The 133,891-nt window shown below is 33.7% G+C and overlaps 7 protein-coding genes and 1 pseudogene across 20 annotated transcripts; 4 read left to right on the top strand and 4 right to left on the bottom strand.

The window, feature by feature from the left end:
- Positions 1-36,094: 36,094 nt before the first annotated feature.
- On the top strand, positions 36,095-51,991 carry LOC110639734 (uncharacterized). Of its 7 annotated transcripts, none has more exons than XR_002491953.2 (20): positions 36,097-36,297; positions 36,716-36,757; positions 36,877-36,951; positions 38,148-38,201; positions 38,355-38,459; positions 42,729-42,840; positions 44,109-44,154; positions 44,271-44,342; positions 44,894-44,956; positions 45,049-45,203; positions 45,451-45,515; positions 48,092-48,242; positions 49,549-49,654; positions 49,757-49,892; positions 50,115-50,179; positions 50,329-50,493; positions 50,676-50,748; positions 50,836-50,909; positions 51,083-51,167; positions 51,754-51,991. XR_002491953.2 is itself a non-coding variant. In XM_021790804.2 (19 exons), exons 1-18 carry the CDS (start codon positions 36,294-36,296, stop codon positions 50,889-50,891), a joined length of 1,545 nt encoding a protein of 514 aa, XP_021646496.2. In that variant the 5' UTR covers positions 36,097-36,293; the 3' UTR covers positions 50,892-50,909; positions 51,754-51,991. The 7 variants fall into 7 exon arrangements, 5 of the variants coding, with proteins under 5 accessions (XP_057995155.1, XP_021646496.2, XP_021646497.2 ...); XR_009145434.1 differs by lacking the exon at positions 51,754-51,991 and adding an exon at positions 51,358-51,752; XM_021790804.2 differs by lacking the exon at positions 51,083-51,167.
- Positions 51,992-60,390: 8,399 nt separating this feature from the next.
- Positions 60,391-65,939, bottom strand: LOC110639736 (ATP synthase subunit beta, mitochondrial). Its single transcript, XM_021790813.2, has 9 exons — positions 65,294-65,939; positions 64,547-64,622; positions 64,371-64,459; positions 63,714-63,831; positions 63,519-63,622; positions 63,188-63,346; positions 62,579-62,803; positions 62,176-62,487; positions 60,391-60,721 (listed from the first exon to the last, which is right to left on the bottom strand). Exons 1-9 carry the CDS (start codon positions 65,759-65,761, stop codon positions 60,608-60,610), a joined length of 1,665 nt encoding a protein of 554 aa, XP_021646505.2. The 5' UTR covers positions 65,762-65,939; the 3' UTR covers positions 60,391-60,607.
- Positions 65,940-66,793: 854 nt separating this feature from the next.
- Positions 66,794-68,869, top strand: LOC110639729 (uncharacterized). Of its 2 annotated transcripts, none has more exons than XM_021790799.2 (4): positions 66,794-67,151; positions 67,297-67,479; positions 67,570-67,626; positions 68,351-68,869. In XM_021790799.2, the coding sequence occupies exons 1-4, from the start codon at positions 66,849-66,851 to the stop codon at positions 68,636-68,638; spliced, it is 831 nt and encodes a 276-aa protein (XP_021646491.2). In that variant the 5' UTR covers positions 66,794-66,848; the 3' UTR covers positions 68,639-68,869. The 2 variants fall into 2 exon arrangements, with proteins under 2 accessions (XP_021646491.2, XP_021646490.2); XM_021790798.2 differs by having other exon boundaries at positions 66,797-67,151; positions 67,567-67,626.
- A 2,961-nt stretch (positions 68,870-71,830) lies between these two features.
- Positions 71,831-105,642, top strand: LOC110639732 (uncharacterized). Its single transcript, XM_021790802.2, has 22 exons — positions 71,831-72,007; positions 72,090-72,267; positions 72,353-72,437; positions 72,579-72,618; positions 72,708-72,956; positions 73,808-73,907; positions 73,985-74,059; positions 81,899-81,997; positions 83,511-83,627; positions 83,714-83,829; positions 83,965-84,064; positions 86,404-86,762; positions 87,272-87,605; positions 87,826-88,040; positions 89,169-89,387; positions 98,743-98,929; positions 100,044-100,285; positions 100,779-100,871; positions 100,982-101,083; positions 101,469-101,826; positions 104,474-104,611; positions 104,686-105,642. Exons 2-22 carry the CDS (start codon positions 72,136-72,138, stop codon positions 105,295-105,297), a joined length of 3,972 nt encoding a protein of 1,323 aa, XP_021646494.2. The 5' UTR covers positions 71,831-72,007; positions 72,090-72,135; the 3' UTR covers positions 105,298-105,642.
- Positions 79,419-80,312, bottom strand: LOC131175521 (uncharacterized; annotated as a pseudogene).
- A 546-nt stretch (positions 105,643-106,188) lies between the features above and the next one.
- On the bottom strand, positions 106,189-107,850 carry LOC110639731 (probable glutathione S-transferase). The gene is made up of 2 exons (XM_021790801.2): positions 107,428-107,850; positions 106,189-106,706 (listed from the first exon to the last, which is right to left on the bottom strand). Exons 1-2 carry the CDS (start codon positions 107,734-107,736, stop codon positions 106,341-106,343), a joined length of 675 nt encoding a protein of 224 aa, XP_021646493.2. The 5' UTR covers positions 107,737-107,850; the 3' UTR covers positions 106,189-106,340.
- Positions 107,851-110,110: 2,260 nt separating this feature from the next.
- On the top strand, positions 110,111-116,424 carry LOC110639740 (cyclin-dependent kinase D-3). 3 transcript variants are annotated; one of them, XR_009145626.1, is made up of 8 exons: positions 110,158-110,558; positions 110,877-111,175; positions 111,260-111,368; positions 111,827-111,952; positions 113,427-113,662; positions 113,734-114,045; positions 115,499-115,636; positions 116,027-116,424. XR_009145626.1 is itself a non-coding variant. In XM_021790816.2 (7 exons), the coding sequence occupies exons 1-7, from the start codon at positions 110,454-110,456 to the stop codon at positions 115,554-115,556; spliced, it is 1,245 nt and encodes a 414-aa protein (XP_021646508.2). In that variant the 5' UTR covers positions 110,111-110,453; the 3' UTR covers positions 115,557-115,901. The 3 variants fall into 3 exon arrangements, 1 of the variants encoding a protein (XP_021646508.2); XR_002491954.2 differs by having other exon boundaries at positions 116,019-116,424; XM_021790816.2 differs by lacking the exon at positions 116,027-116,424 and having other exon boundaries at positions 110,111-110,558; positions 115,499-115,901.
- Positions 116,425-117,650: 1,226 nt separating this feature from the next.
- LOC110639735 (probable apyrase 7) lies at positions 117,651-125,586 on the bottom strand. Of its 5 annotated transcripts, none has more exons than XM_021790807.2 (4): positions 125,396-125,586; positions 122,473-124,589; positions 118,751-119,075; positions 117,651-118,476 (listed from the first exon to the last, which is right to left on the bottom strand). In XM_021790807.2, exons 2-3 carry the CDS (start codon positions 124,451-124,453, stop codon positions 118,774-118,776), a joined length of 2,283 nt encoding a protein of 760 aa, XP_021646499.2. In that variant the 5' UTR covers positions 124,454-124,589; positions 125,396-125,586; the 3' UTR covers positions 117,651-118,476; positions 118,751-118,773. The 5 variants fall into 5 exon arrangements, with proteins under 5 accessions (XP_021646499.2, XP_021646502.2, XP_021646504.2 ...); XM_021790810.2 differs by having other exon boundaries at positions 117,651-118,183; XM_021790812.2 differs by having other exon boundaries at positions 117,651-118,173.
- Positions 125,587-133,891: the final 8,305 nt, after the last annotated feature.

Below are 133,891 nucleotides of genomic sequence, written 5' to 3'. Positions count from 1 at the left end.
AAAAGTGTAAAGAGAACTCTTTAATTTTTATGATAGGTTTAAGAAAGTGTCCCCATTCAATATCTTTTTAATCTTTATGATATGTTTTGTTATCATTCATTGTGATAATATAACTTAACATTTCAGCTAATTTTTAGAGAGTGAACTTTTCTCTTTGTTTTTTTTTTTTTGTTCTTGAGGCTTTTTGTCCGCTAAGCTAATGCCTTATGGAGGCATTCCTCTGCCCTTTTGGGGCAAGGGAAGGCCCTTTTCTTACATGAAGAGTGGATTTCTCCCTCCCAGCCTCTAGGCCAGACTATATATATTTTCCTTTTTTATTTTGGTTGTAGATCTGTTATGCTTTAATGAGAGGGTGTTTGTTGAAGATTTGAGAAATGGTAGTCGACTTGTGTGTGGGGTGTTGTTTTTTTTGGCTCTATGAGAGGGTAGCTCTATTGATAGCAGTGAAGTATGGGGTCCTAATAATGACCCTGATACATGGTGGTTGACCCTAAGGCTACAAAAGAGTGAGGCATCATTGACTCTACCATGCTTCAAGGTATAGCCAATGTTAGGTTTGTGTCTTGACTTCTTGAGGTTTCGATCTTCAGCTTGAAAATAGGGGGGGGGCTTCAGTTGTTGGCTTTGAAAACGCTCTCTCACGCACACTTGATTTACGGTTGAAAGAGCCATCGGTCTTTGCTCTTCTAGACGACGCTACAGCCTCATCGAAAGTTGAAGGAGATCAGCGGTGTATTGAGTGAACTTATCGATCTCTGAGCTTCGGGTCAAACGAATTCGCTTGGTTAACTTCTACGGTTTATAGTTCATGGACCTTTGAGCTTTGTTTTTAAGTTAGGGTTCTTCTTTTTTAATAAAAAAGTTACGATTGATTGTGCCTCTAGATCTATTCTTCCATTTATGTCTCCATGGCCTTAGGCAGAGTCGCAAGCTCTGAAGTGCAAGAGGGCCACCCCTAGCAAGGGCTAACTTATTTTTGGGCAGTTTAGTTTATATAGATCCTCATAAATTTTCCTTGCCAGTTCTACGATATATTTAATTCTTACATTTTCTATTTCTTGATTCCATTTTGTCTTCATGTAATTTGTCTAAGTGCTTTTTTTTTTTTTTACTAAAATTATTAAAAATTTGTTTATCATATAAATTAATAAAATTAATTTAATAATATTAAAATTATATTATAAATATATTTTTATTTGATAATGTTAAAATTATTTCAAAATTATAACGATTAAGTAAATTGTAAATAAAAAAAGTTTAAAGGGCATTTTAGCTATGTAAACATAGCAAGGACCTTAATTTTTAAATTAATGAGAAAAGTTTTTTTCATTGATTTTTTATTTTTGCTAAAAATGGGTAGATGATCGGAGACTGTAAAGCCAGGTTAGACCAAAAACATTAGATTTAAGAATCAAATAATTAAAATATAAATTTTAAGAGGGCATTTTTGAACTTGAATAATATATAATTCTCTTTTTAATAATAAAAAAATATATAAATTTTATTTAATTTAAAATTAATCAACAAATTATTCTCAAGACAAAATTACATTTTTTTAAGTATTTTTTTATGTAAATAATGGATTATACATTCTTAAAAATTCATTAATCTAGAGTATTTTTTTTGTCAAATATTAATCTAGAGTGCTCACTCATAAATTGAAACCAAATTAACATATTAATTATTGCATTTAATTTATCAACAAGATCAACGATTAGTCGATCAGAAATCAGAAAATGAATTAAACAGAGCCTAATTTTTTCATAATTACATAATTAGAAAACATAATTAACAGGCAAATTCAAACAATTAATCACAAGAAAAAAGAAAGAGGTAGGTTACATTTTCCTGTAAAACTTCAGCAAAATATTTATACAAATTCAGAGTCCCTGTCTTGTTCAACGGGCACCGTACAGAAAATAAATGTGAAAAAGGTACAGTAAATCTATCCTGTGGTTGGCGTAATCTAAGCCACTCAAATCTCCAATTCCTCGTTGGCCAGAACCCAGAAAAAACGAGAGCTCATCCTTGATCCTTCCTGTTCCTGCAGGGCTAGCTTGTGCAAGCAAGTCAGTCCCATGTACACAAAAATAGTAAAACCCAGTTCTTGATTTAAAAGCAATCAATTCCTGAAACAGCAAAGAATACAAGAAAATGACAAAAGTACATAAATTTATCAGATTAAAAATCCAAAACAACACAAGAAACATATGAGCAAAGCAAGGACGAGTAGTACAGGTGAAAGATTTAGATGTAGAGCTCCCTTCAATCCAAACAAGGATCTAACATATGTGGTAATGAAGCTCCTGAGATATGCAAGCCACAAGCCTATCCAAGAGGACTACTCTTTATGATGGGATAGGGCTGAGGGATCCATAGCTCAGCAGCTCAATCTACCCAGCAAGAACCTCTATTGGACTTCAAGGAGCTCCACTTCTTAACCCTAAATCAGTATTCAAAACTAAGCTTTTTTCACTGCATAAAACCCTAACACCCACGAACTACAAAGAAATCATAACCTTTACTCCCTTTCCTCTCTTTTCATTTAGATGTATAGATCTACCCCTAAAAAGCATAACAGCGAAAACAGATCATTGAAAATAATTTAGAGCAGAAAAGAAGAGAAAAAATTCAATCAGATAGGCTTAAAGAGGAAACCCTAAACAGAAACCCTCAGATCCATCACATTCCACCCCCCCGAAACCAGTTTCTGTGATGTAATTTTCTCAAAATCCAAAGTATACATTACATAACAGGAGAAAACTAAACTGGGTATACTAAAACACCCATGAATCTTTCAGATCCAAAACCTAATGAACTAATATACGTGTTAAAGAAGAAAAAAAATAGACCCTCTAGCAAATGCTTTTTCTTCAACCCTTCCTTTTATAGCCATCCACCTATGCTATGGATGAAAAACCACCGAGCAAACCCTAGCTGCAGTAGTGGTTTTTAAGCCACTAGAGCCCCACTAATGACCTTGGGTGAAAAGAACAGATTGATAGCAGACATAAATAATAATGGTGGACTGGGTCGGCAGAGCTGTCTCTTGCCTCTACTACCAAGAAAAAATGGGCTCTTGGGAACCGGCTTCACAGCAGATTCCCCTTTGTAGTAGGGAGCCTAGTGACTACTGAAGATGATCACATGCCTGTGTTTGCTTTGGACCATGATATTTAATCCATTTTAACGATACTTTGGCTTCTCTTTTTTACCAATACCTTTGCTTCCTCGCTTCATAATTAAATATAAAACAAGAATTTCTAACATGATTTTCAGAGACGGAGTTGCATTTCCTTGTTTACTCCCTACAAAATAATCAAATTAAACTTTTAGCTTATACACGATTATTTATTATTTTTGTTAGAATCAAATAATTTGTAACAAGTTTCAAATTTTATTTTTTTTATTGTTGTTCTATATTCAGGAACATATTTTTCAATCAAAATTTTAGATTTTAATACTAAAAATAATTTATTTTTAAAAAATTGTTCTCATAATAAATAATTATACTAATAAATATTCCTTCCATATCATAAAAGTTAGCTTTTTTATTTATCTTAAATTATTAGTAACTTTATTTTAAAATAATAGTTTATTAATTTAAAATATACTTTTATTTAATATATATTTAATATATATTAAAAATAAAATTTATTAATTTTAAAAATAAATTAATAAAATAAATTATTTAATTTTTAATTAAATAACATGAGTAAATAAAATATAAAAAAATTACTATTTAATTAATATATTTTAAGAAAATTAATTATTTAATTCAGATAATTTAAAAAATATACTATTTAATTAATATATTTTACTTTTATTAAATATAATAAGAGAAATTAAAGATTTTATAAAATTAAATTACAAGATAAATTAATATATTTTGGAAAATATATGACTAATTATTAGTTTTATTAAAATAAAATAAATAAATAATAATTTGATTGATATTAAAATTTTTTAATTAATAAAAAAATAAATAATTTAATAAATTAAATAGTATATTTTTTAGAATATAGTAATTAAATATTTAATTTAATTAAAATATATAAATTTTTTTACATTAATTGTATTTTCTTGTATTATATAAAAATAAAAATACGTGCATTTCGTGAGGCAAAGAAAGTAATAAGTAACGATTGCACGACACGATATTTTAGAAAGAGACGCGAGTCAAAGTTGTACGAAATATATAGGAATGATAATTATTGACACGTGTCGGTTAAAAGTAGCGGGAAACTTAAAAATAAATTAATAATAAAAAAAACAGTCCGGAGACGAGCGAATGGTAGTTGTTGAATAAAGCGACAACAAGGACGTCGATGTGATTGCACATGCTAACCAGCGCACGTTATCCTTGACTTGCGTTCTTCGCTGACTGTGCGCCCGTGCTTGCTAACACTCTCACTCTCAATTGCTTTTTCTATTTTCTTATCTTTCCAGGTAGCTTTTGTTTGCATCTAGATTTCACCCACGTCATTTCTTTGCTAAGTAAATTAGGTTAAAATTGAAATTATGATTAAAATTAAATTAAGAATATGTTTGATATTATTATTAAAAAAATTATTTTTTTAAATTTATTAATTAAAAAATATTAAAAAAAATTTTAAAATTAAATTAAATTAATTTTAATTATAAAAATATTAAAACAATAAAATTATTTTTTTAAAATTATTTTTTAATAATATTTAAAATAATATTTTTATTTAAAAAATTAATTTTAAACTCCAAAACCCAATGCTAAATATGACTTAAAAATATGGGAATCTTACCTTTCTTTTTGTTTCGATTTCTTGAATCATGAATTAGACATGGGCTTGTTCTACGTTTGGATCAATTTTTTTTAATTAAAATTAAATTGAAATTTATGAAATTTGAATGAATTAGTTCTACATTTTTAGTATTAGTTAGCCTCCTTCGACTTTGCCTATTCAATTTTAAATATATAATATTATTTTAAATTAAATCAGCAAGAATTTTTAGAAATCAAGAATGCCTATTAATTCAGTTTTAAATCTTTATCTTTAGGTTTACGGTTCAATTTCATCCATATACTTATGAAAAAAGTTCAATTCAGCTCAATTTTTTACTTTTTGTCAAAATTAACACTCAAGTTTCGATTTAATCAAGAAAATTAAGAAATTGAATTTCTTGACTTTTGAACTTAAATAAAAAATTAACCCTAAGATTAATAAATTAAACTTCTTTATTTATCATTTAAATAAAAAAAAATTAGATAAAAAATTTTAATTTCGAATTAAATTAAAACTTTTAAACTAATTTAAACAAAAATTTCAAAATTTATTAAATTAAACTTTCCAATAACTACAGGCCAAATTAAACATTTTGACATATAACCAAATCCCACTCATAGTTACTTTGAACTAAAATCATCGATTTTGACTAAAAATCCACGCGGTAGTTACATATTACATTTTTTTTTTTTATTTCACAACTTATCTCTTAATAATTTATTATATTATTATGTAAAATTATTAATTTACAAAATTAACAATTTTATTTATAATTAAGTATATTGAATAGAAGCTCAAATTGGAATTACAATAAATAATTTTTTTTTATTTTTCCAAACATTTTAATATTAAAGCAGTTGTTTATTTGTGGAAAAAAAATCAGTTTATGTTAAATTTTTTAATATAAAAGTTAAAGACAATTATTCATATCTTTTTTAATTAAAAAATATTATAAAATGTACTAAAATTATATGATTAGCTTTTATAATTTAAAATTAATATTTTTCTAAACAAATATTCAATTTTGGTTATAAATAAAAAAGTTATTTTATAATTATAATTTTAATTATAAAAAATAATTGTTTTCAGTTTAAAAAATAATTGAAAAAATAACTTTGTTATAAAAAGAACAGTTGAAGAAAATAATTAAAATTTTAATTAAATTTTGCAATGAATAGTAGACACCCATGAATATGAAATTTTATTTGTCAAATTTCATAAAAAAATTTTATTCAAAAAATTATCACAAATTTGCACTAGTGAACAGCTGAGTTTTTTTTTTTTTTTTAAATCTCATTTTTCTCTCTATTTTACTTCCTGTGTTAAGCATTGAAATTTTCATCATTGTTGTTTGCAGATTTGATCACTTTATTCTATTTTGATGACTTTATCATTTTTGTAATGAACTTTACCATTAAAAATTTAAGGGCAAATTTTTTAGGTATAATTACAGTTATTATAAATATATATAAATATAAATATTTAATCTAATGATTATTAAATTTCTTATCTTATGATATTCAACTTACATATCAAACTTAATAATGAAGTGAAGGCAACAAATAACTTAAATAAAGTTTCCCACACAACTCAAAGTTTCACTAAATCTTCTGTTTTATAGCAAAGCATGCATACATCCACAGCAATTTCAATTGATAAATGATAATATATAAATATAAATTTTAATTCATCCTTAAATTATGCAATTTTGGTTTTAATTTTAATTCATCATGTCTAAGTTGAATTTTTTTTTTTAAGATAGAAAGATTTTATTCACGTAATGAGAAAACAAATAGAGATAAATCCATAAAATAAAGAATATCAACTTGATCGTATATTCATACTTACCATTAAAATTTGAAAAAGAAAAGGTTAAGACTTAGAAAATAATATATATATATATATATATATATATATATATATTAAATAAAAAATATTAAAAATTAATTTACTTTGCAACCTTGCTCTTCTATTGAATTTTCAATTCGTATCTGTCTGATAAGCCTTGTTATCCAAGAATGATAAGCCTATACCATAAAATAAAGAATATCAACTTGATCGTATATTCATACTTACCATTAATATATATATATATATATATATTAATGGTAAGTATGAATATATATATATATATTAATGGCATATTAAATAAAAAATATTAAAAATTAATTTACTTTGCAACCTTATATATATATATATATATATATATATTAATGGTAAGTATGAATATACGATCAAATTGATATTCTTTATTTTATGGTATAGGCTTATCATTCTTGGATAACAAGGCTTATCAGACAGATACGAATTGAAAATTCAATAGAAGAGCAAGGTTGCAAAGTAAATTAATTTTTAATATTTTTTATTTAATATATATATATATATATATATATATATATAGGCTTATCATTCTTGAATAACAAGGCTTATCAGATAGATACGAATTGAAAATTCAATAGAAGAGCAAGGTTGCAAAGTAAATTAATTTTTAATATTTTTTATTTAATATGTATATATATATATATATATATATATATATATATTTTAATGGCGGGCGAGAATAAAGTTTCACGTGTAAGTAGATGTCACACTTTACCGACTGATTTGTAATCGTCGTTATTAACTAGACAAATGACTGAAGGACACGTGATGGCTTGGTCCAAACATAAATTAATCATCACTGTGTTGGGCCCCATATTGTCTTTTAGTGCAACAAATCCACAATTTTGAAGCCCATGTCCTATCACGCCTTGTTTGGGTCGAAGTAGAATGAGAAAGAAAGGGTTTATTTGATACTGTTTTTAAAAAATTACCCTTTTAGATATATTAGTTAGCAAAAGGAGAGGAAACTAGAGAGAGCTTTGGCCCCATAATCCTTTTAAATTTTTCATATATACATATAGAGGGAGAAAATTAATTTATTTTAGATAAAATTATTTTATTTTAACCATTAAATTAAAAAAGTAATTATATTATTTTATTAAAATATAAATAATATAAAGTATTGAAATTATTTATTTTTTATTATATATTAATTTTTTTTAAATATTAATATTTTTGAAAAAAATTATTATTTAATTACACTCTATTATAATATTTTTAAACATATAATATTAACCCTTTAAAATATACAAAGAATAAGAAATATATAGAAAATAAGTATAATTAAATAATATATTGAATCAATAATATTGACTTCCTCAAAAATAATTTTTTGACTATGATATTACTAGTTATAGAGTATTAAAAAATAATTTAAAATTAAATTTGATAAGTTCTGATCATAATAATGCTGAAATAATAAAATAATTTTTTTCCAAATTATTTTTTTTAATAACATATAAAATGATATTTTTATTAAAAAAATAATTTTAAATATCCAAATACAATACCAAACAAATACTAAGAGGTTTTATTTGATATTACTATTAAAATTATTATTTTAAAAAATATTTTTTAAAATATATTAATTAAAAAAATAATTTAAATTTTAATTTATTAAAATGTTAAGATAGTAAAACAGTTTTTTTAAATTATTTTTTTACTAATCTCTAAAATAACTTTTCTTATAAAAAATAATTTCAGTTTTGAAATCTCAATGCAAACAGCTACACAGACAATTTAGGAACATGATAGTGAATAGTTAAATCCCAATCCTATGCCCTTCATGTTGGGGAAAAGAAAATCTATTACTTTGCTAAAGTATCAGCTGGAGGTCAAAATTAACACAGTCTTTGAGAAGAGATTTTATAAAATTACAAAAATATTTCTTAAAATTTTAATTATTTTTATTTTTTCTTTTAAAATCTAGTGAATGAAAATGTATCAAATTTGAATTTCTTTATCTACTTATTGAAGATTAATTATTATTATGACAAAAAAAATACCATCTCTTGATATGTAACTTGCTTATTATTATTTAATTTATTGAATTTTTATTAAATAAAAATTTAAAATTTTAAAACTCTGAATTTATTTATGAGAGAATTTATGGTTTTAAATGCTACGTTAGTGGGTAAAGAATTATGAAAAAATTAAATGCTACGTTAATAATAAATTTCCAACTATATCGTTTTTAATTGGTAATATGAAAATTATAATTTTAAAGAACCTATTATTATGAGACCTAGTATGTTTATTTTAATCAAATATTAGGAACTAAATTACCTACAGAATAAAATTTTAAAGATTAAATTATTTTTAAATAAAAAATAAAATTAAGGATATTTTAATTATTTTTATCAGAATTAATGAGAACTTAAATGAAATTTGAATAGCAAAGATTAAGTTATAAGTTTATTAAAATATTAGAGATTCAATTGATTAGTTTAAAAACTATAGGGACTAAGTTATAGATTTAACCAAACTTTAAGGACTTAATTGTAATTATCCTAATAAAAATAGATATTGACAAGTCCTTTTTTTTTTCGTTGTAGTGTAATTATCTATGTTTTTAGTTCATTTATGAACTATTTCACCATAAGAAATATAAATTATTGAGCTTTTGGAGGATCTGTTTTTTTTTTATCACAAATAGGCTCCATAATTGGCTTCTTTTGACAAGAAGAATAGAAGACTTTCTAAGTTGCTTTCCCCATTATGAGCTTTTGGGTTTATATCTTTCAATTAAACTGTAAAGTTTTGATTTGAAAATTTTAGGTTTCGTTTGGTAAAAAATTATTTAAAAAAAATTAATTTAATTTTCACATAATTATGTTATTTTTGATATATTTTTATTTTTTAAATAATTTTTTAAATTAAAAAAAAATTAAATTCTTTCACCTATTAAATATCTAAATATAAAAATTAATAAAAAATCAATAAAATTAAATTTTTGTAAAAATTTTAGTTTTAAACAGAAAGTTAACAATTTTGTTGAAGGAGTTTACACAATTTTGGCCTGAAATATAACCGTCTTTAAAAGTATGTTTTATATTATTAATCTTAAGAAAGTGAGTTTTGGAAAAAAAAAAATCTTATTTACATACTATTTTAAAAGTTATTTTTATGAATGGTGAAAACACTTATACATACTATTTATGTCACGATCCAACCTATGGGCCGGACCGGCACTAGGACCTGGGCCAGCATAAAGCCCCTGAGGCCCGTAGTAAGCCTTAACTATTCACTAGCCCAACTCTAAGGCCCATTTGGGCCCAATTTCAAGAAAACAAACGGACAGAGTCCGGCCATAAAATGGACTTCCCAACGGGGAGTTTTCGACTCACCCGACCTGTAAACACAATATACAGTCAATTGGGGAGCTCAGCTCACCCTCCACATACTCATCAACATAAAATTAAATGGGAGCTCAGCTCCCTCATCCAATCCATCAAACATGCATAGCATATTTAGTTTACAGGTCCCAAAATAATAATTTAGTTTACAGACCCAAATTACATAAACATTTCTAACACATGCGGAAATTCTAAGATTTAACAAGTTTATACAAACAGTAATAATTGACCTGCGAGGGAGAAAACAGGTTAACCTCAAAAATATCCTCCTGTGGACTGTAAAAATTTTTGAACAAGAGTGAGCGTTCGACTCAGAGAGTAAAATATCAATTTTAACCATAATCTCTATAACTATCTAGTACTAATGCAACCTGTGGAGTGAAATGCAACAGCAACAACATTTTCACATCATAACATCGAAAAGGTAATTTGGAGCACTCACGCACCCTGTAGCATCAATCATAACATATGGGAGCTGATCCCCTATACAGCTCTCTTAAATCCAACCTGGTGCCAGCGAAGAACTCAAGCCGGACTTTCGCTTAATAAACCAAATCGAGGGTCCCAACGAAGAACTCAAGCCGTGACTACCCCTCGAAGGATCGGGTTCCCAGCGAAGAACTCAAGCCGTGACTACCCGTCCTATCCATAGTGTCACGACCCAACCTATGGGCCGGACCGGCACTAGGTTGGGTCGTGACAAATGTGGTATCAGAGCTTAGGCTCCAGATTCTTAGGGAATGTTGTCTAAAGTGTTGGGAAGAGTCTACTAGGAGTCACATGCGGAAATATAAGGTCCACATTCGTCTTGCATTGTCATCTTTGCTTCTAGTTTCTGCTCCATATGTTATGTATAAATATGAGTCTATAGAGCTGTGTAATGTGCAGTTTTGAATTTTGTGGGCTAATGCTGTTGAATTTCAGGAAAATAGACGGACAGAGTCCGGCCATAAAATGGACTTTCCAACGGGGAGTTTTTAACTCACCCGACCTGTAAACACAATAATACTCAATTGGGGAGCTCAGCTCACCCTCCACATACTCATAGCATCATAAAGAAATGGGAGCTCAACTCCCTCATCCAATCCATCAAACAGACATAGAATATTAAGTTTACAGGTCCAACATGATAATAATATTACAGACCATAATCAAATAAATACTTCTAATACATGCGGAAGTTCTAGAAGTAATTAACATTACACAAATATTGATAAACAACCTGCGAAGTAGAAAAGCAGGTTAACCCAGAACAAAATATCCTCCTGTGGCCTGTAAAAATTTTTGAACAGGAGTAAGCGTTCGACTCAGAGAGTAAAATATCAATTTTAACCATAATCTCTATAACTATCTAAATCTAATGCACCCTGTAGAGTGAAATGCAACATCCACATCATTTTCACATCATAACATCAAAAAGGTAATTTGGAGCACTCACGCACCCTGTAACATCAATCATAATATATGGGAGATGATCCCCTATACAGCTCTCTTAAATCCAACCTGGTGCCAGCGAAGAACTCAGCTCGGACTTCCACTTAAATACCAAATCGGGGTCCCAGCGAAGAACTCAAGCCGTGTCTACCCCGATGGACCGGTCCCAAGAAGAACTCTGCCGTGTCTACCCGCCCTATCCATAGTCCACACCACATCACACGCACGCCAACGCACGCACACCGCCTCCAGTTACCACAACAACATACATGGCACTTTAACATTTATCAATGCATCATAAATCGTGCCTAGAGTTTAACTACATAAATATATGCATATAAGTGATGCATGGGCATGCTGAACATATAATAATATCGAAATTACAATTAAAATTAATATTTTACTCACAGACTTGACGACAATCACTGTGGCGGCAGAGAGGAAGAAGGTCATCGCTCACCTGACAATTATATTACAATTATTTAATACAATCTGACTCAATACAAACAAAGAAAAAGACCAATACGTCCTAAGTCGTGCCGAAAATCCGGCAGAGTCTCCCCTATACCTAGGACCTACCCAACCTGCAAAAGGGCTAAAAACGCACTTCTATATTCACAATCCAAATATCAACAGTTCAATCATATCACACAGCCCCTCCTGGGCTCATCAAATCAGTCATCCATCACAGTACGCAAAATTCCAATTTAGTCCTTATTATTGATCATTTTTGCAAAAATTGCCCAAACAAGCTCTAAAAATTATGAAACTTTGCCCCGCAGTCCTTAGCAATATTACTAAGCTATTGCAAAAAGAATCGTAATTTTCTAAGCTACCACGAATATTTTATGGATTTTTAATCCTATTTAAGCACTAGAAAATTACGAAAAAGCAAGGTTCGGGTTTACCTTTGCCGATTCCGACTTCGGGGACGCACTCGGGACGTCTGACAATGGGGGGCTAGCCAAAACCTCGGTCCAATTCGGAGACCTTCCAGAACGGTCACCGCCGAATTTCGCACCGGTCAATCGCCGAATTCCGCGAATCGAGGATACCTACACGAAGCCCATAACACGGGGGTTAGTACATAAATTTTTCAGAATTTTCTAAGCTCATTAAATGCTCGAAAATACACTGCGAAGTTCCGTGGGACCCACCGAAAAACGGTGTCGAAAAAATTCAAAATTTATGTCGCTAAGTCGTCGACGAATGGAGCGTGCTGGTAGCCTCGGTTTTCTCGTGGGATTCACGATTTTCGAGAAATCTAGCCCAAAAGTCGAAATGGGCTAAAATCTTCCCGAGCAAAAATCGGACAAACCGCTCGATGGATTTCGGCGTTCTTGGTGTCTATGGAAAGCTCTCGCCGAGTAGATGATTTTAGACACAAGACCGGCAATCAGGTGACGCGGATCGGCGGTTGGAAGCTAAGCGTGTGCGCAGGGGTAGTTTCACGCGCGTTTTTGCTTGCGCACCACTGGTCAATGGCGCGCACCGGCCTCTGGGGTCGGCCTGGTGGCCGTGGGGTGGGGAGGAGAGAGAAACGAGAGAGAAAAGGGAGAGGGACGACGCGCGCGGGGAAGAAAAAGGGAAGAAGGAAAAGGGCCGGTCCGATTCGACCGGTCCGATCCGGTCCGGTTCGATTCGGCCGGTTCGATTCAGGATACAAAATTTTGAATTTTTACTCTGCCTCGGGACCGAAAACGAGGTCCAAAAATTTCGAAAAAATTCCATAAAACTCAGAAAAATACGTAGACTCCAAATATATTTTTAGTTTTGCCACGTGGTCTTTAAATTAATTTTTAAAAATCATCAAAGTTTATATTTTCGGAAAATCGAACCCAATTTTTAAAATCCGAAAAATCTCAAAAAAATTCCTAAAATTTAAATAAAATTAAATTACCAAAAATGCTCCTAAAATTTAAATTTTTGGGGTGTTACAAATTGAAATTGATGAAATTTGAATTAATGGATTATAAAGATATAAGGTAATTAATTAAGGTTAATTTTACCCTTTTAGTAATAGTTAGTCTTATTTATTATAGACTCTTATCTCTGCTCATTTTAATATGATATCAAAATAAGTCTAAATCGATTTAATTTAAATGTCAAATTCCAAAATTTATAATGTTAGAAAGTCAACTAACTAATGAATTAGTTCTACCTTTTTAGTAATAGTTAGTCTCACTCGACTTTGCTTATACAATTTTAAATCTGTAATATTATTTTGAATTGAATCAGTAAGAATTTTTAGGAATCAAGAATGCCTATTAATTCAGTTTTAAATCTCTATCTTTAGGTTTACAGTTTAATTTCACCCATATACTTATAAGAAAAGTTTAACTTAACTCAATTTTTTACTTTTTGTCAAAATTAACACACGAGTCTCAATTTAATTAAGAAAATTAAGAAATTGAGTTTAATGACTTTTGAACTTAAATAAAAAATTAACCTTAAAATTAATAAATTAAACTTCTTTATTTATCATTTAAATCAAAAAAATAAAAAAAAATTAGATCAAAAATTTTAATTTTGAATTAAATTAAAACTTTTTAACTAATTTAAACGAAAATTTCAAAATATATTAAATTAAACTTTCCAATAACTACAGGCCAAATTAAACATTTTGACATATAATCAAATCCCACTCATAGTTATTTTGAACTAAAATCATCGATTTTGACTAAAAATCCACGCGGTAGTTACATATTACATTTTTTTTTTATTTCGCAAATTATCTCTTAATAATTTATTATATTATTATGTAAAATTATTAATTTACAAAATTAACAATTTTATTTATAATTAATTATATTTAATGGAAGCTCAAATTGGAATTACAATAAATAATTTTTTTTATTTTTCCAAACATTTTAATATTAAAACAGTTGTTTATTTGTGGAAAAAAAAATCAGTTTTATTTTTCATGAAAAAAAACTATGAAAAATACATTCAGATGTTAAATTTTTTAATATAAAAGTTAAAGACAATTATTCATATCTTTTTAATTAAAAAATATTATAAAATGTACTAAAATTATATGATTAGCTTTTATGATTTAAAATTAATATTTTTCTAAACAATTATTCAATTTTGGTTATAAATGAAAAAGTTATTTTATAATTATAATTTTAATTATAAAAAATAATTGTTTTCAGTTTAAAAAATAATTGAAAAAATAACTTTGTTATAAAAAGAACAGTTGAAGAAAATAATTAAAATTTTAATTAAATTTTGCAATGAAGAGTAGACACCCATGAATATGAAATTTTATTTGTCAAATTTCATAAAAAATTTTATTCAAAATTTTTAATATTTTTTATCAGACAGATACGAATTGAAAATTCAATAGAAGAGCAAGGTTGTAAAGTAAATTAATTTTTAATATTTTTTATTTAATATATATATATATATATATATATTTTTTTTTTTAATGGTGGGCGAGAATAAGGTTTCACGTGTAAGTAGATGTCACGCTTTACGGACTGATTTGTAATCATCGTTATTAACTAGACAAATGACTGAAGGACACGTGATGGCTTGGTCCTAGCATAAATTAATATCACTGTGTTGGGCCCCATATTGTCTTTTAGTGCAACAAATCCACAATTTTGAAGCCCATGTCCTATCACGCCTTGTTTGGGTCGAAGTAGAATGAGAAAGAAAGGGTTTATTTCATACTGTTTTTTTTTTTTTTTTTTTTTTAAATATATATATATATACATATAAAGAGAGAAAATTAATTTATTTTAGGTAAAATTATTTTATTTTAATTATATTATTTTATTAAGATATAAGTAATATAAAGTATTGAAATTGTTTATTTTTTATTATATATTAATTTTTTTAAAATATTAATATTTTAAAAAAAAATTATTATTTAATTATACTCTTTTATAGTATTTTTAAACATATAATATTAACTCTTTAAAATATTTAAAGAATAAGAAATATATAAAAATAAGTATAATTAAATAATGAATTGAATCAATAACATTGATCTCTTCAAAAATAATTTTTTAACTCTGATATTGCTAGTTAAAGAATATTAAAAATAATTAAAAATTAAATTTGATAAGTTTTAATTATAATAATATTAAAATAATAAAATAATTTTTTTAATTATTTTTTTAATAACATTTAAAATTATATTTTTATTAGTTTTGAATATTCAAATACAATATCAAACAAACACTAAGAGGTTTTGTTTAATATTACTGTTAAAATTACTTTTTTAAAAAATATCTTTTAAAATATATTAATTAAAAAAATAATTTAAATTTTAGTTTATTAAAATGTTAAGATATTAAAACAGTTTTTTCAAATTATTTTTTTAATAATGTCTAAAATAACTTTTCTTATAAAAAATAATTTCAGTTTTGAAATCTCACTGCAAAACAGCTACACAGACAATTTAGGAATATGATAGTGAATACTTAAATCCCAATCCTATGCCCTTCATGTTGGGGAAAAGAAAATCTATTACTTCGCTAAAATATCAATTGGAGGTCAAAATTAACACACTCTTTGATAAGAGATTTTATAAAATTACAAAAATATTTCTTAAAATTTTAATTATTTTTATTTTTTCTTTTAAAATTTAGTGAATGAAAATATATAAAATTTGAATTTCTTTATCTATTTATTGAAGATTAATTATTATTATGACAAAAAAAATACCATCTCTTGATGTGTAACTTGCTTATTATTATTTAATTTATTGAATTTTTATTAAATAAAAATTTAAAATTTTAAAACTCTGAATTTATTTATGAGAGAATTTATGAATAATAAATTCTTACAACTGTATCGTTTTTAATTGGTAATATGAAAATTTTAATTTTAAAGAACCTATTATTATGAGACTTAGTATGTTTATTTCAACCAAATATTATGAACTAAATTACATACATAATAAAACTTTAAGGACTAAATTATTTTTAGATTAAAAATAAAATTAAGAATATTTTGATTATTTTTATTAGAATTAATGGGACTTAAATGAAATTCGAATAGTAAAGATTAAGTTATAAGTTTATTAAAATGTTAGGGATTCAATTGATTAATTTAAAAACTATAAAGACGAAGTTATAGATTTAACCAAACTTTAAAGACTTAATTGTAATTATCTTGATAAAAATAGATAATGACAAGTCTTTTTTTTTTGTTGTAGTGTAATTATCTATGTTTTTAGTTCATTTATGAACTATTTCACCATAAGAAATATAAATTATTGAGCTTTTGGAGGATCCTTTTTTTTTTTTTATCACAAATAGGCTCCATAATTGGCTTCTTTTGACAAGAAGAATAGAAGACTTTCTAAGTTGCTTTCCCCATTATGAGCTTTTGGGTTTATATCTTTCAATTAAACTGTAAAGTTTTGATTTGAAAATTTTAGGTTTCGTTTGGTAAAAAATTATTTAAAAAAAATTAATTTAATTTTCACATAATTATGTTATTTTTGATATATTTTTATTTTTTAAATAATTTTTTAAATTAAAAAAAATTAAATTCTTTCACCTATTAAATATCTAAATATAAAAATTAATAAAAAATCAATAAAATTAAATTTTTGTAAAAATTTTAGTTTTAAACAGAAAGTTAACAATTTTGTTGAAGGAGTTTACACAATTTTGGCCTGAAATATAACCGTCTTTAAAAGTATGTTTTATATTATTAATCTTAAGAAAGTGAGTTTTGGAAAAAAAAAATCTTATTTACATACTATTTTAAAAGTTATTTTTATGAATGGTGAAAACACTTATACATATTATTTATGTCACGATCCAACCTATGGGCCGGACCGGCACTAGGACCTGGGCCAGCATAAAGCCCCTGAGGCCCGTAGTAAGCCTTAACTATTCACTAGCCCAACTCTAAGGCCCATTTGGGCCCAATTTCAAGAAAACAAACGGACAGAGTCCGGCCATAAAATGGACTTCCCAACGGGGAGTTTTCGACTCACCCGACCTGTAAACACAATATACAGTCAATTGGGGAGCTCAGCTCACCCTCCACATACTCATCAACATAAAATTAAATGGGAGCTCAGCTCCCTCATCCAATCCATCAAACATGCATAGCATATTTAGTTTACAGGTCCCAAAATAATAATTTAGTTTACAGACCCAAATTACATAAACATTTCTAACAAATGCGGAAATTTTAAGATTTAACAAGTTTATACAAACAGTAATAATTGACCTGCGAGGGAGAAAACAGGTTAACCTCAAAAATATCCTCCTGTGGCCTGTAAAAATTTTTGAACAAGAGTGAGCGTTCGACTCAGAGAGTAAAATATCAATTTTAACCATAATCTCTATAACTATCTAGTACTAATGCAACCTGTGGAGTGAAATGCAACAGCAACAACATTTTCACATCATAACATCGAAAAGGTAATTTGGAGCACTCACGCACCCTGTAGCATCAATCATAACATATGGGAGCTGATCCCCTATACAGCTCTCTTAAATCCAACCTGGTGCCAGCGAAGAACTCAAGCCGGACTTTCGCTTAATAAACCAAATCGAGGGTCCCAACGAAGAACTCAAGCCGTGACTACCCCTCGAAGGATCGGGTTCCCAGCGAAGAACTCAAGCCGTGACTACCCGTCCTATCCATAGTGTCACGACCCAACCTATGGCCGACCGCACTAGGTTGGGTCGTGACCAAGGTGGTATCAGATCTTAGCCTCCAGATTCTTAGTGAATGTTGTCTAAAGTGTTGGGAAGAGTCTACTAGGAGTCACATGCGGAAATATAAGGTCCACATTCGTCTTGCATTGTCATCTTTGCTTCTAGTTTCTGCTCCATATGTTATGTATAAATATGAGTCTATAGAGCTGTGTAATGTGCAGTTTTGAATTTTGTGGGCTAATGCTGCTGAATTTCAGGAAAATGCGTAGAAGCAGGAGAGGCGCCATCGCACTGTAACCAGATGTGCCCGACGAGGTGTCGGACAGATGAGGCGCCGCCAGGAGGCGGGGTAGGAGGCCTAGAGGCTGCTCAAGTAGAAGCAGCCAACCCCAAGACTGAGAACAGTCCTTTATGGCACAGGTCCCATGGACCCCATGGCGGCTACTCTAGGCTGATGCAGAGAACCATCGACATGATGGCTCAAGATATGGTCCACCCTCCACAGCAGCAGATCCACCGCACCAAGAGAGGAATCTTACAAGCAGATCATAAATTTCAAGAAGTTGGTGCACGGTACCTATGATGTGTCGACGATGCATATCGGTTTTGGATTCTATGACAGGCGAGAAGCAGTCTGATTGGTGATAGAAGATTGATAGAGTGTATGCGGACGTCATGGGGCCCATGCCTAGGCAATGGATGAATGACTACGTGTTACCCCGTATGGACGGTTTGACATGAGCTCATTTTGTTGCACTAATTATCAACCTGTTTGTGACAGAAAGTTTCAGAGATCGAAGCGATGGGCCTTTGAGGCCTTAAGACGAATGGCGGTGCAGTAGATGAATATGCTCTGGAATTTCTGGAATTGAGCAGATATGCCCCTACAGCAGTATCTACAGAGACTATGAAGGTGAAAAGATTCCTAAAGGGGCTTGACAGGAGATATGCAAACCTGGCCATGATGTCTGATCAGTCTTTTGATGTGGTGGTTGACCAAGCTAGACAGATTGAGATCAGTTATGCTGTAGATGACAGCGGAAGAGCAAAGAAAAACAGAGCAGAGGGTTCCTCAGGTGTCCCTTCCATGGGTACTCCGGATAGTGGTGGCCAGAGTAATTCCAGAGGAAAGAGTATGAACAAGAAAAGTGGTTTTAGACACAAACCACGAGGATTCAGACCAGAGTACGGATCGAGCAGTGGTCACAGTTCGGGGTACAGCAGTTCTGGGTCTGGCTCAGGATCCTCCTTGGCACCTTGTGCACAGTGTGGAAGAGGACATTCAGGACCTTGTTTGATGGGATCAGGAGTATGCTTCAGGTGTGGCCAACCGGGTCACTTTGCTAGAGAATGCCCCATGTTCAGCGAGCCACAGATGGGGTCACAGGGTTCTGTTGCGAATGTTCCTCGGCGATTGTATCCGGCGCTTCCAACATGGCGGCGATCGATTCGATGGCCAACAGGCGAGACAAGGGGGCGTGGATTTGGAGGCGGTCAGAGGTAGAAGTCGATGTCGAGTTACGCCACTCGGGGTAGGGTCAAGCTCGGGTTTTCACCACGACCCACGGGATGCTCAAGCTTCAAATGCGGTTGTGGCGGTATTCTTACAGTCCATTCTTATGAGGCTCGTGTTTTGATAGATCCGGTGCTACGCACTCATTTGTGTCCCGTGTGTTTGCCATGAGGTTGGGTAGAAACCCTTCTACTTTTGAGTGCCATTTGTCATTAGCTACCCCACTTAGTGACAACATAGATGTAGACATGGTATTTCCGGTAGCCCGGTGGTAGTGGATGGAAAGATCCTCCCACAGACTTGGTTCCTCTACCGATGTGGATTTCATGTAATCACGGGATGGATTGGTTGGCAACTCATTATGCCACCTTAGACCGAGGAACAAAGGTATACTTCCACATACCGTGTGGAAGAGTTTAGCTTTGATGGTGACAGAGCGTGGCTTCATATAATTTGGTGTCGCAATTAGTGCGAGAAAAATGTTGAGGCGTGGATGCCAAGGGTATTTGGCATTGGTGAGAGATACATCTGTAGAAGGTGTCGGCATGGAAAATGTTCTGTTGTCGAGAATTCATGGATGTCTTCCTGAAGAGCTTCTGGGTTGCCACGAGAAGGGAATAGAGTTACGCATTGATGTTATTAGGGTACAAACCCCATATCCATGCCACCTTACAGGATGGCACCAGAATTGAAAGAGTGAAGGAGCAACTACAGGAGCTTTTGGACAAGGGTTTCATACGTCCGAGCACTTCACCACAGGGTGCTCTCTGTTCTATTTGTGAGAAAGAAGGATGGGTCATTGAGGTTGTGTATCGACTACGCATACCGAACAAGGTGACTGTGAAGAACAAGTATCCACTTCCTCGGATCGATGATTTGTTTGATCAGCTCCAAGGAGCTAGATTCTTTTCCAAGATAGACCTGCGATCAGGCTACCATCAGTTGAGAATCAGGAATGAGGATGTGTCCAAAACGGCTTTCAGGACAAGATATGGTCATTATGAGTTCTTGGTGATGTCTTTTGGACTCACTAATGCACCAGTAGCCTTCATGGACTTGATGAACAGGGTGTTCAAGCCATTTTTGGACCGTTTTGTCATCGTATTCATAGATGACATTCTGGTATACTCTCGGACCGAGGAAGAACACGTGTGGCACTTGAGGATGGTGTTGTAGACCTTGAGGGAGCACCAGCTATACGCCAAATTTTCGAAATGTGAATTTTGGCTAGAAAGCATCTCATTCTTGGGACACGTGGTTTCTAGTGACGGTATTCAAGTGGATCCCAAGAAAATTGAAGCTGTAACTGATTGGCTTAGGCCTACAACAGTCACAGAGGTGCGAAGTTTTCTGGGTTTAGCTGGCTACTATAGGCGTTTTGTGCAAGATTTCTCCAGGATAGCGGCTCCCCTAACTAAGTTGACCAGGAAGAATGTTCCATTCATTTGGACAGATGACTGTGAGGTGAGTTTCCAGAAGCTTAAGGAGTGTCTAACCACTGCCCCTGTGTTGACACTACCTGTGAGTGGTGAAGGATACACCGTGTATTGTGACTCCTCCAGAGTTGGCCTAGGGTGTGTTTTGATGCAGAATGGAAAGGTAGTGGCTTATCTTTGCAAGGCACCAAGAGGCATGAGCAGAACTACCCCACCCATGATTTGGAAATGGCGGCTGTAATCTTTGCACTAAAGATCTGGAGACACTATCTGTATGGTGAAGTGTGCGAGATATACACCGACCACAAAAGTTTGAAGTACATCTTCCAACAGAGGGATTTAAACTTGAGACAGAGGAGATGGATGGAGCTTCTGAAAGACTATGATTGCACCATCCAGTACCACCCTGGGAAGGCCAATGTTGTGGCAGATGCTCTGAGCAGAAAATCTTCTGGCAGTTTGGCGCACATTTCAGTAGAGAAGAGACCGTTGATTCGGGAGGTACATGAGTTGATGGATCAAGGTTTAATCCTAGATCTTTCAGATGAGGGGGTATTGTTGGCTCACTTTTCAGTGAGGCCAGACTTGAGGGACAGAGTTAGAGTTTCCCAGCACAGAGACCAACAAATGATGAAGATCATAGAAAGAATACAGCAGGGTGAAGGTGGTGAGTTTGGATTTGCCAATGATGGCGCCCTAGTGCAAGGTTCTAGGATATGTGTGCCCGATGTGGACAACCTCAGGAATGAAATCATGCGAGAGGCACACTACACATCATGCAAGATCCACCTGTGTTCCACCAAGATGTACCATGATGTGAAAGATAGCTCTGGTGGAATGGCATGAAGAGAGACATAGCGGACTTTGTGTCCAAGTGCTTGACTTGTCGAAGGTGAAGTTTGAACACTGGAGACCGTCGGGGAAGGCTGCAAGAGCTCCCTATCCCGAGAATGGAAGTGGGAAATGATTACTATGGATTTTGTGGTAGGTTGCCTCGTACCACGCGAGGATATGATTCGATATGGGTAATTGTAGACCGCTTGACCAAATCAGCTCACTTCTTACCTGTGAAGACTACATATTCTGTGGCACAGTATGCCCGGCTCTACATTCGAGAAATAGTCAGATTGCATGGAGTTCCGGCTTCCATAATATCTGACAGAGGGCCCCAGTTCACTTCTCGGTTTTGGAGAAAGTTGCAGGAGGCTCTTGGCACACAGTTGAACTTCAGTACAGCCTTCCACCCTCAGACAGACGGACAGTCCGAAAGGACAATCCAAACACTGGAAGACATGCTTCGCATGAGTGTCTTGGATTTTGGAGGTCAATGGGATGAGCAGCTAGCTTTAGTGGAGTTTGCCTATAACAACAGTTATCACTCCAGCATAGGGATGGCACCCTATGAGGCACTATATGGAAGAAAGTGTAGGTCTCCTCTGTGTTGGACAGAAATGGGGGAAGCGAAGGTGCATGATGTAGACCTAGTGCAGTACACTTCAGAGGTAGTTCCTTTAATCAGGGAACGACTGAAGACAGCTTTCAGCAGACAGAAGAGTTATGCAGACCCCAGACGGAGGGATGTGGAGTTTGCAGTGGGCGACTATGTATTCCTGAAGGTTTCTCCAATGAAGGGAGTCATGAGATTTGGAAAGAAGGGCAAGTTGGCACCTCGGTATATCGGACCTTTTGAGGTTACTGATAGAGTTGGAGCAGTTGCCTACCGGTTGGAGCTACCACCCAACCTCTCTCACGTTCATCCCGTGTTTCACATCTCCATGCTCAGGAAATACATTCCCGATCCTTCTCATGTACTGCAGCCGGATGTGATAGAGCTAAAGGAGAATTTGACATTTGAGGAGCAACCTGTAGCCATAGTGGACTACCAAGTAAGACAGCTAAGATCCAAACAGATCCCTATGGTTAAGGTTTTGTGGAGGAGCCAGTCAGTGGAAGAGTGCACCTGGGAGTCAGAACGGGACATGCGTAGCAAGTACCCTTACTTGTTCAATGTATAATCATGTACTTTATTCTGCCTTGTGTAAAAATTCGAGGACGAATTTTTTTGTAAGGGGGGAAGAATGTAACACCCCAAAATTTTATTATTTATGAGTATTTTTGGTATTTTAATTTTATTTGAATTTTAGGAATTTTTTTGAGATTTTTCGGATTTTAAAAATCGGGTTCGATTTTCGGAAAATATAAACTTTGATGATTTTTAAAAATTAATTTAAAGACCACGTGGCAAAACTAAAAATATATTTGGAGTCTACGTATTTTTACGAGTTTTACGGAATTTTTGAATTTTTGGACCTCGTTTTGGTCGAGGCGTAGTAAAAATTTAAAATTTTGTATTTGAATCGAACCGGCCGAATCGAGCCGGACGGATCGGACCGGTCGAATCGGACCGTCTCTTCTCTTTTCTTCCTCCCGCGCGACGCCTCTCCTCTCTTCTCTCGTTTCTCTCTCCTCTCGCTTCTAGCGCCTTGACCAGCCTCAGCCAGACGGCGTCGCGCTTGACCAATGCCGCCACTAAACAATGGCCGAAACGCCTCGCGAACGTCCCTGCGCGCGCCGCCCGACTTCCTCGGCCAAATCCGGCCGATCCGGCCACCAATTGGACCGGGTCTTGTGTCCAAAATCATCTACTCGGCGAGAGCTTTCCATAGACACCAAGAACGCCAAAATCCGTCGAGCGGATTGTCCGATTTTAGCTCGGGAAGATTTTAGCCCATTTCGACTTTCGGGCTAGATTTCTCGAAAACCGTGAATCCCACGAGAAAATCGAGGCCACCAGCATGCTCCATTCGTCGAGAGCTTCGCAACGACATAAATTTCGAATTTTTCTGACACCGTTTTTCGGTGGGTCCCACGGAACTTCGCAGTGTATTTTCGAGCATTAAATGAGCTTAGAAAATTTTGAAAAATTTATGTACTAACCCCCGTGTTATGGGCTTCGTGTAGGTATTCTCGATTCGCGAAAATTCGACAGTTGATCGAGTCTGCAAATTTCGGGCCAGACAGACCCGTTACCGGAAAAGTCTCCGAATTGGGCCGAGGTTTTGGCTAGCCCCCCATTGTCAGACGCCCCGAGCGCGTTCCCGAAGTCGGAATCGGCAAAGGTAAACCCGAACCTTGTTTTTACTTAATTTTCTAGTGCTTAAATAGGATTAAAAATCCATAAAATATTCGTGGTAGCTTAGAAAATTACGATTCTTTTTGCAATAGCTTAGTAATATTGCTAAGGACCGCGGGGCAAAGTTTTATAATTTTTAGAGCTTGTTTGGGCAGTTTTTGCAAAAATGATCAATAATAAGGACTAAATTGAAATTTTGCGTATTGTGATGGATGATTGATTTGATGGGCCCAGGAGGGGCTGTGTGATATGATTGAACTGTTGATGTATGGATTGCGAGTATAGAAGTGCGTTTTTAGCCCTTTTGCAGGTTGGGTAGGTCCTAGGTATAGGGGAGACTCTGCCGGATTTTCGGCACGACTTAGGACGTACTTGATATTTTTCTTTGTTTGTATTGAGTCAAATTTATTAAATAGATGTAATGTAATTGTCAGGTGAGCCGGGACAGCCTTCTTCCTCCGCCCAGCCGCCACAGTAATTTGTCGTCAAGTTTGTGAGTAAAATATTAATTTTAATTGTAATTTCGATATTATTATATGTTCAGCATGCCCATGCATCACTTATATGCATATATTTATGTAGTTAAACTCTAGGCACGATTTATGTTGCATTCATAAATGTTAAAGTGCCATGAGTGTTCCGTGGTAATTTGGAGCAGCGTGCGTGCTGGCGCGTGTGATGTGGTGTGGACTATGGATAGGACGGGTAGTCACGCTTGAGTTCTTCGCCGACCTGCCTTCGAGGGGTAGTCACGCTTGAGTTCTTCACGGGACCCTCGATTTGGTTTATTGCGAAAGTCCGCTTGAGTTCTTCACGCACCAAAGTTGGATTTAAGAGAGTCAGATAGGGGATCAGCTCCCAATATATTATGATTGATGCTACAGGGTGCGTGAGTGCTCCAAATTACCTTTTTGATGCTATGATGTGAATATGATGTTGATGTTGCATTTCACTCCACAGGGTGCATTAGTTACAGTTAGTTATAGAGATTATGGTTAAAATTGATATTTTACTCTCTGAGTCGAACGCTCACTCCTGTTCAAAAATTTTTACAGGCCACAGGAGGATATTTTGTTCAGGGTTAACCTGCTTTTCTACTTCGCAGGTTGTTTATTAATATTTGTGTAATTTTAGTTACTCCTAGAATTTCCGCATGTGTTAGCAGTAATTATTTGAATTTGGTCTGTAATATTATTATCATGTTGGACCTGTAAACTTAATATTTTAAGTCTGTTTTGATGGATTGGATGAGGGAGCTGAGCTCCCATTTATTATTATGTTGATGAGTATGTGGAGGGTGAGCTGAGCTCCCCAATGGATTGTTTATTGTGTTTACAGGTCAGGTGAGTCGAAAACTCCCCGTTGGAAAGTCCATTTTATGGCCGGACTCTGTCCGTTTGTTTTCTTGAATTTGGGCCCAATGGGCCTTAGAGTTGGGTTAATGAACAGTTAGGCTTACTACGGGCCTCGGGGGCTTTAAGCTGGCCCAGGTCCTAGTGCCGGTCCGGCCCATAGGTTGGGTCGTGACACATAGTCCACACCACATCACACGCACACCAACGCACGCACACTGCTCCAAATTACCACAACAGCATCATGGCACTTTAACAGTTATCAATGCAACATAATTCGTGCCTAGAGTTTAACTACATAAATATATGCATATAAGTGATGCATGGGCATGCTTGAACATATAATAATAGTGAAATTACAATTAAAATTAATATTTTACTCACAGACTTGACGACAATCATTGTGGCGGTCAGGAGGAAGAAGGTCATTCCTGGCTCACCTGACAATTATATTACATTTATTTAATACAATCTGACTCAATACAAACAAAGAAAAGACCAATTACGTCCTAAGTCGTGCCGAAAATCAGCCAGAGTCTCCCCTATACCTAGGACCTACCCAACCTGCAAAATGGCTCAAAACACACTTCTATATTCACAATCCATATATCCACAGTTCAATCATATCACACAGCTCTCCCGCCCATCAAATCATCATCCATCACAATACACAAAATTTCAATTTAGTCCTTATTATTGATCATTTTTGCAAAACTGCCCAAACAAGCTCTAAAAATTATAAAACTTTGCCCGCGTCCTTAGCAATATTACTAAGCTATTGCAAAAAGAATCATAATTTTCTAAGCTACCACGAATATTTTATGGATTTTTAATCCTATTTAAGCACTAGAAAATTACGAAAAAGCAAGGTTCGGGTTTACCTTTGCCGATTCTGACTTCGGGGACGCACTCGGGACGTCTGACAATGGGGGGTAGCCAAAACCTCGGTCCAATTCGGAGACTTTTCCAGAACGGTCCGTTCGCCCGAAATTTGCGCATCTTGGCCAATCGCCGAATTTTCGCGAATTGAGGATACCTACACGAAGCCCATAACACGGGGGTTAGTACATAAAATTTTTCAGAATTTTCTAAGCTCATTAAATGCTCGGAAAACATCGCGGTTCCGTGGGACCCACCAAAAATGGTGTCGGAAAAATTCAAATTTATGTCGCTAAGCTCTAGACGAATGGAGCGCGGCCGGTAGCCTCGGTTTTCTCGTGGATTCACGGTTTTAGAAATCTAGCCCAAAAGTCGAAATGGGCTAAAATCTTCCCGAGCAAAAATCGGACAAACCGCTCGATGGATTTCGTTCTTGGTGTCTATGGAAAGCTCTCGCCGAGTAGATGATTTTAGACACAAGACTCGGTCCAATTGGTGGCCGGATCGCCGATTTGCCGGAATCGAATCGACGCGCGCGCTGCGTTTTTAGCCGTCGGCGCTGGGCCGCTAGCCGGGAGGGGTCACGCGCCGGCCTACTGGGTGGGAGGAGAGAGAAAACGAGAGGAAGAGAGAAGGAGGAAGGAGCGCGCGGAGGAAGAAAAGAGAAGAAGACCGTCCGATTCGGCCCGATCCGGCCGGCTCGATTCGCCTGGCTCGATTCAGACACAAAATTTTGAATTTTTACTCGCCTCGGATCAAAACGAGGTCCAAAATTCAAAAATTCTAGAAAACTCGTAAAAATACGTAGACTCCAAATATATTTTTAGTTTTGCCACGTGGTCTTTAAATTAATTTTTAAAAATCATCAAAGTTTATATTTTCTGAAAATCGAACCCGATTTTTAAAATCCGAAAAATCTCAAAAAAATTCCTAAAATTTAAATAAAATTAAAATACCAAAAATGCTCATAAAATTTAAAATTTTGGGGTGTTACATTCTTCCCCCCTTACAAAAAATTCGTCCTCGAATTTTACACAAGGCAGAATAAAGCACATGATTATACATTGAACAGATAAGGGTACTTGCTACGCATGTCCCGTTCTGACTCTCAGGTGCACTCTTCCACTGGCTGACTCCTCCACAAAACCTTAACCATGGGGATCTGTTTTGATCTCAGCTGTCTCACTTGGTAGTCCACTATGGCTACAGGCTGCTCCTCAAACGTTAAGTTCTCTTTTAGTTCTATTACATCCGGCTGCAATACATGAGAAGGATCGGGAATGTATTTCCTGAGCATGGAGATGTGAAACACGGGATGAACGTGAGAGAGGTTGGGTGGTAGCACCAACCGGTAGGCAACTGCTCCAACTCTATCAGTAACCTCAAAAGGTCTAATATACCGAGGTGCCAACTTACCCTTCTTTCCAAATCTCATGACTCCCTTCATTGGAGAAACCTTCAGGAATACATAGTCGCCTACTGCAAACTCCACATCCCTCCGTCTGGGGTCTGCATAACTCTTCTCGCTTCATCGAAAGTCGCCCTCGCCGTTCCTTGATTAAAGGAACTACCTCTGAAGTGTACTGCACTAAGTCTACATCATGCACCTTCGCTTCCCCCATTCCTGTCCAACACAGAGGAGACCTACACTTTCTTCCATATAATGCCTCATAGGGTGCCATCCCTATGCTGGAGTGATAACTGTTATTGTAGGCAAACTCCACCAAAGCTAGCTGCTCATCCCATTGACCTCCAAAATCCAAGACACTCATGCGAAGCATGTCTTCCAGTGTTTGGATTGTCCTTTCGGACTGTCCGTCTGTCTGAGGGTGGAAAGCCGTACTGAAGTTCAACTGCGTGCCAAGTGCCTCCTGCAACTTTCTCCAAAACCGAGAAGTGAACTGGGGCCCTCTGTCAGATATTATGGAAGCCGGAACTCCATGCAATCTGACTATTTCTCGAATGTAGAGCCGGGCATACTGTGCCACAGAGTATGTAGTCTTCACAGGCAAGAAGTGAGCTGATTTGGTTAGGCAGTCTACAATTACCCATATCGAGTCATATCCTCGCGTGGTACGAGGCAACCCAGTCACAAAATCCATAGTGATCATTTCCCACTTCCATTCTGGGATAGGGAGCTCTTGCAGCTTCCCTGACGGTCTCTGGTGTTCAAACTTCACCTTCTGACAAGTCAAGCACTTGGACACAAAGTCTGCTATGTCTTTCTTCATGCCATTCCACCAATAGCTATCTTTCACATCATGGTACATCTTGGTGGAACCTGGGTGGACACTGTACAGTGTATAGTGTGCCTCTTGCATGATTTCATTTCTGAGATTGTCCACATCGGGCACACATATCCTAGAACCTTGCACTAGGGCGCCATCATTGGCAAATCCAAACTCACCACCTTTACCTTGTCAGACTCTTTCTATGATCTTCATCAATTGTTGGTCTCGTGGCCGGGAAACTCGACTGCCTTCAAGTCCGGCCTCACCGAAAAGTGAGCCAACAATACCCCTCATCCGACAGATCTAGGATTAAACCTTGATCCATCAACTCATGTACTTCCGAATCAATGGTCTCTTCTCTCTTAAATGTGCGCCAAACCGCGTAAGATTTTCTCGCTCAAAGCATCTGCTACAACATTGGCCTTCCTGTGGTGGTACCGATGGTGCAATCATAGTCTTTCAGAAGCTCCATCCATCTCCTCTGTCTCAAGTTTAAATCCCTCTGTTGGAAGATGTACTTCAAACTTTTGTGGTCGGTGTATATCTCGCACACTTCGCCATACAAGTAGTGTCTCCAGATTTTAAGTGCAAAGACTACAGCCGCCATTTCCAAATCATGGGTGGGGTAGTTCTGCTCATGCCTCTTCAGCTGCCTTGAAGCATAAGCCACTACCTTTCCATTCTGCATCAAAACACACCCTAGGCCAACTCTGGAGGCGTCACAGTACACGGCGTATCCTTCACTGCTCATAGGTAGTGTCAACACAGGGGCAGTGGTTAGACACTCCTTAAGCTTCTGGAAACTCACCTCACAGTCATCTGTCCAAATGAATGGAACATTCTTCCTGGTCAACTTAGTTAGGGGAGCCGCTATCCTGGAGAAATCTTGCACAAAACGCCTGTAGTAGCCAGCTAAACCCAGAAAACTTCGCACCTCGATCGTTGTAGGCCTAAGCCAATCGGGCCATGTGACTTCAATTTTCTTGGGATCCACTTGAATGCCGTCACTAGAAACCACATGTCCTAAGAATGAGATGCTTTCTAGCCAAAATTCACATTTCGAAAATTTGGCATATAGCTGGTGCTCCCTCAAAGTCTGCAACACCATTCTCAAGTGCCACACGTGTTCTTCCTCGGTCCGAGAGTATACCAAAATGTCATATATGAATACGATGACAAAACGGTCCAAAAATGGCTTGAACACCCTGTTCATCAAGTCCATGAAGGCTGCTGGTGCATTAGTGAGTCCAAAAGACATCACCAAGAACTCATAATGACCATATCTTGTCCTGAAGCCGCTTTGACACGTCCTCATTCCCGATTCTCAATCGATGGTAGCCCGATCGCAGTCTATCTTGAAAAGAATCTAGCTCCTTGAGCCGATCAAACAAATCATCGATCCGAGGAAGTGGATACTTGTTCTTCACAAATACCTTGTTCATTGTCGTAGTCGATACACAACCTCAATGACCCATCCTTCTTTCTCACAAATAAAACAGGAGCGCCCCAAGGTGAAGTGGTCGGACGTATAAAACCCTTGTCCAAAAGCTCCTGTAGTTGCTCCTTCAGCTCTTTCAATTCTGCTGGTGCCATCCTGTAAGGTGGCATCGATATGGGGTTTGTACCCGGAACAATATCAATGCAGAACTCTATTCCCTTTTCTGGTGGCAACCCTGGAAGCTCCTCTGGGAAGACATCCATAAATTCTCTGACAACAGGAACATTTTCCATGCTGACACCTTCTACAGATGTATCTCTCACCAATGCTAAATACCCTTGGCATCCACGCCTCAACATTTTTCTGGCACTAATCGCTGACACCAAATTATATGGAGCCACGCTCCTGTCACCATCAAAGCTAAACTCTTCCACACCAGGTATGTGGAAATACACCTTTTTGTTCCTGCAGTCTAAGGTGGTATAATGAGTTGCCAACCAATCCATCCCCAAGATTACATCGAAATCCATTACTGGTAGAGGAACCAAGTCTGCTGGGAGGATCTTTCCATCCACTACTACTGGGCTACCCGGAAAAATCATATCTACATCTATGTTGTCGCTAAGTGGGGTAGCTACTGACAAAGGGCACTCTAAAGTTGTAGGGTTTCTACCCAACCTCATGGCAAACACAGGGGAGACAAATGAGTGCGTAGCACCCGGATCTATCAAAACACGAGCCTCATAAGAACAGACCAGAAGAATACCTGCCACAATTGCATTTGAAGCTTGAGCATCCTGGTGGGTCAGGGTGAAAACCCGAGCTTGACCCCTACCCTGAGTGGCGTAACCACGACATCGACTTCTACCTCGACCGCCTCCAAATCCACGTCTCCCTTGTCCTCGCCTGGCCATCGAATCGATCGCCGCCATGTTGGAAGTATCCGGATACAACTGGCGAGGAACATTTGCAATGTAACCTTGTGACCCCATCCGTGGCTCAGAACACGGGGCATTCTCTAGCAAAGTGGCCTGGTTGGCCACACCTGAAGCATGCTCCTGAACCCATCAAACAAGGTCCTGAATGTCCTCTTCCACACTGTGCACAAGGTGCCAAGGAGGATCCCAACTGCACCAGTAATCGCCAGACTGAATCGTGACCACCGCCGATCCGCACTCGGTGCGAATCCTCGAGGTTTATGTCTAAAACCACTCTTCTTGTTCCTACTTTTTCCTCTGTAATTACCCTGGCCACCACTGTCCGGAGTACCCATGGAAGGGACACCTGAGGAACCTCTCGCTCGCTTTTCTTTGCTCTCCACGTCATCCGCAGCATAGCTAATCTCAATCTGTCTGGCTCGATCAACCACCACATCAAAAGACTGATTAGACATCATGGCCAGGTTCGCATACCTCCTGTCAAGCCCCTTTAAGAATCTCTTCACCTTCATAGTTTCTGTAGCTACTGCTGCAGGGGCATATCTGCTCAATTCCAAAAATTCTGTAGCATATTCATCTACAGACCTGCCATTCTGTCTTAAGGCCTCAAAGGCCCACTACTTCTGATCTCTGAAGCTTTCTGGCACAAACCGATTGATAAAAAGTTCCACAAACTGAGCCCATGTCAAACCCTCCATCCGGGGTAACACGTAGTCATTCATCCATTGTCTAGGCATAGGCCCCATGACATGCTGCATACACTCTATCAGTCTTCCATCAGTCAACTATAATTCTGTTCCTGCCTGTCTGCAGGAATCCAAAAACCGATATGCTTCGTCTGACACATCATAAGTACCAGGCACCAACTTATTGAAATTAATTATCTGTTTATAAGGTTCCCCTCTTGGTGCGGTGGACTGCTGCTGCTGTGGAGGATGGACCATATACTGCACCATCATGTCGATGGTTCTCTCGCATCACCAGAGTAGCCGCCATGGGGTCCATGGGACCCTGTGCCATAAAGGATCGATCTCAGATCGGGGTGGTGCTCCTCTACTTGAGCGACTCTAGGCCTCCTACCCCGCCTCCTGGGCAGCGCCTCATCTTGTGCCGACACTCGCCGACACATCCGTTCTCGTGCAAGGGCGCCTCTCCGCTTCTACGCATTTTCCTGAAATTCAGCAGCATTAGCCCACAAAAATTCAAAACTGCTCATTACACAGCTCTATAGACTCATATTTATACATAATATATGGAGCAGAAACTAGAAGCAAAGATGACAATGCAAGACGAATGTGAACCCTATTTTCCGCATGTGACTCATAGTAGACTCTTCCTAATACTTTAGACAGACATTCCCTAAGAATCTGGAGCCTAAGCTCTGATACCACATTTGTCACGACCCAACCTATGGGCCGGACCGGCACTAGGACCTGGGCCAGCATAAAGCCCCCGAGGCCCGTAGTAAGCCTTAACTATTCACTAGCCCAACTCTAAGGCCCATTTGGGCCCAATTTCAAGAAAATAAACGGACAGAGTCCGGCCATAAAATGGACTTCCCAACGGGGAGTTTTCGACTCACCCGACCTGTAAACACAATATACAGTCAATTGGGGAGCTCAGCTCACCCTCCACATACTCATCAACATAAAAATAAATGGGAGCTCAGCTCCCTCATCCAATCCATCAAACATGCATAGCATATTAAGTTTACAGGTCCCAAAATAATAATTTAGTTTACAGACCCAAATTACATAAACATTTCTAACACATGCGGAAATTCTAAGATTTAACAAGTTTATACAAACAGTAATAATTGACCTGCGAGGGAAAAAGCAGGTTAACCTCAAAAATATCCTCCTGTGGCCTGTAAAAATTTTTGAACAGGAGTGAGCGTTCGACTCAGAGAGTAAAATATCAATTTTAACCATAATCTCTATAACTATCTAGTACTAATGCAACCTATGGAGTGAAATGCAACAGCAACAATATTTTCACATCATAACATCGAAAAGGTAATTTGGAGCACTCACGCACCCTGTAGCATCAATCATAACATATGGGAGCTGATCCCCTATACAGCTCTCTTAAATCCAACCTGGTGCCAGCGAAGAACTCAAGCCGGACTTTCGCTTAATAAACCAAATCGAGGGTCCCAGCGAAGAACTCAAGCCGTGACTACCCCTCGAAGGATCGGGTTCCCAGCGAAGAACTCAAGCCGTGACTACCCGTCCTATCCATAGTCCACACCACATCACACGCACACCAACGCACGCACACTGCTCCAAATTACCACAACAGCATCATGGCACTTTAACAGTTATCAATGCAATATAATTCGTGCCTAGAGTTTAACTACATAAATATATGCATATAAGTGATGCATGGGCATGCTTGAACATATAATAATAGTGAAATTACAATTAAAATTAATATTTTACTCACAGACTTGACGACAATCATTGTGGCGGCTGGGCGGAGGAAGAAGGCTGTCCCGGCTCACCTGACAATTATATTACATTTATTTAATACAATCTGACTCAATACAAACAAAGAAAAGACCAATTACGTCCTAAGTCGTGCCGAAAATCCGGCAGAGTCTCCCCTATACCTAAGACCTACCCAACCTGCAAAATGGCTCAAAACACACTTCTATATTCACAATCCATATATCCACAGTTCAATCATATCACACAGCCCCTCCTGGGCCCATCAAATCAGTCATCCATCACAATACGCAAAATTTCAATTTAGTCCTTATTATTGATCATTTTTGCAAAAACTGCCCAAACAAGCTCTAAAAATTATAAAACTTTGCCCCGCAGTCCTTAGCAATATTACTAAGCTATTGCAAAAAGAATCATAATTTTCTAAGCTACCACAAATATTTTATGGATTTTTAATCCTATTTAAGCACTAGAAAATTACGAAAAAGCAAGGTTCGGGTTTACCTTTGCCGATTCCGACTTCGGGGACGCACTCGGGACATCTGACAATGGGGGGTAGCCAAAACCTTGGTTCAATTCGGAGACTTTTCCGGTAACGGGTCTATCTGGCCCGAAATTTGCAGACCCGGTCAACTGTCGAATTTCCGCGAATTGAGGATACCTACACGAAGCCCATAACACGGGGTTAGTACATAAATTTTTCAGAATTTTCTAAGCTCATTAAATGCTCGGAAAAACACTGCGAAGTTCCGTGGGACCCACCGAAAAACAGTGTCGGAAAAATTCGAAATTTATGTCGTTGCGAAGCTCTTGACGAATGGAGCGTGCTGGTAGCCTCGGTTTTCTCGTGGGATTCACGGTTTTCGAGAAATCTAGCCCAAAAGTCGAAATGGGCTAAAATCTTCCCGAGCAAAAATCGGACAAACCGCTCGATGGATTTCGGCGTTCTTGGTGTCTATGGAAAGCTCTCTCAGAGTCGATGAATTTAGACACAAGACCGGCCCAATTGGTGGCCGGATCGGCCGGATTTGGCCGGGAAGCGAATCGACGCCAGCGTTTGGCGTTCGCCGCGTTTTCAAGGCCGCCGGGAGGGTCAGGGCGCGCCGGCGGTGGGTCGGCTACCGGGGTGGGGAGGAGAGAGAAAACGCGAGGAAGAGAGAAGGAGGAAGGAACGCGCGCGGGAGGAAGAAAAAGAGAAGAAGACCGGTCCGATTCGACCGGTCCGATCCGATCCGGTTCGATTCGGCCGGTTCGATTCAGAATACAAAATTTTGAATTTTTACTCTGCCTCGGGACCGAAAACGAGATTCAAAAATTCCGAAAAAATTCCAGAAAACTCAGAAAAATACGTAGACTCCAAATATATTTTTAGTTTTGCCACGTGGTCTTTAAATTAATTTTTAAAAATCATCAAAGTTTATATTTTCGGAAAATCAAACCCGATTTTTAAAATCCGAAAAATCTCAAAAAAATTCCTAAAATTTAAATAAAATTAAAATACCAAAAATGCTTATAAAATTTAAAATTTTGGGGTGTTACAATTTACATCAAATTAATTAATTAATTAATTAATTTTAAATTAAAATATTAATTAAATTAATTATTGTAAACTTAATTTAATTATTTTTCAAAATATATATATGAAATAAAGAAATATATATAATTAATTTAATATTATAATTAAATAATAAAAAATATTTTTATATATAAATTATTTTCTACTAAATAAATGAAATCTTATTACGAGGAAGGGAAAAAGTTAAGGGAGAGTGCTATTTGATATTAAATTCAAAACAAAGAATTTTAAATCTATAATTTTAACATTATCGAATCAAAACTTATTAACATTATTAATTATGAGAATTTATATTAAAACTCCATTTAACATTGTGGTCAAAATGTTGAAAAGGTATTTCTCTATTAGAAAAAATAATTTAAAATATTTAATTATTATAGGGTTTTTATAATTAAAATATACTAAATTTAATTTTATATTAATTTTTAATATTCTTTCATTAACATATTTAAAGATTTATTTTATGTGCATTCCAATTTATTATTTAGTATAATTGTGCACTCCAATTTTGTGTTTTAAGTCACAAAAAAAATCCAAGCTCAATTTATTTTATTTTGTGTTTTTATTATCGAAGTTAGCTTTTTATTGTATTAGAATAACAAAATTAGTTAAATTAATGCTAATCATAAATATTTTTCAAATCATAATTTATAAAATAATAAATTAGCACAAAATTATATTTAATAATTAAAATTGACAACAAAATGTGATAATCATCCCATTTAGAAATTGAAAGGACAAAATAATTACAAGCTAATATTTAAGATATATAAAAATTATAATTTAATTTTTTATTTTTTAAAAAATAAATTGACTTCAGGCATATTTTTGCTTATAAAATAATTTTTATTAAAATTCACTATTAATAAATTAAAAATTATAAAAGTTATATAATTTTAATATTTATAATAATTTAATCTCAAAATTTAGATTAACGGTTTTAAAAAGAATTATTTTTGTATAAATATTTACATGGAAAAAATAAATTAAAATTTATAAATTTATAAAATTAAATAATTAAATTATAATTTTATTATACATCGAATTATTAAATTTTAATTACCAAAAAAAAAAATTCAGTTAACCGGAATCGCCCCGACCCGTTGAGACCTTGTGGCGAAGAAAAGACGCATCCAAAGGCCAAAGCCTTAAAAAACCATTCACGCATATCGCATTTGTAGTCTGCACGCTAGGTTGCTTCCAGAAAAGCCACACTGCCCACACACGCCTCTCTTTTCCTGCCTTTCACTGTCTATCTCTCAAAACCCTAGCAACTCTTGTGCCATGGGTACTTCTCTGAATCTCCCTGCTAATCTTTCAATTTCAATTTTGCTATTTATCTGCTTTGAATCTCTGAAATCACTTGGATTTTCATTTTTGGTTATGGATCTACTATTTTACGGTTGATTTATTGATACTAACAATCTGAACTATCTACTTTATTTATCAATTTCCTTGGATTATATTTTTAGTTTATCAATTCATTTTTTGTAATTTGTTGGTTTGGATTGATGAATTTTCATTGAGCTTCGATGAAGTAAGCTAAATTATTGGGCACATTTGCATAGAGAGTTTTTTGCTGTATTAGATAATGAATGTGATGCTAAATTAATATTTATTGATGTTCTTAGTGTTTAGCTTGTCTGTGATTTTTGACACTTGCTCGTGCTTTAACTTGTTCAAACATTTCTTTGTTTTGATGGTAGATATTGAGGAGGAGATTCGCTCATTGCAGCTTGACTCTGCAGGTGGTATTAGGACTAACATGGTTTATAGTTTTTATCAATGAGATATTGGTTGTATTTTGATTTCCTTCTCTTCTTTGTTTTGCAATCTTATGTTGAATGCTTTGATTAAAACGTAGCAGAAGAGAATAATGGAGTGATTAAGGCAGAAGATGCGAAGACGGAAGAAGTAGAGAAGTTGGATAGAATGGAGGAAGGTTGGTGGTACAGTCAAGTGTTTGGAACTTTTGTTATTGTTATATATTTTTGTGAAATAAGTATGTTCATGCTTAAAACTTTAAAAAGTGTACCTATGGCTAAGGTTATATTTTGACTTAAATTCAAATTGGATGTCATGGAACTTCTTGAACTAATAACTAATCTCATAAAAATTTTGAGATGGCTTACTATTAAATTCGATTATATGATGCTTGTAGTTTTTAAAGCTGTGCATTAGGCTCAAGGCCCAACAATGCGAGGGCTAATGCCTCTACTGTGTTCAGATTGGCTACCTGAGGTGTGTGCCTTTCTGGTGTAAAGTGCAATAAAGGCATGCCTATGTTATATTTTGACTTCCCCCTTTTACTTTCTCTATTTTCTTAATGTTGTTTTTTCTGTGCTATTGATATAAGATTGGGTATCAGTTTATGGTATATTGTATACACATAATTAAAATGATATAGTGTTACCATTACCATATTATGCCATGAAGTGTTTCTGTTTGGTTGGTAAATTTATTTAATTGTTTTGTCAAGCTTTCACCTTGAATCATGTCAGATGAATTGATCTCTCGACGCCATGGTCCTTCCACCTGTTTCTATTTTAAAATGTGACTCTGTATGTGGTTTGTTTCCATTGGTCTCCAACTCTGCTTTTGCATTTAGTTAGCCAAGATTGATTACAGAAAACCTAGGATGTGGCTCCCTTCCAGAACTCAAGTATCATTGGTGGTTTCATTTTGGGCCCTTCTTTTCTCATTTTTTACCTAGTCCTACTCCTTCATCTCTCTCTCTACATGCACTCATTCTATGTAAGAATGAACTTCCTTTCCTTTATCTGTTTTTCCTTAAATTAGAGACATTTATGCATGTATGTATATATCTGTCATTCTTTGCAAGAGGACAAATCAGTGACCACAATAAAATTACATCTCTTTTCTTAATTCTCACAAAAAAGGAGGAATTTTTTTTTGGCAAAATAAACAGTAGTCTATATTTCTTTCTTTGCAAAAATTAAATGTGAAGTATGATTGTTCTTGTTTTGTTTAGGGATCTGGAATTTTCAAACATTTGTTATGTTTACGTGTGCAGTGCACACTCTATACTATGTGACAGTTTTAATATGTGTATAAGATCTTTGATTAGAGTTTGATATTGAATCTTTCTTTGATAAGTTTTGCTTTGTGTATTTCCAGATTCCAAAGATGATGTTAATCTGAACTCTACAGAAGTGCAGGCTGAGTCAAAAGGTACTCTGAAGTTTTTTGTTATTTATTTATTTATTTATTTATTTTTTAAATATCTGTGCATCTAGATATCTTCTTTGCAGGCAATGTGCTTTTGTTATTTGTATGTCTCGGTTTATTGCTTTTCCATGCTCATTTTGTGGTTGGTTCTCACAGTGAAAGATAAGGAAGTATCTGCACTGGTAGATGTTGAAACGCCAGACGAGATGGAAGAAGACAATAGGAAGCGGCACCTGAATGTGGTTTCTATTGGCCATGTTGGTAGGTTTACTTCATGATTTTGCCAAATACATCTCAGCCTTATAAGGTTTTTTTTTTTTTTTTTTCCCCCAGTCATACTCAATTATTGATGTCATCACATCACACTGGCTGTTTATCAGATATTATTATTTATTAATGTAGTAAGTTTCTTGTTATTATGCTGTTACATTTAGTTGTGCTGTTATTGCTATTTGTTGTTTTCTTGTTATTTGAAAATTGATTTATATTGTTATCTCATTTTCCTCTCTCACAGTTTTAGAGTACCTGGTTTTCTAAGAGGAGTGTTATCTTTCTTCTTTTAAAAGGATCATTCTGGTTTCTTTGTATTTTGTTGGCCAAAGGCCCAAATTGAACCTTAAACTAAAAGTCTGATAGTTAAATATGTCCGTGACTTTTATTTACAGTAAATTGAACCCTACAATTTTTAATTGGAGTCCATTAAATTCTATATATTTCAATTTTTGTCCATTTAAGCTCAATTTCAGTCACGTGCATGTCTATTAAATGATAGTGTCTTAGAGACTGTGGGACCCACAAAAACTAATAAAGTATACTCAACTCAACTAAGCCTTTATCCCAAAAATTTGGGGTTGGCTATATGGATTCGCCTTCTCCACTCTAAACGATTTTGGGTTAAATCTTCACAAATATGTAATGCTTTTAGGTCATGTTGTACTACTCTCCTCCAAGTCAATTTAGGTCTACCCCTTTTTTTCTTTCTATCCTCTAACCTAATGTGCTCTACTTGTCTAGCTGGAGTCTCCGTATGTCTACGCTTCACATGACCAAACCATCTCAATCTTCCTTCTCTCAACTTATCTTCAATTGGCACCACTCCTACCTTTTCTCTAATACTCTCATTACGAACTTTATCTAGTCTAGTATGGCCACTCATCCACCTTAACATTCTCATCTCTGCAACTCTTATCTTAGACGCATACGACTCTTTCAGTGCCCAACACTCACTACCATATAACATAGCTGGTCGTATGGCTGTACGGTAAAATTTTCCTTTCAACTTATTGGGAATCTTACGATCACATAAAACTCCCGTGGCACGTCTCCACTTCAACCATCCGGCTTTAATCCTATGACTAACATTCTCCTCACATCTCCTATCTACTTGAAGGACTGAGCCTAGATATTTAAAGTGATTACTTTGGGACAGTACAACTCCATTCAAACTAACTCTTTCCCTATCATCCGTTTGGCCTTCACTGAACTTGCAATGCATGTATTCTGTCTTCGTTCTACTTTAACTTAAAACCCTTTGACTCTAGAGTACTTCTCCAAAGCTCTAGCTTTCTATTGACTCCTTCTCGTGTCTCATCTATCAGAACAATATCATCTGCAAACATCATGCACCAAGGAATACTCTCTTGTATATGTTTCGTCAATTCATCTAAAACTAATGTAAAAAGGTAAGGGCTTATGGCTGATCCTTGGTGTAATCCAATTGAGATCGGAAAATCTCTTGTGTCCCCTCCCACTGTACGCACAATAGTAGTTGCTCCTTCATACATATCTTTCAACACTTGTATATACCTAATAGATACCCTCTTTTGTTCTAACACATTCCATAAGACATCTCTTGGAACACTATCATAAGCCTTCTCCAAATCAATAAAAATCATGTGTAGATCTTTCTTCATATCTCTATATTTCTCCATCAAGCTTCTAATGAGAAAGATCACTTCCATAGTTGAACGACCGGGCATGAAACCAAATTGATTGAGAGAGATAGAAGTATCATGACGTAGTTAATGCTCCACAACTCTCTCTCACAACTTTATAGTATGACTCATGAGTTTAATTCTCCTATAGTTTGAGCAACTCTGTATGTCTCTCTTATTTTTAAACATAGGTACTACAATACTCCTCCTCTATTCATCAGGCATTTTCTTTGAGTTTAGAATCTTATTAAATAATTTAGTTAACCATGCCACTCCCATATCTCCCAAACACTTCCACACTTCAATTGGTATTTCATCGGGTCCACAGGCTTTACTTACTTTCATTCTCTTAAGTGATTCCTTTACTTCTAAAGATCTAATCCTTCTAGTATAATTCACATTTTTTTTCTATTGTTCTATAGTCTATATTCACGCTATTACCATTTTGACTATTATTAAAGAGATCATTAAAATAATTTCTCCATCTTTCTTTAATGTCCTCATCTTTCACCAACACTTTTCCTTCTTTATCCGTAATGCACCTAACTTGATTAAGATCTTCACATTTCCTTTCTCTCCTCTTTGCTAATCTATAAATATCTTTCTCCCCTTCTTTAGTTCCAAGTTTCTCATATAACTTTTTAAAGGCCTATGCTCTTGCTTGACTAACTGCCTTTTTTGCCTCTTTCTTTGCTATCTTGTACTGTTCATATGCCTCATTATTATCACATTTAGGTAATTTCTTATACCATTCTTTTTTTCTCTTCACTGCCTTTTGTACTTCCTCCTTCCACCACCATCTCTCTTTTGAGGGTGGTCCATGTTCTTTAGACTCTCCAAGTACTTTTCTAGCTACTTCTCTAATCTTTGATGCCTGAATCCACATATCATTAGCCTCCATACCCAGCTTCCATACTTCGGACTTGAGAAGCTCATTTTTGAACTTCACTTGCTTTACTCTTTTGAACTCCCACCACTTTGTTCGAGCTACACTATTTCTTCTGACCTTACTTGAATTGTTCCTAAACTTGACATCCAAGACCACCAACCGATGTTGACTTGTTAAAGCCTCTCCTGGAATGACCTTGCAATCCTTGCATAGAGCTCTATTTGTCTTCCTGGTTAAGAGGAAGTCGATTTGGTTCCTATATTGCCCACTTTTGAAAGTCACTAAATGTGACTCTCTTTTTATAAAGTAGGTATTTGCTAGTATTAGATCGTATGCCATAGCAAAATCCAGGATGTTTTTTCCCTCCTCATTTCGACTGCCAAAACCAAAACCTCCATGAATATTCTTATAACCTTGTCTATCACTTCCTACATGTCCATTCAAATATCCACCAATGAAAATATTTTCTTCATTCGGTATGTTTTGCATTAAATCATCCATATCTTCCCAAAACTTTTGTTTACTCTCACTGTCTAGTCCTATTTGTGGGGCATAAGCACTAACTATATTTATTGTTTCTCCTTCTAGTACTAGCTTTACTAGTATAATTCTATCTCCTACTCTTTCCACAGCTATTACTGCGTCTTTTAATGTCCTGTCTATGATTATGCCTACTCCGTTCTTGTTTCTCTCCTTTCTGGTAAACCACAGTTTGTACCATGAATTACCCACTTCCTTACTTTTCTCTCCTACCTATTTAGTCTCCTGAATGCAAGCAATATTCACCATTCTCCTTTGCAAGGTATCCACAAGCTCCATTAATTTTCCTTTAAGGATCCAACATTCCAAGTGCCGACCCTGATCTTCCTCCTATCCTACTCCTTCCTAATTGGTCTCCTTCTATGATATCTTCTGTTGTTTTCTATCTCTATCTTATATTCTGTTCCACTATCTATTCTACTATCTGTTCTATGGACTAACTTCTTTACCCACACCCGTCCATGATGTGGAAACCCTTGCTCACTTAACACCACACCCGGGCGCCGGCATGGCGCGTCACTTTCGGTGAACGCCCTACATCCTTGCATATTTCTCACTACACCCGGGCTCCGATGTAGCGTGTCGTTAGTAGAGGACGCCCCAACGTTTATATCATTTGAATCCATATCATAAGGTGTGATGAAATTTTTACGCTGTTTGTCACCTACCGCAACCCTCTTCATTTATCCGGGCTTGGGACCGGCTAAGCGCAAACTACTTAGGCGGAGTTAAAAACTAATAAAGTATATTATTATTTAATCATGTGCATGCCCATTTAAGATCAATTAGTTAATCATCTATATATTATTATTTAAATCCAACTTAACTCTCCTTCCTTGTGAAGTTATTTTCCTTGTGGACTAGATGTTTGACCATCCTACCTACCAGGAACTTGGTTTGGTAGTGGAACCCAAAAAAGACAACTGGATGCACTACGAGGAATGTCTTGTTTCCTGAGTCTACTTACCTGATACCAAACGTGGACTAAAAAGATGGTGAAAGTGATTGATTTTACTGAATATTATACAACTGAAACTTATTTGTGATTTTTAAAGTTTTTACTGTATTTTGCATATGGTTGCTACAATACGTTTACTCAAAGTTAAATGAACTAGCTCTATCGTTTTGTGATTGTCTCTGGGTTCATTTATTGTGTTTGGATTGCAGATGCTGGCAAGTCCACAATTGGAGGTCAGATACTTTTGCTCAGTGGTCAGGTTGATGATCGTACAATCCAAAAATATGAGAAAGAAGCTAAGGAAAAGAGTAGAGAAAGCTGGTAGGAGTTCCCTTTTGCACTTTTGAAACTGATGTGTATATTACCGAGTATTCAGAATGCAAATTGGTTGTCTTCCTAATTATGTCTATATAACTGGTCGGTTGTATCTTTTTTTCCCTTGCATTAGTATTTATGACTAATGATACAACTTGTGACACCAACTTTTTAGATTGGCTAGGTTTGTCATTCTTGTTGCATAAGCCACCTATGATGTTGGTGAAGTCTCTATCTCCCTCTCTATCTATTTCAGGATGGGTTTATTGGAAAAAAAAAATAAATTAATGGGATATTTAGTCTTTCTATGTGTTCTTAGGTTAGTTTTATTCTTGGCTGCTGATAGTAAACTAATCACTTTTTATTGAACTTGCAAAAGAGCAATGGGATCTAAAGCCTTAGTAGGTTCAAACTGTAAATATTCATGACAAAGCCTTGGTAGTATCTTGGATCTGGTATCTAACAGCTATTGAACTGCAGTAGGTTTTTGAATCCTTGGCCAAGCTAACAAAAATTTTATTCTGAAATTGGATCTGCTATTAGCTTTTATCATTTGGGGAGTAATTTGCTAAAAAAAGAGTGTTTAACATGGCCAAGCTAACAAAATTTTTATTCTGAAATTGGATCTGCTATTAAGCTGTTATCATTTTGGGAGTAATTTCATGAAAAAGGAGTTTTTATCATCCTCGTTCCTGTGTGAAAAAGGAGTTTTTAACATCCTTGAATCTGTGATCTGGTTTTAAAACCTTCAATAGATTCAATATAAGTTCTATGAGGTAGGGGAGGGGGTCTTGTTTTCAAGTTAAATCCTGTACAATTTTCAAATATCTATTTGAGAAGAAAGTGGTGGTTTGATCTATATCATTTTGGTAACCAAGAACCTTGTGTTTTGTAGAAAGACCCATTAAAACGCAAGACTTATTTGTGTAACATGATTTATAGATTTTTCTAGATTATTGTTTTACTTCTTACTCTGGAATTTGCCTGAATTTTTACTGCATTACTAGAAAATTATCCCTTTCTTTCCTGGATTCTGAGTTTTGTTATCATTATAGCAAATTTTGAACCAGTATTCGACAAATTTGGTTTTTGAATATGAGTTTGTGTCCTATCTAGCTATTAATGACCAAATAAAATTATTGCAAAATTTGTTTATTCTTTTAATAAATTAAAATTATTGTAGTTTTCTCATCTTGCATTAGAATGGGTGTTTTAGTTCATTCTCACTTAGTGAATACCTTTTAATTACTACAATTTTCTTTCTGTGTGTTTAGGTACATGGCATATATTATGGATACTAATGAAGAGGAAAGGATTAAGGTATCCTTAGATCTTCTGAGAATGTTGGTTTCATGAGGCTAGATGTTGCTTCTCCTTTGCTAATTTTGGCTTACAAGTTGGATACTAACATTCTAAATGTGTACTGCTGACTATAGGGTATAACAGTTGAAGTTGGAAGAGCACATTTTGAAACAGAGACAACTAGATTTACAATTTTAGATGCACCAGTACGGGATCAGTTCTCCAATTTATTTTTCTAATTTTTTTTATCTAATTGTTTGTATCTAAAGTTGCTGCATTCAGTTGGTTTTACTAGATTAGCTGATCAAAATGTGTGCAGAAGTTGTAATTTGCATCACATTTATTGTTTGAGTGTAGTACTGGGAGATTGTTTTTGGGCTGCATGTTCTTATAGTTGGTTCTATTGCCTTTTTATTTTCTTCTTTCTTCTTCCATTCCAGTGAGAACTTCTCTGCTGTCCCTCCTTTTCTCCAATTTTATGTTCTTAGTATATACATATGCATTACTTCCATAAATTACGCATTTCATAAATCATATAGGTGTACTTTTTTATGTAACAGAAAAAATTTTTGCTTATTTATTGTGTAATATTGTTCATATCTCTCATGGTTCGCAGTCACAATTAGTGTGTTTCTGGTATTTGATGGATGACAAATCTCCACATTTCACTTAATTACACTTTTTATTTGATGATTGATTTCATTTTTTTTTTTGGTTTGATGAACCATTTCCTGTTGTGCTTTCATTCCATCTTCAGGGTCACAAGAGTTATGTTCCTAATATGATTAGTGGAGCATCTCAAGCTGATATTGGTATATTGGTGCGTTTATATTAACATTTTTTTTTGCTTTCTGCTTGTTCTTTTATGGGGTTTGGTTGTGGCTTTAACAGACTCTCTTTCTTACTAATTAGGTGATTGCTGCTCGGAAAGGAGAATTTGAAACTGGGTATGAGAGAGGTGGGCAGACCCGTGAGCATGTTCAGCTGGCAAAGACATTGGGGGTGTCTAAGCTTCTTGTTGTTGTAAATAAAATGGATGATCCCACTGTAAACTGGTCAAAGGAAAGGTGCTTTTCTTGGCTTAACTCTTGTGTGTATGCATGTCATTTGTGTGTGTGTAATGTGCATGAATAATTAGGGTTCTATTTTTTGTGTGCTTGTTTGTAACTGGTAAAAAAAAAGAGATTTTTCTGGGGTTGGTTTTGTTGCAGGTGAGTATGAACTTGTGTACATACCTATGTTCTTATGCAGGTGTGCATGCATAAGTGGCTCTAGTCTTTGGTAGTTTCTTCATTCTATTTTTCCCCTTCCCAGGTATGATGAAATTGAAGCAAAGATGATACCATTTCTGAGGTCTTCAGGCTACAATGTGAAGAAAGGTATTGGATAATTTTTTAATTTAATGGATTTAGCGTTTATTTGGCATTTTTGTTTTAGCTTCAGTTGAGAACACTATTTCAAAAATGTTTATCAAGGAGCTTTAAATATTGATTTTAATTTAAATTTGACATATTTTAGTGATAATAATTTCAGCAAAACAACTTTTTTAAACTTTTTTTTTTCAACGGTATCTAAAAGGGTACTTTTCCAAAAAGCAATTTCAAACTAGCCTTTTGGCCTCTCAACCACAATGGTTCAATCCCAAACGGAGCCTTAGCCAACCATACAATTGTTAGTCCCTAAATGTTTTATGCTGCAACTATGTTTTTCTTTTCAATTGTATGTTGTCACCTAGTTTGAATTGTAACAATTAAAAGTTAATAGTATTATTGATCATGTCAAAACTATGCTAATAGTTATTGGGATGTATTAATAATAATCAATAGGGATGGACTAATATGATTTTGGCTGTCACCTTGTTCTTTCTTCTTTTCTTCTCTCTCTCTCTCTCTCTCTCTCTCTCTCCCTCTCTTTTATTATTTATTTATTTATTTATTTTTTGAATTGTTTATGGTATGAATTGAAACCGTGGTGTGAGGATCTGAACCTAGTGTCTGAGTCTTATCTGTTTTAATGCCACGAGTGCCTTCTTCAAGTTGTTTAGGATAATTGGTAGGATAGTTGGAATCAGAAGTTGTGAGAGCTGACAATCTCCAATCTTTTTACCTGTAGTAATCTTATTCATAAAGATCACGCTTTTTGCATCCCTACAATTTAGTCATTGTTTGCCATTTGAAGATTCCAAAAAGATGCTTTATACAGGGAGTGGTGCATTGGATGGCGGTGCCTTAAGAAGTCAGTATGTCTCTTGGCGACCTATTAGAGGCTTTTAGCATTGGTTGGCTTTAGTTTTCAGGATGGTTGGCTCTAGTTTTCCCTCTCGATGTTTTGAAAGTCGAGGTTAGAGATGGCTGGCTCATTACTTTGATTTTGTGAAGACATATGGTGGTAGGGATGATGGTACTCTTATGGAAGTGCATTTTTCACTTTACAAAGTGTTCAACTAGGCTTTGGTTAGAGAGCACATGGTGTACGAGGCTAGTGTGATTAATTGGAACCATGGATTTAAATTGTAGTCGTGGGTAATGGAACAGGTATGTAACAACTGTAATGTAACAGCAACGGCATATTGCTATGCAAATTTTTTGAAAAATTTGCAAAGCTTATGAAATGAGTAGATATTTAAAGATATAATATACAGCCAATTCCAAATAATAAGCATAAATACTTTAAATAAAGATATTAAATTCATCATTCTTAGACATTATTAGCATTAATCAATTTAAATCTAAAATAACTATGTAAATAACAAAGAATCATGCATCATACTATAAATTTAACAAAAGAAACCTAGCATCAAACATAATATTCTTCAACAATGAAGCAAAAAAACCAAAAAAAAAAAAGACAAAAATAAATAACTCATCTTTTGCAAGATATAGATGTGCAAAACTAGAAAGATAGTTGATAATCTTAACTCAAGAGAGAAGTGAAAGATTTTGTATAAAGATAGAAAAGTTCAAATCGAAATTTGAGAGAGAGTGAGACAACAACTTAAAACTCCCCAGACCAGAAAAAAGTAATGAGGAACAGCTGCTATCCTCATCTGGCTTAAGAAAATGAGGTGACAGACTGTTATTGTTATGTAGTGGCTGTAATGGCCGTCGCGTGAACAATTTTTTTTTTTTTGCCTTTAAATAAGGGGAGTCATGGTAACGGGAGGGCAAAAAGGCTATAAATAATGGTTGATATTTAAAACCATGATTGGAACCTGATTGCATAGGTGGAAAGCTTCAAAGAATGCAAATTTTACGTTGCAAGCTTTTGTGAAACTCGTTAGAGATAGCAGTGAAGAATTCCCTTGGTTGAATTGTTTAATTTTAGATGAAGGTACAACTTGCAATGACTATTTTGTAGGCATGCTTTGCGTAGTTTCATCTTGGATTGTGGATAATTCGAAGGAAAATGAATATTTCCTTGACTGGATGGTAGATGAAGTGCAATAGGAAGGAGGAATTTTTAGAAGAACTTGTTAGAGATTAGGGTGGTATTTAGAGTAGTTGCAAAATAAATAAATAAATAAATAAAGAGATTATGTTTTTCCTGGCTGTTTGGACATTAGGGAGGAAACAAATGGGATTGAACAAAGAGTTAATCTGACATCTAAATTGAAAACACTCTCTTAAAATGATTATATCTTGTGATGTACTGTAAATGATACTTCTTTTCCCCGTGTATTTTTCTTGGTAGTGGTAAATGTGTGAGGTGCTTTTGATTTGTGAAGGTTCTCGGTTTTTGTTTGTTGACTCGTGGATTTGCCTCTTTGGTATGGAATCCATTTTATTTTATTTATACTTTCATCACGGTTTTCCATTTTATTTCATAATTTGTGTTGTAAATTTATAATTTGATTTAGACAATTGCTTGTTGATCTTGATGATGAGTCCATAATTGTTTTGATACATGAGATTATTCAAATTTCTTTTTGAGCATTATTCTTATTTGAAATTTGCAGATGTCCAGTTCCTGCCAATATCTGGTTTGCTTGGTGCAAACATGAAAACCAGAGTGGAAAAAAGCGTGTGTCCATGGTGGAATGGCCCCTGTCTTTTCGAAGCTCTTGATGCCATTGAAGTTCCTCCACGGGATCCAAAAGGTCCTTTCAGGTGAGATTCGATTTTTTTTGCTTTTCCTTTTTTCTCTCTGCTGATCTGTTTATTTTCGCCCTCTCCCCCCACCCCCTCTCTCTGGTCTTGTAGTTTGATGTAATATGGATGCTTTGTCTTTCATTATCATCAATAATAATGCTTATACAATGCTTCAACGTTATTTGTTGATGTTTTGGTCAAGTTCATACCTAGTGCATGACTTGTTCATTCTTTTGTTTCTCTTTGGCTTTATCAATGCTTTGTAAACATGCTTACTAATTTTTCAATTTTACTTGGTCAATCTACATTGCTTATTTACATGGTCTTTAAGATCTTGGTAATGTTATCTATGTGCCCTTTATTTTGGAATCGAAGAAAAGTATGGCTGTCCCTTAAGGGTATCTTGAGAGTCCAGTTTTGTTTTATTTTGAGGCAGTTAATGAAGGACTGCTTTTGAATTGGTTGATGTAATTTGTTCTCATTTTATAACACATGATATCTTTATTACTCTTAAAATCACCTACAAGAATTGTGTAAATGGTAATATTTGGCTAAAGTTTCTTGTTATGATGAGAGTTGGAATTAAGGCTGTGCATGATTTTGGGGGTTTCAAACTGAACCTAAGAACTGTACTACATTGTACTAGAACCGAAAAGAACCATTATTGTGAGAACCAAACTTATATTTACTGTTTTGGTGGTTATGGTTCTTTATCAAGAATCGAACCAAAACCTTATTGTAATCGTCTCAAACCGAAAAACTGTTTTTATAGATACACAAGAATGTTGTAGTTTATGTATAAAAATCGAGATTTGAATTGAAATTAGAATCAAAATTGAAATCCAATTAGAATTGGAACTGTACTGAAATTGCTTAGAACTGAACCAACCGGAATCAAAATCTGGTTCCAAGTGTTGTTCCTAAAAATCGAAGGACTGAAGGTTTGGTTCTGGTTCCAGTCCTTAGCTAGAACTGTACTGGAGCTGGAACTGTTACGGGAACCCAACACTCCTAGTTGGAATAAAAACTACTTGATCTACTAATGCTTGGGAGGTTTGAGCAGTGGTGTACAATGCTACTCTATTAGTGGAGAGTTCTTTTACCTAATATATACTCAATACTCAATACTCAACTAAGCCTTTATCCCAAAAATTTGGGGTCGGCTATGTGGATTCGCTTTCTCCACTCTAAACGACTTTTACCTAATATATATATATATATATATATATATATATATATATATATTATTCTCTGCATTATTTAGAAGATTTTTATCATTGATTTCAACTAAGCTAATTTTTATCTAAACTCTTTGAGCTTTCAGGATGCCTATTATTGACAAATTTAAAGATATGGGAACTGTAGTCATGGGCAGAGCAGAATCTGGTACTGTGACTGAGGGTGATTCCTTGCTGGTCATGCCAAATAAGGTGTTCCCTAAACCTGCCTTGATCTTTTTACTCTTCTTTTCAATTATTTTTATTTCTTTGCTGTTGGGATGGGGCCTGACGGTTATACACATCCATCTTCAGACTCGGGTGAAAGTTGTTGCTGTATATTGTGATGAAAACAAAGTTAGACGTGCAGGGCCTGGAGAAAATCTTCGTGTTAGGTTATCTGGGATTGATGACGAGGATATATTGGCAGGTTTTGTCATGTCTAGTGTTGGTAAGTTGTTCTGTAAGTCTGTCCCTTGAAGTACCTAATCAGGGTGTATTTTGGTTGTAGTGATGAGAAGCTAAATTATTTGTTTTTAAAGAATTTGCCTTTTTGTGTGTGTGTTTATCTGCAGTTCATGTGTCTAAATATGTGGACATCAAATATTCCTCATTTGGTTTGTGCTCCTAAATTTTTATGTTACTTACTGTTTTTTATACTTTCATTGTGCAGCAAAGCCAATAGCCTCGGTTACAGAATTTGTTGCTCAGTTGCAGATCCTCGAATTGCTGGACAATGTATGCTGCCAAACTTTAATTTTTTGGTCTTTCTTTTTTCAACAGATAATCTTGATGTCAACTTTTCTTAGAATTATTATTATTATTATTTTTTTAAAAACCTTTTGCTCATATTTACCCTGATGATTGATTGTAATTGCTGCTTCTAGGCAATTTTTACAGCTGGCTATAAAGCTGTTTTGCATATTCATTCTGTAGTTGAGGAATGTGAGATTGTTGAACTACTAAAACAAATTGATCCGAAGACAAAGAAACCTATGAAAAAGAAAGTTCTCTTTGTGAAGAATGGTGCTGTTATTGTGTGCCGCGTTCAGGTATTTTGGTTCAGCCTGTTTCTCCCAAATAAGTTCAGTTGGAATGTTGCTTTAATTTTTATGAGTCTATAGAATGCAAATGCACATCTGAGCATAAATAATGCATTAATGATTTCCATTTGATATAGTATAATTGCTAAAAAGTTTTATTGATGTGTGATATTTGATGATATGCTTCGCAGGTAAATAACTTGATATGCATTGAGAAGTTTACAGATTTTCCTCAACTCGGCAGGTTTACTCTTCGTACTGAGGGTAGGTCTATGAATATTGCTTGTCTTGCCAGTACACGATTTATCCGTAGTCTGAGTCACATCTGAATTGGAGTCCTGGGCTTTACAGGGAAAACGGTTGCAGTGGGGAAAGTGATTGACCTTTCTTCTGGTTCTACTTTTTAAACAGTTTTGGCGTTACAGGTAATTAAGCAGTTACTTTTTTTTTTTTCTTTCTCTTGGTTAAATTGTTAGGGTTCTAGTTTTCCTTGGGCATGACTTCATTGTACCAGTTGCCTGCTGGATGCCAAGCGTTTAAGATTGAGTCATTTTGCTTATTTTGCTGAATTTGAGCCAGTTTGCTAATGGCTGTGCAGTAAATTGTGGACCATTCCGGTATTTAATACCTATGCTTAAACCCTGCTTCCCAACCTACCCAACATTTAAGTCAGGTTTTTCATTGTATGTGCCGCCATCTTTATTTGATTTGTTTTATAAACATTACTGGCACTTAGCTAGTCTTACCTGTTTGTGAAATCCGTGTTGCATGGTATTTTGTCACATTAGATACAAATTTTAATTGAGATTTTGGGTTTCTACATGTATTGCTGTGCAATTTTTCAAACTTTTTCATACAACTTTTGACATGCAGGCTGAGTAAAAAAGAATAGCTTTTCTTTATTGTGTACTTTGAGTGCCAGCACACACATCTCGTACAAATATATGGATTCAGATAATTTTGCCGGTTCACTGCTCGTCTAGTGGTTGTATGGAGAGTTGGTTATTTTTGTTGCTGGTCGGTGTTCACAAAATCCTGTTTTCTCAGGCATTTATGCTTGCAGAATTCAGATGTATGAATGTAGAGTAATTATACCCCCTAACTCAATGGGTGATGGTATTAATCAGTTTATCTATTCAAGCTTCTTCAATATGGTTTAATTTTAGTGACATGATTACCTGAGTTTTGAATGTAGCCGGGCACTAGATAAGTGCCCGTTAAAAGTGTATAATTGGTTTCAATTATCGTTTTTGTTTTGATTTTGCCAAGGATGTCGAGCATCTCTCTTTACCAAGTATGTTTTGCAAGTGTTTTCACCGGCACTATTTGCGTTCCGTTGAGGTGCATTTGGTCAGGTGCTGGTATGTTTGGAATGATAAAATTGATCAAGAGTATTGTTGTCACCAATTTTTATATACTTGTGAAAAAAAAAAATTCATATTGCTATGGTATTATTGAATTGAGTTGAACGGTTGAGGCAAGAATTTGAGACACTGTGAGATGGGTTTACTTGGGCTAAAATTAATTATTGCTAAGAGGTAAAACTAATCAATTAAGTAGGTGGATCTAGGTTGCCTTTGAATTTATTATTATCTTTGGATGCGGGGCTCTTGACACTTTGCTCAAGGGGCAATCATTTTGGTTGGTACTTGAGCCTCTAAAACTTTCAATTGACGTAGTAGTAACATTGGAAATCTTAACACTTTGGGTTAAATCGGGTCAGATATGCTATGGTATGATATTATTGAATTAAGTTAAACGGGTGAGTGTGGGGGTGGGGCGTGAGGCGAAATATCATCCATTAGAATTATATAAAATGCACCAGGTAATGCCCAGGAAAGATGGTGGAGTCACAATGGTCTCACTTAAGTACCACCTCCTTAGACAGCATTTCCTAGACATGCACTTCATACAATCCTACTAGAATCAAACCACTGGTAAGTACCGTCTTCCCATAACACTACCACTGCAGATTAAGAATGTATGCCACGAAGGCATAGATAGACAGGAGTCGCCACCCGGGTAATAACCGGGACATATTCAGTGTTTCTTCCAAGGGTCATGGATGGCAACTTACTCCTTGCAGAGTTTCCACAACCGTCATTACCATAGCCCAATGTCTAAGTTCGGGATAGTGGGTACGTAAGGGGAAGGTGTTAGGCACCCCTTACGCCTGGTCTAACCTCGTTAATTCGAGTGCCAGTCCTCTACTAATGTTTCTAGAAGTCTTGTTTATTATTCCTTTATTAAACTTTATCCTAAAAAATGCAATTCTAATCCTACACACGCAAGTAATTCACAAAAAGGGTTGTTGTTTACACAATTTTCATGCATAAGTAATTCCTATCTATGGGGTTGCTAATTATTTAAATGATATTTACTAGATGACTAAAATTAATTTATTATTGAGAATTTAATTTACAAACAAATTCAATTTCAAATAACCCTATGTTTCTATTTAACCTAATTAATTAATTTTCACCAAGTTACCCTAAGGATAATTGAACTAAGTTAATTATGTACATGTGTAATTTATTCTAATATCACATAAGTCCCAAACAATCACATCCTAATAAAGATTTCTAACATGCAAATTTATTTTACAATTACCAAGTATTAAATTAAATTTATTTTACATGCCAATATTAGTTTAATTTACAAACAAGATTGATTTTAATTTACAAAGTATTTATTTAAATTAATTACATGCAAAAGTCAGTTAAATTAAAAACAAAGTTAATTTTAATTTACCAAATGAAAGTTCTATTATTACTACAATTTCATGCCAATGGTTATTCGAGAAGTTTAGAACTACTTACTTGTTGGTAAATGCAGTTGCCATTGGGGCAAGCTACCCTTAAAAAAGGGTCTTCTCTTCTAGTATGGCAATGATATCCCCGCTTACTCCCGCTTAGCTCCATATAAGCTCACAAGAATGCCCTCTTTGGTACTTACCTTAGGGCTACTTACCAATTTTGTTTGTAATAAACAAAAATAAAGAAACTAAACAAAATAAAAGAAATAAAGAAAATATTAATAACAATTTACATTGGATTCTAACTCTAGTCTCCTAAAGGGTTAAGATTCCTAATTAGTTACAACTACCTAATGGTCTAAGTCTTCTAACATGATCCAAACACTTTATAACACTTCTTGAATTAAAAGAATACAGAAAATAGATCAAATATCAATTAAAACCTAAGAAAATACAAGAACATGCATAAATATACAATTTTCAAATTCTGACAGATTAACAGTAGCAAGAAATTTGATTTTTTAAAAATAGTTAAACATGCCTAAAAATCATAAAAAAAATTACAGAAGATAGCCTACATATCATACAATAACATAAAATTTATAAATCAAACAAAACCCTAGCCGAATGATCTACATAAATCGTAACTCTTCTAAGTGACAGAATCGTACTACTTTTTTGTAAAATTCATAACTCATTAACCACAAAAGATATGAATGCAAAACCAATTGGAAAAGATTCATAAGATTCTGAAGTTAATTTTAGACACTAGATTTGCACAAAAATATTAAGGAACAAGGGAGATATGGGCTCCACAAGTCGGATATCCTGCAAATCAGATTTTACAGGAACCCTAACTTCAAACAGCCATAACTTACAAAATATTAAAGCTTTTTTAGTGATTCTTGAGCCTAAAATTAATGGAATTTCGTGTAGAATATGAATATAATTTTTAAAAATTTTTTACAGATTCAAAAAATAAAGAAAAATAATAAAAATACGAGAGACAGAAACTAAACATGTGCAGAGTTGTGTATCCCCTCAAATTAAACATGATTACATGATCTATATGAACATATAAAATAAATTGAAGACAAAGAGCATAGAATTAAAATATTGTGTGGCATAGATCTTGAAAAGAAAACAATAAAAACTGACCTTCCAGAAATCTTGTATGAAAATTTTCTTGAAGAAAAGAAAAAATAAGGAAGAACTCAAAGAATCTTGAATATCTCTAAATTTCCTATAGCTCTGAATTTTCTCTTAATCTTTCCTCCCATCATCCCCTTCTTCTCTTCTCTAGTAGGGTATTTATAGGGTTTTGGGAGAGAGGTGTGATAAGATTTGGAGTCTTAGGATGATAAAGTTTAGATGACTTAAACAACTACAATTGCAGAATTCGAATAAGACTGGGATATGGGTGAGGTGTTTCAACCAATAGGAAGACAGAAAAAAATGGAAGGCACCAATAGGGAATGAGGAAGAGGTGTGGTAGGATTTGGAGTCTTAGGGTGATAAAGTTTAGATGACTTAAACAACTGCGATTGCGAGTCGAATAAGACTGGGATATGGGTGAGGTGTTTCAACCAATAGGAAGACAGGAAAAAATGAAAGGCACCAATAGGGAGTGAGGAAGAGAGTGGGGTCAAGGAGGAGAGAGATATTTTGTTATTTTAATTTTTAGAAAATAATTAAATGGGTCCCATTTAAAATTCCTAACTAGGCTTTCTTAGGCCCATAGAGCCCAATTAAACTTAATTAGATCCATTTAAGAACTACCCATATTCAATTTAAACAAAATAAAATTTTATTTAAATTTAATTAAATTAATTTCCCCAAAATTTTATTATTATTTTTATTTTTTTCAAGATCATGCCACGGAATTAATAATTCAGCTCCATGCCTCCAATTACATCTTACAGTCATATAATTTTTCATCATCGGGTTTTCCACGGCCTCAATGCACATACTCATCACAAAATAAGGGTCTACAGTAAGGGGGAATGAACGAGCCAGGACAATAGTGTAAGATGTGTGAGAGAGGTTTACTTGAATTATGATCAGCCCTTGCTAAAAAGTTAGTAGTAACTAATTAGGTAGGTAGTTTTTTTACTCTTATAAGCCATTTGAATTTCTTATTGAGACTCTTGACATATAGAATAACTAGCATAATATTTATGCTATGTATGAGTGATTTGTAATTTTTATTTTTTAATTTAATTTTTAATTATATTTTAAATAAAATAAATTATTATTATTAAATTAATTTTAAATTAAAAATTTTCTTTTATTTAATTTAATTTGAATAAATTTTTATTTATTATAATAATAAATTTTTAATTAATTTATGATATAATTAATTAAAATATATGTTTAATTCTTTTTATACATGTATTAATAGTAGTTTCTATAATTATTTCATTTAAAATGTGATAAAAATATTTTATTAAAAAATAATTTGAATTTTATGAAATATATATGTATATATATGGTAGGTAGATTTTTTTTTATTGTTGCCACTTGGCATTCTAAATTTTGATTCTGTCACGTAGTATTGTAATAAAGTAAGAAAATTTCTTATTTCAATTGCCACATGGCAATCTAAATGTATTGTTGTCACGTAGCATTTACTATATAGAAATTATTATATTTAATAATTATAATAATTAATGTAAGTAATTATTACTATTACCATTAAATATTTTTACTATTATCATTGTTATCAAATTTTTATGGCTAATTAATTAAAAATATTAGATATATTTTAATAATTTTATAAAATTTTCATTTAATGATTTTTAAATTTTTAATTATTTTATTTAATTATAGAAATTTAAAAATTATATATCTTAAAACTAATAAAATAATTTAAAATTATACTATAAAAGTAATCACATAAAATTAAATACTTTACACTTTCCTTTCTTTTTATATATTTAATAAATTTTAATTTACTTTAATGTTATTTTATTTTTATTTATCTTATTTTATTACATATTTAGTAGACATATTTTCAATGATGTATTGAGTGATATATATATATATATATATATATATATATATATATATATATATATATATATATGAATTGTGAAAAAATAAAATAAAATTTTATTTTCATAGTTATGGTAAATAAAAAATTTATATTAATATTTTATTTTATTTTTTTTATATTTTTATAGTATAATTAATATTTTTTAAATTATATATATACGTCAAGTAATTTCATTAAATTCTCTATATTTTTAATTAATTAATTATATAAATTTTTTAAATTATGATTAAGTTATTAATTCTCTAATTACGTATATATAAGTTATAAAATATTTAATTATTACATTTTAATATTATAATAAGTTATTATTATTATTTAATTATTAAAATTGCCTAAAAAGCTCTATTTGATTAGATATAGATAAAAATTAAGAGTTAATTAGATTAATTTATTAATTATAATTAATAAATACAAATACTAATATTATATATGTTCCATTTGCTTCCTGATGAAGAGGTAGTTCAGATTTTTATAAAATAAATTTAAGAGGAAATAAAATTATAAGTCTATCAAATTTCTACTAAATAGCAATTTTTAATTGAAATTAACGATGATAATTTTTTTCTATATTTTTTAAATAGTTATAATATATAATTGTTATATAATTTAATTTTCTAAATGCAATCTTTAATTATTTCGATCTTTCAATTTTAAATAATGAAAAAGTATTGATTACTAAATATAATTCTCATTCATTATAAAATTTCTTAATTTTTAATTTAAAAAGTCAATGACAGTTATTTTAAAGAAAAATAAAATATTTTTAAACATATTTACTACAATTGAATTTAGTATTTAATTGTTGATGATTTAGTATTTAAATTTAACAATTTAAGATATTTAATTTTAAAATTAAACAAATATTATCATGACTATCTAACTGTTACCATAACTAAAAGTTTAATTTCTTTAAAATATATGTTCCAAATTAAAATCAAGCATATTTAAATATTTGTGAAAAAATAATGATTGAATTTTCTTTTAAACATGTCTAATTATTAAAGGTAATATTTATCCATTAATTTTTAATTTTTTTTAAGGAGAGAAAAGTTAATATTAAGTTTTTTTTAATATATTTTTTAAACAGTTATTATGTTTTCTAATTTTTAATTTAAAAACATTAATCGCAGTAAAATTAAGACTCATATTTACTTTGAAAGAAATTTAATATTTAAAAATGATCTCTCTCTCCCTTTTATACATTTAATAAATTTTAATTTATTTTAATATTATTTTATTTTTATTATTTTAAAATAATTTAATAATAATATTATTATTATTATAAAAAAATAATAAATAGCAATTGTATATTACAATTATATAGGATATTAATTAAAATTAAAGGTTAAAATTATGAAAAATTAATATTCTATAAATACTATATGAAATTTAATAAATATTAATAAATTTAATTTAGCTTACTTTTTTAAAAAATTGCTATCAATGAAATTGGCATATGTGGTAAAGAAAAAAATTACTAATAATAAATTCAATTTAATATTGTCACTTGTGGCATAAATATAATGACTTTTAGAATCATATGTGGTAGCACCAAAGGAAAATCTGTCTATTATATATATATAGGGAGAGATTTTGATGCTATCATATTAGGCTCTGTTTGTTTTGTGAAATTTTTTTTTCTTTTTGCATTCTTTAGTGTTTGGGAAGCTTTGAAAATAGGTTTGAAAATTTTTCTTGATCAAAATTTTTAAGCAGGAGAGGATTTAATTTTTTTTCAATTTTGATAATTTTATTAAAATATAAAAATATTTATATATAAACACATCTCATAAAAAATTAAAATTCAATCATTATTTTTTCACAAATATTTAATTATTTAAAATATAAAAATTAAAAATATTTAAAATATAAAAATTAAAAATAATGATTTAATTTTTCTATAAAAAATATTTTCAATATACAAATGAAGTGTTTGAAATTGTTATCTAAGATTAAAAGGCTAATTTGAAATTACTTTTTGCGAAGTGATATTTTTATATGTTCTTGAAGATTAGAGTTTGAAGTAAGATCAATTAAAGATTTTTTAATGACTATTTTTGAAAGTGTTTTTCTAAATGGTAGCTTAAAACTGGAAATATCAAACTGACTCTCCTAATAAAAACTTACATTTATATATAAAAACTTTTCATTAAGGATAAATAACTATACAAGAGAAGAGAAATGTAACACATACATTTAAAATTTATTAACAAAAACAAATATAGAGATTTATTTGCTCAATATCTATTAATAATAATATATTTAAGGAAATATACTTAAAATTTATTCTAAATGAATATAAATTTAAGAATTATTAAAAAAAAATAAAAAACAGAAAAAAAAAGAAATTATTTGACTAGTGAAAATACATACCGATAGTAAAAAAAATAATAATAAAAAGGAAGGAGAAGATAGAAAAGATGAGAAAAAGGGAAAGTGAATTTAATTCATAATTTTTACAAATTGTTTAAATTTGAACTATTTTAAATTTAAGTGAATTATGAATATTTTAAATTGAATTAATAAATTAAATAAATATTTACCACATATAATTCCAATGAATCAAATAAATATATAATTTCAATTTCAATTTGCCTATTAAATCCTTTAATGCATCTACTCTATCATTCTGTCAAGATTTGTTTTTTTTTTAGTTTCTGTTAAGAGTTTCATATTTAAAGATTATAAAAAATTAAATTTAATAGACTTATAAAAGTGTAGAGTTAGTTAATTAATTAGTTTTAACATTTTAATAATAATTGATCCTAACTCGAATAAATTCATCTCATTTATTACGAATTTTACCTCAACTCAATCATTCACCTTTTTTTTAATTTTTTTTATTATTATTATTTTTAAAGTTTTATGCTTTTAGCTTATCTTTCAAGTTAATTATTAAAAATTATGTAAAAAAAAAAATACTGAACGAATGTAAATTTTAAACAATTTACAAATATAATATGGTGCTGAATTTGATAAAAACTTAATTAAAAAAAAATACACGGCTAATCATTTTCCGAAATAATAAAATACTATTCAAATCAAGACTAAGTTTTTATTTAGTATTGTGTTTAGAAGTCTTAAACATCATTTTAAATACGGTTAACAAAAATAATTTAAAAAAAATAATTTTATTATTTTAATATTTTTATAATTAAATATATTAAATTTAATTTTAAATTATTTTTTAATATTCTCTAATTAATATATTTAAAAAAATAATTTTTTAATAATAATTTTAATAATAATACTAAACAAACCATTTATATAAGAAGGGCTTTTTGGTTAAAGAAAGGCCATATCAAGTCGCATTTTCTCTAGCTATTATTGACACATGCAAGCAAGTTTTTGACCCAAGAAAAAGGTTAACTAAAGTGACGTTTTACTAAATCATGACTAACTCTGACACTATATAATTATTTAAGATTCAAAAATAAAGTGGCCTTTTTTTTTCTATTAACAATTTATATTATATAATTACTTAAAATTAAAAAATAAATCTTAAATATTATATAATAATTATGCGAAAAAATTTATTCTTATCAAGTGTTGTTTTTAAAATTAATATTTATTTTAACTTATAAATTAATAAAATTAATTTATAAATTTAAAAAATAAATATATAAATTTATTTATGATATTATTAAAACTTATAAGCCGAAAAAATAAACTACAAAGAATCAGTTTTTCATTTCGGTATTTACAAGATTTATTGATCGAATATTTTATATTGTTACACTTATGGAGTTTTTAAAATTTCACCACATACTTTATTTAATAAATATTTTTTTAATAATTTTAATAATAAATATATTATTATTAACTATTTATTATTGCATTTTAATCTAATATATAATTATTTAAGATTTTAAATACTTATATTAACTTATAAACATATAAACTATTATTCTAATTTATAATTTTAGAGATAATTTTGCATTAGATGATTGCAAAATCTGTCGTGCCTTGCCCCCTTTAACATTCCTATGTATACATACGGACTTTTTAACAAATTTGATGTAAGGAAATATTTTTTTTTCTTTTATTCATTTAAAAAAAAATAATAATAATAAACCTGCACACAGAAATGACTATGGAAAATAAATACATGTGAGTCTGTTTTTTATTGCAAAAAAAGGGCATGATTTTAAAAAGAGTATGCCATGCCACTCATTTATCTGCCTGAGTTTAACCTACAAGAAGTTTCAACAAGCTTAAATTGACAAAATCAGAGATTTTTTCATCTCAAAATAATATGCCAACCCAACTACATTATTAATTAATTCTGCAAAGCCTTAGCAGAACAAATATAACTAAGCAGCAGAATCCTTGGCAATCTTCTCTGCCTTGGCAATGACTTCTTCAATGCCACCGACCATGTAAAATGACTGCTCGGGAAGATCGTCGTATTTCCCATCTAAGACTCCCTTCAAAATGTAGAAACCATAGCACAGGCATTAGATCACATATTAGAAGGCAACGTTGGGAGGACAGCTGCATTAAACTGGAAAAAACTAATAAAAAAGATCCTTTTTGTTTATCTGGAAGTTTCATTAGTGGAAATGGACCAACGCTACAGTTATCAAATGACTTTATGACTATCAGCCTAAAAATCCTTAAGGATATGGAAAATGCATGGGGAAATCAAGCGTGGAAACTAATGAACATCTCAATTAGAGTACAACTCAACTCAACTAAACCTTTATCCCAAAAATTTGGGGTCGGCTATATGAATTCTCTTTCTCCACTCTAAACGATTTTGAGTTAAATCCTCGAGAATATATAATGCTTCTAGGTCATATTGTACTACTTTCCTCCAAGTCAGTTTAGGTCTACTCCTTTTTTTCTATCCTCTAAACTAATGTGCTCTACTTATTTAACTGGAGTCTCCGTATGTCTACGCTTCACATGTCCAAACCATCTCAATCTCACTTCTCTTAACTTATCTTCAATTGGCACCACTCCTACTTTTTTTCTAATACTCTCATCACGGACTTTATCTAGTCTAATATGACCACTCATCCATCTTAACATTCTCATCTCCGCAACTCTTATCTTAGACACATACGACTCATTCAGTGTCCAACACTCATTACCATATAACATGATTGGTCGCATGGCTGTACGGTAAAATTTTCCTTTCAACTTATTGGAAATATTGCGATCACATAAAAGTCCCATGGCACGTCTCCACTTCAACCGTAAGGCTTTAATCCTCTGACTAACATCCTCCTCACATCCCCCATCTATTTGAAGGACCGAGCTGAGATATTTAAAGTGATTAATTTAGGACAGTACCACTCCATCCAAACTAACTTCTTCCGTATCACCAGTTAGACCTTCACTAAACTTGCAATGCATGTATTTTGTTTTCATTCTACTTAACTTAAAGCCCTTTAACTCTAGAGTACTTCTCCAAAACTCTAACTTTCTATTGACTTCTTCTCGCGTCTTATATCTCAATTAGAGTACAAGAGTAGGAAATGCTAATTATTGATATTATGTCATGCAGAAGAACTGGTGCTTGAATTGTCAATACTCCAAAACCAGGTCAAATTTCTGACTAGGGCCAGATAGCTCTGAAATCTAGACCTACAGCTCAGAGGTATTTATGTCTGACAAATGTACCAGTTCAAAATATGAACCTGCAGTCCTAGAACTAAATATTATTCAGCTATAACTTCAAGTGTAGCCCACTTTAAAGTACGTGCCAGTCCTTAATATGGAATTCATTCAAATTATCACCATCCAGCCAATTTTCAAGTAAGAACCAAAATCACATAATGGAACAGTAACCAAAAAGGTCTCAACAAAAGAAGGTAATTGCAGCGTATATGGATCAAAACCACTAAAAAAGAAAGAGGTTTAAAATTGTAATCACCTGGAAACTAGTGATGCTTTCCTTCAATTCAACATATTTTCCAGGGGCTCCAGTAAATACTTCTGCAACATGGAAAGGCTGGCTCAAGAATCTTTGAATTTTGCGGGCACGAGCAACAGTCAATTTGTCATCTTCACTAAGCTCATCCATCCCCAAAATAGCAATAATATCTTGTAGATTCTTATAGTTTTGGAGGACTTTCTGGACACCACGAGCAGTATTGTAGTGTTCTTCTCCCAAGATATGAGGAGACAGCATGCGAGAAGTAGAATCCAAGGGATCAACAGCAGGATAAATACCAAGCTCAGAAATCTGCCAAAAGAGCAAACGAAGAATTTTTAAAAGAAAGAACAATAGCAAAATGGTATCTTGTGCAATGAAGGAAATCAGGAAGGAAGCATACTTGACGGGACAGCACTGTCGTGGCATCAAGATGGGCAAAAGTGGTTGCGGGTGCGGGATCTGTCAAGTCATCAGCAGGCACATAAATAGCCTGCACAGATGTAATTGAACCCTTCTTGGTTGTGGTAATACGCTCTTGGAGGCCTCCAAGATCTGTCGCCAAGGTAGGTTGGTAGCCAACAGCAGAAGGGATACGGCCAAGCAAAGCAGACACCTCTGAGTTAGCCTGCAAAATTTGAATTGATGAGTGAAATAACCCACTTAACAGATTAGGATGATTATTCAAAAAATTAATAACACAAACACGACCACATTTAGTTTGCTCTAGAAATGCAAACAGAATGCAATTCCTAAATAGAATTTTATTTTCTTGTTTGGAATCCTTTTTTCTTTTTCTTGGTATTCTTTTTATATTTGAATAACCTGAATTTAAATGAAAATAATACTTATTTTCACCTATAATTTTCAAGACTGCCATTAAATTATATTTGATTATCTAAAAAATAAACTTGGAATTAGAATTTCGAAATGGAAGAGGTACATTCCCATTTCATTTACAAAGAAAACCAAACCAAACATGTCCAAAGAGAAAGTGAACAAGGAAACCTACTTGGGTGAAGCGGAAAATGTTATCAATGAAGAGAAGCACATCTTGTCCTTCAGCGTCTCTGAAATGCTCAGCCACAGTCAATCCTGTAAGCCCAACACGAGCACGTGCACCAGGAGGCTCATTCATTTGACCATACACAAGAGCACATTTGCTGTCACTCTGAAATAGAGTAATGGTTTCAATAAATAAACAAAATTTTCTTCGCTTTTGTACCTTGCAAAGCAAGGAGGAGGAAATAACATAGATAGTAAATAACACAATAAAAAAAAAATAATAAACAAATTACAGCTATCCCACAATCAATTACAAAAAGATAATTGAAGCAAATAACCTGCTTATCTCCAAGCTTAATGACACCACTTTCAATCATTTCCCTGTACAAGTCGTTACCCTCTCGAGTACGTTCACCCACACCAGCAAACACAGAGAAACCACCTAAATTAGAAGACATTGAGAAAATCCATTAGAATGTTACATCAATAACTTCAACACAAGTGCAGTTTGAAGACAAAAGAATGTAACAAACCATGAGCCTTAGCAACATTGTTGATAAGTTCCATAATTAGCACCGTCTTTCCTACACCAGCACCACCAAAGAGCCCAATTTTACCACCTCTTTGGTAAGGTGCAAGGAGATCTACAACCTGGAAAGAATGTAAATAAACTCAATGGATTAGTATACCTCTAACTTGCAAAATATTAATACCAGACCCTGTCCCTGAGGAAAAAAAAACCAGCCTTAAACATAATTTGAGTTCACAAATCAAACATAAACACTTATATTGGAGCTAGAATCTACTTTTGAGATTCCAGGATCTACTAAATTTAAGAAAAATTCAAAAATTCCATGCTTGATTTAGTATGTTTAAACTGAAGGTCAGCAGGAGATAGGTGGCAACAGAATAATAAGCAGTTACCAGGACTTCATTGGGTTGCAAAAAGACCAAGTTCTAGACATATAACTTTGTAAAAATGAGTTGTATTTTTGTTACTTCTTTTAATTCAACAATTAATACCCTTCACCAAGAAATGAGAAAAAACAATACTTCATAAGAGTACACTCCACATATCATATGCATGGACACAAAATATTTACATCTATCATCAGTAAAATAAACAGAGTAATTTACTTTCTCAGGGCCTCTCTTCTATTGATGCTTTTGTAGGAGAAAGAACAGAATACCTTGATTCCTGTAACAAGAATCTGTTGCTCAGTTGCCTGTTCAACAAAAGCTGGAGCTTCTCTATGAATGGGCAGAAAGTGCTCAGTTTCTGATAATGAAGAAGCAAAACAATTAGAGCATTTGTTGCAGCATAAAATTTACAACACAAAATCATATGTGTTTTCAGGCTTCTTACTGATGTCACCCTTCTCATCAATGGGCTCTCCAATAACATTCATGATGCGTCCAAGGGTAGCCCTACCAACAGGCACCTAGACATAAAATAATAGAATTTATAGTTTTCAACATAATGCAATACTAAGCACATAAAACAAGCAAAGCAGGGAAAAAAAATATCATCAAATTGAAGCCCGAAGGCATTAATTGCATCATTGGATCATCACAGAATAAAACCCCGAAAATGATATGAACCACAATAATGAAAACCCATCCAAAATGCAAATCGTTCAAGTTAACCTGAAGAACATCAATATCACCAAACAACATAAACATCCATTCAATCACACAGCAACAAGCTATAAGCATGTGCATGTCAAAACTATGAAAACTCCGTAAGTAAGAAACTAGACAAGATGCAGACCACAAACTTCAACTTTACCAAAAACTTCGATCAAATTCACAAGGGGGTATCCTAAAAGCTTCAACTTTACCAGATTGTGGACAACATTAACAGAATTCAAAAACTACAGGTATAAATAGATAAGCATAAAACCTCAAAAGTGTACACATTCATGTTCCCAAGAAAATAGAAATCCAAAATCACAACCATGCAATCTCAGATTCCACAAATCCCAGTCCACATTCTAAGAAAGCACTCAAAATGTCAACATCCAATTCAAACAGTAGAATAAACGCATAATAAGAACAAAAAATATAAATTTATAGATAAAAAAGGACAATGAGCAAAGAGGCTATAGCTTACGGTGATAGGAGAGCCAGTATTTAAAACCCTTTGTCCTCTCACAAGCCCTTCAGTCCCATCCATAGCAATAGTTCTCACCATATTCTCACCCAAATGCTGAGCTACTTCCAATACCAACCGGATCGAATTGTCCATCACTTCTAGCGCCGTCAATATCGGAGGCAAGCCTTCATCGAAGCGCACATCCACGACGGCCCCAATCACCTGACACACTTGACCGATTGCACCTTTTCCAGTGAATTCATCAACGATCTTCCCACCAGACCCAACGGTGGTAGTGGAAGAAGCAGGCTTCGGTGGAGAAGACGATGGCGCCGCGGATGCGGAGGTGGAGAAGTGAGTGGCGCGTGAGAGGAGGGAGGGGAGAGGGCGAGCGAGAGGAGATTTCGAGTGGTGGGAGAGCGACGGTCTGGAGGAGCGACGGAGGGAGGAGCGGAGGAGAGCAGAGAGAAGCTTACGAGACGACATCGTTTACTGTAGAGATAGTGATCGGAGAATGTGAGGCTTTGATGATGCTAGTGAGGAACATTCATTGGAAAAAGAATTGGATTCTCAGTGCTCTAGAGAGTTTAGCCGTTGTTTTGGATTATGGAATTTTGGGTAATCTGTTAGTCTAAGTCGGGTGGGCTTTGTTTTTATTTATTTTATTTTGAGGTTAAAATATTAGAAGAGTCGGTGTTCGATTTGATTTATGAATTAAAAGAATTATTTAATTTATAAAAATATTTAAAGTGTATTTAATTTGATTATTTATGTGTTAAATTAAAAATAAATAATAAATTATTTAATAAAATTATTAAAAAATAATTTTTAAATAACTTAATATTTTATTAAAATATAATTAAAAATAATTTAATTAATTAAAATTATTAAAAATATATATAATTAAATATTATAATTATTAAAATAAAAATAATATTAATATTTTTAAAATTTATTATAATTATATAATTTTTTATTTAGTTAAAATTTTATTTTAAAATAAATAAATTAATTTATAATTTATTTTAAATAATTTTTTAATTTATAAATAAAATTAATTATTAATTTATTTATAATTTTTTATTTATAAATAGATTTAATTTTTATAATTTAAATTAAATATTTTTTTAATTTTTTATTTATTAAAAAATTAAAATTTAAAATAAATAGATAAATTATAAATAGATTTAACTTTTTAAGGCAATCTAAAAATTTTTATTTTATAAAATATAAAAATATTTTAATTAAATTTTAAAAATAGAGATTAAATGATTAATTTTAATAACTATAAAAATTTGATAGTAATTTATTAAAAAATTTTGCGTATATTATTATACTAGTTTATCAATTACAGAGAATATATTATCCCCAGACAGTTTTTTTGTGAAAATTATTTTAAAAAAAATGCAAAAATTGACTTTATTGAAATTTAAATTTGAAATTTTAATAAGAATTAATTATAAAAAATAAAATATTTATTAAGAATATTGTTATATATTAAAAAATAAACAAAGAAAATCGAGAAACAAATGAGAAATGGGTACCTCGACGCATCAAGAAGAGAAGAAGCAAAATGGGCTCTCAAGCGCTATCATCCTCATGTTTCTTTCGCTCAAACTGGGTGGCTTTAAATTCTTCTCAACCATCATCTTCGTCATCAAGCCTCAAGCCTTCTATACTTCTTCCTCTCAAAGCCAAAAATCCTCCATACCCTCTTCATGCCAATGCCATTACTGTTACCTTCTCTTTCCCCAGATTCCACAGGTTGAAAACCAGAGCTGCCCTTGATGAAAAAGACCAAAGCCCTCCTACCCCACTTCTTGTTCAACAGCAAGAAGAAAAAGAGGAGGAAGAAGTGCGGACTCAAAGCAACCCAGTATGCCTTTTTCTTTCTTATTTTGATTTCTTAAATTAATGTATTGTTAATTTTGGAATTTATATATTTTTGGACAATTTATCTTATGCTAGATGATGGAGGATTTGAGTTTTATTTCTTGTTGTTCTTGTTCATTGTGGTTTAGGAGGTAGAGGAGAGTGTGAAAGTGCTCAAGAATGCTGCAAAGACAAGAAAGGTTGCGGCAAAGGAGGTTTTATCAGCTCTAGCTGTGATTGAGAAGGCTAAAATGGATCCCTCAGGGTTTCTTGAAACACTTGGTGGGTCAAAATCCCCAGGCAGAACTTGGATGCTTATTTTCACTGCTGAGGTTGGTATAATTCTTGTTCCCTGGTGTTTACTAGTTATTTTTATCTATATGGTTTATTGTGCTATTGATTTTTGTGTTATTTTGTAGAAGCAATTGAAGGGTGGAAGATACTTCCCTCTTACTGCTGTTCAGAGGTTTGATGCTGCTGTAAGTTCAGTGTAGCCTTCAATTATACGTTTATGAATGTTTTTGTGATATAAGTTTCTGGTGTAAAGAAAAAAAACAAAAATTGGGAATTGTTCAGGGTATTGGTATTTCAATTTAGAAATGCTTTTTCAGCAAATGGATAATTTATGTGGATTTTCTTTGATAAATTAACAAAAAAAATGGTACTCTTTTCAAGCTTCTAATAGCCCTTTGTAACTTTAACTAAAAGCAGAAGCTTAGGGCATTGTCTTGGGATTTGTCTTGTGACACTAGTGAAGTTTTTGTGGGACACAATTTCTTGTTTTTAGAATTAGCTTTCTAATTTCCTTTTTGTTGGTGATCATTTAGAATCCACTGCATTAATCTTCCTACACTGGTTCTGAAAACTGAAAATGAATTAGGTTGTACTTGTGAAGAAGTTCTTATCCCTTGCTTGTGGGTAAGGACAATTGTTAACATTTTCAAAATTTCCTCTAGTTCCCCACTTCTTAGATGCTCATGTAGACGCATAATCCAAATATATTCTATTTTGTTTCATTTTTCATGTTCTTATATGTTAATGCCTTCTTTAAGCATGAACTTTCCTGCATTTTCATCTTTTCTCTTGTTGCAAAGACTAGTAAATTCGTTGGATTGCTTATGTCAGCCGGTTGAAGATAGACACGTGTATTATGTTCCTTATGTTCAACTTTAGATAGTTATTGATTTGTACTTGGATTATCAGGAAAAGAGGATTGAAAATGGAGTATATCTTGGGCCAATTGGATGCTTAACATTTGAAGGCAGATTTACATGGAAAAACAGGATATTGGCCTTCATTTTTGAGCTTGTTCGTGTGAAAATTGGACCTCTAAATCCTTTGGAGATCAGTCTTGGCCAAATCGACGATAGAGAACCAAGCACCAAAGATCCATTCTTTATATGGTTTTACATTGACGAAGAAATAGCAGTTGCTCGAGGCAGGAGCGGGGGAACTGCATTTTGGTGTCGATGTCGTCGTGTTACTACCTGATTCATTTTAAACTACTGTTGAGTTAAGCACTCATTATTCATACAACTCGTAAGGATGGTAATCTTTTCCAATATATGGATACAGCTAAGTATGCTTGTAAAATGTCAGCTAGGTATTACTACAAACTTTAAACTAGTGCTTGTTTTATTAGAAACTTTATACTGCAAAAGAACATTGGTGGTGTTGTGTATATAAATCCTATAAGCTCATGATTGTGAGGTAGTTACATCACCAGATTCTGTGGAATTTCTTGGTGGAATCCATCAACTTTATCTGAACTCTTTAGTTATATGTCTTATGGTCAATCTTTTTGTTTGGAGTAATAAGGTCCTACTGGAATTGTGGGACTGCCAAGGTAAGAGGCCTGTTGGAGGATGTTGAAGCTAAAGGGTCCTTGAGATACAGTCCTTTCACAATCTGCAAGCCAATCTACACATTTTTTTGCTTCCCTGAATACATGAACCAGCTTCACCTCCCACTCTCGTTGCAACAGGTCTTTGATAGAACAAAGAAGAGACCTGCAGACATTATGCTCAGGCAAACCATCCCTAGCCAGCTGCAAGGTAGAAGATTGAACCTCTACCAATGAAGAAACAAAACCACGTCTCCGTAGGCCATCAACATCACGAATCAGACCTCCCCAAAAAGCACTGCCAGGGCTCATAATCCAAGCACCATCAACATTCAACTTACCCCAGCCCACCAGAGGAGGTTGCCAAACCACCAACGTTTGAAACTGATCTGAGCTCATTACCTCGCCATGCGATGAGATGGAGAGATGATATTTATAAAACTCAACAGGTTGTGCCTTCACCCGAGAAACTACAGTTTCCATGCTCATATGATCATTGGTAAACAGAGCTTTGTTCCTTCTACACCACAGAAGCTAACATTGCCACCAGCTTGGAGGGGAAAAAAAAGAAGTGACACCAAAAAAATTAAATGATTTAAAATTAAATTTAATAAATTTTAGTTATAACAACACCAAAATAACAAAATAATTTTATTTTCAAAATTACATTTTCCAAAGTCTAAAATGTCTTCTTCTTGAAAAGAATTTTTAACTTTCCAATTATAATACCAAACAGACATTTAGAATGACCACATATCTAGGACAGGGGTTATCGCTTGAGCCATTTTTTTTTTTAAATCTTAATTTAATTATATTTTTATAATATTATAAATAATTAAGAATATTTTATTCACTCATAAGTTGATTTATACTGTTATATATATTAATTATTATAATATATATTTTGAATTATATATCTTGAATATGTTGAGTTGGCATAATTTGTAAGGATTTTTTTTCTTCTCTTTAAATATTAACATAAAAATTAAATTGCTCTAAAAAACATGGAAATTAAATTACTATTTAAAAAACATAAAAATTAATTTAAAAACAATTTAAAATTCACTAATAAATAAATAAAATCTATTTCATACATATAAGATTATTAGTAAATTTTAAAAATTAAACTTGAATTATTCTAAATATATTAATATTACAAAATTAATCTATTTTTTATATATATAAAGTAAACTAAGTTTTTTTTCAAGTTGCATGTAAGTTTTTTTTTTTTTAAATTGCCACATGGCAAGTTTTCTGTTGAAATTACCATGAAACCCAAAGTAAAACTTGAAATGTTTATTATTAGTTATTATTTTTTTAATATTTTATATTAATTTTTTTATTTTTCTTTAATCATTAAGTTATATTTAAGATTAATAAATATGATAAACTAAAAAATTAATTAACAAAAAGTAATTATTTTTATTGTAATATTGATTATTATTCAATTATTATAATAATAAATTATAAATATTATTTAAAATAAAAAATAAAGTTTAATACTATAATTTAATTAATTTAATTTGAATAATGATGCCTCTTTTAGTTTTCCATTGGCACTATCACGTGATGCAAATGCAAATGAGAGTTTGACTTGTTTATTATTAATTATTATTTTTTTTTCTTTAATATTTTTATATTAATATTTTTTTATTATTTAAGTTATATTTAAAATTAACACATATTATAATTTATGTAATTTACAAATAAAAAATTAAATATTTTTATTATAATATTATTTTTATTCAATTCTCATAGTAATAATAATAATTATTATTTAAAATAAAAAAATAAAGTTTAATATGATAATTTAATTCATTTAATTTTAATAATTATCACCTCTTTCAATATATTTTTCTTTAGCTTCAGTTTAGATTTAATTATAGCTAGCTAATTAATTTGTGGCTTAATTAATAAAAATGGACTTATTTAACTATTTTTATACTCCAAAATTACTTTACTTAACTTTGTAAAATTGTTTTATTTAGATAAAGCTCACATTATTAAGATTTATACATATTGTAATTTATGTATTTAATTAATAAACGAAAGTTATTGTTTTTGTCATAATATTGATAATTATAATAATAATAATTATTATTATTTAGAATGCATTAATTTAATACTAAAATTATAACTAAAATTTACAAAATATGTATATTTATTCAGTTAAATTTGAATATTTTTAAGGATCATAATAATACTTTTATATTTTTTAAGCAATTAATTTTTTTATTAAGCAATAATATATTTTAATTATATATTAACTAATTTATTTTTTCTCAAAAAATAAATTGCAAAAGAGTATAAAAAATGCAATTTTGTTAAAAATTTAAATTGGACATGAAAAGATTAAAATTATTAAAATAAAGTGTTATAGTTACATGCCATAACTTTTAATAATCAAATTATATTAAAATATTAAAAACATTTTAATAAAATATAATATTAAATTTTAAATTGAATATATATAAAAAATTAATTTCTATTAAATTTGTGTATACACTAATATTTAACTATTCAATATATATAAGTTTAAGAGTTTAAGAATGTGTAATGTTAGAATTATAATTGAATTGTCTCACCTAATACAGTAAAAAAATATATTATTTATTTAGCAGAATTAGCTTTAATCTTATTCTCCCAATTTCCTATTATAAAAATTATATTTGTCCTTGAAATATGAAATAAAATTTTTATATAAATATGATAATTTATAGTTTTAAATTGAAAAATTATAATAAAATTGTTTGCACAAATAATTTTTTTTTTAAAACATAGGTATAATATAATTAAAATTTAATTTACATTATTAATATTAATTAATATTTATAGAGATATTTTTATTGGTTTACATATTTTCCATCATTTGTAATTACATTTTTTTCCGAGCGTCCATTTCATAGAATCCTTGTTCTTCTTGCAAGGATTGTAGGTGTAAGATCCAGATTATAGGACTGCAGGAGAATTCTTCGCTAGGGAAGTGAGGTTTAGCTGAGATTTCTAAATTTTCATAGGTAACGAATCTTCTTTTTCTTAATTTATTTAACTCAATTTAACCAATATGATTGATGATCTGTGTCATTCTGTGTAAATCAGATCGAGGATCCAAAAGAAAAATATTGATTGAAGAAGAAGAAGAAAAATGTTGCGATTGAGGGCATTCAGGCCCAGCAATGAGAAGATAGTGAAGATTCAGTTGCATCCAACGCATCCATGGCTTGTCACTGCTGATGCCTCTGATCGTGTGTCTGTTTGGAATTGGGAACACCGCCAGGTTTTAACTAAACCCTTTTCTTTCTTGGAAATTTTATGTTGGTTTTATATGTAAATATATGATTTATGATTTTATATGTATGAAGGTAATATACGAGCTAAAAGCTGGTGGTGTTGATGAGAGGCGGTTGGTTGGTGCTAAGTTGGAAAAACTTGCTGAGGGTGAATCAGGTTCTGTTCTGCTTTTATTATAGTAAACTCTACCATTTGTTTGAATTTGTTCTTGTTTTTGATTAAAAGGTGTGATGTTTTCATTTGATTTGTTTGAAATGCTGAAAATTTGATTCAAATGTTTATTTTTGCTTCTGGTAGATTCCAAAGGGAAACCCACAGAAGCCATGAGGGGAGGCAGGTAAGCCCTCTTTTTTATTTTCTTCTTCTTTTTAATAAGATTTATATCAGTTGATCTGTTTTTTCTTTTCTGTTTTCATGGAAAAAAAGTGTTAAACAGGTTAAATTTTATGATGATGATGTACGGTTTTGGCAACTTTGGCATAACCGTTCGGCAGCTGCTGAAGCACCCTCTGCTGTAAATAATGTTGCTTCGACTTTTACTTCCCCTGCTCCACCAACTAAGGGAAGGCACTTTCTTGTTATTTGTTGTGAAAACAAAGCCATTTTTTTGGACCTGGTTACAATGCGTGGCCGGGATGTACTCAAGCAAGAGCTTGACAACAAGTCACTTTTATGGCAAGTCCCACTTTGAAATCCCATTTTCTTTTGTGATACTCACACACACACACACACACACACACACACACACACACACACACACACACACACAACAAAATTCCATACACTTACTATGTTCTGATTTCTTATTTGCTAGTAGTTGCTAATGCACATCGTTCCTCAATTGAAAATCAAATATTTTAAGTTCCATTTGCTAGCTATAAAGCTTTACTCTGTATTCAGCCGAGCAAAAATATGACATCTTGACTTTTTCTTATTTAACAGAGTATCTAGGAGGTGTCTGCAAATGAAATCAGTGGTTGAAAATGTGTGTAAAACCTTTAGTTTTGTGTGTCTAGGTGGATCCTATCTCTTCATTAAATGTTGAACGACTAGGAAAACAAATATTTGATACATGAAGGGAAGTCTCTAAGTAGTGCCTATTTCTATTTTAGATAGGATGGAGTAGGTATACTCATTCCCTACAGAGGTATATATACCACACTTGTATTAATTATTTGTTGAAGAAGTATTCATGAAGTTTACCTTGTCAAAAGTTGAAATTTTATATTTTGTTGAGGAGACACTTGTATCTTAGCTCCTTTCTCTATCATTCCAAAGCAAAAGGTATATGATCCTTCAAATGAGTGATTTTAATGGAGCACAATTATTCAAAACGCGGTCCAACTTTGAAGTGAGCTCAAACTTTAAGTCCTTGTAATACTTTTACATGGTAATATCACTCCATCATATACATACTGTAAGGGTATTTAATGGTCGTTTTTGGTTGACTGGTATTAGTGTTTTATTTAATTTTGTCCTAGCAATTGGTTGATCCTTTGGTTGATTGGATGTATGTTTCATTGCAGTATGGAGTTTCTTTGTAAATCTACTTCTGGGGATGGTCCGTTGGTTGCTTTTGGTGGATCAGATGGTGTCATTAGAGTTCTTTCAATGATAACATGGAGGGTTCGTCTTTTGGCAAAGGTTCTTCTTTTGTATTGTTATTTCTGTTTCCCATGTATTGTGATATTTGTTTCTTGCAGCTTGTACGTAGATATACCGGAGGTCATAAAGGATCCATTGCTTGTTTGATGACTTTCATGGCAGCATCTGGTGAGGTAGTTCTTCAGTTCCCACTGCTCACTCTGTATTTCTTTCAGCCAGCTTTGACATTAGACTTGGTAATCTGGGTTTGAATGTTTGTGCCACCTGCCTACTTGAATAGGGTGCTTTACTGCTTTTCAATTCATTTATCACAAATGATAGGAAGTTTCCTGGATCTTTCACCTTTTTTTTTTAATTTTTTATTAATGGTAAGTATCATTTCTAAGCAGATAGGAATTTATTGCTTTTCTTTACAATAAGAAAAAGATAATTATGCCTTAGTATTGCTTCAAGATCATGGCTATTTTACAAGCAGCATTTGCTTCTGTAGATAGAGAAATATGAATGAGGGTCAGTTCAGTAGCATGACTGAAAGAGGATTTCTCAAGACTTTAGGAGGAGGCTGTAGATGCTAAAAAAGGTAATACATGCGCAGGTTTTGGTTTTTGAAGGGGCAAGATTTTGGCGATCACTAGAAGTAGAAGGATATGGTTTTAGAGGGAAACTGAATAAGTGGACCTGTGTTCTGAGGTTGTTCAGTTGCAGACTTGCTATCTTGAGAAGTGAACAGTAACCCTCAGCTATTCAATCCTTATTACATGGATTTAACACTTTCCTGCTTGTTGACATGGCACTAGGTAGATAGGCATGGGGGTAGTTATGCATCAACTGTAACAAGTGAAAATCAGACTTGACAGACAAGTTTGTTTGTTTCTGATCATAAGAGGTCATTTTGTTTATCTGTTTGTGAGATAGATAGAAATCTCATTTCAAGTGAGAGATTAGAGAGGTCTGAGTGTGGGAGAAAAGAAAGCCAACTTTGGCTAAGGGATGATATGGGGAGTTCAAATTTTAGAGAGACATAGGTAGAGAGTAGATGTATTGTGCCACCACACATAGGGGGAGACCAGGACAGGAGAGATTAAAGCTTTTAAACAACAGCTGTGTATCTTCTTACAGCATTTCTTTGACTTATTCCTGGACCATATTTTGTCTGTAAATATCAAGAGCAGAAGGATCTTCATTATTTTGTCCAACTTCAGATCTCAGTGCATGTAGTAGTATTTGGATTCTGGGCCAGTTGGACCCTTGAAATGCATCTGTTGTGGGCACTTGACAGTTGGCACTGGTCATATATAGCATAATTATTGATGAGAGAGAGAGGGGGAAGAGAGAGAAAGAAGGAAGAGAGAGAAAAAGAGAAGGAAGAGGGTAAAATAGTTTTTTTTTTTTTTTAAATTTTTTATATCTAGAAATTTGCTGTTGTAGGTCAGGGGATTTTTTGGAACAAAAATTAAAGTTTAGGGATTTTTTTGTGGCTAATTGAAGTTGAGGAACAGAAATGAAACAACTCTCAAAGTTGAGGGATGGTGAGTAAAAATAACCCGTGATATTTGGGTGCTAATTCGTTAAAAATGACTGACATAGGGTTTTAATGTGGATGAATTTAGGGCTGGCCATATATCAATATTGTTGCAGATGGTTGCAAGAAATAGAGACAGTGGAATAGAGAGAGTGATTTGATGCATCACAGAAGGAATTCCTTTGGTAACTGATCACACTAGGGGTTTCGTAGGCATCATACTTAGAATTAGGTTGCATTTTTTCTGACATTTGTACAGTAAAGTTGAAGGCATAACAGAGCTATTTACGTAGTTCATCAATCCAACTTCATAGTCATTAAAAAATTTCTACGCTATTTATCTTGTGAAGGAATATTTCATTTTCTTCTTCCTAGTATTTACTTTTTTTTTTTTTTTTTTGAGGAGTCTTCCAAGTATTTACTTGGATCACTTTTTCTATGTGAGAAAATAGAACAGAAGAAGAATATTGAGAATGATTGAAGAGCTTGATTATTCCCTCAAGCCAATGGTGTCAATTTATTATCTATACAAGACAACTAAATAGGAAATACAATCTTAATTAAATACATAATTATAGCCACGATTCTAGTACCTAAATATATTCACGCAATCACTACAGATACACATATCCTAGCTATTTATAGTACATATCTTAACACTCCCCCTCAAGCTGGAGTATACAAATCATATGCTCCAAGCTTGTTACAAATATATTCAATCCGAGAGTCTCTGAGAGATTTTGTCAGGATATCTGCTAATTGGTTATTTGAGCTAACAAAGCTAGTGGCAATACACCCAGATGCAATCTTTTGTCTGATGAAATGACAATCCACCTCTATATGTTTCGTTCTCTTATGAAACACTGGATTAGAGGCAATGTGAAGTGCAGCTTGATTGTCACAGATTAGATACATTTGTTTAAGTTCCCCATACTTCAACTCTTGGAGAAGTTGTTTCAACCATATAAGTTCACAAGTTGCCAAAGCCATAGCTCGATATTCTACTTCTACACTTGACATAGCAACTACATCTTGCTTCTTACTTTTCTAAGAAATCAAATTACCTCCAATCATAATACAATATCCTGAAGTAGACTGTCTGTCTAAAGGAGAACCTGCCCAATCTGCATCTGAGTAACTAATAATCTGTGAATGACCCATGTCTTCATATAATAGGCCTTGTCCTGGAGCTCCTTTAATATATCTGAGTATCCGAATAACTGCATCCCAATGACTACTACATGGTGCTTGAAGGAACTGACTGACCACACTTACAGCAAATGAGATGTCTGGGCGTGTGATTGTGAGATAATTGAGTTTTCCAACCAATCTCCAGTATCTACCAGGATCCTCCAATGGCTCCCCTTATCCAGGAACAAGTTTGACATTTGGATCCATAGGAGTATCTACGTGTCTATAGTCTAACATGCCCATCTCTGTCAGTATATCCAAGGCATATTTCCTTTGAGAAATGGCGATACCTGTCTTGGATTGTGCCACTTCAATCCCCAAGAAATACTTTAGCTTCCCAAGATCCTTAGTCTGAAAATGACTGGACCAGTGTTGTTTGAGTATTGATATACCAACATGATCAATTCTTGTAATAACAATGTCATTAACATACACAACGAGATAAATGCACTTATCATGGCCATTATGGTGGAAAAATACTGAATAGTCAGCTTCACTCCGAGACATTTTAAATTGTTGGACTACAGTACTGAACCGTCCAAACCATGCTCTCGGAGATTGTTTCAAGCCATAAGAACGTCGTAGGCAACACACCAAACCAGATCCCCCCTGAGCAACAAACCTTGGTGGTTGCTCCATATAAACTTTCTTAGCTAACTTGCCATATAAAATTGCATTTTTGATATCTAGTTGATGAAGTGGCCAGTGATGGCTGGCAGCTAAGAAAATAAGAAGGCAAACCGAGGCAATCTTAGCCACTGGAGAGAAGGTATCACTGTAATCGAGGCCAAAGATCTGAGTATAGCCCTTTGCAACAAGGCGAGCTTTAAGTCTATCAATCTGGCCATCAGGCCCCACCTTAACTGTATAAACCCATCGACAGCCAACAGTAGATTTGCCCTTTGGTAGTGGCACCAAATCCCAAGTGCCATTGTTATGGAGAGCAGTCATCTCTTCAACCATTGCATTACACCATCCTGGATGTTCCAAAGCTTCTCTAACAGTCTTAGGTACAGATATATTATACAAAGTGGTGATAAAAGCATAATAGAAAGGAGACAAATGATGATAACTCACAAAATTATAAATAAGATGAGGATTTCAAGACGAACGAATACCTTTTCGGATGTCAATGGGAGGAGTAGCATCATCTGTCGAAGGCAAGACCGGAATTGGTGAAGATGAAGGAGGGCAAGAGTCACCAGGAGCTGGTATTGTACCTATATCAAGCAAAGAAACATCAATGGTGTTAGTGGGAGGACGAGGACGACGTGAGTAGACGTGTAGAGGTGGTGGACTGATTGGTGGTGGAGGAAGAGTAGGAACTGGTAAGGCGATGGGAATAAAAATCTTCGATGCGGTGTTGGAGGAAAAATAGGGAGATGTTTCGAAAAAACTTACATCAGCTGACACAAAGTATTTATTTGTAAGTGGATTGTAGCATTTGTAACCTTTTTGAAATCTAGAATATCCCAAAAAGGCACATTTTATTGATTTGGGCTGAAGTTTGTCTTTGCTAGGAGTGTGATCATGAACAAAACAAATACAACTAAATACACGCAGGGACAACTGATGAACATCTTGGTCGGGAAACAAAATGGAATGATGACTCTGATTCTGCAAAACAGAAGAAGACATTCGGTTAATTAAGTAACAAGTAGTAAGAATAGCATCTCTCCAAAAATGAAGAGGAACATTATGGTGAATGAGTAAAGTGCGAGCAGTCTCAACTACATGACGATTCTTTCGTTCGGCAACCTCATTTTGTTGAGGGGTATAAGCACATGAAGGTTGGTGATTAATACCCTGAGAAGATAAGAAATGAGTAAAGAGAGTAGACAAATATTCTTTTGCATTGTCACTATGAAGTATTTTAATAGAAACACCTAATTGATTACGTATTTCAGTAGAGAATTTTTGAAATATAGAGAATAATTGAGAACGAGTCTTCATTAAAACTAACCAAGTGTAACGAGAATAATCATCAACAAAAGTAACAAAATAATGAAATCCCAAAGTTGTACTGACACGACTTGGACCCTAAATGTCTGAATGAACAATTTCAAACATAGACTTAGCCCTATTATTGACTCGCTTGGGAAATAAAATACGACTTTGTTTCCTAAGTTGACAGGACTCACATTCAAAAGAAGATAAACTAGAAAGACTAGGAACTAATTTTTGCAATTTGGCAAGACTCGGATGACCCAGACGATTGTGAAGAAGATCAACGGAAGTGGTAGAGGCAAGAGCAACTGGAGAATTTGAAGTAGAAAGATGGTACAACCCTTGTGACTCACATCCTACTCCAATCATCTTCCCCGTACTCCGGTCCTGCACAACAACTATATAAAGGTGACCGAACAATTGAGATTTTTAGTTAATTTACTAATGGAGATTAAATTATATGGGCATTCTGGAGTGAACAAAACTGTGGTTAAAGGAATAGATGAAAAGATTTTTACTTCTCCTATGCCCTTAACTAAAGTTTGTGAACCATTAACCAAAGTAACTTTAGACAAAACCGGAGGAAAAACTAGAGATGAGAAAAGACTTTTGTTACCAGATATATGATCAGAAGCACCAGAGTCTAGGATCCATGGACCAGTGAGCGAAGACTGTGTTAGACAGGCAAAGGAATTACCAGAATGAGTACTGCTAGAAGATTGTTGTTTTGCTGTTTGATATTGCAAATACTCCTTGTAATCAGCTCCAGTTAATAGGATAGAATCTGACACCTGATCCTTTCCATCAGGTAATGGAAGAATACCATTTTCACCGGATTGAGCCATATGAGCAGTTGATCAGTTCATATTATTTTACTGAATGGGGCATGGTGGTCGACCATGAAGGGCCCAACAAGTGTCTCGAGTGTGATTACTCTTATCACAATAAGTGCAATGGTGCCTTTTGCCTTTGCCTCTCTGATAAGTACTCTGTCTCGGTTGGTTTCCACTTTGTGCAACTAAAACTGAAGATTCAATTCTGGAGAAATTATTCTTATTGAGTGAGATGCGTAGAAGCCTGGCAAACACTTCCTCTAGAGTGGGAATAACCGGACTAGTTAATATCTGGTCTCTAACAGAATCAAGGTCAGGTTTTAGCCCAATCAATGCCAAAACCATGAAGAATCTGTCCCGCTGTTGCTCAGAAATATTATCAGTACATGGCATGATAGAATCAAATTCATCTTTCAGTGATTCTACCTGTCCCAAATAACTAGACATATCTTGTTGATTTTGCTGTAGATGAACCATATCTGATACTACCTTATAAATGCGCTGCACATCATTTGTATATATGGTTTTCGCCTTAGTCCAGACTTTGCAACAGGTTTTACAAGACTGAAAAATATTAAGTAATTTTGGGTCTAGAGAATAGGGACTACATAATTGAGCATCAATCTTAGTCCAATTAGCTCTATTTGTTAAAGCTATATCTGTGGCATTTTTAACCAAGTGGTCATCATACCCCTACCCCATAAACCATAATTCCACTGATGCAGTCCAAGACATATAATTTTGACTTCCTACTAATTTAACAATTGTAATAGCTGGTGAATTACCAATGGAAGAAAATATGGGTTTGAGAATCTCAGAACCTGTGTTGGATATGGGTGTGAGAATCTCAGAACCTGTGTTAGAGGCTGTATTGGAGGACTCCTCAATCTCAGACATGTTGGCGAGAGAAGCACACTGAAATGTTGCTCAGAAATACGTCAGAAAAGCCCATTGTATGAAGAGGTAGTGACAAAAAAGTGAGAAATAGGTGACGGGACCAGCATGGTTAAGGCTGATCCTGGGCTGGATAATCCACTAGGCTAGGCTGTGACAGCCACAGACTCCCAAAAAGTGATCGGAAAAAGAGGAAAAGTTCCTCCCCATGAGGACTTTGTTTCAGATTTCAAATTAGACCCACCGAGGGCTCTGATACCATGTGAGAAAATAGAACAGAAGAAGAATACTGAGAATGATTGAAGAGCTTGATTATTCCCTCAAGCCAATGGTGTCAATTTATAACAGGACAACTAAATAGGAAGTACAATCCTAATTAAATATGTAATTATAGCCACGATTCTAGCACCTAAATATATTCACACAATCACTACAGATACATATCCTAGCTATTTATGGTACATATCTTAACATTCTATAACATGTTTCATTAGAAGTTTGGCCTCAATGGTTAGTTGTTTGATGCCCTATTGTATTGCATCTAATTTGTTTTCCCTTATTTCTGTTATTGTGAAATAATCATAGTTACTAGATTCTTTCACCTCCTATGGGTACTGCGATCTGGGTTACGCGTTCCAATTCGCGGAATTTTTGCGTTTCAAATCGCTATGTGACGCAATCTGAGATGTTCAAATTGGGGTTCCGGTAAGAAAGTAAAGGAAGAAAAGAAAAAAAGGAGAAGAAAGAGAAAGGTACACATAGATGAATAAATCAGCATCCTGTGCAGGATAAGAGAAAGAAGTAGCAGAAGTAATGGTGCAACGAGAAAAAATAAAAATCACGGGCTGATGCAAGAGGAAGAAGAAAGGGCGCTAGAGACAAAATGCGGCTCTTTTGACTTTTTCTTTCTGTGGCTACCTGAAAGATTGGTCTTTCCTCTTTTGGTGGGTAGGTAGGACTTTGGGTTTTGAGAAAGTTTTAATATATAATATATATTTTTGACTAATTTATTATTGGAAAGGGAAGAGCATTTAGAAACTATAAATATTAGTAATTACTAGTTAGTTAAATTTTTAAATATTTAAAATTATATTATTTTAATAATTAATCATAATAATAAAATGATTTTAAATTTTGAATGGATAATATCTGCATTATATTAAAAATATTATATTAATTACTTATTTTTATTAAATTAATATTTTAATTTTTTATAAACACATTGTGCTAAGTAATTTTTTTTTTTTAAAGTTGTCATATAAATATATTTTACGTATTAAACAATATAATTTGCATACTATGAACCGAATTAGCATACCACAAACCCAATTAGCGTACTAACTAAACTTACCCCCTACATATCCTATATTTCATAAAGTAGCGCATCGCGTATTCCGTACCAGTACCACAACATGAGAGTACCGCGATCCAAGTAACTATGGAAATAATAGACGTGCATGGTGCATTAATGTGTGCATGCATTGCACATGCTTTTTTTTGTTATAATACTGCACAGTTGTGGGACTGTTCCCTGTGTGTGTACATGTACTTGTATGTTGATGCTTATCTGAATTTATGTCACTAATTCCGTTGTCTGCTTCTTTTATGCTTAAACTGGATTGCAGGCACTTCTTGTCTCAGGTGGTAGTGATGGTTTGCTTGTACTTTGGAGTGCTGACCATGGTCAAGATTCACGAGAACTTGTACCCAAGCTAAGCTTAAAGGTGGAGTTCTTTCATTTTACGCTCTGTTTCTCTTTCAATATCTAATGATGTGCCAAAGAACACAGAATTATGAAGATTGCTTTGGTAGCTTAAACAAAAAGGGAAATCTGGTTATGAATGAAACTAGAGTTTAAGATAGGAAGTGATAAGCTAAATTAAGATGAAGACGAGCGAACTAAGACTTTTAAGGAAAGAATAGAACACGCCTAAAAGAACTCTTTTTAGTTTGTTTTTTTTTAAACATTTTGAAAGAGAATGAAAGAATGCAAGAACCAACACAAGACAAGAAACACAATTCGGGTAAAGGAAAGAAACTAGTAGACTTAGGTTACCGACCAACAATTGAACTTAGGAAAGAACAAGTAAAAACACAAGTGAAAACAACACAAACGCTATTCGGCCAACACAAATTTTTTTATGGTTTTTATGTTTTATGAACAAGAACAAAACTAAAGAGAGGAAGACAAAGAGATATGTAGAAATTGAAGTTCTTCGATAAGAGAAACTCGCCACAAAGAAGAACACTGTCCCAAGGGTAGACGCCACATTTCTCCAAGTAAAGGGAAAGTCATAAGTCTTAAAAACATTTGCCACAACCTTGATAAGAATTCCAGCAGCACTTTGTTTAATTTTATCAAAAACTTTTGTAAATAAGCATTACATCTTAGGCCTATTTATTGGCAGGAGTTCTCTACTGATTAGGAAGAAATTACATGAAACAAATTAGAAAAACTAATGATTACTATGCTGGAAATAAAGCAGAACTAAAGTATCTTTTTGGAAAGTCAAACTTTCTAATTAAAAGTGATAACCAAATCCTTTTACTTTTAGGATTACTTTTTGGATTTGGTTTGACTTGTCAAAACCAAGTATCATAAGGAATTGGTCATCCCTTCCGCATACCATCCAAGTCCTAGTTGAGGTGGGATTTGACTTTTCAACTCTTCATTAATCCCTACATGCCATGGAGAAGCTTCCCTAGCCGCCCAACACTCCTTGAGTCCTTGTTCTTCTTGGATTTGGACTTTGCCTCTTTAGGCCCACCAGCCCTAGTCCACGCCTCATGTCCAAGCAACCCTAGCCGCCCATACTCCATGCTTGCAACCTTGTCTTTCCATTTCCCACGCTTAGGGTTATCACATTTCAAGGTTCTTAGGTTGATATCCAATCTTACCCCATGATGTGGCACATCATCTAATGAAATAATTCATTCCTTGATGTGGATATTCATACTTATTTATCTTGCAGCAATATGGAGTTCTTCCATTTATGCTACACTGATGTCAAGAGACATGTTATTCATGGCTTTTCTGTTTAATTTTCTCTTGGTATTTTAAGAGTTGATGAAAATTTTACCTGCAAATTTCTCAGCCAAGTCAGTTTGTGTATTGTATCTGCATGCTTGCACTGATTTATTATTTTTCTGACCTATGGATGCAAAATTCAGTCTGCTGCTCTGATTTTGTAAAGTTGAGGATAGATTTTAATACTTGTTTATTTACCATACCTATAGGCACATGATGGTGGAGTTGTGGCTGTTGAGCTTTCCAGAGTGATAGGAGGTGCTCCACAACTTATTACCATTGGTGCAGATAAGACATTAGCTATATGGGACACAATTTCTTTCAAGGTGTTGTATTTTGTGAAAGGACTTCATATGACAGCTTTGTCAACTATTTCCCTTCTTTTTCTTACATACTTGTTCGATATATGCAGGAGTTGCTGCGAATTAAACCTGTTCCAAAACTGGCTTGTCACAGTGTGGCCTCTTGGTGCCACCCTCGAGCTCCAAACCTTGATATATTAACTTGTGTCAAGGATTCACATATATGGTATAGTTTTGTCTCTTAACAGTATCAGCTTTAAAGTTATATTTTTTTTATGGCTTCGGCCTTTGGGTGTTAGGGTGTTGACAACGGGATCTGTATGGTGGATGCCTAAATGTGAATCAGTTTAACTTTTTGCAGGGCTATTGAACACCCCACCTATTCAGCTCTCACAAGACCATTATGTGAGCTTTCTTCACTCATCCCTCCTCAAGTTCTTGCACCGAACAAGAAACTTAGAGTATGTAATTGATTGTGGTCCTTTTTCTTTCTTTTCATTTTGTTTGTAACTTTAGTTAGTCATTTAATATCTGTTAGTACTAGCACAAAAAACCTCCCAGTTATTTTGATAAGTGGTTGGAGAGATAAGAGCATAACTTTTCCAAGAAGTAGCTTTATTTTGGATTTAATTCTTTTGCCTTTTCTCATTCCTGGCTCTCCCCCTCCTCCCTCCTTTTCATTTAGGATTTATTCTTGGCCTACTATGAATTCAACACTCATCATTGATTCATTATCAAGGTGTTGTATACATTTTCTTGTGTAAATTTGTTGAACATGTTTTTAATAAGTGTTGTTAGTCTTATAGATATTAGTGTTTTAAAACCATCATGTTCCTTATTTTTCAATGCTACTTTTAAGTTATAAAACAATTATTAACAACCAGGTTTGAACTCATCATCATCATCATCTTCTTCTTCTTCTTTTTCTTCTTCTTGTTGTTCTTCTTCTTCCGGACTGCCAATAGTCCGTTGCTACTGCTTAGGATTAGGTTAAAATATCATAAAAAATTTACAATGACTGAAACCTACCTGAGGCATGCCTTGCACCTGGTGCAAGGTGCGTGCCTAGGTGACATTGCCTGCCTTTGGGTGTTGGAGGTGCTGAGGCTTGCGCCTTACTTCTGAGGTGTGCCTTTAATAACACTGTTATTATATAGCCTAGAATACAACTTTCTGTCAGTGTTCTAGAAACTGTAGTTTGACAGTCTTTCCGCTTGAACATTAAAGATGAATGCACTATTAATTTGTAATGGACTTCTTCTCTTGGATGTGACATGACTGCATGTCAGCAAGCAAGAGACAAATTATTAAATAACTTAATAAAAATTTGGAAATAAGATAATGAGAATTGGATATACACAGATAAAATTAATAAAAAAGATTAAGTGGAAATTTTACTTAAATATCAAATAAATTTATGAGTAAAAAATATAATTTAAAAATATATTATCACATATTGACTAAAATTGATTAAAATCAAACATCTGTTTTAAGGTATGGTGAAATTTAGAGGAAAAAAAAAAGATTTAAATTTAATATTTCTATCACAAGATAGACACCCAACATGTTAGGAAATATAAAAATTCTTAAAAAAAATTCAAAATATAATATCTTCTATAATAGTTGACTGACATATATCGTTTAAAAAAAATTGTCAACTAGTAATTATATTATTACTCATTTATAATCGTGCTTTTGCATTTATTGATATTTCACTCTTTAAACATGAGATGGATAAAAGCTTGATTAGATACTTGATTTTTTGGTCAATTGCAAATTGTAGTTAAATTTAATGCTTGGCTCAAATTAAAATACAACTTTTGTTTTGGTCTAAATTTAGGTTTTTTTCTTATAAAATAACTTTTGTATTTTCAATAATGAATTTTTTTCGTGGTAATAAAATTTATGCAGAAATGAAAAACAAAAAAGTACAAAACCAATTTAAAATGTCTTCTTGTGAGCACCTGGGATTTATGATAATGAAACTTCAAAAACCCAAAATAAAAAATCAACTGACACTGAAATGCAACCATATGACATAAATAAAATTTAATTTTATAATTTTATCATATGACATTAATAAAATTTAATTCCGTTGAAATTTAAATTTTAATAAAATAAGAAATCAACTGATACTTAAAATTTTATCTCACCATGTGAAAAAATTTACCTAATAAATTGTTTTACTAATAAATTTAAATTTTATTGATAAATTTTTTGTTAAAAAAAAAATCCTGTAATTGTAAGTCTGTAGCAACAGCATGGGTAATGTTACTTGTATGATGTGAAACATCATCCACACGCCTGCAGTTGCATGGTTTACACTTGTATTTAGTTTTATATACTTTGTTTCCTTTGACATATTCTTCTTGCTACTATAATAATGTAATCTTAATGTCCTAAAAGTCAGTATTGTTGTAGTTTGGCATTGCCAACTACTAGTTTTTCACATGTTTGTTTGTAAATGGGTCAAGCCTAACTCACTCCAAAAGCTAGGGGGGGGGGGGGGGGGGGGGGTTTGGGGGGTGGTTGGGGGTGGTGTTGTGGCTGGGGGAGTGCGTAAGGTCATATAAAGGGTACATTACTCCTATCCTAAACTAATAAGGGATATTAACTGTAACGAAGGCAATTGTATCTTCAATATTATTGTTGAGCATGATACTCTTTGTTAAGTGAAATTTGCCTTTGAAGAGTTATCAAATCATGGTACTTACCAGCAAATTTTTTCTCCAGATTTGTTGAATATGAATTACTCTTTGGACCAAAAGAAACAATTGACATTCATGGGTTGTCATTGCAGGTTTGTTGTATGGTTGCACATCCTTTGCAGCCTCACCTTGTTGCTACTGGAACCAATATTGGTGTTATTGTTAGTGAGTTTGATGCCAAAACTCTCCCAGCTGTAGCTTCTCTACCAACCCCATCAGGAAATAAGGAGCACTCTGCTGTTTATGTAGTTGAAAGGGAATTGAAGCTACTGAACTTTCAATTGTCCAACACAGCGAATCCATCTCTTGGCAGCAATGGTTCCTTATCTGATACAGGAAAGCACAGGGGAGACTCAGCTGAACCATTGCATGTCAAGCAGATTAAGAAGCATATTAGTATACCTGTTCCACATGATTCATATTCTGTTCTTTCTGTAAGCAGTTCGGGAAAGTAAGTTTCCTAACTTTTCTTTAATGCTGTTGGTGTCTTAGACATCGACATACTTTTGCACTGATTCGTTTATTATTTCTTATGTGTTATTTTGAAATGAAGTGCATAAATCATCACTGTTTATGCAAATAGGAGGCAGCTATGAAAGTGGGCTGTTTGTTGTTCTGAAAAACTTATAAGACATCAAGAGTTTTTTAGCTAGTTATTCTTGTTGATGTTTCAGAGATGGATGAAGTTGCCTTGATTGATTTATTTATCTTTCCTCCTTTTTCAATACAACATGAAGCACATAAATCTCCTTTACTCAAATAGTGGTGGCTGTAAGAGTGGATCTGCTTATACTGTTTTTCTGCTCATTTTACTTCTTGCATTGAGATTTTTCAGCTGGGACTGCTGGGTTATGTTCTTTCATATTTTATTCTTCCATTCGAGGTTTTGGAATTTCAATTTTGGAGCTGGAAATCCTCATGGCAGTGGAGTTGCTTTCTAACCACAAATGTTGTTTGCAGATATCTCGCAATTGTGTGGCCTGATGTTCCTTACTTCTCTATATACAAGGTTAGTGATTGGACCATCGTAGATTCAGGCAGTGCAAGGCATCTGGCTTGGGATACATGTCGTGATAGATTTGCTATACTGGAATCTGCATTGGCTCCCAGAATTCCTATAATTCCCAAGGGGGTTTTGTCAAGGAAAGCAAAAGAAGCAGCTGTAGCTGCAGCACAAGCAGCAGCTGCTGCTGCTGCTAGTGCTGCGTCTGCAGCCAGTGTGCAAGTTCGTATCTTGCTTGATGATGGTACATCAAATATCCTGATGAGATCTGTCGGAAGCCGTTCTGAACCGGTAATTGATGTCTCTCTCGTTGCATGGTGTATTTGAATTCCACTTAATTTTAAGTTCGTTCTTTGTGAAATTGTTCATTTAATCAATAGGATTCAGGCTCATAACATATTTGTTTCGTGCTGAGTCTAATTATGCTGGCAGTCACTGTTTCTGTTATCTACTGAATTGCTTATTTATCTGCATCACAGATCGTCCTTTAACTGAATATGATCTCTTCTAGGTCATTGGCTTGCATGGGGGGGCACTACTAGGCATGGCCTATAGAACTTCCCAAAGGATTGGCCCTGTTACAGCAACAGCTATTTCCACAATTCAGTCTATGCCATTGTCAGGATTTGGAAGTAGTGCTGGTTCTTCAGTTAGTACTTTTGATGATGGATTTTCTTCTCAGAGATCTCCTGCAGAGGCAGCCCCTCAAAACTTTCAGTTGTATAGGTGAGAGTTGTAGTACTTTTCTGTTGCTAGTTGTTAGTTAAATGCGAGAGATTAGGACACCAATACTGGTCAACTTTTTTAATGGTGTTTGCTCACAGATGAATTAGGTGCAATAAAATGCTTGCATCATTTCAATGGACATCAATATATATCAACAGCATAAATGAACTTGGTAGCTTCCCATCCCTTTAGCTTTTGGAAAGTCTGTTTCATTGTTTCTGTGTTCTAGGAAGGAGGAAGCTCTTTGCTATATTATCACTATCGTTCTTTTATCCTTTAACAGTTATATCAGTTATATCTCTTATTCTTTGTTTGCTATTTTTTTTTGCTTCATTTTTTTTTTTGTTCAACTTGAATTCAAATTTATTTCCTTAAGGATTTAGGAAGATGAGGTTTATCTCATCATTTTCCATTGGCCAGTGATGGAGAGAGGGAAGCTCTCTCTCTCTCTCTCTCACTAGCTGATGCACTTTCATGCTCACACTCTATATCTGTTTCCATGTCTTTAGCTTATCTTGTTTTTTTTCCCCCGTTTTATATTCTATAATTGACAACTGACAAGAATCTAACTTTTTTTGGAATCAGCTATTTAACTGGTGGAGTTGTTAGATTAATGACATGTAAATGTGTAATAGCCTTTTATGGAGTTGAGGAAAGTAACTTTATGGAATTTTGCTGATAGTATTAGGACTTGATTAAAGGGGAAAGAAAAGAAGGAAAAGAGGTTGAAGAACTTAAAAATATAGGATTTTCAGTCTTCCACTGTATTTAACTGTTATCTTTTCTAACTTTGCTCCCTCCTTAAGCCAAACAACTTTTCTGCTAATTATTCTTCCCCGCATCCCCCCATTTACATTCTTGCTTATCCTTCCAATGGGTGCTGAACGTTACTAACTTTTCAAGTACTTGCAAGTTATATTGTCCTTATGTTGCTTCATTGTATAAGTATTGGCCCATCAGGCTCCCAGCATACATTTATTGTGTATTAAACACCAAAGTGTGCCCCCTGCTATGTGGAGCATATATATTGTCTTCAAGTAGATTAATGTATATTGTCTTTTACCTTAGGGTGAATAAGATCTAAGGCTTTGACCCTTTTTAATGCTTGATTAAAGTTATAATTTACAGTTGGGAAACTTTTGAACCTGTGGGTGGTCTACTTCCTCAGCCAGAATGGACTGCGTGGGATCAAACAGTTGAGTATTGTGCTTTTGCCTATCAGCAGTATATTGTCATATCTTCCTTGCGGCCTCAATATCGGTATCTGGGGGATGTTGCAATTTCCCATGCTACAGGAGCTGTTTGGCATCGGAGACAGCTTTTTGTGGCTACGCCAACTACCATTGAGTGAGTTCTTGTTATTGATTAATGATTTATGCCTTATTTTAGTTGGATTCCTGGTTTATATAGAGGAATCTTGTATATTTCTGGTCCTATAGGAATTCAAACATGAATGAGTATTGCTTGCTTTTTGAGGAAATAATAAGTTTGACCATGCTGAATTGTTATTCAAATTTCTCTGGACCATCATAGTGTATTTCCATGTATCCAATCAAAGAATGTAGCTTGAAACCATTACTTGTTGATTTGTGGTGTAGATCCACATCATTGATAGAAGAAACATCAAATATATGACAATATATCAGTTTAACCTAGGCTAGGGACTTAAAAATGATTGCTTGTTTTTCATGTAATGGAGGTTTTATAAATACGAAGATAAGGGCAATATAATGTGCATAAACTTCATTTGCAGCAATGCAGTGTTATTAAGGCAAGAGGTAACAGAGTATCCTATGGCCTTAGTGAGAGGCGAGGCAAGGATCTTTTTGAAGTGAGGCACCATAGCCTATATATATATATATATACTTTTAACATAAAAATATCATACTTTTAACTTGTTGTCAGTAGTTACCTAGAAATGAGAGTTTCTACTGATTACAGAGATTTTAGAAAAAAGATAGACAGAAAGGAGGAAGGAGAGAGAGAGAGAGAGAGAGAGAGAGAGAGAGAGAGATAGGGATGAGAATTAGAATAAGAGAGAGAAAAGAAATTTAGAGAGAAAGAAGTCTGAGATTTTATTGATTTCAGAATGAATATCAATTACATGAATGACAACTATTTATAGTATTACTTGATAACTGTCATTGACTAATTTCAATAGCTATAACAACTTCTCAACAAACTAACAGTTTTTTTCCTTCCAAAACAATTACTTTTCTTTTCTATTTCTAAACTTCCTCCTCTTACACACCCCCCACCCCCTTAGAACCTTCTTGACCCCAAGAAGGTTTAAATGATGGAAAATGAACTTGCAAAAATGACTGGCCCTCCCAAGTTGCATCTTCTTCACTGAAATGCAACCATTTAACTAAGCCCTGCAAAACTGGAATCCCTTTTCTTTCAATAGTTCTAATATGCAACAACTTCTCAGGATGCACTTCCTAAGTATGATCTTCTTGTAAAGCTGGAAGGTCCAAGATTGGAGTGATATTGTCCCCTACCTTCCTTTTCAACAAAGAAACATGAAAAACTGGATGAACAGTAGAGGAAGGAGGTAATTGCAGTTTATAAGCCACTGCACCATTTTAGCAACTATCTGAAATGGCTCATAATACCTTGTTGATAACTTGAGTGACCTCCTAACTGCAATAGAAACTTGTCTGTAAGGCTGCAGCCTCAAATATACCCAATCTCCAACTTGAAACTCTTTTTCTACTATTTTCTTATCTGCTTGCTGTTTCATTCTATGCTGGGCCTTAGTTAAATTCTCTCGTATAATTTCTGTCATATGCTCTCTCTTGAAGTAAATCAGTCATAGCCTGGACAGGAGTGGAATCAGGGAAGGGAAAAATTAATATAAGGAGGGTGATAGCCATATAAAGCTTCAAAGGGACTCATCTTGAGGCTGCTATGATGAGTACTATTATACCACCACACAGCTAATGGTAACCATTTGTTCCAATCAGCAGGCAAATGATGTGTCATACACCTCAAATAACATTCTAAACACTGATTTAATCTCTCAGTCTGCCCATCAGACTGAAGATGATAGGCAATAGTGTAATGCAATGAAGTCCCAGACAACTTGAATAACTCTTTCCAATAGAGACTTGTGAAAACTTTGTCCCTATCGGATACAATGGAACGAGGCAGTCCATGATGCTCGTAAATGTGACTGAGAAACACTTTAGCAATAGAAGCAGTAGTGTATGGATGAGAGACAGCCAAGAAATGCCCATACTTGGTCATTCTACACACAATTACCAAAATAACATCCTTGCCTTTAGACCTAGGCAATTGCTCAATAAAATCCATTGAAATATGTTGCCAGACTTGTGTGGGAACTGGTAGTGGCTGCAATAAACTACCAGGCAGGCTATGGTCACTTTTACACCTGGCACACACATCACACTTCTTAACCCATTGCATCACATCCTGTAGAAGACCTGGCCAGAAAAAATGTCTTTTCAGCCTCAAGTAAGTAGGCTGAATACCAGAATGTCCTCCCATAGGATAGTAATGATAGATAGCCTGCCTTTAAAGTACAATATCCCTTTTTTGCATTCATAACCAGGATGAGAGCTATTATCCATAGCTAATTGAGCCAATAATTGCCCAATTTGAGTGTCCCCTTCATAACTGGCTATCAATTCATTTATCCAAGCGGGCTGGATGATTGTAATGACAGTACAAGAAGATTCCTGCTCTGCTTCCCTCGATAGTCTCCTAGAAAGAGCATCAACCGCTTTATTCTCCACCCCTCTTCTATACAAGATCTTGTAATCCAACCCTAATAATTTGGAAATGCCTTTTTGCTGCAATTTAATATGTAGCCTCTGTTCCAAGAGGAATTTTATAGACTCATGATCTGTTTTGATATAAAATTGCCCTTGCTCCAAATAGTGTCTCCACCTAGTAACAGCAAATGTAATAGCCAATAATTCCTTCTCATAGACAGATAAACCCTTATTTCTTGGTCCAAATGCCTTTGAAATGAAAGCAATTGGATGTCCCTGCTGTTGGAGCACTGCCCCCATACCAAAACTGCTAGCATCTGTTTCGACAATGAATGACTTTATAAAATCAGGAAGTGCAAGGACTGGAGCTTGAGACATTGCAATTTTAAGGTGATCAAAAGCACCTTGAGCTACTGAATTCCACTGGAATGAATCTTTTTTTAACAATTCAGTCAGTGGTTTGCTAATAGAGCCATAGTGATTGATGAATTTCCTATAATAGCCAGTGAGGCCAAGAAAAACTTCTCAATTCTTTAATATTCTGTGGCACAGGCCAAGTCACCATAGCTTTGATTTTATTAGGATCAGTAGCCACTCCATTTCTATATATGACATGCCCCAAATACTCAACTTGTCTTTGAGCAAAAGCACACTTAGTATTAGGACTTGAAATACTGCCTCCAAATGCTTGAGATGAGTAGAAGTGTTTGGGCTGTAGACAAGTATATTATCAAAGAAAACCAAGACAAATTTCCTCAGAAAATGATGAAAAATATGATTCATGAGAGCCTGGAAGGTTGCTGGTGCATTTGTAAGACCAAATGGCATAACTTTGAACTCAAAATGGCCATGATGTGTCCTAAAGGCAGTCTTGGGAATATCAGAAGGCTCCATTCTGATTTGATGGTAACCAGCTCTCAAATCTATTTTAGAAAACACAGCAGCCCCATGTAACTCATTAGGTAAGTCATCAATCATAGGTATTGGAAACTTATCCTTGATTGTGAGATCATTTAACTTCCTATAATCAACACAAAACCTCCAAGTCCCATCCTTTTTCTTAACCAACAACACAGGTGAAGAATATGGACTAGTACTAGGTTGAATAACATCATTAGCCAAAATCTCAGATACTAACTTCTCTATTTCTACCTTTTGGAAATGTGGATACCTATAAGATCTCACACTAATAGGTTGTGTATTTGAATGCAATGGTATGGAGTGATTATGTTTTCTAAAAGGAGGTAATATCTTAGGCTCCTCAAACAGATCTTTTTAGTCATCAAGTAATCCTTGAATTTCATTGAAGCATTACCTGAAATTGCAATTGTCACAGAAAAGAGCTCAGGTAACTTAGAATGCTCTGCTGGTTGTGGTTGCATTAGTGGCACTTCAATATAAAATTGAGGGCTTTGGAAATCCTTCCCCTTCCTCTGCCACAGCTTATTAATGTCTTCACATTGCAACATCTTACAAGTAACAGCTTTATCATTGATCCCATGCAATGTGATCTCCTTCCCATTCTTCTTGAAAGTGTCTCTAGAGTTTACAAAGTCAAATAAAATTGGACTGATAGTCCTCATCCAATCTACTCCCAATATAATATCAAAACTTCCCAATTGCAACATTTTGAGATCAAACACAAATCTATGCTTTTCCACCTTGTAAGGAAATTCAAAACAAGTGCAATATGAAATTAATTTTCTGCCATCAGTTACAGAAATAGGCACTGCAGAAGTTTGGACTATAGACAGCTTTAATTCCCTAGCTACTCTAGCATCAATAAAGCTATGGGTGCTACCACTTTCAATTAAAATCAGCAGCTCTCTATTCAAATACTGACCTTTCACCTTAATAGTTTCAGTCCCCAACTTCACTTCAATGGCATTAAGGGAGAGTGTCATCTCCTCCTCCATACTACCCAACACATCTTCCCATTGCTGAACTTCAATGTTGCCTTCCCTTTCAATTTCCTCATTTCCTTGCTCAATCCATTCCTCCCAACTTGGATCACTCCCACATAAAGCCATAACAGTTTTTTGCTTGCACACATGCCCTGGAAAATAATTTTCTCCACATCTGTAATAGGGTTTGGGCTGTCTCACATTTGTTTGGTTGTTAGGTTTTGTGGATGTAGGTGTTTTAGAGGCTTGAGAATTGGCTGTATTGCTAGAAGTCATAGACTGAGATTGTTTTCGATTAGAGACTGTGAAATTAGGTTTAGCTTCATTGTTTGGGGGTTTTGTCAATTGAGGATAATTCTGATATAATTGAGAGGTTTTAAAGGAAGGGTTATAAGTTGAAGTTTGAGATATGAAATTACCATCATAGGATCTTGAGGGATAAGTGGACTTCTTGTTGCTTTCTAGTAACTGTTCTTGAAATTTTGCAATCTCAAATGCATGAGAAAGGGATGCAGGCCTAACAATCCTTCCCATAGGACGGATTTCATCCCTTAATCCTCCTATGAAAGCTGACAGAAAATATCCCTCTTCAAGATAAGGCATAACCCTCTCCATCTTTATCCTCATCTCCTCAAATTTATCCTGATACTCCATTACAGTCCCAATCTGCCTTGTCTTCATAAATTCCTCCACAACATCTTCCATTCCTTCTTCCCCAAATCTAGCACATAATGCCCCCTCAAATTCATCCCACAGCATTTCACTTTTCCCTTTACTCCAATTCTGAAACCAAGAATCTCCCTTATCAATCAAGAAGAGACTAGAAATTCTCACACGTTGCTCCTTGGGAACCTTTTAAATCTCAAAATACTTTTCACACTTTCTAAGCCAAACCCTAGGCTCACTACCATCACAGGTCACCAACTCAATCTCAGGCAAAATTCTTGTATTATCATCAGTTTTTGCTGCAGAAGATGTGCTGAATTGATCCTTAGCAGTTTTCTTGGGAGGATTTGGCAGAATCCCTTTACTTCCCTGTCCTTCATGTTCACTATTCATCTCAACTTCCTTATTACTTTCAATAAAGAACCCACACATCATTAAAGAACCCACACATCATTTTTTTCATCTCATCCATTATTTTTTTCCCATATCATCTAATTTCTGCTCCATTTTCTCTATTTTCAGATCCAGCTTTCTCTCGGCAGTTTCTTGCCAATTGCGCACCTTTTCCTCCAGCTCTTCCATTCTAACAGTTTCTTGACTCACCACTTGACTTCTAGGCATCTCGCGGCACCCCTGGTACTGATCTGGATCAAAGCCCTCCACAGGAACCTGGCTCTGATACCAATCTGTCAGTAGTTACCTAGAAATGAGGGTTTCTACTGATTACAGAGATTTTAGAAAAAGATAGACAGAAAGGAGGAAGAAGAGAGAGAGAGATAGGGATGAGAATTAAAATAAGAGAGAGAAAAGAAATTTAGAGAGAAAGAAGTCTAAGATTTTATTGATTTCAGAATGAATCTCAATTACATAAATGACAGCTATTTATAGTATTACTTGATAACTGTCATTGACTAATTTCAACAGCTATAACAACTTCTCAACAAACTAACAGTTTTTTTTCCCTCCAAAACAATTATACTTCTTTTCTATTTCTAAACTTCCTCCTCCTATACGTGACACTTGTTTAATAAGTAAAAAAACATATTGAAAAGAAAAAAAATTATTTGCACTATATGTAATATAAGAGAAATAGAAAGCAAAAATAATAAGGCTATAGTAAGGAAATGAAATTTAAAGAAAGATTAATTAACTCCACTTTATTAGGGGGTTAGGGTTTAGGGAGAAATAGGAGAGAAGAGAAGAGGAGAGGAGGAGGAGAGAAGAGAAGATGGAGAGGAGAGAAACCCTAAAAAATAATAGAAAAAAAGTTACTTTGAAAGAGGCGTGCCTTGCCTCGCCTAGTGCCTCAGCACCTAGGCAACTAGGCGAGAGAGGCGCTCGCTTCTTGGGACTGAGGCGTGCCTTGCCTCAACTGGTGCCTTTATTAACACTGCAGCAATGTAGCATTAGGTAACTGATTTCATGATTTTTATGCTCTATACATGGGAATTTCTTTCTTGACAAAGTACATGAAATTTCTTCAAAGAAGACAGAATTCGGGTTGTACAAGGAAACTGTAAAACAGAAAAACCTGAATAAACTGAATGAACTCAAGCCAAAATTGGTGGGTTTAGACATTGACACGTTGGCTGCTGGTTGCAAATAAAGAACCAAATTTTTGGTTTGGGTTTCGGGTTAAAGCATTAAAAGTGTAGATTAATCCAACCCAAACCGAATGTATATAAAAGCAAAAAAAAAAAAAAAAAAGGCGAAGCTTGAATGTATATACAACCTTTCTTTCTTTCTTGTTTACTCTCAACAGTAGCCCAAAAAAAAAAAGTCTGGGTCCAACATGTTGAATTATCCAAGCCCAAGAAAGTGTTAGATATTATTATTATTATTGTTATTATTATTATTATTATTATTATTCAAATAAAGCAAAAGAAGCAAAAAAAAAAAAAAAAGCCCAGCCCAGATTTATGAGATTTGAACGTGAATCCAACTTGACCTAATATGGGAACTGATTAACCTGCAACATATGGTTTACTAATTCAATTTGCTGGTTTTGGTTCCTGCAACTTCAAAACCAAATATGTTGGTTTGGTTGAGTCCAATACATGCAACCTGGCTGACCCATTCCATGTATACCCCTTGAAAGAATTACAGATTGAGTTGTGTATGATTAATCAATTTTGGAGGAAGCTTATGCTATTAGATGTTCTGGTTGCTATCGTAGATTTTTGTAAAGCTTCTAGTACAGTAATACTTCATTTGGTTATTAGGAATGAGGGAACATGATTCCTTTTCTGGTCTCTAGTGAAGGCTCCCCATATAGGAAGGGGTGAGCAATTGGTCGGTTCAGTTCAAAACTGACCCAAACTGACGAAACTGAATAGATTGAACCCTTAAAAAAAAAAAACCGAACTGAAACCGATTTTAAAAGAATGAAACTGAAAAGGTAATTCGGTTTGGTTCTATGGAATCATCAATTGCAACACATGAGTAATTATCCCATCAACAAAACAGAGAATGTCATCAGCAATCAAAACAGAAAAAAAATCAAAACAGAGTAATGTCATCAACAATCAAAATTATAAATTAAATTTCTTTAATTTTAAACTACAAAAGAACATGCCAAAACTCCACTTTCTTTAAAGGGCACAGATGCTTTTTACTAAACAATTTGCATATGCAAGTCTATAAGGATGAGGGAATCTGATTCTTTTAAGTTCTGGATGAAGAGAAATACCAAACCTGCAAAGATGACAACTCATATGAAGACCTCCAAGATGGGATAAAAGATGAGGGACGCTGTCTACTGGCGTTGCTGTTGGCAGTCGATGACTTGATGGTGAAGATTAGGGGTTAGCATCTCCATCGGTCTCTTTGACAATTGAGAGCTTCTGTGACAGTGAGAAAGGAGGCTGGATTCATAGGTGAGCCAAACTGCAAGTGTTACTGTGTTGATTTTGAGGAATAGAGCATGGAGTCATTGGGTTTTAGAAGAAATTGGTGGGTTTTGGTTGTTGGGAGGAGAGAATCAGAGAAATGCAGGGAAGGGGTGTGCTTTTTCATCTGGCTGGACATGGGACGTGGGTGGATTTGTTTGAGTGTAAAGAGATGGCAGAGTGGTCCTTTACCCTAATACAAAACGCAGCACTTTTGATATTTCGGTTCGGTTTGGGATTTCTAAATTTTTTTTAGCCAAAACCAAATCAAAGTGAATAGACCAAAAATTTTAAAAGTAAAAACTGAACCAAACTGAATTTCCAAACAAAACTGAACTGCATTTTCGAATTTAATGGGTTCGGTTGGTTTTTTTGGTTTGAACTGAGTTTTGCTCTCCCCTATATATAGGTGTAAAATTCAGGTATTAAGCCTTTTGATTCCAGTTTTCTTCATTCTAGGTTAATAAGCACTTGGGGAATAATATAAGCTCTATGTAAAAGTTCAATCAATTGACAGTGCCCTATAAATGTTGATTTCTCTTTCCATACTTTATGCTTTGAGCAACCTTTTACACTATCTATTTCATATCCTCAGTTTTGAATACAATTCAATAATACAATTCTCAAAAATTGTGGTCATATCATGAATTTATTTTGGACATTTCTCTCATCTTATCATGCTTAGTATTTTTTTCAAAAGAAGCTGCAAAATTATGTGGTTGAAATAAGTATGACCCAAGGTGTAAAGGGTACCTAGAGCCTTGGTGAATCCTCTTGAGGAATGTGAGGTGCACATTTACTAAAATGTGCGTAAAATTCTCTCAACTTCCCTCTACATGTGTATATGTTTTGTGGCAGTGTAGTCTGTCTAGATAGGGAGTGTAGTCTACATATCTTCTTCTTTTCTTTTTTAATAAATTCATCTTGTGAGGAAGTTTTTTAACATGATTCTTTTTAAAGAAAGGGGAAAAGATAATCAGTTAACCTCAGTTTTATAGGTCTAAGATCTTATGAAAATGCTGATGGAAGCAAGAGCTAGCTTTACTGCAACTTATCCTCCTTCCCTGATTTGTGGCCTTAGGGAAATAATACATATGCAACTAGTATTGTCAGGGTGAGCAAAAACTGAATTTGAAGTGAAATTTGTATTCTCCCAAGTGATTGGCTTCCAAAGAGGACCGTGTAACTGTAATGACAACTGCAGTTCGGTGAAGGTGCCCTCCACCATGTGTTCAACTGCTACAGCGTGTTCTTTAAGCTTTATTCTTTAGGCACTGGTGTTCTTTGATTGTTTATCTTAATTCTCCTTTATTATTTATAGTCTTGTTATTTGGTTTTCTTTTTCCTTTTCTTTTTACTAAAGGTGTACCTTTCCTTTTGTATATAGGCATGGTTCCCTTTAGTGTGTTATTATCATTTAATGTCCATTTTTTTTTTAAATAGAAGAAGAAGAAGAAGAAGAAGAAAGAGATGTATAATAAATATCTAATGTTCAACATTTTTTCAGATGTGTTTTTGTGGATGCTGGAGTTGCAGCTATTGATTTAGAAACAAGAAAAATGAAAGAAGAGATGAAAATGAAAGAGGCACAGGCAAGAGCAGTTGCTGAACATGGAGAGCTGGCCCTAATCACAGTAGAAGGTGCCCAAACTGCTACACAAGAGAGATTAAAATTAAGACCACCTTTGCTACAGGTTGAGAATCCATAGTTTACTTGTGCTTGTTGAAATTCTTTATTTGATTCAGGGAAAGGAGAGGGTGAAGTAGAGGTTTGAATGAGGGTTCCAAAATGGGCACATTGTCCCATATTGGCTGGATCATCCGGAAAATTGGCTAGCTAATATAGTAGTTGATGTTACGTCCATAATGGGATGAATTGCAAGAAATGATTGATGTTTGTTAGTTGGACATCGTGTGCAGGAAGGCACTTCCTTTTTTTATATAAAAAAACTAGTTTAATGTTATTCTTCTTCTTCTTTCATTTTTTTTATATAAAAAAGCCTTGTCTAATGTGATTCTTCTTCTTTTTCTTTATTAATTTTTTTATTAGAAGAAGAAGAAGAAGAAGAAGAGTCACATTAGACTAGTTTTTTTATTTATTTGATATGAAAAAAAAACCTAATCTAATGTGATTTCTGTTCTTTTTAAAGCCCTATGTGTTTAGCTGGCTTTGTCTTAAATTTTTGTTCGAATTATCACTGCTAGCCCATGTAGATAATAAGGGCCATATGTTTAACACAAAAATTATTCTAAAGTTAATTACTTTAGGGACCATTAGTCCTTAAATTAAAAAAAAGGTTCAGCTTGCTTTTTCTTGAGTCATTGTTTTCCTTTTTAACTCGCACTAGTTCTGGCTAACATGGTTTTTGTGTGGCTAACATGGTTTTTGTATCACAATATTGCAACCAGGACTGATACAATGCTAATATTAAAAACCCTGGTTTGAATCCCCTAGCTATTTGCATTATGAGGCAGATACTCAGCTACTGGGAATTGTCATCTAATTTTGTATTATGCTTGCTAGAAGGATTTAGAACCGTGTTTTGGTAGTGCACTATTTGTTTTGCCTGCTAGAAAGATTTGTTTCCCTAGATTTGTTTTGTTTGATGTCCTGGTATGATAATGTTGGCTGAAGTGGAACGATGTAATGATAAATTCTTTTACTCATCTATTTATTTATTTATTTTGATAAATATTTTGGGCTTAAAGTGTCAAATAGATTCAGGGTTTGTTCATATTGGACAATGATTGAGATTTGCAGAATTTATTCCCTTATCCGTTTTCTGAATCAATGTGTTTGCTTGTCAGGTGGTTCGTTTAGCTTCATTTCAGCATGTTCCTTCTGTGCCACCTTTCTTGACATTGCCAAAACAGAATGCTGGTGATATGGCAATGCCAAAGGAGATAGAAGAGAAACGGGTTAGTGAGATAGCAGTTGGTGGTGGAGGGGTATCTGTGGCAGTTACTCGTTTTCCAAATGAACAGAAACGACCTGTTGGACCTCTAATAGTGGTGGGTGTAAGAGATGGAGTTCTTTGGCTTATTGATAGGTAATCAGATGATCTTTGTTTTCCTATTGAAAAAAGACTATAAAATTGTTGTCTCTACTCTCATCTTTCTTTTATGATTCATTACCTACAAATAGTAATTAGTTTGCAATGTTAAAGTTTGACCATCATACCTGAACTACAATTCTTTCCCCTACATCTCATATATATATATTTATCAAGTTTGTTTGAGTATACTAATGACTCAGGCTAAAAGGTTATTATGTTTAGGCTGGTTACCAGAAGTGTTCTTTCTAGTTGATGCTAGGTGATTTTTGTTACCAAGATCATCAAGATGAGCAGCAGGTTTACCAGTTTCTTCTTAATAGCAATTCAATTCTTTTCTGTGCAATGGACTAAAGCTCATGAAAAGCTTGAACTGTTTTCGTTTTGGAATGAGGGACTTCCTTTATTTGTTTACCTTTTTTCTTTTTCTGTCATGCCTTATTATGTAGTGCCAGAAGAATTGATATGAAACAAGTACTTTTTTTTGTAGATATATGTGTGCGCATGCCTTATCCTTAAGTCATCCTGGAATCCGTTGCCGGTGTCTTGCTGCTTATGGAGATGCTGTTAGTGCTGTTAAATGGTACTTTACTCTTTGAACCTTATTATCATATATTATTAATTCTACTAAAAATGGTATTAACTTTTTCTTACATAATCATAATTCTGTTGTTGATGCACTTTCCTACACAGGGCAAGTAGGCTTGGTAGAGAACATCATGATGATTTGGCACAATTTATGCTTGGGATGGGCTATGCTACTGAAGCACTTCATTTGCCTGGAATATCTAAGAGGTATACCGTGCATAATTTTAGTTTCTCCACTGATTAAGAATCACATGGCATATACCTTCTTTTTTCTTGATGGATCAAACTTGTCAGTAGTAATCTTTCTCAAGCAAATTTGTATTCACTTACAATTGTTTGTGTCCATAATCCATATTAGACGTGTTCGTGCATGCAAACGTACACAATTACATTGTTAGTTTGTACATCAGACACCTTTTATGTGTCAGATTAAATGCTTATAATTTCTTATGATAATCAATGAAGTTCAACTAATCCCAACAGCAATTACGTGTGTTGAGAGCATTTTATTGTTATTATAATGCATGCTTTTCTTTTTGGAAATCTAATTATTATTGTTGCATTCTAATGCATGCTAGAAATTTCTCTGTAGGTTAGAGTTTGATCTAGCAATGCAGAGCAATGATTTGAAAAGAGCACTTCAGTGCCTTCTTACGATGAGCAACAGCAGGGACATAGGGCAAGATGGTACTGGTCTTGGTTTGAGTGACATTCTTAACTTGACGGCAAAAAAGGAAAATGTTGTTGAAGCTGTTCAAGGAATAGTGAAATTCGCAAAGGAGTTTTTGGACCTCATTGATGCTGCAGATGCCACTGCACAGGCTGACATTGCTCGTGAAGCTCTCAAGAGGTTAGCCGCTGCAGGTTCTGTGAAAGGAGCTTTACAGGGTCATGAGTTAAGAGGACTTGCTCTACGCCTAGCAAATCATGGGGAGTTGACAAGGCTGAGCGTATGTAGCCTCACTGGAATATACTTCTATATTGTCCTCTTGAACTCTTTGATGCGTGTTAGAAACTTTAAGACCTCTATGTTCTGTGTAGTCTGTTGGCCCATCAATTTTGAAAATTCATGATTTATTCTTTCATAAATGTATATGTGAAACAAAAGTTCTAGTCATTCTGCATCTTTTGCATACATTGAGTTGGTTGACACATCCTAAAAAAAATTTAAGAATAGTTGGATATTTGGCTTACGTATTGTTTAATTATAATTATCTCTAACCACAGTGATTAATTATGGACTAGTGGTAGAGTCTATAAAATAATCCTTATTTTATGGGATGATTAGGGGGAATTGGTCTTGTGGGCTTAGAGTAGGGGGATAAATTTTAACAACTGTCCCTGAACTTATATAATTGCAACACTATAGTCCTTTAACTTTAAAATGTAACATAAAACCTCATAAACTTTCAAATTTTGCACAGTAAAATCCCTCTGACTTTCAATTACTGATGTTTCAGTTAGAAACTGATGTTTCAGTTAGAAACTGATGTAAATAGCTCCCGCATAACACTTAGTCAACATTTCTCTCTTCTCTCTTATGCAAAGTATAAAATTATTCTCTTTATGCTTGAAAAATTATTCTGTCTATAGAGAGAAAAATGATTCAATTTACACATGGCTTGAGACAGAAAAGAAAAATACTGACTAAGCTCCATGTTGGAACTGTCCAGGTCAGCGTCTAACTGAAAAACTGGTAATTGGAAGTTAGAGGGATTTTACTGTGCAAAATTTGAAAGTTGAGGGGGTTTTATGTTACATTTTTAAGTTGAGGGGCTGTAATGTTACAACTAGATAAATTCAAGACAGTTGTCAAAATTTATCCTAGAGTAGGGCCTATTAAAGTATCAATAGAGAACTCGAATCTCTTGACCTTTGCTAATGGGGTTGAATGCGATTATTGTATTTGAAGACATATTGGGCTTTCATCTTATTTTTCTAATATCTATAGAACTTTATCACTTGGGGATTTTTCTACATGACATTAGAATAGTGATTCATATTTTTGCTATATAAATTTTCCCTTACGAGACTCTCTTGTCAATATCAACCCATGCTATAATTCCCTTCACCTATTAGCATTCCCTTGACAACATCCATCGACATCTCCGTGCTCTTAAATCACAGTCTTTTCCTATTCACTTTACGTGCAAACTGGGAAGTAGATTCACCTTCTTTATATTATCTTCTACCACTTGCCCTTCTCTTACACACCTTTTATGATCATGAGACTTAATCCCTTCATCCAGAGACTTAAATAATTCCCTTTTTATTCATCACTTGAATCATGCAGAGGAGCCCATTAGGATTGCCCACTTTTTCTCCCTTGCCCCTCCCGAATTCATCCCATTAGGTGTTACTTGTACGCAACACTACCTCTCTGTCCTCCTTGACATTAAAATGAACCCTCATCTACACATGATAAATCAAAATTTTGTGTCAAGAATGTTCAAATAATCCATTACATAGTGCATTCAAAACCTATATATGATGTGATCTTTCTACCATATGCATTCAATTTGCCTTAATTGGAGGATAGTAATAGTATGGCAAAGTGTGGGGTATTACTGAGTTTTTTTCAATGTGCTAATATTGCTGCAGTGAAGAAATTTGACATTGTGTATTGGGGGAAGAGTCTGTTGAAATGTGGCCTTAATTTCTGAATGTGGAAGATTTCTTCAAAACAACTGTTGTAAGTTGAACAGTGTTGGATTGTGAAATTCCTCTTTGGGGTGGTTGACTCTATTGATTTAGCAAGATCATCTTGAAAGTAGTATATGTTGTTCTTGGAAAGATAAAAGGAGTAATATGAGAATGGAGCACATGGTATCTGGATAAAAGTTGATCTTACTCCTAGGTTTTAGTAAATTACGAGGTCTCTTCTTTGATTTTAGTAACGATGTAACGGTTGTCTATCTGTAAGTGTGGCTTTAAGCATTCTTAGTTTCAGTTAGTTGATATGTTCTTTATGCTGTAGTGTTTTGGACTTGGGTGTACATTCTTTTACATTTGTATGCTGATTATATAAATCGATTACCCCTTGCAGACCCTTTGAAATTGAGAACATACACAAAGGAGATAGAATCCCTAGAGGGAATGGGAACTGAAATATACTAGTCTTGCATTTATAGGAATATGAGACTCATTCTTAATCTTGGCAATATTGCTGAAGTTTTGAAATTCATGTGCAGTGAAGCACATAGGATAGTTGGAAGCCTGGAAAATAATTAGGACCAGAACCCATTGACCTTGGCTGTCCTGGGAAATTGTGACACTGCATCTATTTTAATTGTTGGTTCTTGTATGAATGATATTAGTTGCATTAGCATTTTCCTTGAACATTTACTTAGTAAGTCTTGGGGCCTCTTGAAAATGGAATTTATGTGCTTTTGAAAAATACCGGTGTTCAGAAATGGTAAAAGAAGACCCAAAATTTTGTGGACATTGTATTGTCAAATTTGTTGATTCTGAGATCCAAACATATCAAATGAATTACATCAAACATGTATGCCTAGTGCTTACTCATTTCATATCAATATCCTTGTGATGTCTATTTTTTTCTCTATTTTTAAAAGCAATTCTGTTTATGAACTGCAGGGTTTGGTAAACAATTTGATTTCAATTGGCTTGGGACGTGAAGCAGCATTTTCAGCTGCTGTTTTGGGAGACAATGTTCTCATGGAAAAGGCTTGGCAGGATACAGGGATGCTTGCAGAGTCCGTACTGCATGCCCATGTACGGATTGTTTAATTTACACAGGTTCTTTTTAAACCCTGAAATTAGTATCTAATTAGTTCATATGTCTCCAGGCTCAAGGGCGACCAACACTTAAAAACTTGGTTCAAGCTTGGAACAAAATGCTACAGAAAGAGCTTGAACATGGCCCATCAACAAAGACAGATGCTGCAGCTGCATTTCTGGCTTCCCTCGAGGAACCCAAGCTTACAAGTTTGGCAGATGCTGGGAAGAAACCACCACTTGAAATTCTTCCTCCAGGGATGCCATCTCTTTCTGCTTTAATTACTAATCAGAAAAAACCTGGTCCTGGCACACAAAGTTCACAGCAGCAACCTAGTAAGCCATTACAATTAGAAGCACCTCCCACTGCTAACTCTGAACCAGCAACTGCATCAACTCCTGCCACAACTACTGCTGCAGGACCAGAAAATGCACCTCCTAGTTCTACACCAGATGTAGAAAATGATCCACCGCAATCAGAAGCAGGTGAACCTCATGGTTCTGTTGCTGATAAAGCTCCTATCTCATCCTCAGGGAGTAATCCAGATCTAGTTACTTCAGGGGAAAGCAACACACCAACGTCTACACGTAATACAGAATCAAAAGAGGTACCACCCCAAATACCAAATAACCTGGGATCAAATATTCCAAGTACCATGCCCATGAGTGATGCTCTTGCTTGAATATAAAATTTGAAACCCATTAGAGAGAATTGCGTATTGGAAATTCTTTGATGATTCTTTCACTCCTAAAGTAAGTCTGAATATGGACCATTACAGTGTCTACAACACTACATATATAGAATTGCGAGCAAGAGATTTAGTTTCATTGCCAGTTGAATTTGTGCGTGTATACTTTATCAGGTGATTAGATCTCGTATGTTCATATGATTTATCAGAGAACTTTTTCAGGGCCTTGATTGTTGCACTGTGTTTTCTTTATCTGTAACTATTTCAGGCTTGCGGTGTTGTACTACAAAATTTTCCAACTTTTTTTCGTTTGAGATACCAATTTACAATTTATGAGCAGGTTGAGTTGTAAGTTGCCTTATCCTTTTTAAGATCTAGACCATGGAAATTCTATTCATACTGTTATATAATAATAATAATAATAATAATAATAATAATAATAATAATAATAATAATAATAAAATTGGCAAGAAACTATTCTGAAATTAGGTTTTTTGCTCTGATCTAGAAGATCTTGGGTAAGCCAAACCATTGTGCCATGCTAGTAGCATGCTTTTGTTATGTCCATTTTCTTATATCCAAAAGAAGGATGGCTTCATGTTCAATTTCACTCTGTATGTATTGGAGATAATCAATTTAATTAATTTTTTATTTTTTGTTTAAATTAGTTTAAAAAAAATTAAGAAAATTAAAAAGTTAAACTGCTTGATTTTTGAATTAATTTAGCTCGAATATCAAGAAATTGAACTCGTCGTTTTTTGTTTAAATCAAAAATTTTAATTCAAAATTTTTAATTTTTAGATTAAATTGATTATAAATTGAAACTTGTTATAAATTACACATTTCTAATAAGGAAAGGGATGAAATTGAACATTAGCCAAATAATGATCAATATCAAAACCGATCCGTTTTTATTCAATTGTTTTATCTCAGAAGGATACACACCAAAACTACAAGGCTCAGAAAAAGCCAAGTTATTCTTAAATCTTCATAATACAAGCAGCTAAATTTGATTAATTAAAGAATCAATACCAATACTACTGCTTGTTGGCTGCCAAGGAACGCATGTAGCTGAGACTAGCAGTGAGGTAGTTGACAATCAGATCTCTTGGTGGAAGGATTTGTTTGATTATTGGAATTTCAATGAAGCTGTGAGTCCATTGATGGAGTGCTGGAAACTTCTCAGCATCAACCAATTTCATGCCGCCAACTTCTTCCATAACATTCAGCCAATGAGGGATCCAACCCATTGCAAGATCCAAATAGCCTATTTGCTCTCCGCTGAAAAATTTCTTCCCTTTTATTTGTTCCTCAAGAAATGCAAATGATTCAAGTGCAGATTCTATAGCTTTCTCCTTTTGTTCTCCTCCTTTCCAAAAAGACTCAAATGCACCAATCAAACACTGCACTTCAAAAGTTAACAAATGAAAACTGTGGAAATGATTCCAATTCATATTGGTTTCGGTTCAATATGGTTTGATATGATTTTGGTCCAATTTCAATTTGATTCGTGGTTACACGGATTCTAATGTAAAAAATTTTAAAAATTCAACATTTATTTTAAAAAAAAGAAAAAAAATTTATGAATTGGGTGGGTTTGAAACTGCCGGTTCCAATTTTATTTCAAGGAGGAAGAGAGAAACTGGAACCTGTTAGGGGAATCGAAACTGTTGACTTGGTTCAATTTTAATCTGTTCATAATTTGAACCGACTCGTGGCCAAGTTTAGATAGGAACCCAAATCTCAATATGCCCATATATATATATATATATATAGAGAGAGAGAGAGAGAGAGAGAGAGAGAGAGAGAGAGAGAGAGAGAGAGAGAGAGAGTGATGGCTACAGTCATGCTTGGAACTAAAATTGGATTTGCCAATTTGAAACTGAAATGAATTGATTAAAAATCAGATTTAAATCCAATTGAAACCGAAAAGTTTAATTGGATCTAATTTCAAATCAAAATCTGATATTTTGCTTTTATATTGAATTGAACCGAACGGAATTCAAATTGAAACTGAGGAAATCTTGTGGTTGAATCTTGGTTCTCATAGATCGCTAAATCAAAACCGCCATATATTTTATTGAAAAAAAAAAAAAGATGTAAGGAAGTTTGAAATTGAAGTACCTTCTCATCGGCAAATTTGGCCCAGAAACGAGCTGTGGCTCTATCATAGGGATCTTGAGGAAGCAAAGGATTGTGTTTCCATGTCTCATCAATATACTCAAGGATGACAAGCGACTCTGCAATCGGTTTTCCATTATGAACAAGCACAGGGACCTTCTTGTGAACAGGATTGTATTTGAGGAGAACAGGACTCTTGTTCAACAAATCTTCATGTAAGTACTCATATTCCACACCTTTAAGCTTCAAAGCCCATTCAATTATTGTGCAGAAAAAGCTTGCAGAATTGCCAATCACCTTCACTTCTCCCATAATTATATGAAAAGTTCTTGCAAAAATCTTTTGGTAAACTCAAGCTTTAATGCAGGCTTTGTCATGTACTTATAGAGATAGCTTTGATCATTGAAAAGTCCTGAAAAAAAAAAAAGAAAAAGTATATTTCCTGGAAGGAAGATGATTTTGACTTGGAAAAGTAATAGGGCAACATTTCATTGTTTAATAGACATTTAAAAAAAAATTAATTAATGGTATTTGGTGGGTGTAGTTGTTGACTAAATTCCACCAAATATGATAGGAATTTGTTTGTGTAATTAATTCCACATAATTGAATTCTTAGAATTGAAATTTAATTTTTATTTACACTAAACAAATAAATTATATGAAATTCAATTGAATTTCAAAAAAATTATGGAATTGAATTCAACCGAGTAAAGAGATAACAATATACAATCAGTTTTCAATAGTTAAAATGTCGTTTAATTATTGGATTCATCGGAAGCACTAAAAATAGTGCTCTCTTAAATATAATAAAATAATTTTTTACTTAATTATAGAAAAATGAAATCTATAATTTCAAAGAGAGGATGTATATGTATAGGGTGCATAATCTCTCTATAATACAATGTTTTTAATATGAAAAATTATTTGCTTGGCCTAGAGCTAGGTTTAAATTTAAAAAAGAAATTAATGGATTGAATTTGATGAGATTTTATTTAATACTCTCAGAGCGCCTACTCCCTCACTGTTCTCTATTAAGATGAGACTCACTTTTTATAATATAAGGAATAACGGTAAACATATGAGTATATGGTGCATAAAAAATTAGTGCATTGAGTTTTAATTTGAAAATTTAGTTTAAATTTTTAAAATTATTTGATTTTTTATTTTAAATGATTTAATCCATTTAATTTGGTTTATTTTTAAAAAAATTAATAAAACTTTTAAATGATTTAATCCATTTAATTTGGTTTATTTTTAAAAAAATTAATAAAACCAAATTCAACCTGATATTTTATTTTTTAATTAATTATTATTAGATTTCAATTTAGAATTAAAAATATGAAATATAATTGAAATTAAATTTGAAATGAGTTGGAAGTAAACCCTATAAAAGCCTAAGATGAAGTTCAAATGTACTATTCAAATTAAAATAAACAAATAAAAATTATAATCAAATTATATATTTAACAACATTATGATAAAAAATTTAAAATTTTCAATGCTATTTAGTTTCTATCTTATTTTTCAATTTATGATAAAAATATTTTAAAAATTGAATGATAACAAATTGTTAATAAATAATAATTTAGTAAAATCTAAGCAAAAAATTAAAAAAAAAATTATTAAAAAATAAAATAATATAAAAAATATAAAATCCTTCTCCCATTATAAATGCAATTTTATTATAATTTAATAAATAATAAAAATATTATCCTCTCTTTAATTAAATCTATCAATTAATATTATCCATTGTAATTTGTCTTTTTTTATTAGCAAATTTATTTTTCTTTTTCTATTTTATAAAAATATATTTTTTATATTTGTCTTCTTCCCCTTTAACTCCCTATATCATTCTGTTCTCTATTTTTGTTGGTTTTTCTTTTTTATTTTTTAAGTTGTCTATTGGTTTTAAATAATTGTTGATATATTATATCAAGGTATAATCAGTGATCTGATAATAAAAATAATAAAAATTTTAATATAAAAAAATATTTCTAGCAATACGATTGATTAACTGATGTCTACCAATTTTTCAATCATTTGATAATAATAGCCATTTTTTGATAAATAATAATTATAAATCAGATTTGATAGAATTTAATCAATCTATTTTTTTATCATTAAGATGGAGAATTAAATAAATTTTTTTTTATCATTAATCAAATTATTGTATGCGATTAATTATTCTATTTTATTATTAATTAAATCACCATTTAAATTTATGATTTAAATATATCGTATTTCATTAAAAAGTAATTCAATTAATGGGATGAACAAAATCTCTTAAAATTATGATTATAATAAAATATTTTATAATAAAAAATATTATAATTTTATAAAATTAGTATGTAAATAAAATTTAAGAAACTAAAAACAATATATCAATATTTAAATATTTATAGTATTTTTTTTTATCAAATATCAATTATAATATTTATTAATTAACGTAATTTTATTACATAAAAAACTAAAAATATAATTAATATTTTTGGAAAATAAATTAAAATTATTTTTATAAAATCAGACAAATATATAAAATAAAAAATTTTAATAAAATTAAATGACTAATTTAATAAAGTATTGCAAATAAAAATTCCATCATTTCTCTCATAAAAACAAAATTATGTATCCTTTCCATCCCTCAGTTGCTAGTTTCCTTCCCTTCTAATTTCCTTCCTTCCAAACAAACGGAGTATTTTGCTCACCCCACACATCCTCTCTCCCCCACCCCCCACGGCCCCATCCCCCCTCCTTTCCCATTCTTTCCAACCTTCCAAACACTCTCTGCACTCTGCAAGCATTAGCTCTCTCTCTCTCTTCTTCTACTTCCTCGAGCCTATAGAATCCATTTCACTATGTAGGATAATACCCAGAAAAGAACTCGTGTACAAACCCTATTTTTTGGATTGCAGAACATGATTTCCTGAGAAAAATTCCTGAAATCTGATTATGCTAATATCAATTGCAATGGTATTTGTAATATAAAAGATACACTAAAACGGAAAAAGAAAATTAAAGAAAAAGCAACAATGTCAGGAAAAGATACAGAAAAGAAAGTGGCCGATAGGTATCTAAAGCGTGAAGTGCTTGGTGAAGGTACGTATGGTGTCGTCTACAAAGCCAACGATACTAAGGTAACCCTAAGATTTCATATTTACTGCACCCATATCCGTGTTTGCTTTTATTATAGTTTATTTTTCGATTTTTACAATAAGGGTTAGAGAAATTTGCATAATTGGACTGTAAAATAGAAGAAATTTGAATTTCAATGGTTTTTGTTTGGTTTTATGGTGAAAGTTGGGCGGAAAGAAAAGGGGAATAAGGGTTTGCAAAGGTTTTAATTGCCCTCTCAATATTGAGTATATGAATAAAATGCTGGTTTTCTTAACTTTTACAGTGGTTTTTGTTTGTTCTTTTATTTCATCTGATTGATCAATGTTGGTTGTGTGCAGACTGGACAGACAGTGGCAATTAAGAAAATTCGCCTTGGGAAGCAAAAGGAAGGGATCAATTTTACAGCACTTAGAGAGATTAAACTCCTTAAAGAGCTTAAAAACCCTAATATAATTGAGTTGATTGATGCATTTCCTCACAAGGGGAACTTGCATCTTGTGTTTGAGTTCATGGAGACTGATCTTGAAGCAGTTATTCGTGATCGAAACATATTTCTTTCACCAGCTGACATAAAATCATACTTCCAAATGACATTGAAAGGACTGGCTTATTGCCATAGGAAATGGATTTTGCATAGGTATTGGCTTTGTGCTTAAAAGCTAGTTTGTGAGATTAATATATGCTAACTATTAGCTCTGATATCCTGTACTTGAATTTACAGAGATATGAAGCCGAACAACTTGTTGATAGCTTCTAATGGACAGCTTAAACTTGCGGATTTTGGTTTAGCACGTATATTTGGAAGCCCAGGTCGAAAGTTCACTCACCAAGTATGCTTCTCCTTGTGCAATTGCTGGTTATATTTTCACTTTGTAACTTCAAGCATTTTGAATTAAAAGGATTTTGATGAATAAAACCCATCATACCCTTCAGAATTAATTTCTGTCTCATACTTAGTGGCATGGGATACTGCTTAGTGGCACAGTGGAACAATGGATAATCTGTTCTGAAATCTTATGTTAACGATAAATCTTCAATAAGGAGCACCACTGAATTCTTCTTCTTCCTCTTCTTCTTTCGTATTTTTATTAATGTTAAATTTTGTTGCATTACATATTTTAGTTGATTAATCTTTTCTGTCCGAAACCAAGTTTTAGGTTGCTTATCATTTTCTGATAGATGGATATCACTTTGCATATTATATTTGTATTACTTTGTGAAGTTCTTTGCCTTATCATAATTTTTTGAATGGCTAGTAATTTGGCAAATTTAACTTAACAATGATCAGGTCTTTGCCCGGTGGTATAGAGCGCCAGAACTGTTGTTTGGCACCAAACAATACGGTGCTGGGGTTGATGTTTGGGCTGCAGCCTGTATATTTGCTGAACTCCTCCTCCGCCGACCATTTCTGCAGGTAAGCATGATTGATTTTCATGATTGGTATTTCTTTAGGATTTCATCTATGTGGTTTGTTGAATACTTGCAGAAATACTTAATAGCAAGTTTTCTGTTGTATTAATTAAATAGGATATTCTATACTTTATCCTGCTATGGTCTGTGGGGATTAGTGCTGTTTCTTGAAATTTTATCTTTTGATTTCCTTTATACTGCGATTAGTTCTATGTGGCTAATTTTGAGTGATCAAATTTGATCTTTTGTTCTCTTATTGAGTGGGGGGATTTTTTTCTCTAATCTAGTGTGAGCAACGGTCTTTTTCCCTGATTGTTAGGGATTTAAATAGAGCTTGGTAGTGAAGTCAGAAGAGATGGAGAGCTTTTAGGTGCAAAGAGAAGCATCTTTCCATTATGTGGGTCCCTTATCTCTGCCTTTTCTCCTAAAACTAACCATTGGCACTGTCACATTAGCAGTGACAACCGAGTACCAGATTGCTACCTGTCCATGTGGCCCATTTGAGATTCTGTGCCAATTCATTTATTTGCACAGCACATATATATTTTTTTTAATGAGTCTGGCAGGAGTTAGTGAATAGTTGGGTGAGCACTGGTGAAATTAGCCCTATTTTTAATAGGTAACCAATCTCTTCTGTTGGCATTGGTTCACCCTTTTGTAATCTCTTATGTTGACGTCCAAAGTCTCTTACTTGTTTTTGGCAAGCTCCAATTCATTTTCATCTATAAGTGATCTGCTCCTTATGAAAGTCCACATCCATGTTCCCATTAGGAAGAACATTCCAGTTCTATGAGATTCAATTACCTTAGTTTGTCCGTGGGAATAGTTTATATCAGCCATGTTCTTTGTACAACCCTTTGACAATTTTGGTGCATGTTATTATTTGCAAAGAACATTCTATTAGTTATCTTGTTTTCTTTATTAAAAATTTGCAATTATATTGTTGATAGATCAACAATTATCCTTGCTTGACCTTTTTTCCAGCCTACTATATATTGCTTGAAGAAATTTGTCACCAAGTTCATCTTATGGGGGAAGGCCTATCTTTCCAAAATAGTAGTGATGTAGGCTTATATTCACTTGTTATTTGATAGGAAGCTAAAACATTTTGACCGTTCTCACTTGGGGTATTTACTAGTGACAACATGTTTAAGAAGAATTGTAAGCTCTGGGTTTTCGCTTTTCTGGCAGAAAGTAGACTTCAAGAAAGCGAGAATGATGTTAGGTAAATGTAGGTTATTTATATTTTCTAATGTGAAGATTTGAAAAATTTTGGTTATTGTTATTCTAAACTTGAACACTCTGAGAACGTTTTGCAATGACATCATACATCATAAACCTTTTTGTTTTGAGATACTTGGAATGTGTAAGAAATCATTTTGTGATGGACAACGCCACTTATTTTGTTTCTTCTTATGCTGTTTAAATGTGGGTGTCCATGTTAAGTACTTCTAACATTTTGATTTGAAATGTTATAGGGGACAAGTGACATTGATCAATTAGGAAAGATTTTTCAAGCTATAGGGACTCCAACACCTTCTCAGTGGCCTGATTTAGTATACCTCCCTGATTATGTGGAATACCAATCCGTTCCTGCACAACCTTGGCGTAAATTGTTTCCAATGGCTGGTGATGATGCTTTAGATCTGTTGGCAAAGATGTTTACTTATGATCCAAAAGTTAGAATTTCAGTGGAACAGGCATTAGAGCACAGGTATGCAGAACATTGTCCATGGAAAATCCAGATTATCACTGGTTTCTTCCTCTCATCTGTTTTCCTTCTAGGTACTTCTCATCTGCACCTCTGCCTACAGAGCCGGCTAAGCTCCCTAGACCTGCCCCCAAGCAGGAATCTGTCAATCCCAGGGCTTCAGATTTTCATCCAAGGGAGGGACCCACTGTGTTGTCACCTCCAAGGAAGGCAAGAAGAGTGATGCCTGACCGTGAGGGATATGATGGAAATGCAAATCAAGTTGATAAGATTGATGAACATGGTGAAATCAGACAGGCAGCTGGAAATTATACTGACAGGAATCCGATGTCAATGGATTTTTCTATCTTTGGATCAAGACCCATGAGCAGACCCACAATTAACAGGTGAACTTATATCATTTAAGTAGTCCCTTACTCCCTTTATATTTATAATGGTTTTTAACCCCTTGTAAATTTCTAAAAACACATGAAGTCAATCAGATTACAGACATTGGTAGTTGAACTAGAAGGTGGAGTTAGGGTTTGTATTATAGCATCAATAATGCAACATCATTAATGAGTCTGGGTTAACAAACTTTATTTGCGCAGATAAGTTTTAAATTCAAATAGGGAAATCCTGCACTGCTTAGATCTATTTGTGGGCTACATGGGAGATTGTATAAACTTGTCAAAAACTTCATCATTGATCATTGCTGGAATAAAAGACCAAATAAAAGGTCCCTGAACAGAAGTTGAAACATTTCACGACAATCTATTTAGAAGACTTTAAAATTGAAATATCACTTGAAAGAAGAAAATAATTGAAAATTTGGTGGGCTACGATAAACACTGAGAATAACTGTTTTAATTATTAATTCTACCTGATGAATTCATCTGCCCCAACGTAGCACAAAATTCTACTGTCCATAGTAAGGAAAATAAATGTATCAACTTCTTGACAGTGACTTGTGGGCTTCTCTTCCCCTGCTGAAAACCCAAGAGTACAAAGTTGCTTTCACAATAATGACTTGTCAAGTGAACACATATGGTTCCATGTGGAAACATTCCTTTCTCTCAATTTATTTTGAACCGGTTCTTGCCTTGTACCTGACTTCACAAGTATGTGTATCACACATGCACTGAGGCATAAATGCGTGTAAGCTTTGGCAGAACCCCCTTCTATTTATCCTAACTCCTAACTTATAAACTGTAGGGTTTAAGGGACTAGGGGCTTTTACTAAATTCAATTTTGTCATCAAAAGTTTGGGAAGTTCACTTTTAATAAATTACGGTTAACATAGTTCGGTTGGCTGTTGGTTAAGATGGACACTGTAGGAAATCAATCCTGATTCTTAGTTTAAAAGTCTGAAGAATTTGAAGGACTATATACTCTTTTGTAGGAAAGAAAGAATGAGAGCCTTTGAGGCTTGGTGTAAAAGATAGATGGCTAAATTTGTTGAATTTTAAGTTTTTTTTTTTTATTTTTTATTTATTTTTTAATTTAATGGAGGCTCAATGAGCCGTTACAATTAGTGGGCTATATAGCGATAGGTATCCCTATCTTTTCTCACCATAAAGGTGATCCTAGTGCTTGCACTTTAAAGGTGGAGGAGGACCAATCAGGCTACGCTCTTATTGGCTGTTGAATTTTAAGTTTTATTATTATTAATTTGTGCATATATATATGCTGCCAATTTGTTTCATAAATGATTTTCCTGTTGCATATTGGCTGGTATATTAGTAGCACCCTTGTTGTTATTATTATTTTTCATCCTCAATTAATTGGAAAATATCATTTTTCTGTGTAGCTTCTGCTCTAGGGAATGACTTTTCTGAATCTTTTGTTCTGTTCATGCAGCGCTGACAGATCTCATCTGAAGAGGAAGCTAGATCTTGCATTCCAGCACCCAGAATAGAAACCATTAAAACGTTAATTTTTTACTGGATTTTGCATTTGCATCTGAGGATTTACTATTCCAGGGCATGGATTTATGAGGTAATCAATGATTCTCGAGTTTGTTGTAATTATGCAGCAGAATTAACCATTTCTTATACTTGCAAGAATCAGCCTTTTCTTGGCGTTTTCACCTAGTTATTACAAGGAAAATTTGTCATTCATCACATATTTGAAGTTGTTGCACAACCATGGAAATAGTGAAGATATTTCCATGGAAATATTGTGTTAAAAAATGGAATATTGACTTGTTTTTAACATTTTAAGAGAATTTGTTATGTAGTCCAGGATTAGTTTTTTTTTTTTTTCCCTCGCTTTTCTCACAATATTTTATACTTGAGAGTAGTTTGAACTGTGATTTGGGATTTGCTTAATTTCCAATATAAATCATGTTTATTATTTTTTTCCTGTTGACTTGGCTTAGGAGAGCAGCATAATTGGGAAGGTTTCATGGCGACTTATAAGTAATGGTGGCCATGGATTAGTTTGGAACTAGAACAGTATGGAAATTGTTCAAATGCGAATTGACGAAATTCGGTCTTGATTTGAACAGGAACCAGCTGGCCCGGTTCCAGGGCAAAATCAGACTTTTCTCTTTTTTATTTTTTTTGAAAAAAATACTTGAACCAGATCAAACTAGGTTGAAACCAGAATCAAGGGGACCCTTTTGTCCGGTTCTGGACTCAGTCTCCCGGGCCCTCGGAACTGTACCGTGGCCAGCCCTACCTAAAAGTATGTTTCTATTACTTGCTCTGCCCTCAGATTTTTTATTTTTTCTCATGGATTGATGGAATTTACTATTCAATTATAAATGTTCTCTTCTCCTCCAACTATTCCTTTCATCACATTTTGGAGTCTAATTTTCTGCATTTGATGGACCTATTTTCTGGAACTTATGAATTTCCTATGTGTAGAACATCATGAAGTGCATGAAATCAAATGAGTTTTCTTTAACATGCCAAAGCAAACTTTTATCATCATAGCCTTCAAGTTTTATTAAGCGAGCTCAAGTGCATCAATAAGGTGTTATTACAAAAGGAAATTATTCTTGTTGAAGGGAAATTTTGTTAAAATTTATGGCTCTGTTTGTTTCGCATAAAATAATGGAAATATTTTTCATGGAAATTGTTTTTTAAGAAAATATTTTTCAAGAAAATTTACATTATTTATTTATTATTTAATTATAATTTTAAACTAATGATACGTGCGTGTGTATAAGTATTTTTTTACATTTTAATAAAATTATCTTAATTTTTTTTATTAAAAAAATATTTTTTGTTAATTTATTCTTTTAACTGCTCTAAATACTTGAAATAGCAAACGGAGGCTCAGTAAGAACTTATTTTCACTCCCTTTTTACTTGTGACAATGTAGGTGCCAATCGTGGGATAATTTTTTTAGTCAAAGCCTGACTGACTTGAGAGTAAATAAATTTAAATAAATTGTTAATTGCATATTAAATATTAAATAAAAGTTAAATTTAATATATATTAATTATAAGAGTGCTAAAATAACAAAAAGATATATATATTTTTTTAAATAGCATTTGAATTTAAGACTCAATAATATATCTTAAAACCTACCTCCAAAAAGCTCACTTTTAAGCCAGGTTCAAGGGAATTCTCTTAAGGCCCCATAAAATTTGATCTTCCTAAACAAAAGACTCATTTACTTGGCTACCATGATTAATATAACTCAAAGCGCACATATTGAAGTATCACTTAAGATTAATATATTCCATAATACTACTAAAATACCCTTTTCCTAATAATAATTAAAAAAGAACCAATTTGTTGCACTATGAATAGTAATTTAAATTCTCATATAGAGTTCACATGCCACAAATTTCATTCTATGCCCATTTCACTGTTATAAATAGTCGGGAACCCAGGATTCCAATTAAAGCACCACAATACAACCTCTGTGTTCTCTTCTGATGCTAACGTGCAAATACAGTACTTTCAAATCCTAACTTTCAAGGCAAATTATGCGTAGTTCAATCTTATTTTCTACCAAAGAACAGAACATGAAAGAGGAAAGCAGAAGCTGGGAAAAATAAAGACAATAATCCTGGCTGGCCTTGCAATTTACTTTCATTTAAAACTGTCATATGTAAGTTAGACTGATGGGTATATCGTACTATAATCTACCATGAAACACATACTTTCAATCAGTTCTCTAACAATTTGCAGTGCAACAAAGTGAGACGAACAAAAAAAAAATCTATTATGTAATTTGAGTCAAACTGGTATTTAATGAAGAGTCATGAATGATGGATCTAAGCTTCTGATGCTTTTGTGTAACAATGGTCATCCAGCCACCCAGATCAACTGTGAATAATACCTCGTGGTGTAAGTGCATCAAATTACTGTCTGATAAAGAATGGCAGGACACAGATGATTTTTTTAAACCAATGAAGAAGGTAGGAACATGGCTTGGGATCTTTATAAATCAAGCTTGTTTTAACTGGGTAAAAAATTGGCAAAGCAACCAAATTAGCAAGTGCTGAAATCTCTGCTGAGCAACCTCTGTTGAAATCAATGATGAGACCAGCCCGACAATGGTATTAACCTGTAATACTGGGAATATCTATCATATATATGTAACGGGAACACATTAAGATCGAGCAGAAGATAACATGCATTTTGATTTCGTTAATGACATCTTAGTTGAATGAGACACCAAAAAATAAAAATTGGACAGGATAAATTTCCTTATCTACCCATCAATCACACAGGTCAGCATGCTGATGCAGCTTAAAAGATGATAAATTTGCCCTCAAATGAACTCTCATTTTTGGAAATCTTTCTTAGTTGTTGTCACCAGAAGCAGATTGTTCTTTGTATATTGCGACAAAAATTTAGGCTCTTTTCCTGAAGACACTGTCATGGGAAAATTTTCATGCAAGGGCGCTATATTCTCAACAAATTGAATGTTACAAAGAATGCCTAGAATCTTTAGTTAAATAAATCCATTGCTAAAAGATTTTCAAATCCAGCCACCCCACCCAACCCACCCAAACCCCTCCCCTCTCTCTCTCTCTCTCTCTCTCTCTCTCTCTCTCATTTCTCTCTCTTTTTCTTTTTTCCATCAAGAAGATGTTTAAATCCTTTTCCCTTAAAAAACATAATGTAGGGAAGAAGAAAGTTACCATACCATAACTTCAGGAAGTTTATTCCTTAAACCTTCACCATGTGTGCCTCAGCCAAAGAAGAACTAAGGTCTTCTCGAGATTGTGATCTTCTGCTCTGAAGACTCATCTGACTTCTGTGAGGAGACCAGAACGAACCCATGCTATTACTGTCAATCATCTGCCCTAAGCTACTTGAGGAATAACTATGTGATACACCACTAGTTGATGGGTATAAAGATGACTCCATAAGCTGGATGCCACTACTGCCTAGACCATGCCCCAACCCAAATGATGTTTGTTGGCTCCCAGCAATTGTTGGACTAAGTGGCATCTTTGCTCGTCCGTCCCCTGAACACAAAAGTTGACATTTCTTTCAAAGATTGAACAAGGCAAAAGAAATCCACAAGAAGATGATGATAATAGAAGACAAATGAAACAAGACCTACTAAAAAGTCATTTAAGTATAATGGTAATAAACATGATATAAAAGATGTAACCTAGAAAAAAAACGACTTTCATGAATGTGACCATCCTACACTTGACAGAGAAATTAAAAGTCCCAAAGATATTGATAAAGGGGTATAGAATGATAGGCACCACCTATAGCTTAACAAAATTGTCAAAAGGGCGTTAAAACCTCAGAAACTAATTCATTTATCGCAACATATTTTAATTTTTAATCTATGTGTTTTTGGAGAAGCACTCAAGTTCTTAGACAATAAAAACAAAAGGCAGTCACCTGGCAAGTATATGTTTACCCAATATCTTAGAATTAAATCAGGTTTTGCTTGCCTGTTTGAATGTTTCAAAACTCTACATGACTTCTAACCTTTGTATAACTCTTCAAACAAGCAACTGACTACTGGATCAATGATGCAATCCCAATGAGACATTATAAATTAAATAAAGATGGAACTTCTCCAAAACTTCCTCCATCATTAAAATTATATTTTGTCTATGTTCCACTTCCAATAGAATTAACCAAACTATGACAGCGTTGAAATTAAAACTCAACAATAAATTCCTTTCAAAAAAAGGGAAAAGAATTGTTATGTAGAGAAGGAGAAAATATAGAAAGAAGGAAAGGAATATGTAATTGGGCTAGTAGAGCAAATTAGAATTGTGGAGGGAAAGTTTGTTAGGTCTATTGAGTAGTTGTTAATTGTTTGGGAGTGACACTATGAGCAGTGACAGCTGTAGTTGTTAAAGAGCAGTCATTAGGAAATTGGAGGAGAATCTGTTATAAAAGGGAGATGAAACACCTGTATTAGACATTCTGAATTCTGATCAACAATATTCTCTATCTTCTCTCTAAAATTCCCTTCTCTCTCTCTCTCTCTCTCTCTCTCTCTTCTATTCTATTATTTCTTCTCTTTCTTCTCTGGAATATCTACTGTTAGGGCTACTACCTAACATTGGTATCAGAGCTTTGCATCCAAGAAATCAGTTGGTAATTTTTCCTTAGGGGTTGCAGCCATGACTAGATCTGTTGTGATAGGCCCAAAGATGATGCGGATTGCAGAATTGGAGGAACAAATGAGGAATTTGCAGGAAGCAACTCAAAGGAATGCCGAGGACCTAAATGATCTCAAGAAGGAGATGAAGGAGGAATTAAACAAGACTTCTTTAACAAATAATGCCATTCTGGAGGACTTGCGACAAATGATGATCACTCATGTGGTGGAAAGGAATAAGGAGGGTAGTAGTTCAAATGAGGGGGGAAGATTGGAAATCCTGATGTTAGGGTTTTTTTGTTGAAAAGGGGAAAGAAATCATCAATTCTGATTCCAATGGAGTGACAAGTGAGAATTCCTTACCAATGCCTAAGGAAACTCTGAATCTTCAAGGAAGTTCTAGTTCTGTCATGGAATCAGGCATTCAAAGCATTACACTTGGAGTGTTTAGTCCTACCCCAGAAGCAACTAATACTGATGCTTGGATTAAGGATGAAAATGAACAAACTTTTGAAGAGAAAATTTCAAGATCTCTTAAGCATTTCAATAGTCAATCAGATGGTAATAATGATCAAGATCCTACCCTCAACCTGAATTCTTCCATAAGAGATGGGAACCTCGAAGAGGAATCATTTGGGATTCAAGATGACACACGTATCAATAGTGCTGATAAAAATATTGAAACCTTAAAAGGAGAAGACATGGAAGTTTATGAACAAGAGAAGTATTGGAATCTTGGTGGTAGCATATTTGAGTTGAGATCATGTCATCATATGATACTCAAGGAGAATGAGTTTGAGATCTAAAGAAGACAGAGGAAAAAAATAAATTCCTTGTCGAGGGATGATTGCATTGGAAATTTGTACTGCAATGACAAAGTAAACTGCAAAAGTGTTATGAGATTTGATAAAAAGAATTCTGCAGAGAGCATTTTTCCTTTTACTGAAAATGTTAAGGAAAAGTATGAGATGGCTTCCATTTATGGCTGGACATCAAGTGGTATGGTGATCTTAAAGGAACAAAAATTGGAAATTTGGAGAAAACAAAGAAAGAAAGTTGGCTCTTTGTCAATTAATAGTTCATACTTTCATGTGTCTTTTCTCAAATGGAAGTTCAGACCTAGTCTTTTCTCACTACCTATGATTTGACTCATTGGCAACCAGGGGCAGTTGACATCTGCTGCAATTCTCCAATATGATCATATTAGAAGAAGAAAAAGAAGAAGAAAGGAAGGAAGAAAGAAAGAAAGAAATTCTAGTTCAAAGTGCCAGCTAAGGATGCCACTTGGGAAGATACCACATTTATCCAAAACTCAATTTCCTGACTTCCAGCATTTTTGGGGTCAAGAATGCTCTAATGGAGAGGGTATTGTTACGTAGAGAAGGAGAAAATATAGAAATAAGAAAAGTAATATGTAATTGGGCTAGTAGAGCAAATTAGAATTGTGGAGGGAAAGTTTGTTAGGTCTATTGAGTAGTTATTAATTGTTTGGGAGGGAAACTATGAGCAGTGACAGCTGTAGTTGTTAAAGAGCAGTTATTAGGGAATTGAAGGAAAATCTGTTATAAAAGGGAGATGAAACACCTGTATTAGACATTTTGAATTCTGATCAATAATATTCTCTATCTTCTCTCTAAAATTCCCTTCTCTCTCTCTCTCTCTCTCTCTCTCTCTCTCTCTCTTCTATTCTATTATTTCTTCTATTTCTTCTTTGGAATATCTACTGTTAGGGCTACTACCTAACAAGAATCTACTCCTATCCCCAATAATTAGATTTTAACAAGACAAAAAATTTTGAGTTTTTGCTTGTATTATTTTATTGCTTTATCTTTCAAGCAAAGTGTCTGCCATATAATTCCACACCAAAATCATGAAATTTATCTATTAAACTGACCAAAAAAAAAAAAAAGGATATGAGGCTTCAATTCTTGTTTGCTCACAACGTTTCTAACTCTAAGGTGACATCTACTGCTGGGTTAGTTATGGTTCATAGTCAAATTAAGCATTTTATTGCATTGTTAAGATTATGAGGAGTGGCTCTAATGCTTTGGATGGGGCTGCCCATGTGAAAACTTGGTATCTCATATTCTACAAGGAGATTCCTCCATAGGAAGCAGGAAAAAACCTTAGTAATTAAGCACAAAATTATTTCCCCTAAAAAACCGAGCAATTAAAAAGTGAAGCATGCATCTATAATAGGTTACATATATCGAATAATGCACCTTATGTGAAAGTACTATTCACTGAAATCACAAAAAGCAAAAGCAAATCAAAGGAACCACAGATCTCACCAGAACTAATAGGACTCCATCGTTGGAACCGGAATGGTGAAGGCATACTAAGAACAGACGTAGCGGATGCATTGTTATGCCTGAAAAGCAGAAGAAATGGTCTTCGAAAAATTCTTGGCATCCAATTTGCAAGACATGATATTGCACAAACCAGCAAAATCAAGGAAATAATCAAAGTGACAATAAGAACTGTTGGATGTATCCTCATTTGGAGTATTTGATAACTAGGAAGTCTCAGTCTCGGTGAAAATGCTTTCCCAGCTTCAAATAGAGCAACCCCCAGAGTCCAAGTAATACTTCCAGAACCAATAATTATTTGATCATCTGTGATATGTAAACCCTCTCTCAACAATAACACTATGTATGGTGCCCTAAAGCAGTATTGTTCAATAAAAGGCTGTGGGGAAACACTGTTCCTTGCAACTTCCCAGGTCTTTTCACAGAATTCTTGACCCTTCTCCAAAACATCATCAAGTGTAGCTTCTGAAGTCAGGTTAAAAAACCGATAAACCACAAAAAAGCCAGACATTCCATAGAACTGACCATAAGGGCGTGGAAAAATATCAGATAGAGCACAAGGTTGCAAATCACAATCAATTGCCGGACTTTGATTAGACCATTCAGACAAATTGATGGAAACTTTGGCCAGTGCACTACATTCTTCCCAATTTGGAGCACCAATAAGTTGCACAGGTACTCCTGACTTGACTCCCTTAGCTGAATTTCTTCCTACAACAACAGGACTCAGACTATTTTGTTGATTAGAAGCACACTGAGAACAGATGTATTGCTCCTTATAGCCAGATTGCAGGCAAGGGTGCTTAATTTCTATGTTCGCACTTACCAGATCTGCACTTGGAAGTGCTCTTAAAATATGGACAACAGACTTGTCAAATGCATCATTTAAACCATAGCCTGCAAGAGAATAGGCAGTGAGGTGATGATTAGCAGCTCCAATCCTAAGGTTTAAGTCAGTCTCATTATGCCCATGTTCCTTGCTCTCAAATGTCACTTGTAATGATGAGCCACCCATGTCAAGAGCACCAAATGTTGCTTTCTTTGGACTGTTCCCCAACACTCCTGTTTGATAGTTAAGGGCTATCCAGCCATAGTAAGCTTCATCCATTCCACTGATAACCTTGATCCATGCTCTCTGGCACGAGAAAGGTGATTCCTTCAGTATGGACCATGCTTTGTTTAGAAGCCATTTTGAATCAGCACTTGGCAACCTGCGAACCCCAGCTGTAGCATAAAGGAAAAGAGACGTAGTCTTATGAGCATGCTCAGGGATTTGCTTCTCAGCCCACCGAACAAGTGGCTTTATTGCAGCCTTTAAGCCAGATGTATTACGTACCAACAAATGAAGCCCAGGCTCAGTTTCCATTCGGTCATAGGCACGTCCACTTGACTTTCTAGAAAGACCCTCTGTTAGTGATTTAAGAGCAATGGGGAGACTTCTATCTTTGTTGTGATCAATTGATGCCTGATATACATAAACTCGAGTTCCAGTACTTCCACAATCAAGAACAACATAGAACTTGGAATATCCTTGAGACCAATAAGAAAAAATATATGCTATAATCAGATAAGTCAGGAAACCAAGCAGTAGCAGGCAGAAAAGAATCACGACCAATCGCACCCACTTTCTCCATAAAAATGGGGTTCTGCCAGACAATGGTTTCTCCTTTGAAAAACTTGATCCAGCATTTTCTCTCTGCAACAAATAAGGCTTCTTATCAATCCCAATGTTACAAGCACCTTCTTCAAGATCAAGTCGTCGATATGATGAGAAATCTTGGAGAGATGAAGAAAGACGCAAATTGTTTTTGTGGACAGAGTTGGCAAAATCAAAGCCATGATCATTGGTTTCTGCTGGAGGTGGTGACAATCCAACTGATGTATATGGAACAGCAGAAGTCTTGGAGGCTGAGAAATGACTTGTTACAGCAGAAAATTTATCTGCTATTCTACCAAACACCATTTTTGCAGAAATAATTTACTGTATATGGAAATTGATGCATTTGATTCATCGAAGGCTAGCAATCCAGTTGCTTAAGAATTATGTTCCTCCTCTTAACCCCAAACTTGAATGCCAGGGATTTGACGCAGCCAAATATCTATACAATACATAACAGCTAAATCAAGAAATGAATAGAGAAAATAAATAGTGAAAAATCTTGGAAAAAAAAATATGCAGTATACAATAGCTGAATCAAGAAATGAATGGTGAAAAATCTTGGAAAACAGGAGTCATTTTGACACGTTTTGCAGGCAAGCTAGTAGCAGTAATAATGGATGGAAAATAATGTCAAAAAGGAGTTACTACTGATTTGTTTTAGGTCTACACTTTAGCGCCTTTGGTTCTTTCTGCAACACATTACTATAGTGAGTATCACTCAGAAGTTTTAGGCCAAACACCTTAACACTATTAGCCCATGCTGATATGGCAGAGCACAATCAAAAAAGTATTTTTGTTATCTCAAATTCTAATCTCCATAGTGTGATTCAAATTCAAGATTCAAGGCTAAAGGCTACAAGCAATTGAAAGCAAAGAATAATCACAAGCTGCTGTTATTGCCCATAACTAATCAATCTTATCCGCCATTATTTTCACCTCCAGTTGATACAATCACAGCAATTACAAAGTTTCCAATTCCTTTAAAATCTAACTGAAATTTTAGATCATGATCACCCCCAAAAAAATAATAAAATTTGCTTAAATATCATACAACAAAATGGTGAAAATCTGCAGAAAACAATCTCACAAATCTAAAAAGAAACCCGAAGGAAATCCTCTAAAATACCAAATTCATAAAAAACATTGATGAATAAACACATACAGAATAAATCAAAATGCCATTTAACAGTTTCCCATTCAAACATCAAATTCAAACAAAATTTTGGGGCTTTGATCTATTCTTACGAGTATAAAAGATGGAGTCGTACATTGGTGTTACGGCATTCAATATCGGAGCAGAGGAAACCGAGAATAAATTGAAGAACTTGAACCGCCGATCGAGTGACACCTCAGCATCGTCGGCGTCGTCGGTGGTTGAGAGGTTTAAGAACAGAATATTGCGGAGAACAGAGAGAAAGAGAAAATATAGATGATGAGAACTTAATAATCCAAGTCATATTTCTATTTATTTTTCTAATTCATTAAATTTATTTTTTTAAGTGGATTTAAATTTAAGTTATAATTAGTGATGTAATGGACCCACACTTCATTAGTCAAATGCCACATCACTCTATTATTTACTTATTTTATTAATTATCAAAAAAATTCATACATATACATATATTAATAAAAAAAATTAATATATTTCAAAAAAAATTATTATAATTTTTAATATAATTTATTGTATTTTATATTGAATTTATTATAATTATATATACCTATTTAAATATCAATATTAATTATTTTTTCCTTAAAAAAAATAATGTTAACAATATTTTCATATATGCTTCATAGATTTTTTTTTCATTAGATTTCTCATGAGTTTGAATCAAAACTTTATAAAATATAAATTATTATTATTATTATTATTATTATTATTATTATAATTAATAGAAATGTTGATATTGCTAATATAATTAAAATGGTATAAAAAAAATTTAAAGGGTTAAATTAATTTTCTGCAAGAATGAATAAAGCATTAAAGGATATCATTGATTGAGATAAATTTATGACATGATCTTAAAGTCTGTAGCTTATCTGGTGATAGGGGTATGCAGTTTTCGGTTTAAATTGAAAAATTGAATTGAACAGATTAATTCGGTTCAATCGGTTTGATTTTAAAATTTAATCGGTTTATAATTTTGATAATTTTGGTTAATCAGTTCGGTTCGGTTATTTTCATAAAAAAATTAAAAAAACTGAACCGAACCGAAATTATTAATATATATAGGAAATCGAAAAAAATCGAATTAAATTGAATCGAATCGAATCGAACCGAACCGAAATCAAAGAAAACCGAACCGAACCTAAAGATTTTTGAGTTTTGATTTCTAATTTTTTTTGTTTTTATGTTTTTATTATTTAGATTTAATGTTAAAAATATGAAATTTTATAAATTTCAGTTTGATCGGTTTAAAACCGAACTGAACTGAAATTTATCAGTTCGATTCGGTTCGATTTTCTCTTATCAATCGGTTCGATTCGATTTTTAAAATTTTCGATTTTTAATTTTCAGTTTTATCGGTTCGGTTCGGTTCAGAACCGAACCGACCGTTTGCACACCCCTATCTGGTGATGTGAGGTAATTGCAATAAACGAGACAATCAATTCTGCCATAATAAATTGTGCTTGAACTTTCAGTGCTATAGTTATGATTATAGTGAAATGGTGTTTGTTTCTTTTTAGCTAAATCAACTTCAATCTAAGCAATTTGAGCTTTTTAGTTTTTTAATTTCTGACTTATTTTGATCAAATTTATAACAAATTTTTTATGTAGGCTTTTTTCCCCTTATTATAAGATATTTGTAAATTAATAAATCTGCCATATTTCATTTGGTTCAATCATAAAAGGTATATCAGGTTCAAGTCTCACTTCTTTAATCTTATTATAATAATAATAATAATAATAATAATAATAAAAAATCTATTTCTTGAGCAAATATTGGATGATGGAATATAGCATAATTCTTTTTGCAATTATCATTTAGGAACAGAATGTGGGCTTCAGCATATGCTTGGATATGCTTCTATTAAGGCTACTTTTAATAGGGGGTAATGTAATTAAATATTTTAATATTTTATAATTAAATATTTAATTATATTATATTATATTTAATTATGTTCTATTAAATATGGGCAAAATTTTATTTGATAATCTAAAAAGCTTATTTAAAACGGCTTTTTGGAAAAACATTTTAAAAATATTACAAAAAAGTTTTAAAAGTTATTTTTATTATTTTAAAATTTTTATGATTAAAATATTTTAAATTTAAATTAAAATCAAAGCTTAAAATCTTTAATAAACATTTGTAAAATTATATTTTTCTCAATAATAACTCAAATAATAATACAAACAGACATGCAGCCTAAAATCTTTAATTTTTTACTTTAATTAGAGATATTTAAAATTTTCAATTTTATTTTTCATGTAATGGCCCGGCCCACTAGTAATATTGTCCGCTCTGGGCCGAAGCCCTCACGGTTTTAAAACGCGTCAATAGGGGTTAGGAACCTCCATTTTATGAACCCAGCATCTCTCCCGTGTTTTATCGATGTGAGATTTGCCTAGGGTGTTACAATCCACCCCCCTTATGGGACTCAGCGTCCTCGCTGAGGTTTGCCCCACCATCGCTCAAGGTTGCACGCGGAGCGGCCACCCCCCTTATGGGACTCAGCGTCCTCGCTGAGGTTTGCCCCACCATCGCTCAAGGTTGCACGCGGAGCGGCTCTGATACCACAAATGTAACGGCCCGGCCCACTAGTGATATTGTCCGCTCTGGGCTGAAGCCCTCACGGTTTTAAAATGCGTCACTAGGGGTTACAACCACCAACTTATAAACCCAGCATCTCTCCCGTGTTTTGTCGATGTGGGATTTGCCTAGGGTGTTACAATCCACCCCCCTTATGGGACTCAGCGTCCTCGCTGAGGTTTGCCCCACCATCGTTCAAGGTTGCACGCGGAGCGGCTCTGATACCACAAATGTAATGGCCCGGCCCACTAATAATATTGTCCACTCTGGGCCGAAGCCCTCACGGTTTTAAAACGCGTCAATAGGGGTTAGGAACCTCCATCTTATGAACACAGCATCTCTCCCGTGTTTTGTCGATGTGGGATTTGCCTAGGGTGTTACATTTCAATTCGATTAAAATAATCAAACAGGTTAAAGTTTATTTTTAAAGGCTTTTTATGTAAAATGTTATTAATTTTGTGGACTTTTATGGAATATTCGGTGGTTTTTATGGAATTTACATTTTGTCCAAATGGTCAGAACTTATACATTAAAATGGCTCAATAAAGAAAGTCCAAAATAAGCCCAAATTGGAAAATCACACATAATTGAATAAAAAAATTTTTTATTTACAGAAAATATTTAGAAAATATTTTTCACATTTTTTAATATTTGAGCACTAAAAAAAATAAATAATATTTTTCTGGTTAAAAGAAAAATTAAGTCATTTTTAATGAAAATAACTTCCTCTTTAATATTTTCCTGATTAAAAGAAGAAGTCATTTTTCATTTCATAAATTTTGATAATTTTATTGAAATGTAAAAATATATGATATAAATATATATTATTAATTTAACATTATAACTAAATAACAAAAAATATTTTCATGTATACACAAATTATTTTCTGCGAAACAATAGAGCTTTAGACTCTGTTTGTTTCACAAAAAATATATGAGGCACTCAAGAAAATGAGTAAATCGAAAATATTTTCCTGGTTAAGGAGAAAACTAAATTATTTTTAAAGAAAATAAGTTTTTCTTTTGAAAAGAAAAAGTTATTTTCCATTTTATAGATTTTGATAATTTTATTAAATTAAAAACACTTTTATATACATAATATAAACACATACTATTAGTCTAACATAATATAAAAATAATATAAAATATTTTCATAGAAAAATATTTTTTTAAAAAATATTTTCAAAAATATTTTTCATTATTTGGTTGCAATATTTATGTGTTTATGTCATGTATGTATAAATATTTTCATATTTTAATAAGATTATTAAAGTTTAAAAAATAGAAAAATGAGTTACTCTTTTAGTTTTCCCTTTGATTAAAAAAAATAACTATTTTTCGAAGTATCCATATATTAAAAAATATAAAAAATACTTTTAAAAAAGATTCAGTGAAATAAATATATTACCAAGTGACTTACTCTTTTTCCCCTAATGGATGGAATTTATTATTCAATTATTAATTATCTATATTTGATATTCTCCCTTTTCCTGATCAACTGAAAATCAGCACATTTTATTTAAAAAATAAAATAAAATCATCACATTTTGGTGTTTAATTTTCTGCATTTGGTAAAGACATTTTGCTCAATATCTACACATAATTGGGACTAAGGAATTTCCTTTAATTGAGCTGTTAATGAAAAAAAAGTGTCAAGAAAATATTAAGTCATTATTTAATTCAAACGCTCTACTTTTTCAGAAGTGAATTTTTCAAGAAATAACTTATCCTTATGGAATTAAGTTACTTCCTGAGAAGTGAAGAAAATTACTATATTGAGTTTTCAAGAAATTAAGATAAGACACTAACAAAATAAAATATATTTTCATACTTCCTAGAAATTTAAAGTTTTCTAGTCAAGTTACCTCCAACCAAATAAGGCCCCAGTAAATACTTGTTCTTGTACTATATATATATGGTTTTAATTGACTCAAATTCAAGATTTTCTAATTTTAAAACTCATTTGTTGTCACACCTTACCCCTTTGTAAGGTATAACATGATCTCGTAGAATACCTAATGAACTACCGAACTTCACCTACCGATAACTCATTAAGTACACTACAAGTGATTTTGAAACTATTTTCTTACTTTTTGGAAGTGGTGAGCATTTTTTGTAGGAACTAAAAACATTTAATTAAAGATTAAAAGCTAGTTAAAATTGTTGTCTATTTTATTTTTCCGCAAATTCTAGAAAAATTTCAGCAAAGTGCCGGCAGTAATTGAGAAAAACAAAAAATTTTTATCTGTAGAAAAACACTCCCAATAATAATACACTTCACTAATTCAACCACTAAATTCAATTCAACACAATTTCTATCATTCTCCACAATTCAAAATAAAATTTTATCTCAATAGTTCAAAATAAGAAATTTACATTTATAGTTAAATCCAAAAGACAATAGTATTACACATTAACTGTACAACTGCTCAGTTACAAAAGTACATATGAATTCAAAATTATTTACATCAAGAAATTACAAGAGTATAATCAAACACCCATACAAAAGTCTCTGGGTAGTCCCCACAATCAGCAGCTCACTCTGCTGCTTTTTCCTTGCCTCTATCTGCGACAGCAAAAGGAGCTATCGCTGAGTATAAAAATACTCAGTGGTGCACAATAATATGTAAAATGCATAATATAAAACATTTATGAACAATTCACAATTCAAAAATCTCGCAATCACATTGCACAATTTTTCAAAGCTCATTATAGCACAGTTTTGGTCAAACAATTTAATAAATACAATGTTATCAATTCATACACAATTTAAGCCATGACATAAAATTTTCGATCAATATTGTGTTGTACACCACGACAAAGCAATCTACATCCTCACTAATCGAAATCAATGAGGGAGGTGGCTAGCTAGTTAATGAGTACTCATCCGATCTCGACCTTAACTGGTAAGTTAGAGAGAGAGGAAAATGAACGATTTCAACCCCATAAATAGAGGAGGAATAATGTGGTACTGTCATGCTAAGTGTGAATACAAAATCAATTTAAAACAATTTATTTAAATAATTTGTGAGAAATCTGGTCAATTTCCAAAGTCATATTTACAATAATCAATGGCAACACAATTCATAATTAACTCAAAAATCAAATTTTCAAAAATCATTTATTTAAACAAAAATTACTGTGCACAGACCTGATATGAGTCGCCTCTAGGCCTTGACTCAGTCCCTTAGACCTTCCGGGTCTTTCTCAGCTAAAACACACAATTGACAGTGTTTCAGTATTTTATCTCACAATAAATCCAAAATTAATTCATATATGCTCAATGCTGGCCATAACATGCTTAAACTAACGTTATTGGATATTTTCATTTTTGGGTTACTATTAATGGTTACTATTCAAGTCAAAATATTGACTTTCTTATACTTAATAGGTATGGGAAATCCAATTACATCCACATATCACATTTTGGGTGCCTAATTTGTTAGTTTTGATTGTTTCTTCAAATTTTAGGTCTCCTAGGCCCAATTGCAAATTTTCAGATTTGGTGTCTTGTATTGCACTGTTCCATTGGTCAAGTTTCTTTGGAAATTTGGCTAAATATTCTTCATAAAAGTTGTTCCTTATTGTCTTAGTTTTAATTTCCTTTTTGAATCACTCCATTTGGAGTTTTGTAACCTAAGTTATGGCCATTTGAACATGGTTGGCCGGATTGGTCTAATCCAGATTTCTAGGCACCTAATTTGGTTCTGGCAGTTTTGGACCACTAAATTTAGGTGGCAAAATAATTGGGTTATGGGCAGAATTTGGGTTGGTGTTCTTCATAAAAGTTGTAGTACAATGTCATACCTTTCTAATGCCACAAAAATTAGGTCATTTGGACCTGTATAGCCCAAGTTATGGCCACACTTGTTCATTTGGTCATTTTAGTACAGTGGCAGTACACTACACCCGAGTGTGACCTAATTGTTCACTAGGTTATGGTCATTTTCTGGGCATACTTCCTAAGTGAAAAATGTGCCATTATGTGTTTTTTTCATCCCTAATTGGCCTTACACCAATTGGGTTGATAAATTTTCAGTTTTGGTCCCTGAAAGGGACCTAGGTCAAGCTGCCAGAATATGAATACTAACCAATCCGAATTACAATTTGGTTCTACCAATTCACACACACCACAAATGGTCTCAATTGACCATTTCTCAACTCAACTAAGGTCAATTGCATCAATTGACCATTTTCCCAATTTTTCCCAAATTTTCAAAATGTTTAATAACCCTAATTACATAAGTTTAAAATCTAATGAAATCAAAGTGTGTATTCAATGTCTACATACTTAACTCAACCTAAATCACCATTCAATTGCATCAATTTCATTCAATTCCAACTCCAACTTTGGCTGGCCGAAATCCCAATCAATCCCTCTTAGGTGTTTTCTTTTGAATTTTAAGTTAATTTCTAGGTTAATTGAGCCAAAAACACAAATAATAAACTTTAATTTTCAAATTGCTTACCTTCACTTGAATTCCAATTCTTCAATTTCACTCTCTTTTTCCTTTTCTTTTCTTCTTCAATCTCTTTCTCAAGTGAGGTTAACAAGGTTTAATGGAACAATTTGGGGGCAAGGTAGGGTTAAGTGGGAGTTTACAAGCTTGTATCAAGCTTTCATGGAGGAAGAATAATGGTGGAGAGAGGAGAGGAAGCTGCCGATTTTAGTGAAGAAGAAAGAGTGATTTTTTTGTTTTAATTTTAATGTATTTTGTCTTTAATAATAATTTTTGACTTGGTCAAAAATTGGCTAAAATTAAAATTACTTATTACATCATGTGTGATGTCATCAACATGATGTAATAAATCACTTCTTCCAATTTCTTTCTTTTTCTTCAATTTTTTCATTTCTTTAATTAAATTCTCTATTCATAAATTTTTATTTTTCCGATTTTATTGGACAGTTAGGTCAGGAATTAGCTCTAGGGGTGAATTGACCAAATTGTCCCTCGCTGGTTCGATCCGGTTTGCAAGTTATTCGATATTTCTTCCGGGTTCCTGACCTAATTATTTGACCAGCTTAACAATTCTTTTCTGTGATTTTCTCTTTTCTACTGTGTTCACAATAGTCCTAAGGACAACGGCGTCACATTTTCTGATTCAGAATTCGGGTTACGATGGCCCTCGCAGTCTCTTCCCGGGAAGGTCACCCATTGCTGTGACTCCCGGCTCATTTAACCTTTCATGTTATGTTTTTCTCATTTACACTTACCTATCTGGTAATCACTAATTAGTTTCATTCCAGGCTTATCTATGTGTCTTAAATGTGGTTCTAATCCCCTTAATTATCCGGAACGACACCGGTTACCAAAACAGTAAAATATACCAGGCTATGCAAATAGAGGTGTTACATTTGTACTTGCACTATTTTTTCATTAGTATAACAAAGAAAGATTTCATGTAATTTCTTGTATCTTATATTCTTTTTTGGTTCTAATCTTGTTAAATTGTAACTATATTTTCCTCTAAAGCTCATTCGTAATTTAGGTTATAGTAGAAATATTCTCATCGGTCGGTCGATTATAAAATATTTTTTACTCACATAAATGTTAAATTATGGTTCATTCTTATAATTTATAAAAGGTTTCACATATATGCGAGTATAAGTTTTAGTTTACAAGAACATTGAACAAGTTTATGTGTTGATATTTAACAATTCTCTCCCTTCCTCAAACCAATAGGAATTCTTTTCCATATGTCAAGTATTAAGGGTGGAGATAGTGGACAATTAAGGGTCAATATATACATAAAACTAACTAATTTCTTTCCTCTTCCTCTCTTTCCTAATTTTTTTTATGCACTTTCAAAATTTTCACACTTTTAATATTCAGGGTTAGAACTTTATTTTATTTTTAATTTAGGGACTTATACTTTCAATCTTTTACAATTTAGAAATTGGCCTATGTCTAGAGCTGACGTGGCACTACTTTGATGATGTAGCACTGAAGTTAGCATGCCATGTTACACCCCTTACCCGTCTACAATGTAGC

Source organism: Hevea brasiliensis, chromosome 17 (genome assembly GCF_030052815.1).
Source record: "Hevea brasiliensis isolate MT/VB/25A 57/8 chromosome 17, ASM3005281v1, whole genome shotgun sequence".
Lineage (NCBI taxonomy): Eukaryota > Viridiplantae > Streptophyta > Magnoliopsida > Malpighiales > Euphorbiaceae > Hevea > Hevea brasiliensis.
The sequence above is the reverse complement of the archived record's forward strand: the minus strand, read 5'-3'. Positions and strand labels throughout refer to the sequence as shown.

What these genes read in the sequence shown, in the direction of transcription:
- LOC110639729 (XM_021790798.2), top strand. Translation starts at nt 66,849, where the DNA reads ATGGGCTCTCAAGCGCTATCATCCTCATGTTTCTTTCGCTCAAACTGG. An exon ending in TGCGGACTCAAAGCAACCCA is followed by an intron (nt 67,152 to 67,296) that starts GTATGCCTTTTT and finishes ATTGTGGTTTAG; the next exon opens with GAGGTAGAGGAGAGTGTGAA. An exon ending in TGCTTATTTTCACTGCTGAG is followed by an intron (nt 67,480 to 67,566) that starts GTTGGTATAATT and finishes GTTATTTTGTAG; the next exon opens with AAGCAATTGAAGGGTGGAAG.
- LOC110639732 (XM_021790802.2), top strand. Translation starts at nt 72,136, where the DNA reads ATGTTGCGATTGAGGGCATTCAGGCCCAGCAATGAGAAGATAGTGAAG. An exon ending in ACTTGCTGAGGGTGAATCAG is followed by an intron (nt 72,438 to 72,578) that starts GTTCTGTTCTGC and finishes TGCTTCTGGTAG; the next exon opens with ATTCCAAAGGGAAACCCACA. An exon ending in AGTCCGTACTGCATGCCCAT is followed by an intron (nt 104,612 to 104,685) that starts GTACGGATTGTT and finishes ATATGTCTCCAG; the next exon opens with GCTCAAGGGCGACCAACACT.
- LOC110639735 (XM_021790807.2), bottom strand. Translation starts at nt 124,453, where the DNA reads ATGGTGTTTGGTAGAATAGCAGATAAATTTTCTGCTGTAACAAGTCAT. An exon ending in ATGGAGTCCTATTAGTTCTG is followed by an intron (nt 119,076 to 122,472) that starts GTGAGATCTGTG and finishes TTTTGTGTTCAG; the next exon opens with GGGACGGACGAGCAAAGATG.
- LOC110639731 (XM_021790801.2), bottom strand. Translation starts at nt 107,736, where the DNA reads ATGGGAGAAGTGAAGGTGATTGGCAATTCTGCAAGCTTTTTCTGCACA. An exon ending in CCAAATTTGCCGATGAGAAG is followed by an intron (nt 106,707 to 107,427) that starts GTACTTCAATTT and finishes TTTGAAGTGCAG; the next exon opens with TGTTTGATTGGTGCATTTGA.
- LOC110639736 (XM_021790813.2), bottom strand. Translation starts at nt 65,761, where the DNA reads ATGTCGTCTCGTAAGCTTCTCTCTGCTCTCCTCCGCTCCTCCCTCCGT. An exon ending in CAATGTTGCTAAGGCTCATG is followed by an intron (nt 63,623 to 63,713) that starts GTTTGTTACATT and finishes CTTCTAATTTAG; the next exon opens with GTGGTTTCTCTGTGTTTGCT. An exon ending in TTAAGCTTGGAGATAAGCAG is followed by an intron (nt 63,347 to 63,518) that starts GTTATTTGCTTC and finishes ACTCTATTTCAG; the next exon opens with AGTGACAGCAAATGTGCTCT.
- LOC110639734 (XM_021790804.2), top strand. An exon ending in ATTGCAGCTTGACTCTGCAG is followed by an intron (nt 36,758 to 36,876) that starts GTGGTATTAGGA and finishes AAAACGTAGCAG; the next exon opens with AAGAGAATAATGGAGTGATT. An exon ending in GTTTACTCTTCGTACTGAGG is followed by an intron (nt 50,749 to 50,835) that starts GTAGGTCTATGA and finishes TGGGCTTTACAG; the next exon opens with GGAAAACGGTTGCAGTGGGG.
- LOC110639740 (XM_021790816.2), top strand. Translation starts at nt 110,454, where the DNA reads ATGTCAGGAAAAGATACAGAAAAGAAAGTGGCCGATAGGTATCTAAAG. An exon ending in GAACAGGCATTAGAGCACAG is followed by an intron (nt 113,663 to 113,733) that starts GTATGCAGAACA and finishes TTTTCCTTCTAG; the next exon opens with GTACTTCTCATCTGCACCTC. An exon ending in AGCAGACCCACAATTAACAG is followed by an intron (nt 114,046 to 115,498) that starts GTGAACTTATAT and finishes CTGTTCATGCAG; the next exon opens with CGCTGACAGATCTCATCTGA.